This window comes from Natator depressus, chromosome 2, assembly GCF_965152275.1.
Source record: "Natator depressus isolate rNatDep1 chromosome 2, rNatDep2.hap1, whole genome shotgun sequence".
Classification (NCBI taxonomy): Eukaryota; Metazoa; Chordata; order Testudines; family Cheloniidae; genus Natator; species Natator depressus.
The window spans coordinates 129,771,414-129,915,592 of NC_134235.1; positions in this window are offsets into that span (position 1 = coordinate 129,771,414).

Genomic DNA, 144,179 nt, shown 5'->3' on the forward strand with positions numbered 1-144,179 from the left:
CTGTGCCCAGTATTTAGGTAGTTGTTTCTCCATGTGTGCCTTTTTCATACAGGTGCAGATAAAATGAACACTTAAGGGTTTGAGTTTAACAAGTGCTTGCTGCCTTTTTTGTTTTGTTTTTTGGGTCAGTTAATTTATTTAACATCTTATCTTATGCCCTGTAATGTTCTTCTCATTTCATAGTTTTTTGTGACTCAGTTTAAAAAACACAAAGTCAAATCTGCAGCTGTAAATCAACAGAACTCGTTTGACTTCAATGGAGCTACATCAATATACACCAGCTGAGAATCAGGCCCATCATGATTTTATATTCTTGTTTACAATTTGAAAGGTGAACTGTCAGGCTGGAGGGAGGTTACCAGTGGAGTTCCTCAAGGATCAGTTTTGGGACCAATCTTATTTAATCTTTTTATTACTGACCTTGGCACAAAAAGTGGGAGTGTGCTAATCAAGTTTGCGGATGATACGAAGCTGGGAGGTATTGCCAATTTAGAGAAGGACCGGGATATCATACAGGAGGATCTGGATGACCTTGTAAACTGGAGTAATAGTAATAGGATGAAATTTAATAGTGAGAAGTGTAAGGTTATGCATTTAGGGATTAATAACAAGAATTTTAGTTATAAGCTGGGGATGCATCAATTAGAAGTAACGGAGGAGGAAAAGGACCTTGGAGTATTGGTTGATCATAGGATGACTATGAGCCGCCAATGTGATATGGCTGTGAAAAAAGCTAATGCGGTCTTGGGATGCATCAGGAGAGGTATTTCCAGTAGGGATAAGGAGGTTTTAGTACCGTTATACAAGGCACTGGTGAGACCTCACCTGGAATACTGTGTGCAGTTCTGGTCTCCCATGTTTAAGAAGGATGAATTCAAACTGGAACAGGTACAGAGAAGGGCTACTAGGATGATCCGAGGAATGGAAAACATGTCTTATGAAAAAAGAAAAGGAGTACTTGTGGCACCTTAGAGGCTAACCAATTTATTTGAGCATAAGCTTTCGTGAGCTACAGCTCACTTCATTGGATGATGTAGCTCACGAAAGCTTATGTTCAAATAAATTTGTTAGTCTCTAAGGTGCCACAAGTATTCCTTTTCTTTTTGTGAATACAGACTAACACGGCTGCTACTCTGAAACTTGTCTTATGAAAGGAGACTCAAGGAGCTTGGCTTGTTTAGCCTAACTAAAAGAAGGTTGAGAGGAGATATGATTGCTCTCTATAAATATATCAGAGGGATAAATACCGGAGCGGGAGAGGAATTATTTAAGCTCAGTACCAATGTGGGCACAAGAACAAATGGATATAAACTGGCCACTAGGAAGTTTAGACTTGAAATTAGACGAAGGTTTCTAACCATCAGAGGAGTGAAATTTTGGAATAGCCTTCCAAGGGAAGCCGTGGGGGCAGAAGATCTATCTGGCTTTAAGATTAAACTCGATAAGTTTATGGAGGAGATGGTATGATGGGATAACATGATTTTGGTAATTAATTGATCTTTAAATATTCATGGTAAATAGGCCTAATGGCCTGTGATGGGATGTTAGATGGGGTAGAATCTGAGTTACCCAGGAAAGAATTTTCTGTAGTATCTGGCTGGTGAATCTTGCCCATATGCTCAGGGTTTAGCTGATCGCCATATTTGGGGTCGGGAAGGAATTTTCCTCCAGGGCAGATTGGAAGAGGCCCTGGAGGTTTTTCGCCTTCCTCTGTAGCATGGGGCTGGAGGATTCTCTGCTCCTTGTAGTCTTTAAACCACGATTTGAGGACTTCAATAGCTCAGACATAGATGAGGTTTTTCGCAGGAGTTGGTGGGTGAGATTCTGTGGCCTGCGTTGCAGGAGGTCAGACTAGATGATCATAATGGTCCCTTCTGACCTTAGTATCTATGACGCTATGAAGCTATGAATCTCCATTGTGCAATGCATACTGCAAATATATCTGAATGAAATGAAAGCAGAATTGTGGGAAACATCAGTTTATGCTGCTGAACATAAAATGGAGGTTTAAATTATTCAGGAAGAGGTTTGCACATTTCTACTTGAGATGGTAAAATAGTATTTGGCTTTCTATTGTTTTGTGAAGCATCTGGCCCAAGTTTGTCAATATATTTGAAAATACTTAATGAAAGTTACAAGCAAATAACTGGCAGCTTCTAGAATAATAGTGCCATCTTACATGTTGGTATTCAAAGTTTGACATAAGTTATTCATGTCATCTGATTTTGATTCTGTTCCACAACTTGATGCAATTTATAAAGAGCACCAGGGGCTTGAATATATATTTTCAACATCAGATATGTACTTCTGACATAGAATGTGTGTATTCAACACAGAATAAACTAATTTGACATTTAATAGCTCTTTGGGGCAAGGACTGTTATTTATTGTATTATGTTTGTATAGTGCTTAAAACATTAGAACCTCAGCAAGGTTCAGTTGCTTAGCTGAGGTGCTACTATATTAGAAATAATGATCATAATTGGATGTGTCTATCTTATCATCCAGACCACCACAAAAACTTTGTGTATTTGTGAATACTAATATACTCAAATGTGGTAGCATCAAACTAGGGCTCTGCTGTTCACCAACCAGCAGACTATGTAATATTAGTATTCTATCAGCTCTGGCTAACACAGAATTGGTCATGCTCACATAACTCAAAGTAAGTTTGTTCTGATGATCTGTTACAGATCCTTTTTTTGGGTATTGAGAGGTGTTATAAAGTTCTTCGTTTGATCACATGGAATCTGGAAATGAGCCAGATAGTGACTAAAAAGAGAGAAATCCCCGTATTAGGTGAGATCATTATATTTAAAAAATAAATGAGTGACTGAAAATGGATTGTGGTCTATGATGGTAAGTTAAACTTCCATTTCTAGCTGTTTTAAAAGTGGCAAAAATCAAATTTCTTTGGAATTAAGAATCTTTTCCCCAGGTGAATGTGCAGTGAACTTGCCTGTAGCTAGATGAGTTCTTTAAAGAGTGAATAGCCCTTCAAATGTCTCAGTTTCCTGAGAGCTCTCAGTCCTGCAATTTTTCTCATGATTCTTTGAGTGACTTGTCATTTTCCTGACTCTTGGCAGCTACATGCTCATATACCCATCAGCAAGTCTTTGGCATCCCATTTCTCCATGCCCCTCTCAAGAACTACTCCTCCACTTGACAATCACTGCTGATTTTGTCTTGGCTGATTTTATAATATCAGCTATCATTGCTTTCGCCAGAACTGTTCCCTTTTTTTCAGTACCCTACCTCATATCCTATCCCTACCTGCTCTACTGCCTAATTTTAACAAGAAATTTGGTTTGCTGACACAAAGTGATTTTACCCTCTCAACATTTTCTGTGCTCACCAGCAGGATGGTACCCATGAGCCTTAAAGGGATACTGAAGAATTTGTCTACTTGTAAGACCAAACATGATCGTGCAGAGTCTATTTGTTATTTGACTTCCTGAGCTAGTAACAGGAAACAGAGATCTAATTCTGAGCTACTTTGTTAGTTAGTTAGTTAGAAAAGTAGATAGAAAAATATAATACATGTAAATACATACAGATAAGTTAGGTTTAAATTAGATAAGTAAACTGCAGTGTTAACATGAGTGAACCGATATTTGTACATTGCTTCCTTAAAAAGTTCTATGATTAGAAGAACATAATGGGATATACTAAACTAGTAAATATTTTCACAATCTGGATTGTGATTAAAATACAACATTAATCTTTACAAGCACATGCTGAAACTCAAAAAACTGCTTTCTCAAATACACTATACCTGAGGAAGCATGTTCTTTAATAATAGTACATTTCTCATCATATTGAAGGTAACTTTTTGAATGTTCAAATTCCCTACTGCTAAACGTGATTTCCAATGCAATCTGAAACATAGTTACCTATGATTCACATCAGCTTCAGTGGTACCCAAACTATATGGTAAGGCATGATTATTTATGTTGTCACTTCTGGTCCCAAATACCTTCCATTATGTTGATTAGCACAATATCACACTGGCCTGGTGTGCAGCATCAATTATCATACTGCAAAATGGCTATGAGAATAATTTACTTCTCCGCTGCAACATGTAACTGAAGGGCAAAGTGATCTTTTCTGATATCCAATATGCACACACACTCTTACTATCTTTCTGGTTTTTGCACAGCCCTATGGGAACATTTACAAGTGCAAAAAAAAGCTCAGTTTTGTAGTAGGAAAGGAAGGCCTTTCAATGGATGTTCTGGAACTATTCAAGGTGAAGCCATGTTTATCAAGTGTGTTTTTAAATCATATTCATAATATCTGGTTAGTTACATATGCTTTCGAAATGCATTTCAAAATATTCAAAATGTTATAAAGCTTTGGCAAGGCTGTAATTATCAAGAGCTCCAAGAGGTAGTTAAAAGGTTCATTTAAATTGTTCTGACTCTAACTATCCATACAAAAGTTAATTGTCTCCCAAATTAATATTTTAAATTTCCTTTTAGGAATTTAGGGGAAGATTTTATATATAAGTATTCATTGACATTCCCTAATAACCCTCAATCAACTCGATAGGGAAAGCAAGTTTTAAATCCAATAAAGTTTTCTTCTAAATCTTCCAAATAAAAAGTACAGGTTTTGCCTGAATTACTATGGAACCCTGAAAATATTCCATTTCTCTGACAAAATAGTAAGGGATTAAGAATGCAAATTAAAGGGTTAGCAATGCATACTGGCATATCTGATTGCTTACCTCAAAATAGATCTTCCGTTCATATTTGGCAGTTGCTCTGCAAACTAAACAACTGATAAAAGTGAAAATTCTGTGTGGAGGAGGATTATAGAAACACCACTAGCCACAGGATGAATCAGAAAGGAGATATTTTTATTCTCATAACTGAAAAATTACTGAGACCGAACATAGAAAATTTCAGGCCACAAGAATTGGTTTGAGAGAGTTGCTTAAAGTTATCCTTCAGCAACTGAAAGGTGGGGTGTCACCTTAGTCAGTTAGGATGCCTTACCACAGAAATAGTGACATGAAGAGTACAGCGGTGGAACAATTTATTTAAAACAAAAATATTTAATACACCACAATAACATATATATAATCCGGTTCCCCAAAATGCTGAATGATATTGATTCACAAAGTTTTCTCTAATTTATAATTAAGAGTCTTTCAACCTTCAGAGGCCATCCTGTATGCTCACAAAGATTTTCCTCTCTCATCATCCATTAGGACTTGTGTAGACTAGGATTTGAAGGGGTGATATTAGCTAGCACATATTAACAGCCTAGAGTAGACAAGGCAGTGTGCCTTTAATTTGTGTGAAACTGGTCGAGTTAAAGCCTTCAGGGCCTCTACATGAGGTCATAGATAGCAATTCCTCCCCGATGATGTCCTTTCAAACACTAACTAAATGTATGTTTGCACAGCAGAGTTCACTTGGGTGATTGGCACCCAGATATGAGCACCTGGATTAGCCTAGTCTGCCTGCAAGAAGCCACACTGTACCACCATGCCAGTGGTTCTGTGTCCTCACTGGTGCTGCACTCCCTAGTGTGTATTGGTAGGACTTCAGGAAACACATCCCAGCTTATTTACTATGTAAAGAAATATATTATTTTATATGCATACAATACAACATACTAAGCAAAGTACTGACCAAATTACTTTTCTCTAGATATTTAAACTCCTCTGTCTACTTTTTAGAAACCAGCAGAAGGAAAAAGGGCACACAAGTCCTGAATTTGGGAGTGCTACTGTCCAGCTTCTCTTATTTGAACTTCTCCAGGTACTAGAGGATCATTATACATGTTTTTACAAAAAAACAATCTACTGTTTTCAGAGGAGGTTAATCTTAAAGTAAGATTGAGACAATATTAAAAATTCTTCTGCCGTTTTCATGCATTCAGATGCTGAGCTTCACTTTTAACAACATGAACTGTCACTGGGTTGTCATACCGGCTTCCTTTCTGGTTACTTTTTATTATAATGATGGCACTCTCTCTCCATCCCCCTTTAATTTAGTGTTCTTTATAATTAGATTAAATTAAAATAATTTTATTACAGAGCAGTTTTCCTTGAAGGCAAAGGTAGAATTAATGGATCAGCCTTCCACCTTTAGAATTCTGTTATCAATCTTAAATTGAACAAAAACCGGCACTTTGACAATGTATCTTCAAGACAGGAAATATGTCTTCTGCTATATTGCTAAAGTAGTATGAACTTTTACAATAATATCTAAGGCCCTGGTCCTTTAACAACTTACATGCATTCTTAAAATCAAGCAGGTGACTCTTGTCATTGAGTTAAACACAAAACAAAAGATGGTCTCTGACCCAGATTGCTTACAAACTACCTGTTAAAAAAAGGGAACTTTGACTGAGAGAGAGGTAAAGATTTAGACAGAAAGAACTAAATTTATCCTTGGTGTAACTCTTTTGACATCACTGAAAATAATTAGCTGCTCTCAAAGCATGTCAAACTGATGACATTATTGGTGTCAATAAAATTTTGTGTTGCTTTTATAGCATATTGTTCTCTTCTGGTAAGAAAAATGCTTTTGTGAGGAACAGAGTGCCAAGTATCTGAGATGTACACAAATGCTAGGGTAAAATATACAGCCTCCATAAAAACACTGAATGTTAGAAATTATGATTGCAGAAGTATCAGATGTCAAATGGGAAATGAAAACTGATTTACCATCACTTTTAGATAAGATATCAGAGACTTTCAATCATCAGTTCTGTATTTAGCAGGGAAAGCAATATTTCAGTCAGATTTGCAGTTAAAAAAAATCAGGAAGCTTATTTACCAGCGTGACTACCAGGATTAGAACATTAAGATGAGAAATACAAACAGAAGCTTACTTTAGCCAGGTGCCGTGTATAGATAGCTAAAGGGTGTTGGGTCGGGCCCTTAGGGTCTTTTTTGTTGGAGATGGAGTGGCCTCTGGTTCAACGCTTAAGTATACTGATGCTTCCTGTACAGTTTTATTTGAAATATCAGTTTGCCTCCATTATTGCAGAAAAAATATATATATATATCTAAGAACTTACCAAAACTCCCTAGTTTGTGCCCAGGCTCAAATGATGAAAAAACAGAAAAAAAGTCATCTATTGGCAGAGTCATATCAGCCATTGCCATGTTTCTTTGCCAGTAGAATCATGCCTGGTAGGAGACCCGCAGGGGCATAGTAGGTACAGCACAGTCACTGCAACCTGCGTCTCTCTTGGGTTGACAGGGAATTACCTAAATGGAGCTAAAGTGATGGCAAATGAGAATAGAAAATATAGTGGCAGGATAGAGGAAAACAGATTGGAGGAAGTAGACAGAGGAAACCAGCAAAAGTAAAGTGGGCACACAAATGTTTTCTGGTTCTAGTGATATTAACATTTCTCATTTTAAGTACAAGGAATATCACTGGAACCGTTAAGATCTTTAAAATTGAAATGAACTTTTTTTACTGTAATCACTATACAACTGGGGAATAGAGGGCAGAATGGTAAAACAAAGTATATCTAAGTGTGTCTAAAAATAATGCTGACTGTTCTGGATGGCTTGTACCTTAAAATATTTAAAATAAACCTGTTTCCCCCACAGTCAGTTTACTCCCAATGGCAAGACCAAAAACATAGCTGTAAGCCCCACAGTGCCCTTCCACCATTAGTGCCCCCACCCTGGTTTACTTCACCTTCACAGTTCTCCTCTCTTCACTCAAATTGATGCCAGAACTTGGTGGAAACCTGTGGGCTCCGTGTCTCCTCACCTACTGAGAGATTAGTTAGACCTATATTTATTCTAGTAGTTACTTAGATTAAGATTAGTCAATGCATTGGTAATAAAAAAAAATCTTACTTAGATTAAGGGCATTGCTAGGGTCTCTGCCCACCCCTACAACACTCCTGTACAAGGGATAGACTCCCCTGTAAACAGGCTTCAAATGGGTGAAGGCAAGTTTCTAGAATTCAAGACTTGGCGGTCTTATGATACAGCAATGACATTAACAATAGCTCCTCTAGGTGCATCTTATGCTTAGGAGAGGAACATGTCCCTGAGCACTGTTTGGTGTGCCAGATGTTTTCAAGGCACACTCTGAAAGCTAGAAAAGGCAGACTGAAGCTGCATCTTCTGGAAACTTCTGTGCAAGCATCTTCGGGTCCTGGCAAGTAAGCAGGGACACTGCCTCCTCCTTGCCAGTCTAACTCTTGCAGTGCCTTGGTGAGCTGCAATATCACCCTGAGCTCACAGGACACTCGAAAGTCCCTCTCAGGTACCACTCTGTCAATCTCCCTCCCCAGTCAGGAGACAAAAATCATCTTCTAAGGCTCCAACACACAAGAGTCTCAAAGCTGAGACTCACCTGAGCAGTGAGGCAAAATCAGCACCAACAGTTGCTTCACGCTTCCTCCGGTACAGCTCAGCTGACAGAACCTTCTTCGGCACCTCACGCACCAGCACTGGATGCCTCTGCACTGATAACAGAGACACTAAGGAAACCTGCTCCATGCTCATGAACACTGATCACTGCAACACTGGGGGACACATTTGATACCAATGGACTCATTGGTATACAGGAAATTTTTGGCACCAGCTGGCCTAACCAGGAGGGCCATCTCTGGCATCTCTAATCCTGGACATGAAGCTGACCATTCTTGCTGGAATATGACCTATCCCCACTATGTATAACCCAGCTGGACATGGAAGACATGGATCCCTAAGAGGCACATATAAGTCTTTTAGATCGAGAAGCTGGTACCTTCCTATGTATCTTCCTGGCCCTATTAGTTGCCTTAGGTTACATTAGGAAACCAAGTTTCAGAAGGAGACAAATACCTACAGGATCTCTATCAAGTGTTCTTAAAACTACAATACCCACCTGGGAAAGTGAAGAAACAGATTGACAGAGCCATTAGGAAACCAACTTTCCCAATGATCTCCAGGCCAAGATCACCGCAACCAAAGCAACTGATCCACCTGTCTCCAGCACTGGTTCTGGTTCACTAAAAATTGTTGAAGAAGGGACAAGAGTTCAGTGGAAATTGCCTCTTCTCTGACCACCACCAACCATTAGTTGTTTCTTCCTCATTCCTGTAAAGGCAACTAATCCTCCATTTTCAGCCTTCTCAGAGAAACTAAAAGTATTTCGGTGATCTGATAAGGTTAGTGAGTACTGTAAACATCTTTCTGGACATAATTTAAGAAAAGCAGAATAAATTAGTGGACATCTGCCAACCCCCAATTTGCTTTACTGCCACATTGCCCTTGAAGGGTGAAACTATGAAACCGAGGTTCCCACAGTCAGGTGGGACTCTAGACTAGAGGGAGGGGGAAAATGTGTCTGAGCTTTTGGGGGTTTAGGAAGGCAGTGGCATTGGCTCCGGAGTCTCAATGGCTGGACTGGAGGGGTCTCACTGCCCAACAAGGGTGTCAGATATGGGGTCTGCACCCAGGAGTATGCCTGAGAGACCCAGAGCTAAGAACAGTGATCAGTCACTGCCAAGACACTGAGAGCTTAGCAACACATGGGATTCAGCAGTTGGCTCCAATCACAGTTGACTGGTGTCAGTTCAGAGAGCTGGACTGGACCAGACTGTGACAATATTATAAACATATATAACAATGTCAATAATTTCTTCCCCAACCAAGTGACTAAAAAGCATGTCCTATTCCTCTAAGCAAAGCTATATACAAGTTAATAATGATAAATATCTCCTATTTGTAAGCTTGGAGATGAACTATCAAAATTAGGAAAATTCTCAGGGGCTATAGCAAATTTTGGAACTTCATAATGTTTATTGTATGTATTTTTATTACCAACATCCCAGAAAAAAAGGGATCCTGGGATGAGAAATTGCAGGTGGATCATTTTCTTGTAGGAAGCTTGAGGTGTTAAAAAGAACTGAGCATATAATAGAAAGCTGGCTTGAACCTTAACTAAGAAACAGCTACTGCTCTTCAATAAGAAGAACTTCTCTTTCTCCTACTGTATGCTTTTGTATAAAGAACCAATATTTTGACTCAAAGAAAATCAAAATCTTCTTAAATACACTTTAATCAAACTATATCAGTCTAGGCAAGGCAGTACCATTTCTCTCCATATTATTTCATTAGAGGTGAACAAAATGACTCCTGTGAGAACAATTCATTCTCCCAAATGAATATTCATATTTGCATTCTCTCCACCATCAAGATTTTTGTATTATGTATTGAATATCTGCTGACCTTTAATACTCATTATTATTATTATTGTTATCTACAGGCAAATATCTTAGACTTAGGAAGTGATTCTTATGACTTCTTTAGGGTTTAATGGAAAAAGATGAATTATTATCCCCTTACATTGTTAAGGGCAAGCATAGGAGGGAGGAGGGGGAGGAACAGCTTACTATTTCAAGAATATGTTGACAGTTTGATGAGATTTGGCCAAATCATTCAGAAGAGCTGCTGAGAATACTATCATTATCTGGTAATAAATTAACTGGAAGTGCCAAATAAAATGTGGGCCAAGTGTGCAATAATACTGTAGTCAGTACCTAAAGTTACACTTTTATTGATTTTTAGTAATTATCATTTGTTGTAGCTTTTGCGTGACTGTCAGCACAGGGCTGAGCATGTTATCTAGGCTAACCTTTTGCATAAGAATAACAATGAACTGAGAAATCTCTGTCATCTTTAATCAGCATTTAATGTTTCTCTTCTGCATAGGAAGGCAGTAAAGCAAAACATGATGCAATTCAAGAAACACTTCAGCTTTGAAAGGACTCTGTTTTAAAGATGAATTCAAAAGCATTTCACTGCTAGCGTGTGGTGGGATGCTGTGTTTCTTCTGTCTGTATAATGTATCTAATTTAATCTGTAATTTACAGGGATGACATCAAATTTTGCAAAAGAAACAAAAAATCCCAATTGCACAACACTGAAAGCAAGACTAAAGTGATGACTTGATATTTTACTGAAGTGCCTGTTGTATTCTTCATTCAACACTTTGTTAATACTATTAAATCACCTAGGCCTGGTTCCACAAAGGTACTTAAGTGCCTAACCCCTATTTTTAGGCACCCCTGCAATCCACAAAACTGCCACACAGCTGCTGCCTAATCCTGTAGGTGCCTGAACTCACTCAGTGCCTAAGTTTTGGCAGTAAAGTTCCCTACATGCCTATGTTGCTGCCTCTGAGCATGCACAGTGTTATCTCCCTGTAGGTGTTGGGCTGCTTATCTCCTGCCTAAGCCCTACTATGATCCACAAATTTGGGGAAGATACGGGACCTGGACCAGGAGGTGTGCTCAGAGGCTAACTCCATATGAAATGAGAGAGCAGGGGTGGGCAAAGGGGAAGAAAGAGGACTATTGGCCATTGGTTAGGGTACTCACATGAAATGTGGGAGACCTCTGGTTTAAGTTCCCCCTCTGCCTAATGAAAAGGGCTTTGAACACACAGTGTTCAGATGACTGCTCTAACCACTGGAATATCGAGTGATTCTTGCTCTTTTCTCTGCCCCAATTAATATTTAATTGTTCCAGTTTAATTAAATAACTGAACAACTTCAGTAGGAGAGACTGCAGGAGCTGCACTTCAGAATATCTGCTAGAGCAGTGGTTAGAGCACTCATGGGAGAGCTACACTGATCCCTATTCAAATCTCTTCTCATCAGGTTGAAGAGGACTGGAACCAGGTTTTTCCCACATCCCAGGTGAGTACCTGAACCACTGGGCTAAAGGTCCATCGTCTGGCAGTTTTGTGTGGAGTTAGGCAGCCTCTGAGCATACCTACCAGCTCATGCCCCTTCACATGATTTATACAGGTGAATGACTATCTTCCCCCAGTTTGTGGATTGCAAGTACATGTAGGTGCCTTCCTGTAGTCTAGACGTGGTGCTATCTCCATGACAAGGGCAGTGCTTAGCTCTCATCAGCATCTCCCATTGGCTAGCTTGGGCGGTCCCCTGTCTAGAATGTTGTCTTTTGTGGATCCCCTTCTAAGGTGCCTATATTTTCCCATTCATTGTATAGGGAGTCTAGGTTCCTAACTCAGGTGTTGTGGATCTCAGTGTTGTTCCTATGATTTTCTAGGCACTTAAAAGTTAGGCGTTGTGACACTGAGCTTCGCAAGGCCTAAATCCCTTGTGGATCTGACAGAGTTGCCAACCCTCGCGGATTGGCCAGGAGTCTCCCATAATCGGGCTCAATCTCCAGGAGGCTACTGAAGCCAGTCTGGGAGATTTCAGGCCACCTAAAAGTCCGTCAGCACAGCGGGACTAAGAAAGGCTGCCTACCTACCCTGACCCCGCGTGGTTCCCAGAAGCAACCAGCATGTCTGGCTCCTAGGCACAGGAGCATCCGGGGGTCTTTGCACGGTGCTCTGTAGCTCCCATTGGCTGAGAACCACTGCCAATGGGAGCTGCAGGGGCAGTGCCTGCAGGCAGGGGCAGTGCGCGGAGCCAGCTGGCTACCCATGAGTCTCGGAGCCGGACATGCCGGCCACTTCCCGAGAATCTCCTGAGGTAAGTGCCGCCCAGCCAGATCCTGCATCCTGCAATCCCTCCTGCATGAATCCCAACCTCCTGTCCCAGCCCTGATCCCACTCACACACCCAAACTCCCTCCCAGAGCCTGCACCCCACGCCCCCTCATTCACTCCAACCCTCTGCCCCAGCCCCGAGCACTCTCTCACACCCCTAGTCCCTCCCAAAGCCCACATTCCGAACCCCCACCTGCACCCCAGCCCCTTGCCCTAGGCTCAGCCCGCAGCCCACTCCCACACTCCAAACCCCTCGGCCCCACCCCCCAGCCCAGAGCCTGCACCCCCTCCTGAACCTCAAACCCCCTGCTCCAGCCTGGTGAAAGTGAGTAAGGGTGGGGGGAGAGTGAGCGACAGAGGGAGTGGGGATGAAGTGAGTGGGGGCGGGGCCTCTGGGGAGGGGCAGGGGATGGGATAGGGCAAGGGTGTTTGGGTTTGTGTGATTAGATAGTTGGCAACCCTAGGATCTGAGCCTTAGGATCCCGCAAAGACTAATAGACATGCTTCACTTGAAGGCTGCTCTAATTAAGGCCAGGAGTCAGGGCATTGCAGATCCATTATGAGAAGCAGAGAGCCATGAGCAGCTCCTTGACAGCACCCCTCTGCTTAACCCTGTGCTATGTTTAGCAGAAACTCAGTGAAGGAGAGAATCTGGGCCTGGATCTTCAAAGCCATACAAAGGATTGGTTTGAGAGTTGATTTGGTCAGTTGTTGTTTTCTATGAACTGGTCTGCCCTTCCCTATTTGCTTGTAGCTTGTTTTGAATTCTCTTTGGATTGCTTGTATCTACCATATCCAGTCCTCCCTATTAGTTTTCCTGTAGATTATTCACCAGCCCAACTTTTTTTTTTTTAAATGCAAGAGCAGACTTTGAACTTCTATCACATTCACAGTTTCAGGATTTTTTTATTATTATTTTTATTTCCATGTGTCTATTTTTGCAAGGTAACTATAGCTTTAAGCATTGATCATGTTCATGCAACATGTAGTAGAAATGTGACTGCTGTTCCCAGATTAAATCCTTGATTTAAGGTTTTTGTATCTCAGCCATTAGAATGCAATGTGGAGGAAACCAGGCATATGTGAACTTATTTTAAGAAGAATGGTTTATATTGGCTAAGAATAAGATGCTATTGGTTTCTTTTTTTAAATTAGTTATAGAGCCATAAAATACATTTTCTTCAGATGATTTTTCTATTTGCAACCGCTAGCAAACAAAAAAATAACCATCACATTTTGATTTGGTGGGAAATGTAGCCCTTTCTGTTGTTATGAAAATAAAATAAAATAAAATAAAATAAAATAAAATAAAGCTGCTGGCTGAACATATGCTGTAGCTGGTTTTCCTTAAAATATATGCTCTGACATAATAATGATCTTCTGATATACTCCCACATTGCACTGAAGGTTCAAGGAGGAAGCAGTGTAATATGAATTTCATTTCATTAGAGTGGAATCAAATTGCATTCTAGTCCCCTGAATGTTTGAGGGAAATTCAGATCCTGAGTTTCTGGTCCTAACTGTGTCCACTTATTAGTGTTAAAATGTAATACTAACTTAATCCAGTGAATTCAAAGTCTTTTTGACAGCATGGAAGCCAGGAAAAAATTGTCCACAGTATTTTTCACGTGGCCCAACATAAATGTTCAAACTTTTGGTATCTGCAATAAATGTGGTTGTTTGCACTGATACTGCATTTTTCTTCTAATTATGTGAAGTGCTTTACAAACAAATTAAGAAATGTAATCATAGGTGCAGATATACTATATATCATATGGATGGTCATTAAAGTGGAAGAACATTCATAATGGGCCAAATTCAGCAGTCTTTGTTATTCATATTTTTTATTCAGACCTTACAAAGGCATACTTTTATTGAAGTTGAAGGGATTTTGTCTGAATAAGTACTGAGAAAAAATCTGTACCTTGGCCCAATGTGATCTTGAAAAGCATAGCAGTGTGGGCATAATTATTTCAGTTTCTAATTAATTTTCTTTTCCTTGGCCTAAACCCTTGGAAGAGGACATCCTTCCAAAGCAGAAAGAAGATTAGATGCTCAACTCTCATGATTATTTTTAACAATGACAGCTGGGCTTGTTATTTAGAGGCTACTTTGGATTTAAATTAAGCTAAGATTTTCAAAAGTAACAAGTGATTTGGGTGCCCAACTTAAGATACATTTAAGCAGCCTGACTTTTCAGAGGGCAGATGGCTCAGCATTTTCCAAAAATCAGGCCTCTAAGATGGGCATACAACATTTGCACCGAAAATCAGTTTTGAAAATCTTGACCTTACAAGCCAAATCCTGTAAGTTAAACCCTGAATTCGTTTTTCTTTTTGCCTATAAAACAGTGGTATCACTGGAGATGTTACTGTATGTAATATTTATACATAAGAGTTTCTTGGATTAGTTCAGTGTCTACAGCTACAAAGGAACTGTTCTTTCTCAATGTGCAGTTATCATTTAAAAGGAGCAGCGTAAATAGTTTACAATTAACCAGTCCTTTCTAGTAAATGTAATGGATTAATTAAAAATCAATACACTTGTTTCCAGCCACATTTTAATAGGGGAAAGTTTATTCTGAAGAGGAAAGACAGTTTAACACAGATGCATATCAGTCCTGTGAAAATAAGATTATTACTTTGTGTTACAGGACTCAATTTTCACATGTACCCAGCTAAATTAGCCACTCTAATCCTAAATCTAGCTGCCCAAATGCACATTTGGATGTTCAAATATAGATATAGGGCTTACTTTTAGGTACTTAACTTTGAAAATTGTGCTCTTGAAGGTCAAATACTATAAAGAAGCATGTCCAATCAACGAGAGTCCCCAGAAAAATGTTTGGGAAGCGCACAAGGCACATAAAGTTGGTTCACTATTTTTTAAATCTTCATTATGATTTCTCAAATGCATTGGTTGCTATTCCAATTTGTACATTAACTGTTTTGAAATAGTTAGCAGTACCATGATAAATATTTTTAGTGAGTTGCAAGCTGAAAATGTATATATTTAGATATATTCTTCTTCTTTTTTTAACATTTGTACTACTGCCCAAGACAAAGGCAAAGTATATCTATCACATCTGCGTATCTGATATCTATAATGAACCCATCAAAGTAATATCTAAACACTAACAAAAATTACACAAGCAGTATGAAAGACTATTCTCCTTCCATTCTTTGTACTCCTTCCATTCTTTCCACTGTCCTGGTCTAGGTTTTTCATTGCTTGTTTGTTCCTCTTCTCTTCTCATTATTCAGTATATAACTTATATGCTGTGCATAGGGCCAGGCATGCTTTTGTTCATTGCTGTAGGGATCAGTTCATGGTGATATGACAAGCTGTTTTTTTTTTCTCGATTGTGCTATCTTGTGTTTCAGCATCTAAATTTTCATTTAAAAAAAGAATGGACGGTGAGAATAACCCCTCTGCACTGGCCCTTGTATACCACTGTGGCAACTTACAGGGTCTGTAAAATCCCCTCAACTAGCCATGAAGTATTCCCTCAGCACAAGTGCTAAATAGGGTGGACACACACTGCCCTATTTGGGCCCCCTCACAAGCCCGGGTGCAAAAGGCATGTCAGGGCAGGAGGAAAGCCCCCACAGTACATGCCCATCTGACCTTTCTCGGCAACTCCAGGTTGCAGAATTGCAGAGCTATACTTTACCAGTCCAGAGCAACCTTCATTTTGGCTGCTTCATTTTGACTCCAGTTAAAACAGAAATATAAATATCAGATCAATATGGTATTGGCTTTCTGTTATAGAAGGCCTGATTTTAGAAAGTGCTGCAAAGCTGCCACAGATCCCACTGACTTCAGATGTGGTCAGTGCTTCTGGAAGTTAGACCCAGAAATTACGTTTTATCATGCTATCACTAATGCATGTCCATGCATTTATTAATTGTTTAGAGTCATATCCTTGACATATTTTATAGAAATAAAAGAATTTCAACAATTGTGTAGCAACGGAGATGTAATAACTAAAACTCTAGAAAACTGTTAACACTGCTCAGGGGCAAAATATAGTTCCCTCAGATAAGACAGGAAAAAGCAACAGACAAGAGAGGGTAACATCTCTTTACATTAAAAAAAAATGTAAAAAGCAGCACAAATGAGGTGTTATTTATCTAGAATACACATAGAGAATTAAACAACCTAAAATACCTGTAAAGCAAAATTATTATAGAATATAGATAGGACTTGGAAACAGCTGGAATATGCCTTTATGCTGTATATCTCTCTGAAGTTCCTGTCTTGTTCTCCAGAATCTTACTTTTCAATTAAAAAAAAATAAAGTCTAATTGTCATGGTTGCAAAGAGAAACTCAAAAACCATGAACAGGGTGTAACCAATGCAGGGATGTCTGCAGTGAGCATGCACCAATAACTTTGAGAGCTATTAACTGCCCACTCCGTAACAGTGTGATATTAATTCAGACACCTGGGATTATAATTTAAATGTCTACACTGTTAACTATTCCAGACCTCATAAATAAGGAGAGGGAGAGTCACAAAACTACATGATTTACTGTGAGTGACATTACATTTTGGTGATCCCAGGGGGGTGGTGTTTGAGAGATACCACCACTTAGTCTTTTCCCGCTATATAGAAGGAGACATGCTGAAGAATCTCATTCAAACCAAGCTCAAGGAGACCAGTAGAGTTCCGAGACCATGCACCACCATATTTTGAACATCTGCTCAATCTACTGTGAGCAGCCTCATATTCTGGCAACACACATGTGTGGTGCTCATGTTGTGGGCAGAGATGGGATGAGCAACACTGCCTTTTTATTTTCCCTAGTCTCACCCTTGAATGTCAGAACAGAACAAAAAGGCCTTGAATGAACATTCAGCTGAAGAAGCAGCAATTCTCCATAGTTGTCCCCAACCCATTTCACTCACTACTGCGTAAACAAAATAGAAAAGAAGAGGGTATAAATTCACTCTTTGCTGACTATTACAGACTTCTATAATAAACAGCAGGAACCCCACTGAAATCATCACCTAAATGCCCAGCTTCCTGTCAAAAAGCAATTAGTCTCATTAAACAATGGCAATGGCTTTCATAGATCCACTTTAAACAGAGAACTTTTTATATTAAATCCCTTAGGATTAGAAACAAATACCAACCCAGCCCTCCCACCCCTCAGCCCAAAGAAGTTTGATATAGACGTCTATAAAAAGCTTTCTGAAATAATTATATAATGCCCCAAAGGGAACACACACAATTCTTAGCCACAGGAAAATTTACCCTGTCTGATAAACAGCCGCCATCTAAATTAGAAAAAACTAACATTGATCAACAAATTTAAACCAAGCCCTTTGTTGACGTCTGAATTTTGGGGCCTATCTACAACAAGACGAATTACTGATCAGTGTATCTAATGTTAAAAATCATGACCTACCAGACAGTCTTCTATAATAGATATTTTTACTGAAACATGTAAACAGATTTCCCAACACTGAGCCAAAAATAAACCTCAGAAATCTAACTAATATTTTTCGTTTTCACAATCCTCTGTAGTTCCTTGTTCTGCCCATGAACAGAAGTAGAAGTGATGAAAAACTGTAATAAAGGTTCACCCACCATTTCTAACCCAACCAAAAACATGAAGTACAAAAATGTCTCCCCTCACAAGGAACCCTGATCTTGTGAGATTTCTAGCTCAGTTTTGTAGACCCAAAAGGATGGGTTAGTGTGGGTGCCTTAGACTTTGAATACAAATATGATATTTTGGGTACTTATTTTAATCCAGATTCTAGAGGTGTACTCATCAATAATTATTGCATATCTCTGTGTTAGCTTTAAATAATAGGTTGGAAAGGCAAGAAGTTTCAAATATTTTAGCATGCCCTATATAATTAACATTAATATAATTCATATTTTGTGGTTTTTATCATGCAAAGACAGAGACTTAATAATTGATCAGATGATGCAGTTGTGCCTCCATAACAGAATTCAGAAATTTTCTGAAGTTTCCTTGAAGAAAAACTTTGGGGGAGAAAATAAGCAAAGCTGCTGTGGGCAAGAATGATGGGGCAACAGAGTGATCATGAGTAACAAGAAATATACAGGTGAAAGTTTGTGGGAGATTACACTATTCTCTACTGTCAGGCATCAGTTACACTATGAATGAGAAACAAGCTAAATCAGAGTATCATCACAGATTGCTTGTACCCAGGCAGGTCCCCAGACAATCTGATGTAAAAAATAATAATGTGATAACCAGGGACCATAACATGAGACATTATCTCATGTGATCAGACAGAGAAAAAGAGAGGTTACTTTCCTTTTTCTATGTGGCAGGTAACTTGATTAAAATGACTGGCATTTCCTCCTCTTCTTATCGCTTTCAAGATGAACTGCCTCTGCAAATTGCAGCGCATCATAAATCAGCTAGCATAAATCATGTGAGAGGAGATTTCCTGCAAACCTTCCAGTCTTCAAAGTTATATTTCAGTAATTACTGAAACAGCAGCGATATCAACGTTTTATTGGAAAAAAGCAAAGCACTGTGTATCACATGCGGTGAATACGCAAAGTAGACATGACTTTGGGGCACAGTTTTTTCTTCACTATTTCTCCCTTGGTCCCAGACTAGCCTACCACCAGCAGCGTATTGGTTCCGACGCAGACCCCAGGTTTCTACCCCTCCCAGCCTATTCTCTGCCCTCTTGCTTTGGGTAGCCCCTTACTCCTCTGCAAAGGTGTGTGGCCAAAGTTAGAAACTAGCCCTTTATAAGAATTGCAAGAGGTAAGATTTGAATCCTTACATTCAAACTTCTTCTGTCATTTTGGTTCTGGGTTAGATATAGAATAGGAAGGGGGCCTGTTTTTTAATGGGATAGATTCTGATACTATTGCTCATGCTGAGTGATACCTTACACCATTGTATTGCCCTGTGAAGTCAGTGGTACTATTCATGGTGTAAGGTACTATTCCAGGTGAGGAAGGGTATCACGGTCTGGGGCTGTATCTGCTTTAGATGAAACCCAAGGGTATAGAAATCAGTGAGGAACAGCTATTAAACTTTTGGCATTGTTGAACTTGAATCCGAGCCATGACCTAGACCCGAGTCAGCCTTAAATCCCCATTTTTTTCTATATCCAATCTGGACCTTTCTCTGAATTCCACCTGTTGTTTAAAGAGCATCTGAAACCTTATGAGAGACTTTGAAAAGTTTTCTACTTAGAAATGGTGTTGCTTACAGATTGTATTGTCTCTGTTATAATTAGCAGACAGCAGGAACAGATGAACATAATAAAATGTTCCTTCTTTTATGCCCATGCACTTTGTAATAAATATGAAAGATGAGAAATGTCATTGTACAAGCAGCTGTTTCAAAACAAAATGATCTCTAAAGGAAAATGTAAGAAGGTGCCGATAACTCTTTATGGAAGCAGATATTAATGTTGATACCATTGCTCGCTATTGGAAGTTTAATGGTCCAGAAACCTTACATAGGTCATCTGGATTGAGGTGAATTCAATCCATAAAATATATATGTTCAGGGATGGAAGTAAATCACTCACTAATGCCAAGGTCATCATGATCTGGTTTTGTAAAATATTGTCCATTTTTAAATGTTTCACACTTTTCCTGTGTTCCTGGCTCAGCTGTGGCTCCCAAAAAGAAACAATCATGCCATTTTCTACTTTAATAAAACTTTGCCTTGCTCCTAGGATTGTAAGGGGGATAAAAAATAAGAACATATACATCCCAGCATTAACATAGCAAATATGGGACTGCAGTGGGAGACTGAGCTACTGCAGTGCTTGGAACCATTCACCATCCACAATATTTCAAACAAAAAAGGCAGGTGAGCAAGTGAATTTGTTGAGCACACTCTGAGATATTCTCACCAACTTGAATACATACTTATTGCATTCCATTTGTCAGCAATAATCCTGACATACTGAGACAATGTGGAAAACAGGTAAAGACTCATAGACCTGTAGACTTTAAGGTCAGAAGGGACCATTATGATGGTCTAGTCTGACCTCCTGCACAACGCAGGCCACAAAATCTCACCCACCCACTCCTGTAACAAAACCCTGACCTATGTCTGACCTACTGAAGTCCTCAACTCATGGTTTAAAGACTTCAACGTGCAGAGAAACGTGTAGTCTGAATGCAGGACTAAGAGGCAGGAATTCCTGAATTCTCCTATACTGACTATTTCTCTGGCCTTTGAAAGTCTCTTAACCACTGAGCCTCAGTTTCCCCATCTGTAAAATTGGAACAACAGTATTTAGGTACCCTACAGTGAGGATTAACTAGCTTGTTATTTAATCAAAGTTATCTGAATAAGGCAAATGCTAAGTACTATTATTTGGGAAATTTCTCCATGTCGCATACGGCTAGAGTTGAAAAAAAAAAGTTGTTACAAAGAGAACTATGTTTCTCGTATGCAGACATAACTGTTTTATAGCCACCTTATAACTGCACCCTCCCATTTAGTATAAATATGAAGAAGTTATTGTATTCCAGTGGCTGAAACAATTAAGTGGCCTCAACGCCAAACATAGGCCCATGTCTCTAGCCAAATACAGCCATGTCCATGACCATTCAGGAATCTGAACTATATGGGCAGGCGCCCACTAGACATTGTTTGGGTAATGGTGCACGCGGGTAAGTGAGAAGCAGGAAGAAAGCCAAGCAGATACATCCTGGGAGCATGGTAAGTGACCCTGGGATAAGCATAGAGAGAAGCTATGGGCTGGGGTGCTGGCTGAAAGCAGCTCTGACCTTTTAAGCAAGGAAACTGTTTGATTTGTCCTGTGCTCTGGGAAACAGGACTTTGTGCATTCCTTCTGAATACACAAAAGTGCATCAGAGAAATACCTCTCACCCATTTCTCTTAACTGAACCATCTACATGACCTTGATTTTTTGGCTAGCTGCTCAGGTCAAAAGGGGCAACACTATTCAACCAATGATATGGAACATCCAAGAAAGGTGACTACATATCCACTTATGCTATATCAGGCAATCTGGTTATAGACAATAAACTGAAAAATCCAATGTAATGTCTTCTAACCAGTATTCCCATGGCATATATCGCATCCCACTCTGCACTTCATGAATGCACAAATGTTGATGAAAGTACACAGATGGAAATGATAAGCAGTGTACTAGTTTTACTGTAACCAGCATCTCACAAAATGTGAGGAAAATAGATTGTATCTTTTAAAGGATATTTTTATCTAAAGGGAGAACTATCTGGGAAACATATTCTGAACGGAACTGATCCTCTATCTTATGTTATTAGGTTGATTCAAGACAAACAAAAGCTATACAGACACCGAAGCGAAAATGTTTGCAGTGTTCTTGTAGCCATGTTGGTTCCAGGATATGAGAGAGACAAGGTGGGAGAGGTAATATCTTAGCATTTGGTTCAATAAAGTATATTACTTCACCCACTTTGTCTGTGAATACCAGGTCACTCAAGTGCAGAAAATGAAATAAAAATGCAAAGACATGGTTTCCATTTCAAAACTATCTGATATTTTTATCTGCAAATCAATTCATCATCACAATAAAGCAAGTCTGTGTCTTTTAACCTTTTCCCATAGTCACAGACTGTGGCATGCAAGTTGCTGTAAGCAAACTCTTTCTTTCTTTTCTTTAATGATTAATGGCTTGACTAGAATGGGTGGGTGGGGGGAGGTAATTTCAATGTTATAGAATTACATGCCAACTTTCACTGTATTAGGCCCGTGCAAGAAAGAAAGCTGAGCCCAACCAAAATCAGAGCTATGGCAGATGATGGTGAGGGGCTAAATGCATCATCAATTAGATCCCCTCTGCTTTCCTTCTTTAAAAAAAACAAAACAAAAAACTACCACCAACAAGAGAATCACACAACACTCCTCCCTCACCCCCCCCCCCGCACCCCCCACCCAGTGCAAATAACCCCCTTCTGTTCCAAATATTTTGTGTTCTCCATTTAGGGTTGCCAAATTTCTAATCACACAAAACTGAACACCCCTGCCCTGCTCCTGCCCCACCCCTTCTCTGAGGCCCCACCCCCAGCTCGGTCCATGCTATGTCCCTTCATCGCTCACTTCCCCTACCCGCACTCACTTTCACTAGGCTGGGGCAGGGGGTGGGGGGGAGGGCTCTGTGGTGAGGGAAGGGATGAGAAGTTTGGGGTGTGGGAGAGGGCTCTGGGCTGGGGCAGGGGGTTGAGGGCTCCAGCTCGATATGTGGGCTATGGAGTGGGACCAGGAATGAGGAGTTTGTGGTTCAGAAGGGGGTAGGGTGTTGGGGTGTTGTGGGGGGGGGGTACAGGTTCTGGGAGGGAGTTTGGGTGTGGGAGGAGACCTCCGGACTGAGGAAAGGGGTTGGGGTGTGGGAGAGGGTTCTGCATGCGGGGTCCCGGTGGTGCTTACCACAGCTTCCAGGAAGCAGCCACTAGGTCCTTGCAGCCCCTAGATGCATGCCTTAGCCCTGGCACGCTGCTGTGCCGCCAACTGGACTTTTAATGGCCTAAGTAGAAGAAAGGTGAGACAGAGAGAGAAAGGAGCTGGCCAGCTGGTGATTTGAAGGAAACAGTAGGTAAGGCTTTGTGATTTGGTCAATGGGAGAGCAAAAGGTCTGTGACCCATCTATAGGTGGAGGGAGGGAGTAGAGGAAGGCTGTTTGCTTATGTTAAAGAGGAATAGTGGGGCAGTGATGGGAATTATGGTAGCGGAAGACTCCCAAATTGTTTAATTGATTGATTTAATTTTGGGAAGATCAGAAATGATTGAGGATCAGAGGGATCAGAAGTAATATTTCTGGACAATGAATGAAATATGTAATTGGCTGCCCTAGCCCAATATCTTATTGTGGGCACATTCCAACTCTGGTTCAGAGTTTTAGTAAATGCCCAGAGAGACCAAGGATGCAGGTCTTTATGGTCCAGGCCTGAAACAGCTTAAAAAGGGATAGAGAGTTTCTGTTTGTTTGTTTGTTTGTTTGTTTGTTTGAATTATTCAATTATCAAATGTGCTGGCAAGTAATAGCAACATTTGGTGAATAAAGCATGAAATAATACTTAATCAGCTCTCGTAGAAGAAAGTAAGGGAGGTGTATGAAGTAGAAGCTAAAAGTTCAGAAGAGATAGTAGCAGGAAAAAAAAGATATAGTTTGAACCAGGTCGTCAGCTGGGTATACGTCTGCATAGGTCCATTAAGGAGAACTAAGTACCCTGGATTTACATAGTTCTCCATAATGGACCTAAGCAGACGTGTATGCAGCTGAGGACCTGGATTTACAACAGCTGAGATAAATTCCTGGTGTGTTTAGCAAGAGAAATGGCAGTGCTGAAGAGAGAACAAACAGGTGTGTAATGGGAGATGCTTGTGTGGCTCCTGAATTTTCTACACAGGAGTTTAGGGGAAGTGGATTCCTAGACACGTGTACAGAAAACACTACAATATTCACAATAGATGCAATGCTTTCAGAAGTGGTATGGAGAAACTAAGATGTTATGGAACTAAAGAATTAAACTGCTGTTCCTGGATCCTGTGATTCAGATTTGAGTTTCTTTACTGGTTGTGCTTTCTCATATTTCACAATTGACATCACATAGGGCTTAGACACCCTGGGCTAGGGTCTCTGCTACCTTAAGGGTTACCATATTTCAAGTTCCCAAATAGAGAATGCTGCTGGGGGGAGAAGAAGCTGGAGGGAGATTGTGGGGTACAACTCTCCAGCTGCCCTGCTCTGAAGGCTGCTCCGTTGCCAGTAGCCCCTCAAAAGTAAGGGTGGCAATACCATACCATGCCACCTTTACTTCTCCATTACTGTCGGTGGAAGCACTGCCTTCAGAGCTGGGTGCCTAGTCAGCAGTCACCACTCTCCAGTTGCCCAGATCAAAATTACGGATGTAAGTTCTTATTTCAAAAAAAATGGATGGAGATTGGAGGACCAACACGTACAGGAAAACGTGGACATATAGTAACCCTAGCTACACTGCTCAAGAGGCTCAGCACAGAAGCTCCAATGATAAGCAGATAGTGATTTGCAATCTACTTTAGAGCACTCTGCATGCTCCAGTAACAAACATGACCTTTAGAGTAGGAGCAGCCTGGGAAGGGTGCTGCGTTAATTTATGGTAGTGCCCCTCTCCCTGGCTACCTGTGGCCAAGCAAACATTTGCATCATGAATGTTTGTGTGAAAATACTTGCACAGATATTCATGTGACTTTTCCTCGGTACAAATATTCTTAAGAAAGCACAATATCACTCATGATTGTATACAAATAATAAAAATGATCAAAGTGAATTCTTAGTTGTCATTTTGAATGTATTTGTGAGTATGTTCTCACAGTATTCACCCAGCTCTGCCCTCTGGTTTGCCCTTAATAATCTGTCCCTGGGAGGGTACTGAGGTTTAAGATGTTCAAAGGTGTCTAATAGAGTTAAACGTCCAATCCCTTTGAAATTTAGAGAGGCTTGGGGCTTTAATTTTTTTAGGAGCCTTTGAAAATTCTAGCCTAGCTATATAAAGGAACAACTCAACAGGCTTGTGTCTTAGAATCCTTCGTGCTTGCAGGGATCAGGAATGACTGGGTTGAAATCTCAAATGTGTGAGATCAGCATTCAAAAGGACCAATTACATCTAAGATGTGGATTTGTGGAAACTGATTTATATGGAATACATTTTACTGGGGAAATATAGTACAAAACAATACATTGCTTTCATTTTTTGCATATTACTTTACTCTTTTGGGATGGGAGGGACTTCTTAACAGGGCTTTCAGACACTTTTTTTTTTTTTTGCAAAACATGGTGTTGCAGTTTTTCTAGGGGGTGAAAAGTAGAAGTATTTAAAGAAAAAATATCTTGGCACCCATGAACGTAGTTTGGCTCACCTTAATAGACTGAGGACCTGTCTCAACTATTACTAAAATAGAATGTTACCTTTGTCTGGAAAACAACATATTCTAATCCGGATTTCATAAATTGCCTGCAAAGTATTGTTTTTAAAACCACTAATGTCCATATGTGTAGTCTGGAATGACCCTCTGCTAGCAGCTTTTTGTCATTGAAGCCGGTGGCGGATGTAGCTTCCCAATTTAATGTGTGCCCTATGAGAGACCCTGCCTGGGAAGTTGGGGAGGAGGTGGCGCTGGGTATCACACAGACCGAGCTGCTCAGAGTGGGAAGAGGCCCTGTCACAAGCCCAGGACTCCACCCCCATGACCCTGCTGCCTGAAGACAGGAACACATGGGGGCATTACCCCTCCCCCACAGCTCTCTTGCAGATTCTGTTCTTTGAGCCTCTAGCAAGGCACAATTCTGACGTGCCGCAATATGGCTGGGAAGGTGCCACCATGATGCGAGTCCTGGGATATGGAGCTGCATGCAGTTTCTGATGCAAAGGAGTGAATGCAGATCCCCACCCTACCCTGTCCCACCCTGTGGGGTGCCTTCGCACCCTGCTTTTCATGATTTCAGTGGGTGCAGTTGAAGTCATAAACCTTTGCTAAAGCCGCTTGTGGTTGAAACTTTAAAAGAAAGTGCTGTGCTCTTAAATAAATGCCTGCCTGATATGTGCAGGGCATAAAGAAATTGAATGCTGCTTATATTTTATGGCATTTTATTCCTGTCTGTCAAATGTCTACGGAGATACCAGATTTCTGCAGGATATCTGTGTGAGTGTGGAGGTCTCCTGAGAATTTCCAAATGCAAGCTGTATGTGAAATAGGTTCAAAAACACTGGTTAAAAATGAAGTCAAAGAAGTTCAGAAGAGCAACAGAGTGGCTTCCTAACTATATTACAGACCATTACCAATCTTACGCTAACATAGTTGACTACACAATCCATCAAAGAATCAAATGTTAGTGAAAGACAACTTTCCACGTTTAAATTTCTGAATAGCTGTATAGCTAACCATTGGAGGAAGAGGACCATAACACATCCTACTGCAGTCTGATGTATTGACTTTACAGATGTTGACACTGGGCTGCCCCACTGTCGCAGATGTTTGTTTTGCTGCTAGGCAAGGGAACTTGTAACTAAAACTCCTTAGGTTTTCAGGAATCAAAAGCATCACAAGTCCAGGCAAAGAAAGAGTCTTGAGTCTTTTACAAGTATGAAAAAGTAGAAAGTAAGGTATTACATGCAATACTGATGTTGGTGTGTATTACTCCATCTTTTGGTTTTGGTATTAGCATTTTTGAAAAAGAAACTGCATAAGAGAATGGTATGCTTGGAGGACAACACTGAGACTTGTAAACAATTTTCCATTCCATAGTTTTCTTTTATGTATAGGATGATATTTTCAAATTTGAGAATTCTGGGAGGGACACTGGACCCATAATAGACCATTTGGAGTTAGAAACCTGGTGACTGATCCTTCTCCCGTTACAGTGAATGCCAAAATTCAACAGGCGTTAAATTGTGAATGGGTGAGCTTGTGGCTCTCTGATTTATGGGTAAGCATTGGTTCAGAAGTGGTTTTGCTATTAAAAAAGCATTCTTGTGCTTGTGTGTCATTGAAAATCAACGACACTGAACACATCCACGAAGAATACAATGAGGATAAATGATGTTTATGCTGGGCTTAGTTCTCCTCTGTTACCTCCAAAGCTCCCCACCTACAGCTTTGGAGTTGCAAGAACATAATGGTAAAAATCTTCCTGCATCAACCAGTTGCAGAATTTGGAATTTGCAAGGAATGCATGCTGGAATGTGTGTGATTGCCATGCCCAGTTCTGAGAAGATCACACAAGCCAGAATGAATATATTTCAAGTAAGGGACTTATCTATACTAGGTCTGGGCTTATCGGGAATAATTAAGGGTGAATGTGTGAGGTGGCAAGGCAAGATGACTGGACCCCCGGTCTCTTGTAAAAGTAGGTTTGCAGTAGATAAGAAAAATATTACATAGCCTTGTCATGGGTTAATTATAGGCTTGACTCCTATGTGCCTTATTGGCACACCTATCACAACTTCAGTGGAAGCTGCTTGTGCTCAACATCCCTGAAAGTAAAGGCTGTCATTAGTGTCTTGTAATGTATCGTGGAGACATCTGGGCAAATGAGGTATATGTTATACTCTATGCGGATTTAGGAAGAAAATAGGGTATGAGTAACACAGGAAGTAAAAAGAAAAGGAGTATTTGTGGCACCTTAGAGACTAACCAATTTATTTGAGCATAAGCTTTCGTGAGCTACAGCTGACTTCATCGGATGCATAAAGTGGAAAATGCAGTGAGGATGTTTTATACACACAGACCATGAAAAATGGGTGTTTATCACTTCAAAAGGTTTTCTCTCCCCCCACCCCACTCTCCTGCTGGTAATAGCTTATCTAAAGTGATCACTCTCCTTACAATGTGTATGATAATCAAGGTGGGCCATTTCCAGCACAAATCCAGGGTTTAACAAGAACGTCTGAGGAACGGGGGGGGGGGGGGGGGCTGGAGGGGGGGTAGGAAAAAACAAGGGGAAATAGGTTACCTTGCATAATGACTTAGCCACTCCCAGTCTCTATTCAAGCCTAAGTTAATTGTATCCAATTTGCAAATGAATTCCAATTCAGCAGTCTCTCGCTGGAGTCTGGTTTTGAAGTTTTTCTGTTGTAATATCGCAACTTTCATGTCTGTAATCGCGTGACCAGAGAGACTGAAGTGTTCTCCGACTGGTTTATGAATGTTATAATTCTTGACATCTGATTTGTGTCCATTTATTCTTTTACGTAGAGACTGTCCAGTTTGACCAGTGTACATGGCAGAGGGGCACTGCTGGCACATGATGGCATATATCACATTGGTAGATGTGCAGGTGAATGAGCCTCTGATAGTGTGGCTGATGTTATTAGGCCCTGTGATGGTGTCCCCTGAATAGATATGTGGGCACAGTTGGCAACGGATAGGTTCCTGGGTTGCAACGGATAGGTTCCTGGGTTAGTGGTTCTGTTGTGTGGTATGTGGTTGCTGGTGAGTATTCGCTTCAGGTTGTGGGGCTGTCTGTAGGCAAGGACTGGCCTGTCTCCCAAGATTTGTGAGAGTGATGGGTCGTCCTTCAAGATAGGTTGTAGATCCTTGACAATGCATTGGAGAGGTTTTGGTTCGGGGCTGAAGGTGACGGCTAGTGGCGTTCTGTACTTTTCTTTGTTGGGCCTGTCCTGTAGTAGGTGACTTCTGGGTACTCTTCTGGCTCTGTCAATCTGTTTCTTCACTTCAGCAGGTGGGTATTGTTGTTGTAAGAATGCTTGATAGAGATCTTGTAGGTGTTTGTCTCTGTCTGAGGGGTTGGAGCAAATGTGGCTGTATCGTAGAGCTTGGCTGTAGACAATGGACCGTGTGGTGTGGTCAGGGTGAAAGCTGGAGGCATGTAGGTAGGAATAGCGGTCAGTAGGTTTCTGGTATAGGGTGGTGTTTATGTGATCATCGCTTATTAGCACCGTAGTGTCCAGGAAGTGGATCTCTTGTGTGGACTGGTCCAGGCTGAGGTTGATGGTGGGATGGAAATTGTTGAAATCATGGTGGAATTCCTCAGTAATTAAGACCATTGCACTCTTTTATATATATTTTATATTTTATTTTATATATATTTCTGGGGTGGGGAGAAGGATACATTTCAGTTTAGTAATATCTGATACAGCCTCTATTGGGAAATATATCCTGCTCTGGCAGGGAGGATGGAACTGATAATCAGACAGCTCATTTTTCTCTCATTATTTTATTTTTAATGTTAATCTTGAATGGCAGGTTTGACTCTTTTTTTCTTTGAAGTTTATGACTTTTAGCCTGAGATTTTACCCTGAAGGCTGTACCCAACAAAGTGGGACGAAAGGTTATACCCTTGAGCTAGCAAGCATTCCTTCTTTATATTCACCTTTCCATTAAACGTCTTTGGAACAAATTTACTTTGGACTGGTCCAGTGAATTGCTGAATTCTAATGTTGAATGCTGTATTTTGGAAAAAAAGTATCGAGGAGACAAAAAGTAAGAGGCCTGAATCTCACCTGCTTTGCAGCTGTATAGTCATTTATACCAGTGCAAAGAGGGTACAAATCAGAACAGTAGTGTTTTAAACCCCGTTTGCATGATTTTAAATGACTGCACAAGGTCTAAGGCAATGGAGGCTCAGGCTGGGTATGTGTAGTCAGTTCGGTCAAGTTTTGCCCAAACTGTGATCCTAGCATTGTAAAAGAGCTTTTAATAAAAAGGATTGAACAAGACACACAATGTTTGGTGTGAAAATAGTTCCTGTAGACATGTACTAATATAACAATTTTTTAAAATAAAGCCGCCTACCCAACAGACAGTACATTGTGTAAAGATAACTGTATTGCAGAAATACTTGCACACCTGAAGAATTCCCTTTGATTAAATTAGCAAATGAGTTTTGTAGGTTTTTGTTTTTTCATAAAATGTTAAACTACTTGGTCATCTATCTCACAATGCTACTTAAGATTAACTGTGTGGGCGTTTTTATGGAAGGAGCATTACAGAAGGCTTTGATGCTGGATGGTTAATTACTGTTTGTTGACATATTTATTTTTTTTTCATTATTATTTAGAGATAAACTCATTTAAGGTCATAGTCTTTCTGACCACATAATGCTTATTACTTGGATGCTCTGAGAAATCAGTAATGCTGCTGTCACTTAGAGCTAAAACTAGAAAGCTAAATCTGAAAGAAAATGCAAAATATAAAATTAGAAATGCAGATTGTTACATTCTAACTTGCTCATAGTTTTAGCACAAACTTATAAAGAAGGAATGAACTAGGGAGAGATCGTACTGCTCTGTGGATGCTGGTATATTTAAAATATTCTGCTAACTGATAGGAACAACTGATTGATGGGGATTAACACCTTATATGACTCATTAATACGATATGTTGTACCACTGCTAGATGGGTTTACTTCCCTGAATCAAGTCACAGTCACAGTAATTAGTGGTGTAGCCACTGTAAGGTCACAGAATTAAAAAATACAGCTGGCCTTGCTAAGATGGTAGCCTTGCTGGCACCTTTGGTTCAGAGAGATATCAGATGGTGAATCACATTTTTGGCAAGCCTGGTGTAGGTGCGCTATGGGGAAGAGAGGGTTCCAGAGTCTTTATGCCCACCCCCTCCCACCCTGCAACTTGCATCCCGATACAGGGGCAGGCATAATGTGGTGGGGAGCACAGGAGCTGGGGTATCACCACCATCATCTTCCCATCTCTCCCCTGAGTGGGTGAAGGCAAGTGCCTGGGTCCACACCAACAAGCAGAGTAGATGGGAACAGAGGGGAGGTCATGCTGCACTCTGCAAAATGTTGTTAGAGTTCCTCTTGCAATATTATCTAAATGACTTTTCTTTGCTTTAGCTCACTGATGACTACTTGAGTACCCTGACTCCTCTGAGTATCAAACTGCCACAGGCCAAGCAACCCTGTGCTCACACTGTCTCTGCTACTTTCACTCTGTTCAGGGTCTTGCTCTACTTGAGTCATCTCTCCCTGAGGTCCACTGTCTGAAACACTTGCTGCTAGAAAGTTCACCTGTGGGACACTGCAACAATTCTAGCTGCCATAAATATACAGTACATAAGGCCTTGGAGGAAAAAAAAATGGCTGGGACTGTCTGGGAATCTTTACTCTGTCACCTACCGCCTCTACCCTCCTTTGGGAGAGAATGCCTCTGTTGGTACAACTGCCCGCTGCGTGTAGGAGGTTTCATAATTCACAGCCTTGTGTTTGCAGGATGAATCAAGCCCATGATGTACATAATATTCTAGATGCTTCATCGCTACCTGAAAGCTATCGTCCTACAAGACGTCCTACTTGAATACTTTAGAGTGAGCTTTGAGACTTGGAGAAATTCTTCCAAAGTGTTACCTATGGAGGATCCTCATAATTATTTGTCTGTCCCTTCTGTCTTGATGTTTTAGAGATCTGTGTAAAACTTTCAGTGTGAAACCTGTTCTCACCTGATTTCTTTACAATACAAAAATTCCTTGAGTATTCACTCATACATATAAATGAATGTGCATTGGCCATGATTTCACCCATTTGTGCTCCCTTTATGAAAGCATTGGAGTGATTGTATTTTACTCACATGAAGGTTCACAAAATGCTAATCTTGAGATCTTACACTCAAATACATGTGGAGAGTGAATTTTAAGCTTGCAGACTCAAATATCTGCGCCAGAAGTGGTGCATTAATACCGTATGGGATGTTGCTTGACACAGCAGGGGAATAGAGTTCCCAGAACCTCTGATTACAGCTCCAGCACTGAGGCAGTTAAATGATGTGCCTAAGGAACAGACCTCATCTGCGCACCCAGGTGCTTTGTGTGTATGTGCTGGGGAAAAAATTCAAATTAAATTCTAGCCAATAAATCTCACAATAGGTAAACATTTCCAGGAGTGATACAGGTCTTGCCGGAAGCATGGCCCAGAAAGGAAAATGTTTACAACTTTCTAAATTTTCCTTATCCTATGTATCTGGTATAATGTTGCTGTGGCTCCCAGAGAGGTTAAAAAACAACAAACAAACCTCACTTATTCTTGCTGTCAGTTCGTATTGCAAGTGCTATGTTCATCCAATTAAGGAACAGAAGCAATACAATGTGACTTCGGTGACCAATTGCAACAGGCCAACGCTGTCAGTGATACATATAAGGAATATTAAATCGTAGCAAGCGATCAGCAATCAATTTATAGAGGGAAATAAAACTCACATAAAAGGTAGTTAAGTAAATTAGAATTAGAACTGTGATTTACCTGAAGAACAGGAGGCTAAATTCATTTAGTAAATTATATGTTGCCCATTTGTTCATATTTGTTAATTACAGATTTGAAACTCAGGCCAGGTTAGGTGAAATCCATACCCTTCTTCCAAGCAATCTTGGGCCATTTATTGTTTTATGTTGAACCAAGGAGATATTTTCAGTTGTGACCTGTGTTTCCTCTAAGGTGCTTACCTGTGCAGCCACACAGGAGCCCATTAAGGGCCATGCACCTGATGAGGGGAACCAAGCAGGCGCGCAGCCACAGGGGCCTGGAGAGAAGAGAGGTGTAGGGTGAGGTAGGGGAATAGGGGTTGGGTGGGAAGCTTGGGGTGTGCAGGACTGCGTCGGGGAGAGATATCTCTCCCCCAGCCCTGGGGCTGCTGCAGCGAGAGAGGGCTGGCGGGAGTCCTCTCTCTCCACCGCAGCCCCGGGGCAACCTTTACCCCAAACCCCTCATACACGACCCAGAGCCTGCACACCCAGCCAGAGTGCTCACCCCCACACCCCAACCTTCTGCCCCAGCCCTGAGCGCTCTCCCACACTCTGAACCCCTCCGCCCCACCCCTGCCACACATCACCTCCCTATTGGTGCACATAACAAAATTCATTCCACACATGGATGGAAAAAATTAGAGGGAAAATTGGTTATGACTTGAAACAATAGAACTGGGTAGTTTTCACTGAGTTTTCTTTCATGAACAGTATTCCGTTGAACCTGTAATTCAGAATAAAACTCAGGTTTTGGAAACCCATCTATACTTGAAATGAAGAAAATGTTCATATAAACCTTTGTGAAACAAAATTTCTGATTTTTCCCCAGTTGTTCTATATAATTGTTTGTATCATGAGCTAACTTTCCTGTACTAACCTGATTGTTGTATTTCTGTCTTCAGATATCAGCTAGCCTGTCATTTTGAAGGACATTGTAAGTCTTCCTTTACAGATTAGGCAACATAATCAGGGCTCATTATAACTTATAGTGATAGACTAGTTTCAGAGTAACAGCCGTGTTAGTCTGTATTCGTAAAAAGAAAAAAGAAAAGGAGTACTTGTGGCACCTTAGAGACTAACCAGTTTATTTGAGCATGAGCTTTCGTGAGCTACAGCTCACTTCATCGGATGCATAGCATATTGTGGAAACTGCAGAAGACATTATATACACACAGAGACCATGAAACAAAACTTCCTCCCACCCCACTGTCCTGCTCGTAACAGCTTATCTAAAGTGATCATGAAGGAGGGCCATTTCCAGCACAAATCCAGGTTTTCTCACCCTTCCCCCCCCCCACAGACACACATACAAACTCACTCTCCTGCTGGTAATAGCCCATCCCTCTTTGAAACCTCTCTTTATAATGCGCATGATAATCAAGGTGGGTCATTTCCAGCACTAATCCAGGTTTTCTCACCACCACCCCCCCCACACACACCCCCCTCCAAAAACCACACACACAAACTCACTCTCCTGCAATAGCCAGCAGGAGTGTGTGGTTTTTGGAGGGGGGTGTGTGTGTGGGGGGGGGGGGTGGTGGTGAGAAAACCTGGATTAGTGCTGGAAATGACCCACCTTGATTATCATGCGCATTATAAAGAGAGGTTTCAAAGAGGGATGGGCTATTACCAGCAGGAGAGTGAGTTTGTATGTGTGTCTGTGGGGGGGGGGAAGGGTGAGAAAACCTGGATTTGTGCTGGAAATGGCCCTCCTTCATGATCACTTTAGATAAGCTGTTACGAGCAGGACAGTGGGGTGGGAGGAAGTTTTGTTTCATGGTCTCTGTGTGTATATAATGTCTTCTGCAGTTTCCACAATATGCTATGCATCCGATGAAGTGAGCTGTAGCTCACGAAAGCTCATGCTCAAATAAACTGGTTAGTCTCTAAGGTGCCACAAGTACTCCTTTTCTTTTTTCTTTTTAGTGATAGACTAGGGGAGAAAGATGGATGTTGGCTTTCTTGAAAGGGCCTATTTATGTCTTGTAGCTGATAGTAGTGCCTTATGATACTTTCTTGGCCATCTGCACACTGTAATTATCCTTCCCTGTTGTAACATTTCTCCTCCTTGTTTTTTTCCTCCCCCCAAAAATCTCTGCTAGAGTTAATATTACATTTTTCATTCTGTCAACTATGATGAGGTTTTAAAGTCCACACATGGCAGGCCTACAGAAATATACAGATAAAGAATGATAATGCTGGAAGGATACCTCATTTGTTCTGTTCATTGTAGCATGCAAATGAATTACTTGTAACAACAAACTTAAATAAAATCATCATCATTCAGATCTATTAGAAAAATAAACATTCTTTGTATTTACTTAAAGAAATTAAGCTATATTCTACCGTACATATTTTCTAAGTCACTGTCAAATAACAATGACAAATTTTGCAATAAAATTCAATTTTTTAAAAAATATGGAATATTAAATAGCACTTTAATACATCTTGATTTCATTGTTTAAAAATAATTATAACATCCATAGTTTTTTTTTAAGGTTTTTAATACACTTGTTAAAGGGGAAGAGAGGAATGGACGAATAATGGTCCAAAATCAACTCCCAATAACAGCCATATAAACTTGCTGAAGTCAATGGAATTGCACAGACATAACTGAGAACAGAATTTGGTCCCAAGTGCAATCTTACTGAAGATTTCCAATGTTTAAAGGAAGAGGCACCAAAAAGCAAGTTATTTTTCATGTCTTTTCCAGTGCAGATTGCAGACTTTTGGATGCGATGCATTCTATTGATAATGATTATCAAGACGTAATCCATTTATCTTTACGTTCTTCATACTGTGATCTTGAACAGCACAACAGAAAAAACAAACATTGATTAACTAGATCAGTATTGTGTGATAATTCTTCAGTCTGTGTATACATGTTGTGTATGTGGTTTTTTATTTGTCATTTGTCGTTCTTAAATATAAATAACACCAGCAACTTGGTACTCCTAAACAACCCCACAATAATAGACAAAAGTGCATATATGATTTAAAAAAAAATACATGGAAACAATTTTGCTGTTAAGCAACTAATGTTTTGTTAGGAGCAATGGAAATAAAATGATTTGAACATTACAAAGTACAGTGTCCATGAATATAAATTCATATTGCTAAAATAGTGAGGTACCATTTTTATATGGTATGTTGGGGTTTGTTCCAAAATCTATTGATGTCAATGGAAAGAATCCCATTGACTTCAATGGACTTTGATTCATATCCTGAGTAAGGTTGTAATTATGCATTATAGGTTTCAGAGTAACAGCTGTGTTAGTCTGTATTCGCAAAAAGAAAAAGAGTACTTGTGGCACCTTAGAGACTAACCAATTTATTTGAGCATAAGCTTTCGTGAGCTACAGCTCACTTCATTGGATGCATACTGTGGAAAATACAGAAGATGTTTTTATACACACAGAAACCATGAAAAAATGTGTGTTTATCACTACAAAAGGTTTTCTCCCCCCCCCCACCCCACTCTCCTGCTGGTAATAGCTTATCTAAAGTCATCACTCTCCTACAATGTGTATGATAATCAAGGTGGGCCATTTCCAGCACAAATCCAGGTTTTCTCCCCACCCTCCCCAACAAAGCCACTCTCCTGTTGGTAATAACTTATCTAAAGTGATCACTCTCCTTACAATGTGTATGATAATCAAGGTGGGCCATTTCCAGCACAAATCCAGGGTTTAACAAGAACGTCTGAGGAAGGAAGGGGGGCGGGGGGGTAGGAAAAAACAAGGGGAAATAGGTTACCTTGCATAATGACTTAGCCACTCCCAGTCTCTATTCAAGCCTAAGTTAATTGTATCCAATTTGCAAATGAATTCCAATTCAGCAGTCTCTTGCTGGAGTCTGGTTTTGAAGTTTTTCTGTTGTAATATCGCGACTTTCATGTCTGTAATCGCATGACCAGAGAGATTGAAGTGTTCTCCAACTGGTTTATGAATGTTATAATTCTTGACATCTGATTTGTGTCCATTTATTCTTTTACTTAGAGACTGTCCAGTTTGACCAATGTACATGGCAGAGGGGCATTGCTGGCACATGATGGCATATATCACATTGGTAGATGTGCAGGTGAACGAGCCTCTGATAATGTGGCTGATATTATTAGGCCCTATGATGGTGTCCCCTGAATAGATATGTGGGCACAGTTGGCAACGGGCTTTGTTGCAAGGATAGGTTCCTGGGTTAGTGGTTCTGTTGTGTGGTATGTGGTTGTTGGTGAGTATTCGCTTCAGGTTGGTGGGCTGTCTGTAGGCAAGGACTGGCCTGTCTCCCAAGATTTGTGAGAGTGTTGGGTCATCCTTCAGGATAGGTTGTAGATCCTTGATAATGCGTTGGAGTGGTTTTAGTTGGGGGCTGAAGGTGATGGCTAGTGGCGTTCTGTTATTTTCTTTGTTGGGCCTGTCCTGTAGTAGGTGACTTCTGGGAACTCTTCTGGCTGTGTCAATCTGTTTCTTCACTTCCGCAGGTGGGTACTGTAGTTGTAAGAATGCTTGATAGAGATCTTGTAGGTGTTTGTCTCTGTCTGAGGGGTTGGAGCAAATGCGGTTGTATCGCAGAACTTGGCTGTAGACAATGGACCGTGTGGTGTGGTCAGGGTGAAAGCTGGAGGCATGTAGGTAGGAATAGCGGTCAGTAGGTTTCCGGTATAGGGTGGTGTTTATGTGACCATCGTTTATTAGCACTGTAGTGTCCAGGAAGTGGATCTTTTGTGTGGACTGGACCAGGCTGAGGTTGATGGTGGGATGGAAATTTGTTGAAATCATGGTGGAATTCCTCAAGGGCTTCTTTTCCATGGGTCCAGATGATGAAGATGTCATCAATATAGTGCAAGTAGAGTAGAGGCGTTAGGGGACGAGAGCTGAGGAAGCGTTGTTCTAAGTCAGCCATAACAACGTTGGCATACTGTAGGGCCATGCGGGTACCCATAGCAGTGCCGCTGATTTGAAGGTATACATTGTCCCCAAATGTAAAATAGTTATGGGTAAGGACAAAGTCACAAAGTTCAGCCACCAGGTTAGCCGTGACATTATCGGGGATAGTGTTCTTGATGGCTTGTAGTCCATCTTTGTGTGGAATGTTGGTGTAGAGGGCTTCTACATCCATAGTGGCCAGGATGGTGTTTTCAGGAAGATCACCGATGGATTGTAGTTTCCTCAGGAAGTCAGTGGTGTCTCGAAGGTAGCTGGGAGTGTTGGTAGCGTAGGGCCTGAGGAGAGAATCTACATAGCCAGACAATCCTGCTGTCAGGGTGCCAACCCTCAACCTGAAGCGAATACTCACCAGCAACCACATACCACACAACAGAACCACTAATCCAGGAACCTATCCTTGCAACAAAGCCCGTTGCCAACTGTGCCCACATATCTATTCAGGGAACACCATCACAGGGCCTAATAACATCAGCCACACTTATCAGTTTAGATAAGCTATTACCAGCAGGAGAGTGGGGTGGGGGGAGAGAAAACCTTTTGTAGTGATAAACACCCATTTTTTCATGGTTTCTGTGTGTATAAAAACATCTTCTGTATTTTCCACAGTATGCATCCGATGAAGTGAGCTGTAGCTCACGAAAGCTCATGCTCAAATAAATTGGTTAGTCTCTAAGGTGCCACAAGTACTCCTTTTCTTTATGCATTATAACTTTCTATATACAAAAAAGCCCTTTATTTGAACTCATAGACATTAAGGTCAGAAAGGACAATCATGATAGTCTAGTCTGACCTCCTGCATATTGCAGGCCATAGAACCTCACTCACCGACTCCTGTAATAGACCCATAACCTCTGGCTGAGTTACTGAAGTTCTCAAATCTTGCTTTAAAGACTTCAAGTTACGGAAAATCACCCAATTTACACCAGTTTAAACCTGCAAATGACCCGTTTCCCATGTTGCAGAGGAAGGCAAACCCCTACCCCCGAGCCTCTGCCAATCTGACCCCAAATATGGTGATCAGTTGGACCCCGAGCATGTGGGCAAGACCCACCAGTCAGACATGTGGGAAAGAAATCTCTGTAGTAAGGCAGAGCCCTCCCCATCTAGTGTCCCATCACTAGCCATTAGAGATATTTGCTACTAGCAGTCAGAGATTGACTACATGCCATTGTAGGCAGTCCCATCATACCATGCCCTCCATAAACTTATCAAGCTCAGTATGAAGACTTATGAAGCCTATTAAGGTTATTTTTGCCTCCTATCAGCAGCAGATCATGTCCTCACCATGTCTATTATGACAATTTCATAAACTTTCCAAAACATCAATTCTTCAGATTTTGTCAATGCACACATGCACATATGAAGAAATATTGTCAGTTTTCTTAGAATCAGTATGAACATTTATATTGTTTTTATCTAAAAGCCAATGTTAATAGAAATATTTTAATGACATTATTTTATTTTTCCCCCAAAAAGGAAACTGCTTTGTTTAGGATTAAATTGCTTTTGGGTATATCCAACTAGTCCCTGTGCTTGTGTACAAGAACCAGGAACTGATCAGAAATAAAAGTGAAACTGACTTGCCCATGCCATATGAAGTACACAAAGGCCTTGATCTTGCTAACACTTACATACATGCCAAACTTTAGGCATATGAGTGGTTTCACTGAAGATAGTGTTAAAATGAAGCATGAGTGTTTGTAGTGCACTTGATCAAAAAATTTTGACTACATTTTAACAGTTTGTAATGAAAGTTTATGTTTTTGAAAAACATTTTTGATATCTTTGAAATTTTTCAAAATTGTGGGAAAATGCCCACCTTCTCTATCTCTAATTTTCTTTATTTTCCTCTTGAAAAGTATGACATGGGAGGTAAAACCCTCCCCCCCCCCAAGTTTCATAACCATACAGCTAAGGGTAGCCTAGAATTCCTCCTTACCTGTAACGGATTAAGAAGCTCAAATAACCTGGTTGGCACCCGACAAAAAGGACCAATAGGGAAAGAAGATACTTTCAAATCGGGGCGGGGGGGGGGAAGCTTCATGTGTTCTCTTGGGAAGCAGAGAAGCATCAGGTCAGAAAACTCCTTCTCCTATAAACCATCCTAAAATGAGTCTCAATATTGCAAAAAGAGTAAGTAAATAAGGAAAGGCACGTTAGATTATCTTTTGTTTTAGCTTGTGAATTTTCCCTTTGCTAGAGAGAGGTTTATTCCTGTATTTTGTAACTTTGAAACTAAGCCTAGAGGGAGTTCTGCTGTGTTTTTGAATCTTTTGTTACCCTTTAAAGTTATCTTCCATCCTGATTTTACAGAGGTGATTCTTTTACTTTTTCTTAAATAAAATTCTTCTTTTAAGAACCCAATTGATTTTCAGTGTACTAAGACCCAGGGGGGTTGATCTGTGCTCACTTTGGATAGGATATTATTCTCAAGCCTCGCCAGGTTGGCACTCATATGCCCAAAAGGGGTGTAAGGGGGATATTTTGGGGGAATAGGAATTTCAAGTGGTCCTTTCCCTGATTCTTTGTCTAAATCACTTGGTGGTGGCAGCATACCGTCCAAGGACAAAGGATTTGTGCCTTGGGGAAGTTTTTAACCTAAGCTGGTAGAAATAAGCTTAGGGGAGGCTTTCATGCAGGTCCCCATGTCTGTAGCCCAGAGTTCAGAGTGGGGAGGGAACCCTGACAGGAAGTAAAAAACTTTTTTTTTCCATTTTAAGTGGATTTTTTTTCAACAAAACAAAACAACAAACAAACACTTTCTAGATTTTGTTAGTTTTCCACCGGGCAAAAGTTGGAAAAATAGTCAAAGTAGGGAAAAAGTAATTTTTCCTCAGATTTTCCTGTGGGAAAATAATATATCTATATATTTTTCAATGCAGAAAAAACTCAAATGAAGATGTCCTCCCTCCCCACCTCCCCCATGAAAATTCACATGGCAAAAGTTTCCACTTTCCAGCCAGCTTTAGTCTATAGAACTGGGACTGAACAACATGCCTATTGAAAAGTAGATCTGAGCCCAATTTGCTCTCATTGAAATCTGTGGGAGTTTCTCCATTATCTTCAATAGAAACAGGATCAGCCCTTATGAGTTCTTTTGGTTTTAATTGTAAGGCATTATTACTAAGACCTCACACTTGCAGAAGGTTTTAGAATGAGAGAGGATGACATTTGGATTTTAATTATCAGTATTGCAGGAAAATATGTTTGTTTTTAAAATATGTTTGGATATTAAGCAGTAAAAGTCTTTATAATAAATAGTATGAGAAACAAGCTCCCAAGCCTTAGTGTGGACACTGGCACAAAGTAGAGTGCTTGTGGTCACTGAAGGCATATGGCTTTTTTCTGCTCTCCCACTTAATAGCGAGGTGTTGTCTCCTGTACTAGCATGGCTTCCTTCTGATCTTTGCCTTTAACCTCAAATAGAATGCACAGCAATAGTACAGCCTGGAGGTAATGAATGCATGAGCCGCTACAGCTAGGTCCTCATCAGAGAGGAACAGACAGCGTTCTTGTTTCTTTTATCTATAACTATCATTTTGGCAACTGTCCACTGATGTCCAGAGTCAGTGATGAGTTCAGCATGATTTTGAGACCACACACTGTTTTCACTATAGGTGGGCATATATCCTTGACTGAATGTAAGATCATGATGTTTGCCAATCTCTGGAGGCATTACTCCCTGCTGACTAGTATCACTTCAGTGTTTTCTGGGCTCAGCTAGAGCCAGCTGTCCTTCATCTTCAGTGCAATGGGACAGCTGGGAAACAGCACAGTCTGCATTAGATGAGAAGAGCACATAGAGGTATGAGTCAGCACGCTGCTGTATTATAGTCTACCCTCCCTCCCAATTCCTGACAGTTGCATGTACTTTTTAAATAAGAACAATGACTGAGCCTTGTAGACCTTACATGTGAGGGCTCCTGAATAGGAGGAACAGCTGATAAATCAGAACCCTGTGATCTGGCTGAGTGAAAGAGAGGGGCCATCTTTGTGGCTGGTCCTGGAATGATGTAACACATCTGTAACTGTATGCACAGGAATAGTCCTGATTATTTCAGTGACAGTATGTGTGTGCTTACATCTTTGTAATATCCACAGCTTAGGTTGAGAGTGTTGTTTCAGGTGCATTGTCGTAGGCAGGTCAGCTGAACAGTATAGTATGATTGGTCCATTAAAGGCTGTTTAACATAAATAAAAATGCTGAGGCAAAGATACTCTTGAATTTTTGGTAATATAAGTTCACCATCACTACTGGTATCTTGCTGTATTTTTTCCCTACGTTACCAGGCTTGTGTCATAAGACCATAACAACTGCCATACTGGGTCAGACCAATGTTCCATCTAGCCCAGTATTCTGTCTCTGATAGTGGCCAGTACCAGAGCTTCAGGGGGAGTGTACAGAACAGGGCAATTACTAAATGGTCCACCCATATCTTCTATCTGGCAATCAGAGTTTTAGTGTTGCCCTGAGCATCTGTGACGACCAGATAAACACAGACATCTAGAGCCCGATCTTCCAAAATCTCTGCGCGCAGAACTCCCAGCTGTAATTTTATTTTAAATAGCATAATGTCAGGTGCTATTCCTATCAATATATAATCATTGCTTCTAAAAATGGAGATGGTCCTTAGCAGGCTAGCCCACACCTCTGACAGTGCCATGTTGACAGCTTGCCAGTGGTGGCCCTCCTTTTATAGAGGGGCTGACACTAGCTGAGGCTCAGTATTTCTTACAGGCTCTGGGGTTGAGTAGCAGGAGCAATCCATAAAAGGGTGGTGCCAGGAAGAACCAGATGCCCTGTTCTGTCCTCTGTGCTGCTGCAGGATACCTGTTACCATTATGCATTTGCTCTTCCCACCTCACTTCTGTGCAGCTATAGCAGCTTAACGTCAGGATAGCTTTTTGAAGACCTTGAGAACACCTTACATTTCATCATCTCCCTGCCCTGTCTTGCAAGATTGGAGCTTTCTTCCCATCTTCCTGTATTGTTGCTCAGCTGTGGAAACATCTTCCTTTGTGTGTGTGAGTGTGACAGAATGCTAAGGCCTGACAGATGGGTCAGCACTCTGATTACTGTAGTCTGAATTCGTTTCCCTGGTGATAGCTTATTGAGCAATTAGCTAATCAGAAGGAGAGCCTGGGGAGGTAAGGAACTAATTAGCCCTCAATTCTAGCCTGATAAAAGTCAGGAAGGAAGTGTTACAAGGGGGAGGTCAGGGCTGAGCCTGGACTGAAAGAACTCTTAAGAGAGGGGAAATCTTCCTTCCTTCCTTCCTTCTAGGGCCTGGGTGAAGAGGGACTGAAGGAGGTGGGGACTGAAAACTGTGCTGTTGCACTGTACTGCTGTTGATGGAAGATATACCTCTAAAAGAAAGTGGGTATTCATCCATAAAAGATTATGCTCCAATACATGTGTTAGTCTATAAGGTGCCACAGGACTCTCTGTTGCTCTAAAATAAAGTGGGTCTGAGCAGTTTCTAGGGTATGAAAGGACTGGAACAGAGCATTGTCCCTCACAACGTACCACTATTCTGGTTGGGGAAACCCACAGACGTTTGCCTTGCAGAGTCATATCTTTTACTTTGGGCTGGGGTGAGGCTCCAATTGATTAACAGGCCCCTTCTCCTCAGTTCTCTTCAGTTGCATTGTTACCAGCTCTGATGATTTCATTGTGAGTCCACACCGACCCAGTATTTATTGCTTTTTTTCTGGGTTATTACATTTTGAATCTCAGCTCTTTTTTTGTTTGTTTTGTTTTACAAAACAAAAAGTTGGTTTTTAGCCCTTGTGGTTGGAACCACAGTTTGAAACCATGAACCGTCAAAGGCACAAACACCAGAAGGCAAAGAACAGGAATCACAACTTATTATTTTAAAAATCTTACGATTTATAAGCCAGTCTTATAACAGTGGGGGGCTAACTCATGATTTAATGCTTGAGGTTGGTAATATCCACTTGAAAGGTGGCTTGGCAGAGTGGGTAAGGAGCAGCTCTTGTGCATAGGGCAGCTCTACTGTTGCTAACTTCTCAGATCTGTCTCGTCCCTTAAATCTTGTCTCCTTGGCCCTCTGCCACTTGCATATTTTGCTATGCTGCTGCTTGTAATATATAGCCTAAGTTAGATCTATATTATGAAATACCCCCCTTTTCTGTCTTATTTTAGCCATGATCCAGTCTCCGTATTGGGTAGAAGTCACTACGGTTCTGTGTGAGACATCTTTCAGCCCCAGTATTAGTTTTTGATAAATATTTAGAGATCTAATGTTCAATTACACTTTCAAGAAAGATACTTAATGCCCAGAAATAACTGTTACAACCTAGTTTAGTTTTAGGAACAAATATAAAACCATATTACAGTATTATAACCAATCTGAGGCCATCAAAGACTTCATGGTGGTTGCTCGACTGCACACCATGGAAGCTAAGATCTTCACAATGGCAGCAAGGCTACAGTTCAGAGCCTCTTTTTCTTCTGTCTCTTGAGATAAGCTTGAATCTCAGTTAGCTATAGGGAGGTCTTTTCTCTTATCACATGGCTGAGCAGTTCTAATTCCATTCAGTAAATTGCAGGAGTAGATAGCCAGTTAACCCCTACAATATATTTTTGACAACTGGAATGAGCTGGTGGCTGATGGTTCCTGATCTAAAATGCTGTAGTATTCCTGAGGAGACTGGGAATACCAATTAGGAATTGTATAAATAGGATAGATAAAACTGGCTACAGCCTCTTATTCAGGGAATCCCTAAATTCAGTCTCTTTCTATGTCCCTTTCTTGGTTACTTCCTCTTAGATACTGCCAACTTCCACAAGATGGTACTCAGCAAAATTACTTAAACTTAATAAATAAATAAATTAAATTAAGGATGGGTAGTCTTGTTAAGGCATGGGAGTAAGAATTTTACATGCATCTGCCATAGACTTTCTATGTGACCTGGGACAAATCACTTACTGTCTTTATGACTCAGTTTCCCTATTGGTAAAATTAATGAATAAATGCTTCACACGGATACTAACAAATACTTACAAGAGAAGTAAGGCATACTTTATTTAATGGTGTGTTTATGATAAACAAATATTAAGTGCAAAGTATTCTGGTATGTTAATCCATTTCTCTTTCACACTTCTTCTTAACAGGGTACTGTATACATTACAACTCTATTAAAATACATAAAGCTGTATTAGTAAATAAGTTTTTATACTGACAGAATTACACAGTGTGTGTGACACCTTATTGATAACATGACATGTGAAAGATAAATGGATTAAGGAATATTTTGATTCTTTTCTCTTTTAGTGACCTGTCAGTTTGCCAGAGTCCTCTTAATATGATTGAGGTGTACTTATCTAATATTATATTGTTTTGAGAGGTTTTTGAAGTTTTTACTAATTGTTTCCTGATCTATTCTCGCAGTGTTTTTTTGAATTTCTAAAAGTGCTTCATGACTTGTTAAGAAATTTATCTGGGACAATATAAATCAGTATTTGTAAATTCCTCAGAGAAGTGTGGCCCATTCTTTGGCAACTGATTAAAAGTTTTGGTCTCTTTCTGTCTCTCGGTTTCTCCTTTATATGTTATCCTGCTATGTCTTCCCATTGCTTCTCCCATATGCCCTCATTGTAAGATGATTTTGTTTTGGTCCTAGATTACTTACTAGGACTGATAATCAACTTAATTAATGTTCACTGCTCATAGATTACTGATATTGTTCTGCTATTTATTTATTTGCTCCTTCATACAGTTTTAGGATCTTATGCCTTTCATATTGTACTTATTTTTCACCATTTGATAAGTGTAAACAATTAAAATGATTAAAATACTTAACACGTTGGAGTATATAACTTGTTCAGGGCATTCCAAAATTATGTTGGGTGTGATAAGAATCCAGTTAGAAAGGTCATAGGTCATCATCCATTTATTTACATCATGTGTTGCTACATATTTGTTTTGACATCCTGGTCTCATTGAAGCCCAATGTGAAGTTTGCAATCAATTTCAGTAAGTTCGAGATTTCATCCTTGATGTTGCATCTCTTCCTTTAAATGCTGTTCCTTGAATATATTATACAAACTTTGCCTGCTCATTGCCCTATCAATGTTTAGGAATTCTCTCTCTGGAGCAAACTTCAGAATGCAGGTGATTGCCGGCAGGCTGCTGAGAATAGCTGTTTGCCTTCTGGTAACATGTTCCAGCAATATGGTTTTCTCATCTTTTCTTATTTATGAATTAAGTATATTATAACAGTGTTCAGAGGCCCCAGTCAGGACCCATTATGCTATGCACAGTACAAATACATAGTAAGAAATTGGCCAGTGATTTATAATACAGAGACAAGAATCAACATGTGTGCATGTAGGAGACAAGGGGAGCCAGGATAATAACAATGAGAACACAAACTTCCACTGCCAGCTGTGTGTTATTTTTGCATATTTCAAATATTTTGTTTGTTTAAAAACAACAAAAAGAGTAAATCTTTACCAAAAAGGCCCTGGGTGATAAATGAACACTGAGATTAGTCTAAACCATAAATTTTATTCTTGGATATAAACAATTCCAGAGTTCAGGAGAGTATTGAATCAATGTTTTGTGCTCATGTTTAAAGCCTGCTCTTGGAAATACATATTAGTGTGTACGGGTGTGTCATCTTTATGATATATGTATCGGAACTACTTAATCATAGTTCTCTCACTCACATCACTCTTGAACTGGCATTCTTCGACCCTAAAATACACTCCCCAGTGGTGGGTATTAGCTGTAAGTAATATTATAGGTATTAAAGGAGAATCAATTGCTTGTTAAAATGACCCAGGATTTTCCTAAAAGAGCACTAATGTTATATCAGGGTTTTTTTTTTAATTCCCTAAGAAAAGAGATGTGGATATAATTGGGTCAAACAATATTTTTTTCTTTCCTTACTTCATAAATGCAAATGAGATGTCCCATTATTATTACTTAATGAGTTAATATTTATGTTACAAAAGGACTTAATATCTTGATAGTATATTTATGAGGCTGAGTATTTGGAGAACATTACAATAGCACATGTAATCTTTGTTCACTTGTCCATTTACCCTGAATCCTACATCACTGAAGAGTTCTTCATATTCCTTACTAGATAACGTCCAGTCCGAAGCCTGAATGCTCAAGAAGTATTTCAGTTGTGATGGGATGCTGTAAAGGCTCTTTTGACTGCTTCTTCTCTGCTTTCTGATAGGAACATAGGAAAATTACATGTTGGAACAGACCAATAGATTATCCAGTCCAGCATCCTCTTGTGTCTGAAAGTGGTAAAAGCCATATACTGCAGAGGAAAGGATAATTTCCCATAATACAACATTGTACCAAGAAGGTGGGCATTCGCTATTGTAAATGACGAGGAATGGCTATTCCTATTCATTAAACATCAGTGACCTGACCTAAAGCCAGAAAAGCTAACAATTGTTAATAACATAGCAAGATGTTTAAATAGATAACATTGTACAATAAGATTAACTATATGCAGCATAAAAATATTTCATTTGACACAGATTTGTTTCCATTTAATTTCATGAGTGCCCATCCACTTCATTGTAAATTTTTGGGTAGGGTAAATTGAAGTGTAGTAGAAATTCCTGACTGGTGCTTGTTATATCCTTCATTATTCATAGTACATATCTCTCTCATTTCTTACCTGGAAGTATCCAGATTGGTAGATAATGTGTGAAAGTCAGTATTTGTATACAGGTCACCTGTTAATAAGCACTAAAGTTAATCTGGACTGTAGGATGTTTGGGGCAGGAACCATCTCTCTTCTATGTATCTGTGTGGTGTCTACCACAAGAGGTCCCTGATCCCTAATGAGGGTATCTAGGTAGTACTATAATAGTACCTCCCCTATTAGCGTGGTTGTACCTTTCCAAAAAATCCACTTTTTTTCACTACTTGGTCTCTGTGGAAATACATTCTGTGAATTTGTTTCTGGATTGCTTGAACAAAAAACCCTTTAGCAACGTTTTGAGTGATGGGTCTGGGGAAGGCCGGGGGTGGGAAGTGTTGTAAATAAATTCTATACACTCTCCTTATTTTTTTTTCAATGGGGCTAGGCAGGAAATTGTTCTCATTGGGGATTTGTACCTTTTTTGTTTTGGGATGGAGAGGCAAAAAGTAAAAAATAACACAGGTATAAGTGACTGAAAGATCCTTTCTGAGTTAGAAGGGAAACCACAGGGTTTTTTTTCCCCCTTAACTTTAAAAATGCTATTTGGATGAAGAAGCAATGCAGCAGGAGCTAGCAGATGTATCTTTCTAAGGTGGTGATGCTGTATCATGAAGGCATATGGGGCTAATTCACGAAAGGATTTAAGTGCCTAACTGCCTTTTCAGGCACCTAATCCCAGAATCAGGCCCCACTGGGATTCTCACTGCTGCTATGCAGCTGCCCCCAAACCCCATAAGTGCCTAAAATCACCCAACAGCTAAATTTTTGCAGTAAAAGCTCTCTAGGCACCTATGTTTCTGCCTCTGAGCATCTGCTGTGCTGCCCCAGGGCAGGTGCCTGGACACTTAAGCCCCAGAGTGATTCATGAACCAGGGGAAAATAGGCATTCCTCCACCAGAGTCACTTGTGGGGACCCATGAGATAAGCAAGGTCAGAGCTTGCCTACTGGATTGGTCCCCTATAAATGAGCTTAAACAAAATGGCAGCAGAGAATCTCCCTCATAACTAGTATACTCACTTGAGATGAAGTGGTTAGGGTTCTCACAGTACATGAGGTGGAGAAAGGATTTGAACAGGGATCTTCTACTTCCCAGGTGAGTGCCCTAACCACTGGGCAATGGGATAGTCTAATATGGGCTTTCTCAGTCTCTCCTGTTCGAGCTATTCCACTTTAGCTAAATCATTTTTTTAAAAGTCAGTGGTGTGCAGAGATTGGGTCCTGGGTCATTTACCTCCCAGGTGAGTGTTCTAACCACCAGCCAGAATCATTCTCCTGCTTGCTTGCTCTGTTTTTCTTTCTGGTCTGACATTGCAACTGTTCCATGGTGGGTAAATCATTAAAGAATCATGGCAGGGAGGAAGATGGAAGAGACTGATTGACTCTGTATACTAGTGGTTGGAGCACTCACTTAGGAGATTGAAGACCTAGAATCTCATCCCCTTGCTCCAATGACTTTTTTTTTTTAATATTGATCCAAAGTGGAACAGTTTCAACAGGAGAGACAGAGGAAGCCCCACATCTGAATATCCTAAAACTGTTGCAGATCCCCATTCAAATCCCTTCTTCCCCTCAGGTAGAGGGAGCACTTGAGCCAGGGATCTCCCACATCTTAGGTGAGTACCCTATCCACTGGGCTAAAAGTTATAAGAGAAGTACTCCTCCTTGCCAACATTAAAATGGTATAGACACTTAACCCCAAGAGAGGGCTTACAGATGATAAACCCAAGCAGAGGAAGGCTTCTGTTGCATCCTGGATTTAAGTATCTAGCTCAGGGGCTGGCAACCTTCAGCACGTGGCCCATCAGGGTAATCCACTGGCGGGTGGTGAGACATTTTGTTCACGTTGACCATCCATAGGCACGGCCCCCCGCAGCTCCCAGTGGCCACAGTTCACCGTTCCTGGCCAGTGGGAACCGTGGGAAGCGAAAGCCAGCACATGAAGAATATTTAGAACTCTTCTTCCCCCCTATCTTGGGGCTGATACACTCATCACCCTTTGGGGGGTGAGGGGCTTTCTGGCCCTGCGGTTGCATCTGTAGGGCTGCCCCCGGTCTTGGGGCTGCGTGGCCCTGTGGCCTTAGGCTGACAACCTTATGATCAGGGCAGTACAGCCTGATGGCCGGAGTCAATGATACAGCCCCCATTATCAGGGCAGCCTAGTGGCCAACATCAGTACTACGACCCCTGCTGTCAGGGCAGTGTGGCCCAGAGGCCAGAGTCAGTAATACAGCCTGTGTTCTCAGGCCAGTGCAGCCCAATGGCCAGAGTCAATACTAAGGCCCTTCCTGTCAGGGCAGTGCAGTCCAATGGCTAGAGTCATAGAATCATAGAATATCAGGGTTGGAAGGGACCTCAGGAGGTCATCTAGTCCAACCCCCTGCTCAAACCAGGACCAATCCCCAATTTTGACTCAGATCCCTAAATGGCCCCCTCAAGGATTGAACTCACCACCCTGGGTTTAGCAGGCCAATGCTCAAACCACTGAGCCATCCTTCCGCGCCGATGCTACAGCCCCTACTGTCAGGGCAGTGTGGCTCAACAGCCTGAGTCAATGGTATGGCCCTCACGCTCAGGACAGTGCGACCTAGTGGTCAGAGCCCGTAATACTAGTCAGTGGTGTCACCACCCCAGGGTGGGTGGTGGCTGGGATAGGGGGACCCGGATCCACCCTGTCCACCAGATCCCAACCCAGGGCCCTATCAGTGGCAGGGTTGCCTGCCACCAGCTTGGCGGGGCTCTAGCTGAAATATGCCAAGCCTTGCTTCAGTTCTGTGACCATTTCCCCGTAAAACCTCCCTGGATTACTTCCTACCCAAGTCTCTGGGATTCTCCGTCTCTGGGATTCTCCGGTCTCTTCACTCTGCATGCCATCCCAAGCCAGTGTGTTGGGGCCCATCTCCGACTGGCTGGCCTCCGCATCTTGGAGGGCAGGCGGTCCTCCCTCAGGAGCTAGTGATGCACCTCCTTCCCTGCCACCAGTCAGCCCAGACTGACCTGCTCTGCTGGCATTTATAGCCTGCTTCCAGCTGGAACATGCATAGCAAGTCAGGGGTTTGTGGCCTCCTTGGCTAAGAGAGAAGGGTGAACCTCTGGTGTACCAGTGCAGGTCTGATACACCCCATCACCCCCTCCATCCCTGTAATACCTACCAGATAGGAGCACTGAAGTATGTTTAGGCCATATGTGCATGAATCAAGCAGTTCCTAGACTCTCCTAAGCCATATCGTATGATTAAAAGATACTTTTTGCAAGTTTTGCTGATGGTTGATGTTTGGTTGCTTGTGGCAGTTTTCTTTATGTTATATTTGATTTTAGTCTGTAGAGTATAATTGTAAATTTAGCCAATATTGCTCCTAGCCTGCTAATTTCGTGCTCCTAGTTGACTAGATTGCTCCTGATCTTTCTGGGAAATAAAATGTTTTTATTTTCATGCTGTTACTTGACTCATTAATCTAACCAACTTTATAAGATTCCCAAGTGCAACATTATTCTCCACTATACTAATAATATTTACTGAAATAAAAAAAATATTAGAAACTCTTGGTTAAAGCATCTGATGACCTCTAATAAACAGGAAATTTAGAAATTTTACTTTTAGCCAACACAGAGGATTTTAAGAGCCTGATCCTGCTGCATGCTAAGGTCAATGAATGAACTGAGTTTCAATGAGAGGAGGATTGGGATCAATATCTGTACAAGATCTAATAAGTTTGGAAATATCAATCAATCACTGGAGGGCATCTTTACTCTGAATAAATTTTCACTAAGCAAACAAAAGAAAATGAAGGTTATGGTATCAAGCTTATTCAGGAGAACAAGCCATTGGGCAGTTAAGAAATGAAGTCATAGAATCATAGAATATCAGGGTTGGAAGGGACCTCAGGAGGTCATCTAGTCCAACCCCCTGCTCAAAGCAGGACCAATCCACAACTAAATCATCCCAGCCAGGGCTTTGTCAACTTAAAAACTTCCAAGGAAGGAGATTCCACCACCTCTCTAGGTAACGCATTCCAGTGTTTCACCACCCTCCTAGTGAAAAAGTTTTTCCTAATATCCAACCTAAACCTCCCCCACTGCAACTTGAGACCCTTACTCCTTGTTCTGTCATCTGCTACCACTGAGAACAGTCTAGATCCATCCTCTTTGGAACCCCCTTTCCGGTAGTTGAAAGCAGCTATCAAATCTCCCCTCATTCTTCTCTTCTGCAGACTAAACAATCCCGGTTCCCTCAGCCTCTCCTCATAAGTCATGTGTTCCAGTGCCCTAATCATTTTTATTGCCCTCCGCTGGACTCTTTTCCAATTTTTCCACATCTTTGTGGTTATAGGACCTTGCCTTCCATAGTGACTTGTAATATTAGCTCATATCACAATACAGAAAGGAAAATAGAAATGTTGACAGCTGACAAAAATCAATGAATTCAGTGACACATGGAAAAAAGCAAGTAATAACCCAGAGTACATTACTATAACTGAAGGTTTAACATGAGAATGAATTATGTGCCCGACATCCCTTTTTTAAGGGCTTTGGGGGGGGGCAGGGGGGAGGGGAGGGGAGGGAAATGCAAGAGCAGAAGGGAGTCTGCCAAGGGGAGTAGCAATCCTTTATGGAAAAGTCCTGTAAGAATGTAATAGAATTTGACAAACTTTCCACAGACCTTTTTAACAACCCTTTAAAGGCTAATAGAAAATGATCTCCACTATAAAATTATGCAGGATGATTTCAAAACTGTATAGAAAGGATTTTATTCTGTTTGAATTGAACAGGGTTTTTTGAACGGTTATGGAACCTCCATTATATTTTTTATAGAACCCTGTTGATTTCATCCATATTCTGTTGTACAGGATTTTCTTTAAGGGAAATATCTCTTGATAGCAAATATATAGGATACTAGACACAGGTATCCAGTCTCCTTAAATACCTCATTAAAATTGGTGTCAAATGTAAGAACAGTTAGCATTGACTTATATAGTTAAGGTGCATGTTGGGAAATCATTATCTAATATAATTGTAACAAATTATTTGCAAACCTACAAACCCACATGATGACATAAATTCTCTCTCTCTCTCTCTCTCTCTCTCTCTCTGTTTTAATGGATCTATTTGGAGCCTACACTCTTTCTTCTTTCCTGATCACGTGGGTACAGAGGGAGGATTTTTGCTTAACTAGGCATCTTGTCCTATCGGCTGTGACCATGAATCTGCTTGAGCATTTTGCTTTTTATTTTTTTCTATTTGTATGTATATGCTTCAGGGAGGCTGTGCAATCCTGGGGAGAAAATACTGGAATTAAACCTGGGAGACATGGTTCTCCTCCCAGTTCTGCTTATGATCTGCTGTATGATGGTAGATAAGCAACTTCCCCTCTCTGTGCCTCAGTTTCCCAATCTGTAAAGTAAACATAATTAAAATTACCTCCTTTTAAAAACATTGATCAGGACATGCAGGCGAATGAACAACAGTCACATGGGATGGGTTTAAGTGGCAGGATGCAACATTATTAATGTACCACTGAGGAGGAGGGCTTTATGCCTTTCTCCCCCTCTCACATGCTAAACATTTAACTGGGTCCAGTGTGGGGTTAAAGGGCTCCCACCGTATAATGAACTCGGGATAGACCCTCATTGTCCTACCCCATACTCAGCTCACTTCTGAATCACCTCTGCTGCTCCCCATGTGTGGGGATAGAGGTTTCTAAAGGGAGACCTCAGTCTACAAAGTGTTCAGGTTTCCCCTTCTTTGATAGGCAGACAGACCACCTGTGACATCCTGGGTCCTATTTACCTCTGGGAACTGTCCCTTTTAGCCTGTATCTGAACTGGACACCAGTCATACATTTTAACAAGCTAAACAGTTTTACCTTTCCTAACGTTAACCTTTCAAGTTCTATTGTGTAAAACCCAACTGCACCTCCATGCGATGCTGTGAAGAAGGCGAAAAACTCCACTAGATTTCTGCCGATTTGATCCAAGGAGAAAACTTCCTTCCTAATCCCAAAACAGCCTAGTGATCAGAACTGCAGCAGACTAAAAAAACATAGCTTTTATCCTACAACTAAGGGGAAAGGAGAGCAGTAGCAACAGCAAAGAGCTTTTGAAAAGCCAGGGACAACTTAAATAAACAGGGGGACATGAGAGCCAATTGGCTAAGCCAGTCCCCCACCTCCAACCAATGGAAAGACACCAGGCCTGAGGGAGGTGGAAATAGCGCCCTTATTATTACACATGCTGTCATAAATATAAAGGGAAGGGTAACCACCTTTCTGTGTACAGTGCTATAAAATCCCTCCTGGCCAGAAGCAAAACCCTTTCACCTGATTTGGGCAGCATGTCAAAAACATACTGCTAAAGGTAGCACAAAATCCCTCCTGTAAAGGGTTAAGAAGCTAAGGTAACCATGCTGGCACCTGACCCAAAATGGCCAATAATGGGACAAGACTCTTTCAAATCTGGAGGTGGGGGAACAAAGGGTTTGTTTGTCTGTGTGATGCTTTTGCCGAGAACAGATCAGGAATGCAGCCTTACAACTCCTGTAAAGTTAGTAAGTAATCTATAAGTAATCTAGCTAGAAACTGCGTTAGATTTTCTTTTGTTTAATGGCTGGTAAAATAAGCTGTGCTGGATGGAATGTATATTCCTGTTTTTGTGTCTTTTGTAACTTAAGGTTTTGCCTAGAGGGATTCTCTATGTTTTGAATCTGATTACCCTGTGAGGTATTTACCATCCTGATTTTACAGAGGTGATTCTTTTACCTTTTCTTTAATTAAGATTCTTCTTTTAAGAACCCGATTGATTTTTCATTGTTCTTAAGATCCAAGGGTTTGGGTCTGTGTTCACCTATTGAAATTCGTGAGGATTCTTATCAAGCCTTCCCCAGGAAAGGGGGTGTAGGGCTTGGGGGGGGATAGTTTGGGGGAAGACGTCTCCAATTGGGCTCTTTCCCTGTTCTTTGTTTAAAAGGCTTGGTGGTGGCAGCATACGGTTCAAGGACAAGGCAAAGTTTGTACCTTGAGGAAGTTTTTAACCTAAGCTGGTAAGAATAAGCTTTGGGGGTCTTTCATGCAGGTCCCCACATCTATACCCCAGAGTTCAGAGTGGGGAAGGAACCTTGACACAAGCGGTCTCATGTCCGAACTTCCAGGAACAGCATGACTTCCCCTGAAGTCAGTTCAAGATTATCCCCTCCCCTCTTTCCCGTTCCTCCCCACACACACTCCACTGACTCATGGAGGAGGAAGTATTTTGAAAATTAGAACTGCTAGTTTATCAGCCCTGGTTAAAATTGTGCACCCACTGTACCGGCAGAATACATCTGCTTCTATTAGAGACCCCAACATTGCTGTAATTATAGAACGTGGCAGAGCTCTGTTTTTGTAAGAAAACAAAGTATATTCCTATTAAAGAGCAGCTTGGAGTTGTTGGCAGCAAAATTAACTAAATGTTTTGACAGATCATACTAAATCCTGTGATAATACTTCATGCTGAAAGAGATGCAAATTTAAACAGTAATAAAACAGAGAGTCCCGCGCTAGAAAACCCCAAGATTACTTCAACGTATTTAGCTCATTACTTTAGTCACACATGAATGTATATGTACAAACTCAGCTCAGCCCACCCTGCCCACATAGTCTGCAACCAAGCAAAAGGATGTATTTGTGAATTCATTCCATGTTACAAAAACAATAACTCTTTCTAACAGGCACACAGGACTACAATTTCATCCTGTTTTACCCTTTTATTGTGGGACAAGAACAATTAAGGCTAAACAACCCAGACTGTTTTAACACTTATTAATCCCCATCTATATCACTGAATTGTTGAATACTCTTTTAGCACCAGCTTCTATTGCTACCATCAACAGGAACAATAGGTGGTTTAGATTAGAAGAGTAAAAGCCTTCCTATTTATAATGAAGGCTGTGGTGATGATGATACTTTTAATATTAGAGTATAGCCAATCAAATGGAAGTATATTAATACTTATATTTACTGGAGCTGGTTGAAATTATTTAAATTTTTGGCAAAAATTATTTTAGTGATTTTTTTTTCCTATTTTTCAACCAACTCTATAACTGGTTAGAAAGTTATGTCAAATTTGAATTTCTAGCAAAAAAAGGGGGTGGGAAGGGGAATGTTGATGGTTCCATATGGTTTATACCAGTACTAAGTCCTAGTTCTTCTTTCATATGGTTTGGGAAGTTAGCAATGACTACAAATTTATAAGTAGATTTGATAGCCAGCACATGGCTGCAACAGTGAGCTGGTGAATGTCCTTCAGGCTTCCGGTTGAAGAACGAAGGAGACACTCAGATGTTATGTGTTCTATCATTTGTGCCTGGTGACCACAGTCACATACAGGTGTTTGCCTCATTTCCATTTAAAGAGGGTTTGTGCACATCTCCCATGAGATGTCCTAATGCGATTCAATCTGCACCAGTCTTTCCTACATAAATCAAAACCCGGTGGTTCCTTGGCAGGGTCAACGATGAGCTGCTTGTTTTGAGCAGTCAAAACACTCCATGTGATTCTCCATTGAGCCTCAGCGTGTAAGTTGGGTATAAGGGTCTTGATGGTTCCATAGAGGGTTGTGGGATTTTAATTTTGCCTTTGGCAGGTTTTGAAGGTCATCGTGCTGTTACCCGCTCCATTTAAGGCACCCCGCCTATACCCTACTGAGAGCTCAAGGCGAGATCTGGTCAATTTAGGGCACCCAGCCTATACCCTACCAAGGGCTCAAGGCATGACCCAATCAATTTAGGCACCCCCAGCCTTCCTCTTCCGAGGGCTCAGGGTGTTAGGCACCTTTTCTTTATTCATGGAGCTCAGGAAGAAACCTGGTCCATTTAAGTACCCGCCCTTTCCCTGGGGGCTCAGGGCTCTACGGGTCTGCGGAACCTTTTCCCAGTGAAAGAGCCTTACACAGTTGTGCTCTAAACATCTACTTATTAGCAACACACACAGAATACGTAAACCAAGCAAATCTCTTATGCTTACCACTCCCAAGATACAGACAAAATTCACCCGATGGCCAGTCAGGATTCATTCATCTGGGGGTTCCAGAATGTCTCTGCACGTCATGGTCTTGCAGAGGGGTCAGAGTTCCAGCAGCTTGATGTTGAACTGAGGTCTGGAAATGGTTCCCAAAGAGCATTGTTTTTCATTTATATGATATAGGTAAAACTAGCTCCCTCCTTCAAATTACTAAACCTATCACATTATCCCACACTCCTAAATAGCAAAAAAAAAATAACCAATTACACACCGGCATCTATGTGTCCTCCTTCCTGCCCAAGTTCCTTATATTTTATCGTTTGTGCCCAAATTGTAACTTAATTGTGACCTTCTCTATTTGTGCAGATAGTCAGCATAAAACGCTGGTCAGAGCTTATTTTACAATTTGTTGACTCTTTCTTTATCCTCCCTAATTTCCCAGACCCTGGGTGTCTCTGCTTTAAAACCTGGGTGGTTATAACTCTTGTTAGGGACATTCCTGAGGTGGGGGTGTTTAATAAACAGCAGAACATTTTTTTTTCAATTTTAGTGGTGAACTCCCTGAGTTTCACCCAAGACTGGTTTAATATTGGGGGCGGGGAGGCGGGAGAGTGTGTGTGATGGATTCTGTCACAGAGACCCCATTGGAACTGTCACCTGCTGTGCTGAAACTACCTCTGAGCCCATTTTCCCTGTCAGTTTGGGAGTCCAGAACCCCAAACTTAATTCTTGTTCAGCCAGACATGCTAGCCTGCTGCAACACGGACCCAGGGTCTGAACCACGTACCCAAAGCTGCAGACTTTAATTGAACGCCATTCAGCAGGCACTCCCATCTCCAGCACCCAGACACCCATCTCCCAATGGGATCTAAAGCCCAAATAAATCCATATTACTCTGTATAAAGTGTATACAGAGTAAACTCATAAATTGTCCGCCCTCTATAACACTGATAGAGAAATATACACAGCTGTTTGCTCCCCCAGGTATTAATCACTTACTCTGCATTCAATAATAATCAAAAGTGATTTTATTAAGAATCAAATGTAGGATTTAAGTGGTTCCAAGTAATAACAGACATAACAAAGTAAGTCACCAAGTAAAATAAAGCAAAAACACGCAAGTCTAAGTCTAATACATTAAGAAACTGAATACAGGTAAATCTAACCCTCAGAGATGTGCCAATAAGCATCTTTCACAGACTAGACACCTTCTTAGTCTGGGCCCAATCCTTTCCCCTGATACAGTTCTTGTTAATTCCAGCTCTGATGGTAACTAGGGGATTTCTTATGACTGCTACCCCTTTTTTTCTGTTCCACCTCCTTTTATAGCTTTGGCCCAAGGCAGGAATTCTTTGTTTCCACCCCTCCCTCTAAATGGAAAAGCACCAGGTTTAAGATGGATTCCAGTATCAGGTGACATGGTCACATGTCACTGTAAGACCTCATTCTTCATTACCCACAGGCTGGCCTCCATGTCCACAAGAAGGCTTGCAGGTAAATGTACCATCTACAGCCAATTGTTCCAGTCAATGGGTGCCATCAAGATTCTAAACCACCATTAATGACCTACACTTTGCATAATTACAATAGGACTCATAGACTCATAGATATTTAGGTCAGAAGGGACCATTATGATCAGTTAACTTCATATTTCTAGTTTTAGATACAAGAATGTATCTATTCATACAAATAGGATGAACACACTCAGTAGATCATAAGTTTTGTAATGATACCTTACAAGAGACCTTTTGCTTTAAGTATATTCCAGTTACATTATATTTACGCTCATAAGCATATTTCCATAAACATATGGAGTGCAACTTCACAGGGTGTTCATCAGGTCCCAGGCCTACAGTGCAACAGAATCATAGGCACTAACTACATGGGTGCTCCAGGGCTGGTGCATCCATGGAAAAAGAATAGTGGGTGCTCAGCACCCACCAGCAACCCACTGATCAGCTGTTCGGCGGTGAGCTGGGGAGCAGTGGACTGAGGGCAGGAAGAAGCAGAGCACACTTGGGGAGAGGGCATGAAGAGGCATAATGAGGGTGGGGTCTTGGGGGAAGGGGTGGAGTGGGGGCGGGGCCTCGGGGTGGAGCAGGGGTGGAACACCCACCCAGAAAGAAGAAAGCCTGTGAGCGGGATCTTCACATTTGCACTGACATGATTAAGCAAGTGAGATCTCTGAGCAGCTCTTCTAATCTGTGGAGGCTGGATGTGCGACAGACCCCTGAGCTCCAGTCGACTGGAGTCTATTTGAGCATCCCTGACTCTATGCATAGAGCATTTTTTAGTTGAGTGTCAAGGAGTTTAGTGTGACTGTAGTGAGACTGCACTGGCACACAATATTCAGCTGCAGAATATACCAAGGCAATTGTTGCAATTCATAAGATCCGTGGACTGAAGCCCCATGATGTTCTGGCCTATTTTCTGATAAGCATGACATGAGACCTGACTTTATCATGGGTTTTCTCAAGGTGTTGTCAAAAGATCGAACTCTGGTCCAGTGTAACACCAAGATACTTTGAGTTAGCCTCGTGGGTGATCTCTCACTGCAGAACTGCAGATCAAGTTTGGTATTAACCATTTTATTGTTCAGAAGGAAAGTGGTTACTGTGTTTTTGTGGGGTTTTTGGGTTAGGCCTATGTTTCTAGCATTGGAAATAATCAGCCGTTGTGTTAAGATTTCAGGTTAGGGTGCTGCTGATGGTATGAAAGCTTGTATCCTGAACAGCTAGGACAATATCATCTGCATACATGAATTTTCTTGACTCTGTCACTGGTATATATCCATGGTATATAGATTAAAAAGTAGCAGGGAGCAAGACGACAATCTTCACATGGTGCTTCTGTTAAGTGTTGGTGTTTTTTTGTGCTCTGTGTTTTGTGCAAATTCACTAACATTCTAATGTCAGTTGGCCACTGGACATTGTATTACCAACTTGCCAGTGAAAGTAGCAACGACTATACTTCCTGGTGAACAGCTGAGATGGTTTCATTGCAAAATTCTCCTCCAGAATTCAGCTGCTTCTACAAAGTTCTGGGTGCTTTGAATCCAGGATTTTGGTTCAGGCCCATCTAATACACATCATTTGCATTCAGCTGACAATTGGGCTTCTTCTCAATAATTTATCAGTGTAAATTTCCAATAAGTGTACTTAATATTGTGTAGTGTAGTGGAAAATACATATCTCATGTTGCAAAAGAAATTAGTTCAAATTGTGTTGATGTGGTACTCTGAGAATTTCTTTAAAAAAAATAACAAAAACTTTTCCATCAATGTAATTTTAAGACTTAATTCAACCACAACTTCTCTAAAGCAAAAAAAAAAAAAAAAAAGCTAAGACTTTATATGTTTTAAAGCCAAATGACAATAAAGAGAGCAGCTTCATGTAGTTGACATCTATCTCAACAGCCACGTTATTAGAAAAAGGGGCAGCTATTTGAAAGATCAAACTAAACATGTCACAATTAGGGCCGATCCTGCATTCACTTAATAACATGAATACATTTATGCATCTGTCTAGCCCATTAAGGTCAACAGAAGTATTCAGGTGCATAAGTTATGTAAGTGTTTGTAGAAACAGTGTCTTGGTGCTTGTTCCTAGGTCTCATAAAGAGGGCTCTGCAAAATGTTCCACTAGAACTCTGACCTCACCAGAGATCAGAGAGTGGATGGGCTTTAATGCTACCTATGAGCATAATCTCAGCTCCATTAATGTTTACAGACTTCAGCTGATGCCAGATCAGAATCAGGTACTAGAAACCTAAGTGATGCCACCAGTAGGGATTTCTTAAAAGAAACCCATTATAAGAGTTTGATTTAAGATGTTGTAGTATAAAGGAAGCATTCTGAATTGTGTATCCTTGACCTTCTGTCCTACATAACCTACTATATCTTCTCTCCACCATTGTTCCAACTGAGGAGTAATTTCTCTTATCACTGGGAGGTATTCTGCAGTATCAGTTTCCATTTTTTCTCTCTCCTTGTCTGTGGAGGTTAGCTGGATTTTTGTATTGATACTATTGTTTTGTACTTTGGTTTTGTTGTACAGCACTTAAAAGCTTCGTAATCGGTGACTAGATGACCTCCTGAGGTCCCTTCCAACCCTGATATTCTATGATTCTATGATTCTATGACTTATAGATGGGTTAAAAGAGTGAAATAAATACTGAAATGTCTCAGGATGTCTGTGTGCTTCTGAAGATGTTGTTTTACCAATGGAATGTAAAACTAAGGTCCTAACTACTTGTGGCCATTAAAGTTCCATGGCATGATACTCTAAATTGAGTAATTTCTCTACAGTTGCAGCTGATAACATTACTTCAAACTTCTGTCTGTAAACCATTTAGCAGTGCTGCTTTGCACTGTTAATTGCTTCATTATGCACCAAAGATGTATGTCCTCTTACCATAGGTCATCACTGTCAAGGGAATTAACTCTCTACCCCATTTTAGTCTCCTTTTCAGTAATGACACCTTCACAAGGCCTTAATTAGATAATATATGTAAAGCCCTTTGAGATCCTTGGGTGAAAAGTCATATATAAATGGGAGATATTAGGTGAAAATTAGTGAATTATTTCACTGTTTTTTTTTAAATTGTACTTTATTGGCATGAGGTCCCAACCTGTGGGGAGCAAAGTAGTTGAACAATGTAGTTCCCTTTTAAAAGTACATAGATACAGTGTTTTATTTAGAAATCTGAGGAAAGGGCAGAAAACAAGATGAGTTCCTCTTGTGCTTTTTAAAGTTATACTCAATGGAATTTGAATAGCAAAGTAATACTGGTCTCTTTATTTTGAGCAGTTCAAAATAGATGGGCAAGGACAACATGCACTATACAAAAATTGACCTCAGAAATGCTTATTACATGTTATCAGTTTAGGAAGTTGTTGTTTTCTCTTTGATATTTTCTATTCTCTGGCTAGAAATCAATTGCAATTGTTTAATTAGGGGTGAACTATCTAGTGATAAATCCCAGACAAGAAGGCTGAATTAAGGTGATGGGGACACTGATGTCTTTTCACTTGAAGGAGGCAAGAGGATTCCCCAGTAAACTCAGCCTGCTTGCACATCTGTAAATATTGGGGAATTTCTAACTGTGATACCAGCTGTGCTGTTTTGCATCCTTGGTGCCATTGGGAAGGAAAGCTGTCATATGAGCATATGTTTGCCAACTGAAAGCAGGGTACATGGCTTTGACTTTTTTTAACCGTGAAGGAGTGTTGTGTCATTGCAGAGTATCATACAGCTACTTATGCAAATCATCTAAATAATTTAATGTTGGGTCAGATCTTAGTTCCTGCTTGTAGACACCTGATGCATAGCTTGCAATTCTTCTGATAAAATTGTAATGGTGTTCACTGGAGATATAAGGCTTGATTATGCCTCTGCAATAGTTGACAAAATTGCGAGTGGTGCAGGACCAACCCCATAATACATTTCCAGACCATGATCACATCCTTCCAAACCAAACATCCATGAAACCCTGGTTCACCTTAGACACAAGCAACCACTTGGGGGTTCCTAGTTTCTTGACAAGATACAGGCCATCACTGTTGAAGGAATAAACTCTCTGTTCCACTTCAGTCTCCCCTTCAGTAAGGAGACCATAGGTGGTGGTAATTCATTGCTGAAAGGTGGTATCACACAGATTTTGCTTCTGCTCTTGATTTGGGATCTGCAAAGTGTAAGGCAAACACTCCCTGAGACACAGTGGTGTTGCTTCTCTCAACAGTATCAGTTCACCTCTTGCTAATTTCATGAAGCATAATTTGTCATTGGTTTACAGAATGGTGCCTCAGCTGAAGTGATGGAATAAACAGGACAGGGATTGCTCATGTCTGTGGCAGGCAGATGTCTTCCTACTGTTCTCAGATTGTATGTGAATACCAAGAGACAAGAAAGAGCTAGCTTCTGGTCTTTTTTTTTTAAGGCCCCATCTGTAGCAACTAGCATAAAGGGAGGAACACAGGTTACAGGAGGGAAAAGTGTTCACGAGGCACCCGAAAACCAGATTGTGTGTTCGTGCCTAGAATCCTAATTGTAATTGTAGTATCTCTGTAATAGGTCTCTTAGTGAAATGCCATTTTACTTTCAGAAACATGGAGTCCTCTCATGTTATTATGCTATACACAGTACATGAAATACATCCAGTAAACAGAGCAAATGAAAGGTGTTCTAAGAACTAGTGGGAAATGTTAGGCAACATGGAGAAACAACTTAGTGAGGTGCTCAATTCTCTAGCTGTTGAAGGCTAGGAAAAATATATTCATTTTCTGAAGGAAAGGGACATCCTCTCACAAATCCTAGTGGTTAGGTATGATATGGCCAAATGAGGTTGTTTGCAGGGTGGCACATACTACATTAATGCAGCGCTGCAATCCAGAATACATGGAGGTGTGGATTCTGTTCTGCATTCAGGTGAAAAGGTAGCCCTGCGGGAAACTGAGATTGAAAACACTATCACCTCCGCTTGGCCCCCTCAAAGGTATGTGAAAGAAGTGTACCAAGATACAAATCTCCATTCATCAGTCACAATAAATAACTTAATTAAATACATGGGCAAGCTGTTTCAACTATGAGGTATTAAGCTCTGTTTCAGATATAGGAAATCTAGGAAGTATGTTCTGTATTGTGTTTTGTATTTCCACTATGAGAGCACAGTTCAGTGTCATTTTATTTATCCCCATTAGTGCAGCTGGGTGTCAGTTGCAGTGCCTTGTGCCGGAATGGAGACATTGCATCTGTGGCATACCAGGGACAACCCAGTCTAATGAGCAGCTGTGTTACCCTTGCCCTGCAACCTTGGGTGCCTTATGAAGCCTTGCTGAAGGAGTTCCCACCTGGGCTGCTCACAACCAACTTTCTAGCAAACAAGCCACACCCTGAGTACCTGTGTGCAACTCCAGCCTGCCAGCCACACTTGAGTTACACTCTGGCTTTCACCAGCCTTGGTTATACTGCAGGGTGATTCTACCACACCCTCAGTCTTATATTTTCCCCCAGAAATGTATGTCCTGTACTGGCCAGCCCTCTCCTAGATAGTACAAATTATATTAAATCCATTATTCCTTTAAGGGAATAATAGGCACACAACTTGCCACCTCAAATGCAGTTTGTAGACACTTCAGTTTAAACACACTCGATTAGATAAAACAATAAAATAAGTTTATTAACTACAAAGAGAGAGATTTGAGTGAGTATGAGTAATGAGGCATAAAAATCAGAAATAGTTACAAGAAAAATAAAGATAAAATGAAATTGGCACCTAACTTAACAAACTCTGTTAAATTCAAAGCAAAGTTTTCTCACCACATGCTTTCAGCAGTCTTACTGACCAAATTTCTTAGGTTAGGGCCCCTTCTCCCAAAGTCCAATGAAGGCTTTGTTTTTTACTTCAGGTCCAGTGAATGTGATGCACAGGGTGTGAGAGGTCCCTTGGGGTATTTGTCCTTCCTTTTTATGGTTTCAGGTCCCGTCTTGAAAAAAAACATTTCCAGTCTGTGTGGAAGGAGGTTCCCTACTGCTTTTTTCTTACCTGTTTGAGCTTCCTTTGTTTCCTTTCCTGCTTGATGACTTTGTTTATTGCTTAAATGCAAAGTAAGCAGAGAACACTTTTTTTTTTAGACTGACCTGTGTGCCAACCTCAATTTGGAATGTGTGTTAATAAGACCATAGAGTAAAATCTTATAACTTCACATACAATGTTGCCGCACATATTTTGTCAGGATGATATTGATCAGCAAATTATGAGTTTTCAGATGATATCTTACAAGACATATTTTGTATAAAGATTATTACAATAGTGTGTAGGGTGTGAATACGGGGATGCATTCTGTTACAGCATCCCAGGAGTGATTCACCTTTACAAGACAGACACGCCTGTAGAGGCTGCCTAGGAGGTTCATTATTTCAGTATATCCTTCAGGCCATTTGGACACATCTCAGCCCCTGTTTGCATTAGCCTTCTTTTAGATCTCTCCCAGCCTGCTCTGAATACCTCCTTCAGAATGGAGGCTCAAGGATCCTCTTGCCACACAACCTCCTCCAGACAGACTTCCTGCCACAGGAGGCCCTGCAAATGATCTTGGGATCATGGTAACTCTGGAATCATTGACTGCCAATGTAAGATCAGCCCTGCAGTTTAGATTTAGGAGTGTAATCCTAGTAAGCTAGCTCAGATACAGTGTCCCACCAGGCTGAGGCACCACATAAGCACTGCAGTTGTCAGATAGATTTTGTTGTTAGTTTGTGGCAAGCAGTTGAGAGACCCAGTGGGCAAAGTATTTTTCAAAGACTAAGGGTCCCAGACATGGAAGTCAAATGGAGACATGTTGTAAACGTGCCTTAGTGAGTCACAACTGAGAATACGAAATTCAGGACAAACTGCTGAGCAATAGGGCAGATATACCCCAAAACTGTAGGTTATTCTCCCATGAGATATACGAAACCAGCAACAAAAGTAAATTTCTGTTTCACCACACTGGCTAACAAGAAGTCATAAAAGCAGTTTCCTTAGATATCCCAGACCTTGTATCACCACCAGAAACACTAAATTTAAAGTTAAGTGGTTCTTTAAAACCAGTTTAATCAAATAACAGGCTCTTCTGATCTCAAAGGACCAGCCACACACCCAGGTCATTATATGTCAGATCTTACCCAAAAATCATGCTGATGCCAATCCTTTAGCCTTTAAAATCTAAAGGTTTGTTTACAAAATGAAAGAAAGGCAAGAGTTAAAAATTGGTTAAAGGAATCAAATACATACAATAATTGCAAAGTTCTTGGTTCAGGCTTGTAGCAGAGATGGAATAAACTGCTGGCCTGATAAGTCTTTGGTTGCTTCTTAATCATTGGAAGAATCTCAGTCCCTTGGTTAGAATGCTCCCATTAGTGTATAAGTCCATAGTCCAGAGGTCTGAGCAGGAAAGAGGCAAAATGGAGGTGTTTCCAGGGTCTTTTACAGCTTCTGCCATGTGGAGGGAAACCCATTATTTCAAACAAAGCCTTCAGCACAAGCTAGTGGAAAATTACAGGTGACAAGATGGGGTTTGGAGTCACATGGGCAAGTCACATGTCCATGCACAATTTAACACAGTAGGAAAGTCCATTAAGAGTAGATAGGCGTTTTCCATTGTAAGTTAAGTTTTCTTTAATGGGCCATTCTACTTGAATAGCTCCTTCAAGATGTGTAGGCTAAATACCTTGTGGGCATTACCCCAGGAGCAAACATTTAAAATACAGGTATAGACCCAATACTCATAACTTCACATACAAAAATTATACATTCATACAAATAGCATAATCATATTAAGCAACTCATAACCTTTCCATAGCTATTTACATGCCACTTTTTGTACAAGATTTGTTGCAAATATATAACAATGGTTGCAACAATGATCTATATGGTCATATTTTAATCAGATAACATCAAACATGTCTGGCTTTTATTTTAAATTGAATTTATTGATAGTTCTGTTACCTCATTGTGAGTTTGATGCCACATTTTTTCAGATCAATAGGGTGAAAGTTACCCTCTATAATTCTCTTAGATTGGGAGACTCTTAGGAGCACACAAAGAATGAATACAGTGAGCATAAGCACAGTTACAAGTAAACAGTCTTGTTTGTATTATAATTTATAGATATACATTGCACTCACATACACATCTACAGAACCTGAGAGAGCCCAAGCAATGGCCATGGTCATGCTCACATCCCCAAAGATATTATAAAGTCTGGTGGATCTCTCAACAGGCAGTCATCTATAGAGTGGTGGTTCCTGCTGGGGCCTTCCCTTGGGGTCTTCTTACATTTACCCAACCAGGGAACTTTGTTTATATTGTTGTTCTGACCATGCCTAACACCTTATTCAGATACATGAGGGTTCCAACATTTTTTTTCCTTATCTGTACTTCCACACCCCAAAAATTTTGGAGTTCCTCACCTTCCCTTGGTTGTTCTCTTAGTTCCCTGTTTTCTTTATTAGAATCTTATTCACATTTACATCAATCTGTTTCTAGGGTAACCTGCAGTCATAACAGAGCTTTCCACGATGTTACAATCAGGTGTCTTGTGATCTACCATGGTCTGTTCCATAGCATCACTACTGGCATATCTTTGATAGTAATCTTGTGGTTTTATTGGGATAGGGTCAGTCTTAGGTCACCCACTCATGTGAAGTCTTCTTAAGACTGTGGCCTAGTGTGGCTAAGCTAAAATCTTACAGGCCTCAACCTGTAGGTCTTGTATTACTGCCTTACCTTACTTATATCCTTAAGACACACTTGTCACTCCTTAATATTTGTCAGTCTTCTACTCCTATAATCTTATCAAGTCATCACACATTGATTACCTATGAAATAACTTGAGTTAACTACAACAATAACAAAATTAAATGATAAAATCAACTTATTGGCTATACATGGGTAGAATGGTCAAGGGCATATCTGTTTCCTTTTGTTGGTTATTCCTTCACCTCTCATATTCAGACACTGTTGTTCCAGTTTACTGTTTTTCCATGTTTTGTGTACTGAATTCTGGGTAATAACATGAGAGAAATCCATGCTTCTAAAACTAAACTGTCTCCTTATTAAGAGAACTGGTTTCAGATGTTCTGGAAGTGCAACTAGCATGCCAGCCATGAGCACACAGACTGACTTCCTGGTGCTTTCCCCATACTTTTTCTTTGTGCAACTAGTGCTGCTCCTTCCAAGTTCCTTGCAGGTTGCTACGTTCCCATGCAAGGACTTGCTATCACTGCTTATCATCTGATTGGACTCTATTCTGTGCATTCTTTCAACCAGCATATATGAAAACTTCTGTAAGGGGCTGTCCATACATTACATAACACAAGTACTCCTTTTCTTTTTACATATTTGTTAGTGATTTTCAAGACCCCTCCACCCCCTTGTAATACTAAAACAAACATGGAAAATTAAGGACCCAGCCAATATGTGTTACATGATTTGAGGACAACCCCTAATAGTCACTGTTTTAACTGTCTGAAAATGACTGTACTTGGATGAAACATATAGCTCCAGCCATGCCCCTTTTCTGTCTTCCTCAAGGCTGTAAGCAGCCAGAGTGCTGATTCTGTACACTGAGGGGCAATATCCAGTTCTGGTACAGACTGCACCTCTTTTTTCCAATGTGTGCTGCTTTTCTGTCTCCCATGTTACCTGCTTATGGGACAACTGATGCCTAGGGCATTAGAGTTGACGAGAGACTTTGGTACATAGTGGGACATAATAGACATTGGTGTGATCAAAGCTGTGTGATTCATTTGTAACAGCCTTAGAGTGATTGCGAAGTGGTTTATTTTATAGATCACAAATCATTGCCAGTCTTGTGCATTATAGAGAAAAACATGTATAGTGAATTCCTGAAAACACTGTGTGTGTGTGTTTGTCTGTGTGTGTGCGTGCACACACTTATTTGATTGCATTTTCTGATCATCTTGGGATTTTAAGACCTTGAAATTACAGCTTCATGGCTCTGCTGCCCTCTGCTATTTACCAAAAAAGCTTCTACTTTTGTTAACACTGATTAATGCTGGATTCCAAAAATCTTTAGGAACATTACCCCTTTCAGTCTTCTTATCGTTCAAGTTTAGGAGGACCCATGGGGTTGTGGAGATGAGAACGACAGTGTTTATAGCCACTCAGTAGTTGTAGGAACCCCAGCGAGGCTCATTTAAGATTTAAAATATGAATTGTACTGACTGTGCTCTCTAAAGTCATAAATGCCTTTTTAGGCTTTTGATAGAACCATTAATATCTGGTAATATTTAAATTAACCAGTACATTAATCTCTATAAACCAATTAAGCTTTATTGTAATAAAGTTAATAATTGGGTCAAGGAGAATATACAGGTTATTTATACTTTAAACGAAAACTTGAAACAAAAGAAATGAGGCAAATGTTATTAAAAACTTTCAGCTACAAGCTAATCAGTGCTTAACTGCTTGCAGAACAGCATCATTATCCAAATTACAATCTATTGCTGAACAGACTAATATAAAAAGTCACTGTATGCTTAAATGCTAAACTCCACAGTGAACTTGAAATGACACCAGGTTAAATCAAAGGCCCATACTCCATTCTAATGAATAATATTTTAAAAGAATGCAACTTTAGAGTAATGCATAGAGTCACAGTTTCCGGGTAACTGAATCTGTATCCACCGCCCTCCCACCCCCCCATGGCCCATTCTGTGTCCCCTCCAGGAGTACCCAGTCATGTCTCAGGCCTCCAACTGTTGTTTGTCTCTGGGCAGGGACCCTTGCTCCACTCCCATCTGACCGGGGTGGAGGGGGGTGGTTTCTAAGGTCACAAAGCTCTCTTCCTTAAACTGTGAAATCCCCAGCAAGTAAGTCTGTCTACAGGACAGCACTTATGCTTTGCTTTCTCTCCAAGGGGTATGAATGGTGTATTGCCAGTACAAAGCTCTTTCTAAGCAAGCACATTTAATAAACCAGACAATTTCCTATTTGGTAAATATTTTCCCCTTTAGCTAAATAAGAACATAAGAACGGTCTTGCTGGGTCAGACCAATAGTTAGGGCCCTGCCAAACGGACGGTCCATTTTGGTCAGTTTCATGGTCATAGGTGTTTAAAAATCATAAATTTCATTATTTCAGCTATTTACATCTGAAATTTCACAGTATTGTAATTGTAGCAATCCTGACCCAAAAATGAGTTGTGGGGGGCAGCAAGGTTATCGTAGGGGGGGCGGGGAGGTTGCGGCACTGCTACCCTTACTTCTGCCCTGTTGCTGGTGGCAGAGCTGCCTTCAGAGCTAAGCAGTTGGAGAGCTGCTGGCTGGGAGCCCAGCTCTGAAGGCAGAGCCACCGCCAGGAGCAGCGCAGAAGTAAGGATGGCACGGTATGGTATTGCCACCCTTCCTTCTGCACTGCTGCCTGCAGAGATGGGCCCTTAGTCAGCAGCCACCACTGTCTGGCCACCCAGCTCTGAAGGCCACAGCGGAGAAGTAAATGGTATCGTATTGCCACCCTTACTTCTGTGCTGCTGTTGGTGGGGCGCTGTCTTCAGAGCTGGGCACCTGGCCAACAGCTGCCACTCTCTGGCTGCCCAGCTCTGAAGTCAGTGCAGAAGTAAGGGTGGAGATATCCTGATCCCTTAAAATAACCTTGGGGTCACGCCCCCCCCCCTTGTAACTCCTTTTTGGGTCAGAACCCCAATTTGAGAAACTCTGATCTTCCCCATGAAATCTGTATAGTATAGGGTATAAGCACACAAAAGGCCAGATTTCACTGTCCATGTCACATTTTTCATGCCCGTGAATTTGGTAGGGCCCTACCAATGGTCCATCAAGCCCAGTATCTTGTACTTTGCCAGTGACCAGTGCCAGATGCTTCAGAGGGAATGAACAGAAGAAAGCAATTATGGAGTGATCCATCCCCTGTTGTCCAGTCCCAGCTTCTGATAGTCAGAGGTTTAGGGTTGCATCCCAGACCATCTTGGCTAATAGCCATTGATGGACCTATCCTCCATGAAGTTATCCAGTTCTTTTTGGAACTCAGTTATAGTTTTGGCAGTCACAACATCCCCTGGCAATGAGTTCCACTGACTGACTGTGTCGTGTGAAGTACTTCCTTATGTTTCTTTTAGACCTATTAATTTCATTGGGTGATCCCTACTTCTTGTGTTATATGAAAAGATAAATAACATTTCCCTATTCACTTTCTCCACGCCATTCATGATTTTATAGACATCCCCCCTCAGGCTTCGTATCCCCCCTCAGGCTTCTCTCTTCCAAGCTGAACAGTCCCAATCTTTTAAATTTTTCTTCATATGTAAGTTATTCCATACACTTAGTCATTTTTGTTGCCGTTCTCTGTACCTTTTCCAATTCTAATATGTCTTTTTTGAGATGGGGTGATCAGAAATGCACTGAGTATTCCAGGTATGGGCATGTGATGGTTTTAGTTAGTGGCATTATGATATATTCTCTCTTTTTGCTATCCCTTTCCTAATGGTTCCTAACATTCTGTTAGGTTTGGGGTTTTTTGACTGCTGCTGCTCATTGAGCAGATGTTTTCAGACAACTATCCATGATGATGCCAAGATCTCTTTTCTGAGTAGTAAGAACTAATTTAGACTCCATAATTTTGTATGTATAGTTGGGATTATGTTTTCCAAATTGCATTATTTTGCATTTATCAACAATGAATTTCATCTGCGATTTTGTTGCCAATTTTGGGTGATCCTTTTGTAACTCTTCACAGTCAACTTAGGACTTAACTATCTTGAGTAATTTTGTACCATCTGCAAACTTTGCCTCCTCACTGTTTACCTCTGTTTTTCCAGATCATTTATGAATATGTTGAACAGCACTGGTCCCAGTAGAGATCCTTGAGTGACCCCACTATTTACCTCTACAAGTGGAAAACTGACCATTTATTCGTACCCTTTGTTTCATATCTTTTGGCCAGTTACTGATCCATGAGAGGACCTTCCCTCTTATCCCATGACTGATTACTTTGCCTAGGAGCCTTTGGGATGCCAGCTTGGCAAACACTTTCTGCAAGTCCAAGTGCACTGTATTGACTGGCTCTCCCTTGTCCACATGCTTGTTGGCACCCTCAAAAAAATCTAATAGATGGGAAAGGCATGATTTGCTTTTACAAAAGTTATGTGGACACTTCTCTGACATTCTGTTTATCTAAGTTTCTGATAATTCTGTTTACTATACTTTCAACCAGTTTGCTTGGTAATGAAGTTAAGCTTACCAGCCTGTAATTGCCAGGATGGCCTCTGGAGCCTTTTTAAATAAATTGTTAGCTGTCCTCTAGTCATCTGGTGCAGAGGCTGATTTAAGTAATGGGTTACATACCACAGTGAGTAGTTCTGCAATTACATATTTGATTTCCTTCAGAACGCTTAGGTGAATACCATCTGGCACAGGTGACTTATTACGAGAGCCCTACACGGTTACAAATGTATACCTGCGGATGTGGATATCCATGGCTATAAATCAGTATCCGCAGAACCACAGGACTTTCCTGGGAACCACAGCGGTGAACAGAGCAGAACGTGGGGCCGCCGCTCCCAGGAGCCAGCGCCCCACTCCAGGAACTCCTCCGGCACAGCTGTTCCGCCTCCAGCCCCGCCCACTGTGGCAGGCACCAGGCTCGCTGGCAGCTGTCCCTGCTCAGCTCTTGTGTTCAAGCAGCACGCACGCCCCCTGACAGGAAAGCAGACAGTTGCCTGGAAGGGATGGGGCAGGGCTGAGGGCAGGAGTGGGGAGGAGCTGCCAATGTGGGAGACTAGCTCCTGGGAGCAGAGGCCCCATGTTCTGCTCCTTTCACCGCTGCAGTTCCTGGGAGAGCCTTATGGTTCCACAGATACCAATTTATATCTGCGGATATCTCCAACCATGGATACAAATTTGTAGCAGTGCAGGCCTCTACTTATTACTGTTTAATTTATCAATTTGTTTCAAACCTCTTCTCCTGACATCTCAATTTGAGATGGTTCCTCAGATTTGTCACCTGAAAAAAGGCTCAAATGTGGGAATCTCTCTCACATCCTTTGTAGTGAAGACCAATGCAAAGAATTCACTTAGCTTCTCTACAACATTCTTATCTTCCTCGAGTGCTCCTTTAGCCCCTCAATTGTCCAGTGGTCCCACTAATTATTTTTTTTGCAGCATTCTTGCTTCTTATATACTTGGGAAAAAAAATAGTTTAATTTAGGTTTTGCATCTTTTGCTAGTTGCTTTTCAAATTTTTTGTTGACATTTCTTATTATACTTTTATGCTTGACTTGCCAGAGTTCATGCTCCTTTCTTTTTTCTTTACTAGGATTTGATTTCCAATTTTTAAATTATGTCTTTTTGCCTCTAACCAGGGGTGAAAGTAAGTTAGAGGACTTACCGGTACGCCAGAGTCCTGAGCAGGGGGCGTGGCCTCAACTGGAAGAGGTGTGGCCTCAACCGGCAGAGGCAGGACCTTAAATCCCAGGGCCCTTTAAATCTTGATTTAAAGGGCCAGGGCTCCAGCTGCGGTAGTGGCGGCTGGGAGCCCGGAGCCTTTTAAATCACCCCCGAGCTACCAGCTGCAGTGGAGCCCCGGGCCCTTTAAATCACTGAGGAGCCCTGGGGGCTCCTGGCTGCCACCGCTATCCTGGGGCTCTGGCAGAGCTTTAAAGGGCCTGGGGCTCTGCTGTGGTAGCAGCTGCCGGAGCCCAGAACCCTTTAAATCCCCACCTGAGCCCTGCAGCCGAGCCCTGGGGTAGCGGTGGGGGGGCTCTGGTGGGGATTTAAAGGGCCCCAGGGCTCCAGCCGCTGCTACCACCCCGTCCCTTTAAATGCCCGCCGGAGCCTCACCGCCGCTACCCCAGGGCTTTGGCAGCAGGGCTCCGGCGGGGATATAAAGGGCCGGGGCAGTAGGGGTGGCTGGAGCTCCGGGGCTCTTTAAATCCCCACCAGAGCCCCCCCACCCCTACCCCAGGGCTCGGGCAGCAGGGCTCAGGCGGGGATTTAAAGGGCTTGGGGCTCCAGCCGCCGCTACTGCCCCGGCCCTTTAAATCCCCTCCGGAGCCCCGCCACCGCTACCCCAGTGCTTCGGCAGCAGGGCTCAGGTGGGGATTTAAAGGGCCCTGGGGCAGTAGCGGCGGCTAGAGCTCCGGGGCCCTTTAAATACCTGCCGCAGCCCCGCCGCCGCTACCCCAGGGCTTTAAATTGCCCTCTCTGAAAGCCGGTCCCGGTATGGCGCACCGGCTCTTACCGGTATGCTTACTTTCACCTCTTCCTCTCACCCCTCTTTACTCTTTTGTTTAGCCATGGTAGCATTTTGTGGTTGTTGGGGGTTTTTTGGTCCTCGTTGTTGTTGTTGTTTAATTTGGAATATGCATTTAATTTGGTCATCATGGTGTTTTTAAATAGTTTGCATTAGCTTGCAGGCATTTCACACTTGTGACTGTTCCTTTCAATTTCCATTTAACTAGCTTCCTCATTTTTTGTGTAGTTCCCCTTTTTGAAGTTAAATGCTACTGTGTTTCATTTCTTTGGTATTTTGCGCTGTATAAGGGTGTTAAATTTAATTACATTATGGTTTCTATTACTTAGCAGTTCAGCTATATGCACCTCTTGAATCAGATCCTGTGCTCTACTTAGGTCTAAATAAAGAATTGGTTTCCCCTTGTGGATTTCAGGACTAGCTGCTCCAAAAAGCAATCATAAATGTTATCTCGAAATTTCATCTCTTCATCGCATCCTGAGGTGAGGTGTACCCAGTACCCCAGTATTACTGGGTTTTCTGTTTTGTAACTTCTCTAATCTCCCTGGGCATTTCACAGTCACCATCAGGATCCTGGTCAGGTGGTCAGTAGTATATTCCTACTGCTATATTCTTATTATTCAAGCATGGAATTTCTATTCATAGCGCTTTTGTGATACAGTTTGATTCATTTAAGATTTTTACTATATATGACTTTATGCTTTCTTTCACATATAGTGTCACTCCCTCACCAGCACAACCTACTCTGACATCCCTATATATTTTGTACTCTGGTATTACCGTGTCCCATTATCATTGTTGCACCAAATTTCTGTGATGCCGGTTATATCCATAGTCTCATTCAATACCAGGGACACAGGTTGACCCGCTGTAATTTTTAGATTTCAGGGTCTTAACTATTTTCTGTTTTTAATTTAAAGGAGAGAGAGAGAATGTTGGCTAATATACAGAATTGGATTCAGGAAATCTGTGTTATTCCTGGCTTTTCTACTTAACTACTATGTGACTTTGGCCAAGTCATTCATTTTTTGTTAGCCTTGTTTTCTCCAATTTTCCAGACTGTATGATGAAGCTTAACTGATGTCGTATGGTGTTTTGAGGTCTTTCATTAAAAGATGGTATAGAAGAGTAAATTTAATATTTATTAATTACTCTTTTACTATTGGCAGTAGTTTCTAGATTTGTATGAAGAAATACAAAAGAGATGATTATGATGGTCCTTTATGATCTTAGAGTCTATGAATCTAAAAGGAAAAGCAATAAAAACAATGGAATAATTGATGCCTCATTTTCACATATAATAATAATAATAATAATAATAATCAGATGATGGTACTTTTCTCACCTCTTTTATTATTGTCTTATAAGGATGTTTGGAGATTGCAAATATACATGTAGGACCATATTTTTAAAGTTAGATGTGTGTACTTGCTCACACAATCTCATTGGGTCTATGTTAGGTGTGCAAATATTAAGGAAATTGTTTCTGAAATGCCCATGTGAATTTAGGCCACTCATTGTCTGTGTGTGCATAAATACCTGATTGGCACAAGTACAAGCATGGGCTGGTCTACACTAAAGCTGTACGTTGACCTAAGTTACGCTACTTCAGTTACGAAACTGAAGTTGATGTAATTTAGGTTGACTTACACTTTACAGCGGTGTCTACACCCTACTATGTCAATGGGAGACGCTATCCCACTGACTTACCTTCTGCATCTTGGGGAAGTGGAGTACAGATGGCAATGGGGGAGCGCTTGTCTATCGACTTAGCTTGTCTTCACCAGACCCACTAAATCGACACCACTGCAGCAGTGCAGATTTAACCAGAAGTATAGACAAGTCCTATGTATGGACAAAGGATGTGACTAACTTTGAAAAATGTGACTCATATTGTATATGTCCAGCTAAACAGTTTAATTTGCAGTGTAAAAATGCCAGTGAAGTAATACTTGAACTGTCTTGGAGAATAAAAATAACAATGTCTTTTTGCAGATTCCATTTCTAGCTAGTTGAATTCAGTAGCATTTTAAAGATATGAAGTAACTCAGACAAGAATAGTGATAATGGCAAACAGATTGCTAACTTGCTGATAGGATGGAAGTTTTATGGTCTTCAGCTGCAAATAAAATTTGCAGCTATATTCCACAGTTCCCATGTTGTGGCAGGTCACTTCTCATTCTCTTCAATTTTATTAGAATGCTGAACACCTTAATCTCACACTGGGAATAATGAAGCAATGTTATTTCATGATGGTGTTGTAGAGATATAATATATATTATTTTGTGACTGGGATCTAATCTGCACTAAATTCAAATAATGTAGTTTCTAAATAATAATAATTAATAAAAAAGCTACCTGAAAAGCACTTGTTTGTGTTCAGTCAGCAAAGTACTGTGTGCATGTACTTGGGAATGAGTTGGGAAGATATTAAGTAAAATCATCATAATAATATCGCTCTCTGGGTGTTCATTCATATGTCATGTAAAGTTTATAACTCTACAAACTTATGAGATCCAACATCAGCAGAGAGGCAGAGAAATTTTCTTTCCTTTTACCTTCCCTTCTTAAAAAATGTTTTTTATAAATGAATTTATTTTTACAAGCACTGAGGGACAAAGTATCTCCCTGCTTGCAGCTCAGCTAGGGAGATGCCCTCAACCTGACTTGCACAAAAGTGCCCCTTATATTTTCAGTTCTTCATGTGTGATCTCTGGTACCATGTTTTGGACAACCAGAAGTTAATCAAACAATATATTTTTGAGAAATTAGGCTTGGTAAAAAGAATTTGAAAAATCTTAATATTATTTTGTAAGCCAGATGACATAACTTTCCTTTTCCCCAAATTGCTGCACACTTTCTTCTTGTACTACATATACCCATTTTCGACTATTGTTCAGATTCTCAGTTTGTCTGCCCACCATTTTGCCTTCCTTCCTCATTTGTGTAGGGTTTTTTCCCCCACCAGTTACACTCAACTCCCCTTTATGAGGATATTGCTGGCATCACTTCTTTTTACAGGATGGAGCTTGGCTGTAATGAGAGGAAGATCCTTTTGAAATACCATCCAAGGTATGGGCCCCATTACCATAGTATCTTAGACCCTCTCTCTTTTGATATACTTATCATCACACTACTCATGTGAGGTAGGTCAGTACTGAGGGAACTGGAGCAAAGAGAAACAAAGTAGTCTGATAGGCAGTCTGTGGCACAGCAGGGAATAAACATGGGTCTCACAAGTCCCAGGCTAGTGCCTAACCACTAGATGATCTTTAGTTGCAATGATAATTGACCATTGCTGTTAGATGGGAGACAGTGGCCAGACAGGGGCAAAAGACTGTTCTGGGGGAAGCAGGGAGAGGTTTGCAAGAAAAGGCAGCAGTCATACAGGCTCCTAACCTGTGTAGGAGTCCGTACCCTACTGCACAGCTCATAAACTGGACAGGAGCCCTATGTGACCCAGGAGCTGTGCAAAAAAGTGCCTGATACATGGTGCTCCTAAACCATAGTGGAACTCTGTTCCTGCATGGCATGAAAGCCCCAATTGGCATCTACCTCTTCTCCAAGCTTTTCCTGTTCCCTAAAGACAGTACATGATACCCTTCTGCTTTCAATGCCACTATATTCCTATCCTTCCCTCTGCAGGCAACACAGTCCACATATGGACTCCTAGACCCCACAGGTGTGAATTTCCTCAGTTGCAATGCAAATATGTTGCAGTGGTTAGATATATTTTTTCCCTTTGCAAGGAATACTTTCAGGATCACTGCAGTAAAACTAAAAGATACTGAATGATTTAAAGATCATTTCACATAACTGTATAATTCCCAGTTTGCTGCAGAATTAAGTACATCTCTGCTGCATAAATTGGGGCATTTTGCTATAATGATGCTGGTTCTAGTGGGACCCAACTGAGAGTGCCAATTCAGGACAAATTGCTTAAAGCAGGGCAGTTACAGCCCAAGGCTGGGGTTTTTCCACCTCTAAGACAAACCAAACCAGCCTGCCAGAAAGGACTTTGGTTTTACCCCACTGGCTAACCACAAGTCACACAAGCAATTCCCTTAGACACTCCAGTTTCCTAGTATTACCACAAGTGCCACTCGTTATGGGGACAAATGGTTATGAAAACCAATACCCTAGTAAAAGAAAAAAAGGTTCTCCTGATCCCAAAGGAACAAGCCCCAGACCCAGGTCAATATACAAATCAGATCTTATGCACAAATCACGTGGTTACCAATCCTTTTGAATCTAAAATCTAAAGGTTTATTCATAAAAGGGAAAAAATATAGACGAGAGCTAGAATTGGTTAAATGGAATGAATTACATACAGTAATGGCAAAGTTCTTAGTTCAGGCTTGTAGCAGTGATAGAATAAACTGCAGGTTCAAATCAAATCAAGTCTCTTGGGTACATCCACAGCTGGGATGGGTCATCGGTCCTTGGTTCAGAGCTTCCATTTGTAGCAAAGTCCCTTCAGAGGTGTGAAGCAGGATTGAAGGCAAGATGGAGGAGCTGCAGCAGCTTTTTATAGTTTCTTGCCATGTGGTCTCTGTTTTCTTTGTCCCAAAGACAAGCTGTCCATCACATGGCATGGAAAAACCTCAGCGTTCTGTCCATAGGCAGGTCCCTGCATGCCTTGCTGAGTCATAAGGTGTGTCTGCCTTTTCTCAATGGGTCAATTGTATAGCTGATGGTCCTTAATGGGCCATCAAGTGGGCTAGGCAGAGATGACACCAACTTGTCTAAGGTGCCACCCAGAAGCATAGCACAAGTTTGAACTACAGACAGTATAGAGCCAATACTTATAACTTTTAATACAAAAACGATACACATATACAGATAACATAATCATAACCAGCAAACCAAAACCTTGTCTTAGACACCTTATTTGACCCCCTTTATACAAGATTTGGTGCCACTACAGGACCTTGGTTGCAACAATGATCTATACGGTCCCAGATTATGTCAGTAACCTCACACTTGAATTGAATGTGCTGCATAATACACAAGGCCTTGGGTACATTTCATAAAATGGCTTAGAATTTTCCGTTTTTATTTATTAAATAGGATTATTTTTATAAAGGTATTGGCAAATTTTGGAGTTCTTCACTATGGAAATTCAAATAATTGAGAGCATTCACTAGTCCTGGCAGTGTTGATAAACTTCTTATTAATTTCCTGAAGTATATTGCCTCTTGCAGGTACAAACAAGAGAACTGGTCAGCTCTGGTTCATGGAGCTTAGGGCATGTCTACACAGCAGCTGGTGCACGGGTAGACAGACATGCACTCACCCTGCTCAAGCTAGCACATTAGAAATAGCAATATGGCCTCAACAGCTTGGGCTAGCCACCTGAGCATGTTTCTGGGGTGTCAGGGAGTATTGTACCCAAGTGGCTAGTTTGAGCCATCGCCTGTGCTGCCATGACCACGCTGCTATTTTTAGTGTGCTTGTTCAAGTAGAGCTAGCACATGTCTGTCTATCTACCCTGGGAATCACCCTTCCAGCTGCTGTGTAGCTATACCCTTAGACACTGTGCTCCCACCTGAGAGAGTGTGTGCAAAAAACATATTTGGCTTAGAATTTAGAGATCTTGGAAGCTCTGCAAGACATGCTTATTACAAATTATACCTAGAAATGGCTGATTTATTTTTTTTTAATTTTCCAATTGTTGACATTTTTTTGGTGAACACTTCTTGCTCTTTTTTATTGTCTCTTTTCACATCTATTATATGGATGGCTGGCATAGTGGCAGAAGCAAAGCTGTTTGTAGAGTCTCACTTTCAAATGTGTAAACCTTTTTTTTTTTTATGGAACTGCAGCATTCAAATGAGGGTGCTTGCGTTTGAGATACCATTCTAAACAAGTTTAGCTTTACCTTAATGAAGTTTTTGTTTGGAAATTGTGTTTAGTTCCCTTTGAGTAGTAAAGACTTGACAGATAAGCTGGGTGTTAGTCTGCTACTTGCTTCTGAATAAATATCTTCTTAATTCAAAATCTGTTCATGAAATATGACCACATAATTTCAGCCCCTTTTTCTGGATTTGCCTCAAGTATTGGCTTTCTGCTGAGCCACCAGCAATCAGACTATCTTGAAAGTGTTTTATTTTACATGAAGCAGATGGCAATAGCACCGAATCTCACAAGACTTCCAACTGCTGTCATGTCTATAATCACCTTTGAGCCAAAGTCATGTTTAAGCGGAAGAGTTTAAAATTGTTCTTAGTTATTACGATGTGAAGAAGAGAGAGAGAGAATGAAAGTTATGGAAAATTGTGTAATACTTCTTTGAATTCCAGACCAGTATGTTAACCCAAATGTGACTGGAATAGCAGATTAATTCTGGTGAAGTACGCACTGCAACAGTCCAGTGAGATAAGGTGGAGAAATCAATTGCCATTTTCTTCCAGCTGCGATGGGACTGAATTTTGTGTGTTCTTTTCAGGAAATAACTTTACAACAAACTAAGAGCCCAGTCCTGGAGACTGGTGCTTTAATGGCTGTTGCCTTTAATGGACCCATGGTTAACACATTACTAGGAAGGGTTCTGAGTGGGTTGTAATGCTCAGAATCAAGTAGTTAGACTGACATCTTTCTTTGGGGATGTCTTTGAGGCAGGACAGAAGGTCAGCAATATTTTTTTTAAAACCTTTCATCAACATATGGCACAGTTTGGCACAGTTGGAATAGTCATAAAATTGTTGGACCCAGACAAGAAAATTGTGAGTTTATTATTGCAGATGATTTCTAACAGGTCATGATCATCAAGTGTGGAGATAGATTATAGTTGCTCCATGGTATGAACAACAGACTTCCTCATGGATCTTGCTCTGATGCTCTTCAATATATAATATATATACAGATGCCCTGCTGCCCACCTCAGTAACTAAGTTCGTGTAAGTTGATGACATCGGGCCAGAAGGAGCTTTGAGGAGCTGGCGTTCTGCCTGTCATCTGACCTTGACACCTTGGCCAAGTCCTTTTCAAAGTGGCAATTTAAACTAAATGCACTGATAAGAGTGTCATATTGTTTCGCTCTCACTACCCACTTAACTCAACTTAACACTTGTCCTTCTGAACAATCATTTTTGAATGGCACCCTACTTATTTTGGAATGAAGCTTGACTACTCTCTGTCATTTCGACAACACATGGAGAAGACCTGCACTAAAATCCAATCAGGAGTTGCACTCCTCTGCAGGCTTGCCAGCAACTCATGGAGCACTAGCGCTGCAATCTTATGGATGTCTACCAATGTCCTAGTTATAGCATCTGCTGAATACTGTGCAGCAGCATGGGGCTCCAATCGCCACTGTGGCAAACTGGACTCAATGATCAACTCTGTCCTCTTATGATCACTGGTGCAAACCAGACAATTCCAGTGTCCCACCTTCCAGTCCTAGCTGGCATTTCTCCCCCAGCGATTACGCTTGAAGGTAGAGCGCTGGCCACATTACTTTGCACATCCATCTGTCAAGACAGTATAATTCACAATTTCCTCTCAAAGCCACATCAAAAACTCCAACTAAAGTCAAGATGCTCCTTCTCTGAAATAGTTCAGCCTCTCTGAGTGGCAACAGGTGGTGCAGGACTATATTTTGGATTGACGGTGCCTTTCTTGGCAGATGGACGGCCCAGATCTGTGTCCCCTAGTTTCTCCGAATCAGCTCTCACATGACCCTCAGAACAACCTTATGACCCAAAGGATCGTTCTTTGTTACAACAGGATATATTGTAGTCACAGGCAGTGTAACTTACATCTTTACTGCTGGGGCTTCTTGAGCTGCCTATCCCGCCCCTGTGGAGCTCAAGAACACACAGCTCGCCCTCTGGTTATGAACTGCTCTCTCTATCATCTTGATGGTGGATGGCTGCCTTTGATGTCTCCAAATGCTGCTGCCATGATAGAGCAGCAACATCACTCACACTACATCTAAGGCGTTGTTTGCTCTGGCAGAAGCCATGTGCCAGAAAAACTAAGCTCAGTCATGGAATGGCAAAACTCCCATTTGATTTCAACAGACACCAGGCTCCAAGTAGCAGTTGTATGTGTAAATGGGGTTACTCACAGCTGAAACTTAGCATTTGTTGTTTGTTTCTACATATCATTAATTCTTTTAATATTTTAAACAGCTTTTATTCAGTCTGTGCTCGGATCTCCTTTTTAGGTCAAGAACTGTGTCTCCTAAATAGATCTGTACAGCACCTAGCATAATGGGGCTCTGATCCTGGTTGCAACCTCCATGTATTACCACCATATATATATATAGTGTTAGATTCTAATTATGGCTATGTGCTCACACCAGGGAGAAGAATCCTGTCTTCAACCTCACCCCACTACATGGGCTATCCAAACCTTAGTCCAGGTGATTGAGATTAATGGGGCTATTCCCTCTTTGGAGTATTTTGATAGAGAGTGGGCAAAGACTTAGGTCTATTCCCTCTCCTCACTGGCCAGAGTAGCCAAGCCAGTGTGTGTGGAATTTATGGGGAGAAGGAGGCTTTAGTAATTTACAACTAGCACAGACCAGCAGGAGCCAGGAATGCAGAAGAGGCATTGTGACTCAGAGGCATCTCTGAGTTTTAATGCCCCCCTGGGCTACTCCTAGGTTAGTGAAAAATATACACAACCTCTTGGCACAGCCCTAAGCAAAATCCAAAATCCAGTCTGTAATTATTAACAAGGCACTTGAATATTAGAGAAAATAGAGAGAAAGAGAAACTAGCTAGCAAGACCAGCACAAACCTTGTAATCCTGTTTGCCTCAGTATTTCCTCAACTTTTGATACACTCTCTGTAATCCTTGCTAGGGGTTTCCTTTAAGTTGAGCAGACCTTTCTGAGCTATCACCAAATGCTGGTTTTCACTGTAGTTTTGGAAAAGTTTCAAAGAACTCATATTTCGTTTCTTCCCTTTTCTTTTTTTTTAAAGCAGTGTGATTTCATACAAAGTTTATGGCAGACAGTAAAGTTGATTTTTTATATCACTCATCTGAGTGCTGTTCTGCTACATAAAATACATATTTCATACACTTGAAATCCTGGGACTACGAATTCATAATGACTGCCATCACTTTCAAACGCTTTGATAGCTACAGAAAACTTTATATTATTATTATAATAATACACTACTTTAATGTTTGGAGATCCTAGCCCTTGCTAGTAAACGAAAACTAAACTGTATATTAACTTTTCTCTTTAAACAGGCATGTTTTTTGTCGAATTGTTCATAAATACCAGATCCTAAAATGATTCCTAAGAACAAACAATAATATTCACTCAAGATTCAACTTTCATTCCTCATTTTTATATCGACTCACTATTGGAGGAATGAAGAACTGAACCCATCCTTCATTTCTGACATCCTACTGGACTTACAGCATTTTTATTTTCAAGAACCATTTCTTAAACTTGCTGAGACGGTTTTATTGAATTTAAGATGTGTGTTTATATTTGTTCCGTTGTTTAGGAAATTCCTTGTCTTTAAGGTTGCATATTTGAACTTAATTATTAAACTTTGTTGTTAACAATGGCAAATGGCCTCCTTGGACAGCATATTCTACTCATTACCCATGCTTGGTATTGACAATCCATCCATGTGAATGCTGGCCTGAGCTGTCTTTCAGTAAATATTTCTATAACAATTATTTAAAATGTTGGCAAAAGAAGGTAGGAACATATTTACCTGAAGTTACAATGTGGTGCAACTCCTTTGTTTACACTTTCCATTGCAGAATTTATGCCAGTAAAAAGAAAGATGTATTGGGATAAATATACACAATTAGGCCACATTCAGTCATCCTTATTTACATTCTTTGCCTGGTTCATTCCTAACCTAGATGCCAGTTCTACATATGCTTAAAGTAAAGAAGCTCATTGAGTTCAACAGAAGTACTTATGTGCCCGCTTGTGCATTTGCTTAGCTTTAGGCACATAAATCTTGTAAGAGCAGTGATTTTTTTTCAAGTGTTTGTCTGTTATAAAACACCTTTGTCATAATCTTCCTTTCCCTCCACACAGATTTCAATAGTTACAGATGAGAATCAGGTCTGTACTATCAACATAATTTAAACATTTCATTGTCTCTAATATTCTCCATTTCTAATTCATTAGAAGTCAGCGAATTGGCATAATAAATGAAACAACCACTTAATTAGGACAAACTCTAGAACCAGTGTACTATATGTCAAAGACTAAAATGAGTTATTGACACACTTAGTTGTCAATACTTAAATTACATGCCTCTTGTTGTCGGTATGCCCACTAACAATCATTTTGAAAACACCAGCCAAGGTTCCAAAGTTGTTGCTGAATTGAGTTTTGAACTTAAAGCATGGATTCAAACACATTTGTATGTATGAATAGCGCATTCTCATCAAAATTCTAATACTTATTCTTTGAATGTAGAATGAATCTACTGACAATTTTCAAGTAGATTGGTTATCTAGTTTGAGTAAAAATTAAATTTTAAATGGGTCCTTTAAGAAATTTAGTGTCCTGTAGCACTTTTTTTTGTCCTCGATTATTTGCAGATCCTTCAAACTTTCATGTTGATTAAACTCACAGAAATCTTGTACACTGACTAAATTTCAAGGTATTTTTATTTCATTTTTTTTGGTCACTATTCTTCATAACTTGAAGTTGCCTTTTCTGCTGAGGTTAAAGAATAATGTTTCTCTACAGAGCATTCCACAAAGAACTGCCCTCTTTTAAAATGTTTCTGCTGTTTTTCTCAAAGCAATATCTTTTATCCTGGCCTAAAATGCAATCTAAATGTTTATCCTGATTTCCAGCCAACAGGGCACTGAATTTCATTTCGGGGGGGGGGGGATTGAAATTGGGACAAAAAGCCCAAATCCTTGACATTTTTGTGGACGTTAAATTCATTAGCATTTTGTCTGGGGAAAACAGAAGCGTTGCTGCAGCAGAACCATGTTGGTGTTTCTAAAACTAAATGTGAGCCCTGGAGCCCTGGCTCCCTGGCAATCGACCAGGGGGTGTCTTGGGAGCTCGGGAAGGTTCCCATGGAAGGTTTCCATGTTGGCCAGTTTCAGTCTAAATATTAGTTGAAATTGACGTATTTCCACTGAACATTTCAAGTTAAATGAATCAGCCTTTTCTGATGTGGGAGGGAGAGAGATTTTGGTTTAACTGTCATAGCATTTCCCCCCAGGTCTCAGGATGACAATGCTTTTCCACGTCAGATATTGTGCTGTTGTTAACTGTAGCTGCAAATGTGTAGAATATTTGCTTCCATTCACTCATGTTACAGCAGTGTTTTTTGTTTGTTTTTGTGGTTTTTGACAGAAGGCAGTGTCGTGTGTTTTTTGACAAAAGGCAACAAAATGCCTATCTCCAAACACCAAGATTAGACATTAGTTATTGGGTCCTTAATGAAAAGAACAATTTTTGTTTTTTGCCCCTATATGTACCTATTAATAGTTTGGGGGAAATAGCCAGCTTTTAAACAAATAAAAATGGGAAAGTGCAGATTAGAAAACATGGGTTGGTTGGTTTGTTTGCCTCTAATTTCATATGCTGTTCTAGCAGATGAGCAGGAATGCACAGTGGTGCATGATAGCACAGTAGAACTAGCACAGGCTGAAATGTGGAAGTTCTGGGGTGTGGAAAATTCTGACACTGAAATTTCATAAAAACTAGATGTGACGAGTTCGGTCACAGAAACTCTCTTGGGACTGTCACCTGATGTGCTGAGACTACCTCTGGGCCCATTTTCTCTGCCAGTTTGGGCCTCCAGAATCCTGCCTTATTGAGCCAGACACGCCAGCCTGCTCCAACACAGACCCAGGGTCTGAACCACACCCCCAAAGCTGCAGACTTAACTGAAAACAGCTTAAGAAGTGCTCCTGTCTCCAGCACCCAGACACCCAGCTCCCAATGGGATCCAAACCCCAAATGAATCTGTTTTACTCTGTATAAAGTTTACACAGGGTAAACTCATAAATTGTTCACCCTCTATACCACTGATAGAGAGATACACACAGCTGTTTGCTCCCCCAGGTATTAATTACTTACTCTGGGTTAATTAATAAGCAAAAGTGATGTTATTAAGTATAAAAAGTAGGATTTAAGTCATTCCAAGCAATAGCAGACAGAACAAAGTAAGTTACCAAGCAAAATAAAACAAAAACATGCAGGTCTAAGCCTAATACATTAAGAAACTGATTACAGATAAAATCTCCCCCTCGGAGATGTTCCAATAAGCTTCTTTCACAGACTGGCCTGGTTCCTAGTCTGGGCCCAATCCTGTCCCCTGGTACAGTTCTTGTTAGCTCCAGCTCAGGTGGCAACTAGGGGATTTCTCATGACTGGAACATCCTTTTTTTCTGTTCCACCCTCTCATATAGCTTTGGCACAAGGCAGGAATCTTTTGTCTCTCTGGGTCCCCACCCCTTCTTCTAAATGGAAAAGAACCAGATGTATGATGGATTCCAGTACCATGGTCACATGTCCTGTGAGACCCCAAGCCTTCATTTTTCCTGGCCTGACTCACAGGAAGGCTTGCAAGTAAATAGAGCCATTTACTACTAATTGTCCTAGTTGATGGGAGCCAAACCTCCATTAATGGCCCACACTTTGCATAATTACAATAGGACTTCATAGAGTAATACTTAATATTTCTAGCTTCAGATACAAGAATGATACATTTATAGAAATAGGATGACCACACTCAGTAGATTATAAGCTTTGTAATGATACCCTACAAGAGACCTTTTGCATGAAACATATTCCAGTTACATTATGTTCACATTCATTAGCATATTTTCATAAAATCATATGGAGTGCAAGTCACACTAGATATTTGAAGGGGGGTGGAATTGTTTTGGAAATACCAATAGGTGGTATTTCTGAAGGCAGAAATACTCCCCAGAGCAGCAGTAGCTGAATAAAATTGACATGATTCTTGTCAGTTTCAAAGCTGCTATTCAGTGGGCAGCTGTGAAATTGACAAGAATCATGTCAGTTTCATGCAGCAGATGTCAGGCTTCCAGGGTCTTGACTCTGGGACAGCTCCACTATGGAGACTGCCCTTGAGACACAGATCCTGGAACCCCACCCCAAGACTTTCAGGTTCACAACTCCATGGCAGGGAGCCTGGGTATCCTGAGTGTTCTAATTAAAGCCAGGCTCTAACCTGGGTTTGAGTCCCAGCTCTGCAGAAGGGACCCTGGAAGAGCTGGGTCCCTGGCCCTGGGCAGTGTGTGTGGTAAGGCTGTCCCAGGGATGCAGACCCTAGAAGCCTGGTCTGTCCAAAAGCTGGGCAGGTTTGCAACAGACCCCTGCCTGAGATTTACAATGGAACTCTGTTTTGATAGAAAATTTCTGAACAGCTCTGTAGCATGCTTGTACACTTAGTAATAAAGTAGCTCTGTCGACTGTAAATCTTCTTAACATCCATATGGCCTGATTTCCAATGGTGCTCTGTCCGCTGAGCTCAATGAGCATGGAAAATGCTCAGCAGTTCCTAAAATAGGCAATATTGATTTTTTGCAAAATTAAAAGGAAGCAGCTCTCAATAAATGAATAGCAACAGGTTCTGCTGGTTTTGATTAATTTTCCTGAGTAGCATAAACAGATCATTTTGGACAGGGATGAGGGTGGTATGGACCTCAAAAGATTCAGAGCTTATCTGAACCTCCTGAGCCTTCAAAATCAAGTTGAGAATCTCATAAGAACAGGCTTTCTTGTGGCATTTATGTCACTTCTCGTATGCTTACTTCTGGGAACACCACAAAGAGGAAGGAGCTTCTCTTTGCAGTGTTTCAGCCCTTCTAGTTCAGGAAAGCAAAGGAGAATAAGTGTGCTGGAACATTTAAATCTTATAACTGGTTGACTTCAGTTTAGATTCTAAAATTGGTTACAGGAGCAGGAGAGATCTTATTTAATCAAAGCAATTCACCCATCCTTTATTTTATTTTTCTCTTACTGTAGCATTCCATGTATGCCTATCACGATAGCACTGTCCCTAAGCTAACCCGATATAATTGAATTCAGTGGCCTTGTAAAAGACCAACAAGAGCAGATTGATTTTCACTGTTCACCCAGAACAATACCAAAATGATCCATTTACTCAGTACAACAGCTGAGTAAACACAACTGGAAATAGTCGCTGCTGATATTACTGTGGAATGCCTCTGACTCAGGATATCTTGTATCCTTTCTGTATCTGGAAGCTCATTAGCACCTACATTTTACATCTTTCAGGCATAGTGAAAGATGTCATGCTATAGGACTTTCACCTTTGATTCCAATGGGGGGGGGAAAGAGTATAAAACTGTCTGTTGTGTCTGTAAAGATAAAAATGGAGTTAGTTGTCAAATTTCAGTGGAGTTATATCTCCTATTTACAGACCTCTGTAAGGCAAATCACTTATTTGCACACTGGTTTTTTTAGTTGTTGAGCTGACATCTGAAATGCTTTGTAACATATTGCTGAATGTTATTTTTTCAGTTATGTTTGCTGCGGTTCTGTTCCCCCCTGTTCTATTTTCCCCCCAGATACCAGGTTGAGACTGAGATAAGGTTCTGCTAAATCTTTTGATTTTTTTTCAAATTTATTGGGGATTATTTCCTAAGAGATATACTTTTTCATACCAGGCTGGTTTAGTGAAATCTGCCATGCAAATACATTTTCAAAGCATCAAGAATTCTTGTTTGCTGAAAGTTAACTACTCCTTGAACAGCTCTAAGCTGCAGAGCCATTTCACCTTTCAAAGGAAAATAACACATTACATAGATTTGAAAAAACTGAAATCAAACAATGTGAAAATAATTCTCCCAATGACACAGCCATGAGGATTGTCCTTAGCTCTGTATGTTACCACTGGAGGACACAGTTTGATTCACCGGCCTGGTGGTATGTCCTCTTCGGACACCAATATTGATAGGTTCTAAGCAACAACTGAGAGGAGTTGAGCACCCTCAACTTCCTTTTGAAGTTGGGGGTGTTCAACCCCTCAGAAGGAGTGTTCAACATCTTGCAGGATAAACCTCTTTGTTATAAGACTGGTTGAGGGTTTTAGTGCTGCAGTAGCAACATACTCCTCTTCTGAGGAGGAGATAACCTTGTAATGCTCCATGGCAATTCCTGTGGTTGAACATGATGTAGCGTGGATGGGCCCTGAAGGGAGTGTTCTTCAATACTCCTTGGCCAGCAGATACTGCTCCGTGACAAGGTCTTGAGGGAGAGATGAGTGTGAATGAGAGGCAAAAATTGAATGTGTCCACTAATATGATTTTACAGTACATAATGGTGTTCCAGTTATGTTTTGTTCTACCCCAGTAAATGACTATATATAACATAAATGTTATTCAAAGAATGGTGCAAAAGACTCTGCAGTTGTGGAATAATTGAGTTCGACCCCAATCAATGACTGAGATTTATAAAATAGATGATGGATGATGGTAAGGTTGCAATAACTGGGGGGATATTCTTTTACAAAGCAGAGTTCCTACCAGTGAGCTACTGTCTACTGTATGTAATCTGTTTTCATTGACATTCTTTAAATAAATTTAAGGGCACTTTGGGACTTATCTACAGTTCATATCATGCAAAACTGATGTACTATCTCATGATATTTTTTCCTAGATTAATGTTTCTGCTGACTGAAAATGCTAAAGAGTCCCAACTGTCTGCACATTTCTAACTCAAGTTATGATATAAGTTTTTAGTTTTCCATAATGTCTCACTTTATGATGACTTGAACACTTAGAAAAATGCAAGCTAACCAGCACTTAGCATAAAGTTTGAAGGCTCATTTAGCAGAGTGTCAGAAGAGCTGAAACATTATTCTTTTTCAGATGCTTGGCCAAAACACAAACCAGGCACTTCTGAACAGGTGGTTCTGAATTCATAATTGCTACAGATTGGGTCATTTTTTATTTTTTAACTATTTCCCCAACGTATCACTGTTAAACTATACTCTGGAAGCCAACTTTTTTAAATTCAAACTTTTCTTTTTCCTGTTTCCTTTTATGTAGCTCTTCCTTTATTTTCTTATTTGGGTCAGAACAGAGCTAACTCCACCGGAATGTTTCTCATGCCATTTACTTTGGACAGGAGCTCACTTTGAGCATATCAAGGTCTTTTCTTTTTTTTTTTTTGGTCTGTGGATAAACAACATCATCTTAGGTATATTACTAATTGCTTCACTCTGATACTGTTAGACAATAAAAAGGGTTTTCCTGTTTTCTCTGCTAAATCAAAGAGGGGTATTTTGGGTAAAATTAAAAAGAATTAACACCTATTGTATAGTTTCTAAAATCTGTATAGACATTATGTTGCAGTACCCGAGCAAGTCTATACATGTGGCATGAGGTAATTGCATAGATAATGCAAAATTATGCACATTATTTAACAGAAACCTTATGATAACTGTTTAACAATCCTGTTGGCGATAATAGTAATTACCCAGTGATGTTGCTGCTACTGTGTTATCATTTTGATAATTCTGTTTCTAAATTGTGTCACTGCTATATTCCCACAAATGTAGTCTCCAGCCATCAGTTGGGTTGCAAAGACAGCTTTTCTAAAAGGAGAAACAGAGAATTATTGTTAGTTTAGTGAGAGAGAAGCTCCATAACACTAGTAAGAAACTTGTCTATTTTCACTGCTTCGTTTATCATTAATTTTTCCAATTTTTTTCTTGTTTCCCCTCTTTTTTTCTTTCTCCTTCATCTTTTGAGAGTGAGGATGAATGCTAATGAGACCTTAGTTGGCCTAAGCCCCAGTAGATCTCTCTGGGAAAATGAATTTGTATTCCAAATACTGGAGGTAAAATTTTTCTGATCCTTAGCAGGTCAGTTAAACTGGGTAATTTCCTTCCACCTATTGGCACAAACAGTCAGGTACTGGCTGATTTTATTCATATATACATATATAGATATATAAAATTACATAGATATATATGTGTCTACTTCAAAGTTATTTGTAAGTAAGTACACCATTCAAATTGAGATTAGAAAAGAGGAATGGAGGAGGGAGAACTCAGTTATGTTCCAAAGCTATTTGTAGAATTAATAAATAAGAAAACATCCTCCCTCCTTCTTCTGTTTCAATGGGGAGAAAAACAAATTCCCTTCTCCCCCTCCCCCCCCCACAAAAATATAGTATTTTTCCAGAAAAGTTAGACCTATATTTTTAGTGGATAATATGCAAATGTAAACTTGATCCTTCAAAACTCTAACTTTTTGTATTACTGCATATGTATTAATATAAAGTTATGAACGACTATGGGAGAAAATGACAGGTTTCAGAGTAGCAGCCATGTTAGTCTGTATCCGTAAATTATGCTCCAATAAATTTGTTAGTCTCTAAGGTGCCACAAGTACTCCTTTTCTTTTTATGGGAGAAAATGTATTTCCACAAATTTCAGATTCAGAGCCAAACTCTCTTAAGGTTTAGAGAGAGGATTATGATTCCAGCCCATCTGTACTTCAGATACAACTATTTGATTGCAAGGATGGGATTAATGATCGTTTGGGGGAGAGGGTAGAGAAGGAATGATGGACACACATGAAAAATGTGTATGCATCATCAGTGAGTCTGCATTGTGCTTTGCTGCAGCTACAGAGTTTTGGCACTTAGGGCCTGAGCCAAAACCCACTGAATTAAATCTAAATTTTTCCATTGACTTCAAAGAGCTTGAGATTAGGTGCTAAAGAGAAGCAAATGACAGGGCCAGCGGTTAGAACAAACAGTTCACTTTGCTAAAGAACCTTGTGCTATTGGGAACCCAGGTGAAAATAAGTGTAATGTTGTCCTTAAAGGATTAAATCCTAAAAAAGCTTATAACTTTAATGAAAACTACAGCTTCTATAACCACAGACAACATCTAAGAGAATAGGTCTGACTTTAAACAAATTTAATTAAGTCTGTGCAAGTGTATACAACTGTATCTGACGTGGAACAAGCAGATAATACACTTACTGTGTGAGCCAACCCTCCCTGCATTAAGCACCCTTAGACAAGTTTAATCGGAAAGCCTGCTTTGCAGTTATTATGCATGATATCATTTTATGTTTGACTAGTGAAACTAGTTCTAAGAGGAGACAGGAGTGTAGTATGAGACCCCCACAAAAGGGTTAAAACACTTTCAAAAGTTGCTATGAAATTGTGTCCGAACTTCAGGGTCACTGATCATCCAATGACAGCTTATTCTGACAGTGACTCCTTCTTGTGGGTCACTAGTGTTGGTGGTGTCAATGTTTTTTTTCTACTGTATCCAGAATACCTATACCTGATACCCAGACCACTAAGTCTTCATTCCACTAGGTATCCTTCAGGCCATGTCCTTTCACCAAGGAGGACTGGACAGGTCTTTATTAGGAATATATTAATGTCTCTCTTTAGTAGAGGACAGTGTTGTGTGATGGAAAGCACTACCCTGCTTGGCATTCTCTCCAGACCTAGGCTGGACTTACTGTCTCTATAAAATTCCCTCCCCTTTTCAAGAAAATAAGAGACCAGAAACTGATTCTTCATTTTTTTGTAAAAATATATATTTAAAAAGCTGTAGATATTTATCTGTCAGCTTTGGAGAACTGAAAATGGCTGCAGGCATGGGAAGCAATTGAGCAAAGACAAGTCAGGCACAATTAAATAGTGTAACCTTACAGTTAACGTTATGTGCCAGCTCCTCTCCAGAGGATGCCAAAGTCACTCAGATGTTTCCAGGCCCCAGGCAGAAGTAGGCAACATCTCCAGTGCAGCTGTAGTTTGAAGTGAGCTGAACACCTGGAGATCAGTGGGTGGCAGGAGAGACAGAGTTTTGATTGTCTATCTGCCAGGATGAATTTTATAAATTAAAAATGTGTGCCTTGGGCTTACTTGCATCAGACCCTGGAGAAATAAAACTTAAACTTTGCAAGTGGGCTGATTTTCAAATTCATCCGTTTGCATTCTTGTTGGCATATTTCTTTCCCCTCCCCTACTCCTTGCTACCTCCCCCCCCCGACACACACAAATACACCCTTATCCAAAGGGCCTGGTATGTTTATATTTCATCAAGTGGCTAAAACCACAACAGAATGTCAGTCCTACCATAGGTAATGAAAGCAACAATTAAAAAAAAGCAAGGGGAGATGAAAACATGAGGAATACTAGTTGGAAATGGAATAGCTTTAAGGGAAGTCAGTCTTTCTAATATGCAAACAAACATCACAAACAATTGCCTGTTGTAAAATGTATGAATTACTAATAGAAAACACAGCTGGAGCCAATCCCCAGTGGTAGAATCATTTCTAAAATAAATTTGCTTTTTCCATGAAGTTTAGCTATATAGTTTAAAGTAACATAAATCAAGTTTTGAACCATCTCTGAAAAGCAGAAGGAGGAGGAAAAATACCCATTTGCCACTGGGAATTTGGCTCAGTAGATTCATAGAAAAGATGACAATATTTTAAGAATTCATTAAAATAATGTTAAGATTTGGGAATTTGAAAGCAGAAGTCAGGAGATGTGAAACTATAGGGACCATTAGATCATCTAATCTGGCCTTCTGTATAACACAGACAATAGCATTTTGCCTGGTAAATGATGAGTTACTCATTACTCTTTGTTAAAGAAATAGCCACTGTAAAGAAAAACATAAATTTGTTCAAATCAGGAATTACATTTAGAACATATTGTTGTGCTTTTTCTGTACAATGAGACCCAATTCTGTCTTCTGGACAGTTACCAATCTGTTATAAGTGGCCACATTCCTGGGCCCCACATGCTTCTAAGCCCCCTGCATATATCTAGTCACTGTTGCTGCCTCTGGGTCTCTAGGATGCACTACCAGGCACTGGCCTTTTGTCTGCACTCTTCCTTCAGTATTGGGGCTCCATAGTCAAGCCACTATAGACCCTATAGACCTCTGAGGCCATGGTTGCTTCTCTATGCTACCCCAGACTTCCACCTGGCTTTGAGTGATCTAGCTTTCTAGATTAATCCCTTTGAAGACAATATATTAGAAAAGCGAGGAACCCAGGCTTAGTAAACGATGTCTTAACCACAGTCACTTTACTTTTAAAAACAGGAGAGAGTTACCGATCTTTGAAAACAACAATTCCTAAGAAGCACGCACGTGCATGCGCGCGCACACACACACACACGCACACATACCATGTATCCAGGCTCAGAGACTCCAGTCCCTTCCCTGCCAGACAGACTTCTGCATACAGCATCCATTGTTCCATGTGGGTGGGCTGATAGTTGAGGGACAGAGTTGATGGCCTTAGTTTGCTTTGTGAAGAGTTCACTGTCAATCATTCAACCAGGTGGCAAGCACCATTCCTGGTCAGAGTCTCTGTCTGGCATACATTATAACTTTGCCCTGGACAAGGTTAGACATGTCTCCAGACCCTAATATATGCTTTAATTGAAAATGGAGTTAACAATATACAATATAAAATGGAGCTCCTGAAACAAAATGGAATTCACAAAACAAAATGGAGTTCACAATTTCATAGAGTCATACCCCTCTCTGTTGAACTGTTGATCACTGCTCTTCAGATCAGTAGTCTCTAATCCATTTTTCAATGGTCACAGCTGGTGTTTGAGGCCACACTAAATTAGCATATGAATATGAGACTGGACAACGTTTAGCACAGAACTTTGTTTGCTTGACTGATTCATAAATGAATGGAGTTAGTTCAACCATCTTTCTATACCATTCCCTCCCTCCTTTCCCCCTGTGAAATAAATACATAAATCACCTTTTAGATACAGAACAACAATTGTTAATATTAATCCAAAATATCTGAGAAAATTTTGAAAATAGGAGAGAATGTTCGCTCAACCTTAGCAGTAGTGTTTGCTACTGTGAACTCTCTAATATAATTTGGGGTGATGACAGTGGCCAAACCAACTTTGAATTTCTGTTCATCTTTAGTGTTTTATAGGACTTGGTGTTGCTCTCAGCTAACAGAGAACCTGATCCAAAGCCCAACTCAGTGGAAAGACTCCCATTGACTTCAGTGGTCTTTGGATTAGGCTCATTCAGCATTAACATGTCAGACATGTTTCACCTTAGTTGATGACTGTGTTTGTCTACAGTGACTTGTAGAAGAGTTATTATTGTCAACTGTATTTATCTATTACAAGTAGAGAAACAGTCACTGTTCCAAAAAACCTCACAATCTAAAGAGACAAAAGAAACAAAGAGCAAAGAAAAATAAGTATTATCTCTATCTTATAGACAGAGAAATGAATTTGGAGAGAGATAAGCAACTTGCCCAAGGTTTTACAGGATACCTAGGGCAAAGCTGAAAATTGAACTGAGATATCTTGAGTCCAATCCAATGCCTTAACAATAAGACCACATTCCGCCCTCCTCAAAAAAATAAATAAATGAGGAAACAAAATATGGATGGGGTAGAGAGAGGGAGAGGTAAAAGTAATAAGTACATTTTCACAGACCACCTGTGTACCATGTAGCTTGTCACCAGGCTAGTAACTATCAACAAGCCATATGGAAGAAGAGAGACTTACTAAGGGATTTGGAGGAAGATAAGGTAGCGGCTTTACAGATTTTGTAGTGGAAAGATTTGTTCCACACTTAAGGAGCAGCAGAGGGAGGAACATAAGTGCTTTTGGAAGAAGGGTCCTATTAGGTGGCAAAGGCCAGTATCACTGATGGAACAAAGACAGTGGTCAGTGAAGCAGTAAGAGAATGGATCTGATATAAGGTGGGGCTAAATCATGAATGGACTTAAAGGCAAAGACAAGAAATTTATATTTGATGTGGTGGAGAAGGGGAAATTAATATAGGGACTCAAACAGGCCATGACATATGATCATGTTAGGAGGATGATTATATTCACTTCTTTAGCCAGATGAGAATTTTTGTAATTTGTTCTTAACTGCCACATGTATACTAAACGTATAGAAGGATAGTATTACTCCTAAATTATTTGGATGGTTAATATTATGTTGAACGTATTCTGTCATATTCAACTTCTTTTAATATATCATCTTAGTATTTTACTTCGTATTTGTACTTTTATTTTAATAAGAGTAAATCTCCAGTAGAACACAACAAATTTGGAGATGGCTAGTATCTAAATTGGCTTTTGTTGCCTTTAATCTGTGGTCTTGCATGCCTGCTTTTTTATAGAGTCTTCACAGCTGAGGATGTTAGGGAGATTCCCAAACCTGAGCCATCTTTTGTAGATGACAAATCTGAGGAATTGTCACAGATTGAAGTGTCACTAGAGGAGGTTTTGGAATTAATTGAGAAACTTAACAATAACAAGTCACTGGGACCAGATGGCATTCACCCAAGAGTTCTGAAAGAACTCAAATGTGAAATTGAAGAACTATTAACTATGGTTAGTAACCTGTCCTTTAAATCAGCCTCTGGACCCAGTGACTGGAAGAGAGCTAATGTAACACCAATATTTAAAAAGGGCTCTAGAGATGATCCTGGCAATTACGGACCGGTAAGTCTAACGTCAGTAATGGAAAAATTAGTTGAAAAAATAGTAAAGAATAAAATGGTCAGACACATAGAAGAACATAAATTGTTGGGCAAAAGTCAACATGGTTTCTGTAAAGGGAAATCATGCCTTACTAAACTATTAGAGTTCTTTGAGGGGGTCAACAAACATGTGGACAAGGGGGATCCAGTGGACGTAGTGTACTTAGATTTCCAGAAAGCCTTTGACAAAGTCCCTCACCAAAGGCTCTTATGTAAATTAAGTTGTCATGGGGTAAGAGGGAAGATCCTTTCATGGACTGAGAACTGGGTAAAAGACAGGGAACAAAGTGTTGGAATAAATGGTAAATTTTCAGAATGGAGAGGGGTAACTAGTGGTGTTCCCCAAGGGTCAGTCCTAGGACCAATCCTATTCAATGTATTCATAAATGATCTGGAGAAAGGGGTAAACATTGAGGTGGCAAAGTTTGCAGATGATACTAAACTGCTCAAGGTAGTTAAGACCAAAGCAGGCTGTGAAGAACTTCAAAAAGATCTCACAAAACTAAGTAATTGGGCAACAAAATGGCAAATGAAATTTAATGTGGATAAATGTAAAGTAATGCACATTGGAAAAAATAACCCTAACTATACATACAATATGATGGGGGCTAATTCAGTACAACTACTCAGGAAAAAGATCTTGGAGTCATTGTGGATAGTTCTCTGGAGACGTCCACGCAGTATGCAGCGGCAGTCAAAAAAGCAAACGGGATGTTAGGAATCATTAAAAAAGGGATAGAGAATATGACGGAGAATATCTTATTGCCCTTATATAAATCCATGGTAGGCCCACATCTTGAATACTGCGTACAAATGTCGTCCCCTCATTTCAACAAAGATATATTGGCATTAGAAAAGGTTCAGAAAAGGGCAACTAAAATGATCAGGGGTTTGGAACGGGTCCTATATGAGGAGAGATTAAAAAGGCTAGGACTTTTCAGCTTGGAAAAGAGGAGACTAAGGGGGGATATGATAGAGGTATATAAAATCATGAGTGGTGTGGAGAAAGTGAATAAGGAAAAGTTATTTACTTGTTCCCATAATACAAGAATTAGGGGGCACCAAATAGGGGGCTATTAGCCAGAGTGGGTAAGAAATGGTGTCCCTACCCTCTGTTTGTCAGAGGGTGGAGATGGATGGCAGGAGACAGATCACTTGATCATTACCTGTAAGGTTCACTCCCTCTGGGGCACCTGGCATTGGCCACTGTCGGTAGACAGGATACTGGGCTGGATGAACCTTTGATCTGACCCTGTATGGCCGTTCTTATGTTCTTGTGTTACATTGTGCTTTTGTTTCCTTGAGGTTAAAAACTTACTCTTCAGTTATGCCATATGAAAGCTGTACCTGAAGATATTCATATTCCTGTTCAGGAAAAGAGAACTTCTACACCCAAACATCCTTTGTTTCCCTCTCAGTAATATTAATAAAACATCTCAGTGATGTGTTGCTAAGCAATTGCAGGTCTAGTCTGATGACACGCAATTTGAATGAAAATATGACTGATTTAAAGTCTGATACTGAGCAACTCCGGCAAGATGTTGAACCTTCTCAGACACAGTTAACATGCATGTTTAAAATTATCCTACAATAATTCGATCCAGGGAGAAGTCTGTTTTCATGTTTTATTTTTTTATACAAAGACTTCAGGGCAAACAAAGTTGTTTGCTTGCGAGGCAATATAAGACATATTTCTTATATAAAGCAGCTGAAATGAACTCAGGCAATTATTGATATGACTAAGATGCATAATATAGGAAAATATAGCATTCCGTGATTTATTCTCTGAGTCACTAGATGTTAAATGAGAGAACACGTTTAGGAATTGATAATTAGTTATTAATTCAGAAAGGAAACATTCAGTTCAGTATTTTGTGACTGAGAGAAACATAACACAATACCATGAGAGTTTATGCTGTTTTCACAGAATCTCTGCTATCTGATATATATCACTATGGTAAAGTTGAAATGTTTGCTTTGAGAAATGATCTGGAGTGGATTACTAGCACACAGTGATATCTAGATCGGTAAGTAATTTACACTTTTTTCTGTAAGCTAATACTATGCTGATTAAAGTATAAAGATCTCCAGCACCCAGAATAAACATAATTTATCTTTAGAAATTAACAAAATTCTGCATTTTTCTTCACAAGCTTTTTACATGTGTCATTTAGCAGATGAGCCAAACCTGAAATTTGTTAACCCAAATTAAAAAAAAAAAAAGTTGCAGGTAGAGGGAGAGGAGAATGTCTGTATTTTGCTTCTTTGGATAGCTGTAGGAACATAAGAACTGCTAGACTGGATTAGACACTTCAGAGGAAGATGTAAGAACCCTGCGACAGATAGTTATCGGGCAGCCTCAGGGAAAATTTCCTCCTATCCCCTAATAACTAGAGAATGGTTTAAGCCCCAAAGCAGAAGTGTATGTCCCTTCCAAAATGTTTGTGTTTAGGTTTTATTGTTATAATGCTGGTGATTCTTGTACCATGCCTCCTTTGTCAGATATAATAACGAGGAGTCCTTGTGGCACCTTAGAGACTAACAAATTTATTTGGGCATAAGTTTTTTGCAGGCTATGTAATCTACTTGATCTTGTATAACTTAATAACTGTCTGAGGTACTCGGGATTTTATGATGAGAGATTAAATATTTCTAATAATCTGAATTCATCATTAATTCTTGGATTGTTTAACTAAAAATGCATCAGAGACACTTAACTGGGGCATAGGAATATGGTTCTACGTAATGTCCAGTTGGGTGAAGAGTAATCTATGCATAAGACAAAAAAAAATCAGTTTTGTGCGAAAAGTTGCTTCTCAGCTGGAAATTATTCATATACAATGTATGCAGTTCTGCTTACTGCCACTTTCAAGAGTTGTATTCAAAACTGATTCTTGATTCATCATCACTAATTTCTTTCACAAGGCCCAGGAAGCAATTTTTTCTGATGGAAACAACGGACTCACCACGGCAATGTTTCTGCCACCAAAACGGTAGCTTCTCATCTTCTTCTCTGACTTCCTTCACTCATCTCAGTACAGTTTCTAAGTTCTATCTACTATTTCTGTACATGTGAATAGCTGCCATGGTGGACTAATTTAATAACAATGAAGCAGAACTCAGATCTTATTCAATGTCATCTGAATTTATCTTTGAAACACCCCAGAGGCAGGGCAATGTTACCTCTAGTTTACAACTGGGTAAGTGAAATACATAGACATTAAGGTATAAAAGTGTTGCTTCACTCAGTGCCGTAATGTCTATGTCTCATTTTCAAAAATGACTGGGGGTGTGTCTACACTGTAGTTTTAGCCTGTAATCTTGCCCATATTTTGTCCAATCCACCCTACCATCCAAACACAAAACCCTCAAGCATATGCACTTTGAGCTTTGAACCAGTGTTTGCTCACACAGCTGTGGTATGAGTTAAAGATCAAGCTGTGCTTCAGTGCAGGCTAGAATTCATCCACTTTGCAGGCAAGATCACTCGACTGCTGATAGTCCGCCAACCTGTCCCCCTGAGGGACAGACGTTCTTCTGCAATTGGCAGGATTGACTGGGAAAGAATCCTAGAGTGTCGCAGGACAAATAACCCCAAGGGACACACAACTGAGTGTAGAAACAGTCAGTACACAGTAGTGCATCCGCGGGGCTTTGTGGTGGGAATGCTCACGACTCAGACTAGGCTAACCTGGGTGCCTAACTCAAAAGGTTTCAGAGTAGCAGTTGTGTTAGTCTGTATCCGCAAAAAGAAAAGGAGTACGTGTGGCACCTTAGAGATTAACAAAATTATTTGAGCATAAGCTTTCGTGAGCTACGGCTCACTTCATCTGTGTAGCAACAGCGAGTGGAACAAGGCCTAAATACCTTTTAAAATCTGGTCCCAAGTGTCTTGCCCAAGGTTACATGGGAAGTCTCTGTCAGAATCTCAGTCCATTGCCTTATCTATAATATCAACCACACTATGGGATGAAAGTCTGGCCCCACTGAAGTCCATGGCAAAACTCCCACTTTATAATAGTGGCTTCAGAAAGAGTTAGAAGTTGAAGTGCCAGTAAGGATATGAGACTTTTTTTTTTGTTTTTGGGGTTTTTTTTCCCCTTGATCTTTCCAGTTTTATGGAGTCAAGAGATTTGGTTAATTCAGAAAAGTTTTAGATAAACACACAAGCTTTGGGTGCTAATCCAAACTGACACAGAACTCTAAGCCCTCTGACATTTGCTCATCACCATGGTACATATGCTGCTCTTAGGAAGCGGATTAAAAATTGGAGGCCTTTGACAGCAGCCTATTGTTTTATTAAAGCCATACACTGCGAGCTTCTGGAGGATAGTACAACTGTGGAAGTCAGGCCCATGAATGTCTTCACTTCCAGAAGGAAACCAAACTGCAACCACTACTTGTCCATCAGGGAGCTTTCATATTCCTTTCATTTCTTTTTACGAGGTGTCTGACTTGTATCTTCTCAATGTTTTCTTTTGTATCTTACTCATGCTTATGATGCTTGGGGTGCGGGGGCTTGCTCCACTCTCTCTCCCCCGGTGCTTCTGCTGGGGCCAGGCAGGTGAAGTGGCACAAGCCCCCGTGTCCTGACCCCGCTCCCCAGCAGGAGCACTGGTGGGCAGAGCAGGTGGGGGGACAGGAGCATCCATTTTTCTGGGGCCCTGTGTTGGCCCAGTGGCTAATCTGCCACTGTGAGGACAGCGAGCAAACGGGCACCTGGTGATGGTAGAGGAGATCTTTAAAAAAGGTAGACCCGTCACAGGGCAGGAGACAGGCATGGCATAGGGCGGTGGGACCTGGAAGGGAGCCGTGATCCATGCATGCTGGAGAGCAGAGTCTTCTCCCAGAGCTGGGTGTGTGCCCGGGGCCCCGAGGAGCCCCTAGCCAGAGGGTTCATCCATCGCCCTCCACAAGGCTGGCTGCAGGGGGTGAGGGACGGGGTCCCCCCATCCCTCCTGCCTTCCCAGCCTCCCTGTAATTGCTGTCCACCTGAAGGCAGGGCCCACCAAAATATCCCATGCTGTCTATGCCACTGGGGAGCCTTGGGGAAAAGGGTGGAGTGGGGTGGGGCCTGAAGCTGAGCAGGGGGCTTGGGTGTCCATGAAAAATTTTAAATCAAAATGGTTCCTTGACTTGCTAAAGTTTGAGAACCACTGCTCTAGGCCATCTCGGCCACAGCAGGAAGACCCAAAAACATAGGCGTGTTTCAAACATTCATTGGTTTTCAAGTGAGAATGGAACCTAGCCACTGGCATAGATTCTCAGATCAGATGACTGTTGTGAGAACTGTTCCAGTATGCCAGATTTTACCAGGAGACAGGAAGAGATTTTTGATCAGATGGATCAAGTGAGAACTCCCTCCTGGTCATGTGTGAAAAAAAATGGCACCTGGAAGTACTTTTCAGAACACTCTATGAATAGTCCATGGAAAGACAGCAATCCAACTGACCCCTGCTTGACAAACCAGGTATGGAATTCTAAAGAAGACAATGTTTAATGAGAAAAATGCATTGCAAGAGTCACAGCTGTCCGCTAAGCAGCTTTGTTGCAGTCAATGTGCCAGACTGACGTTTGTTCTGATGTTGGCTCCTCTGTTCACAAGCAGGATAATTGATAAAATATGGAAAACAAAACTGAGACTAACAAAAAATAAGTATTTTTTAAATATAGAATATTGTTTTGAAACAAGTTGGTTAATTGAACTGTCTTTTTACATCATCTGAGAACAGAAATGTTCAATATTATGCAATAAATTAATCATTTAAAAAACTCTATATAATATCCACGCAACTTTATCTTCCTTTCTAATAGACATTCTGTGGCCAACTTTATCGTAATGTTCCCTAAGTTCTGTAGCAAATCTTTCATTTTTGTTCTTTTGCATAATTACTATGCAGCCAAAACAAACAAACAAACAAACAAAAAAAACCAGGTTGTCGTCTCTTCAATATAATGTTTAGTGGCATTACTGAAACATGTTCTAACTGTTGACATGGTCTTACCAAAGAGCCTTCCGAGTAACTCTACTTATTGTGATGTTTTGACATATCTGGGATAATATCCAGCCTAATGAGTAGCTGTGTCCTCCTCTCCTCCAACCTGGGGTGTCTTTGTCACTGCTTTGCTGCAGTAGTCACCACGCCTTGTTTGCTGATTAACAGCCTCCAGCATGTAAGTCACTCCCAGCTATGTCTGTGTGAGAAGCAGCCTGTCAGACTCACACTGGCTTTTTATTGCAAGGTGAGCCCAATGTACTCCCAGTTCCAGATTTCGCCCCAGAAATGTATATTTTGTACTGCCCAGCCTTTTCCGGGACAATACAAGCTTATATAAAGTTAATCATTTAATTAATAAAAATGATATGCCTACTCTTGCCATCCCAAATGGAGCTTTCCCAACACTTCAATTCAAACACACCGGATTAGATGAAGCAATAAAACAAGTTTAACTACAAAGAGATATTTTAAGCGAACATACGCAATGAGGCCAAAAAAAAAGTCAGAATTGGTACAAGAAAAATAAAAGTACAACACAACTAATGCCTAGCTTAACCACCTAAGGTAAATTCAAAGCCAAGTCTCCCTCACCACATGTTTAAGCAGCTCCACTTGCTGAACGTCTTTCAGTCAGGGTTCCTGCCCCAGTCCAACGCCGCTTCTTTTGTTCTTCAAGTGTTTGTGAATGCTGTGGGCAGAGAGAAAAGGAGGAATCCTTGGGGTACCTGCACATCCTTTCTATAGTCCTCTCCCTCCTTTGAGAAAGCATCTCCAGCTGGGAACATGGTGAGAGGCAGACTGTGTGGATGAGAACTCCATGCTGTTTCTTTGCTAAAATGTAGATTTTTTGACCCTGCCCCCTTTTCCTGCCAAAGAATAGCTACTTAGCAGTAAATGGCCCATTTGACCTTGTTTACAGTTGGCTGAGGCATCAGCTTGCCCTTTGTCTCTGAGGAACTGGTTTTGGTCATTCTCCAGTCTTGAAACATGTTTTAGTAACATTGTACAGTGGAATCTTATAACTTTACATAGAATGGTGCCACACATATTTTACCACAATAATAATGATCAGCAAATAATGAGTTTTCAATGATTCACAAGACATACTTCATGCAAAGATTATTACAATAATGAGCAAGGGGTGAATGCAGGGGTATAGACCATCACAGACATATAGGACTAATTACACATCCTAGAACACGCCATCTAGTTTGAACTACGTTCCCCAAGGATTTTCATATATATTCTCTTAAGTTGACAACACATCAGCTGTAAAACAGGCTAACTATGTTAAAATGTTAGCCAAAGCCATTTTTTTTATTATTTAAGTAATTAATAATCCAAACTTCAGGGCATAAACTTAAGTTACTTATCAAAAGCCAGAAAGTTTATTTCAATTATTTTTAAGATTTTTCTTCTAAAAATGTCCTTGCTAAAAGTTGCAATTACCTGACTTGCATGAATAGAATGATGAGGGGTTGTAGAAGTGCATGAAATGTATACTGTGAAGGCTGCAATTTTCAAATCTAATCTCTCAGCAGCAACCAAAATTATGCGGAGGGCAGGACTGTTTCATTTTATTTTTCTCAAACTTGTGAGAGAGAGGAGTGGATGGTCTTATGAATTTTGATGCAAAATATTGAACTGCTGTTCACTATGCCCCTTCCCAAGAGCTGTGCTACAGCACAGACAGTAGGTTGATATCAGTTTCACAGGAAAGGGCATTATCTTCTTCACAATTGGAAGAACCAGCAATCGCCAAATAATTCTAACTCTGCCGCCAGGACAAACTTCCCAGAGTTGCAATCCTGTGAAACAAACAACCTGAACCATGATCCTATTCAGCAAGTTGGAGTCCATCCAATGGCTTCAAAGTCTAAAAGGTATCCCCACAAATTAAAAACCACAAGAAGCTCAGGAATAACCCAGTGTACCACCTTGTAAAGTTTTATTTATTATTATTTTCCTTTGGATGTGCAAGCAGGGACAAGAAATTGCGTGTGCATTGTGAAATCCTGGACAACTTGTTCACAGATTCATAAAGAAGCAAACAAACCCCCCCAAAACCTCACCATTGTTGCATGGCTTATTTAAGCCTACACTTTTGAAGGAGAAGACTGTTTCCTTCCCTACTCCCCACACACACAGCCCGCTAAAGCTGTTAACAGTTGATGTATCAATTTGCTGTAAGGTCAAGCTATTTAGCCAACCTATGAATTTGTGTTTTTATGAGTGGTATTTGCACACCCAAGTTCTTGTGACCACAACCCACTTTCTGTGCCATAGTGGATCTCGTGAGAAGGATCATGGTTTGCTCATGTAGTATCTGAATGGGGCTGATGGCTTTGGAGTTGTGAGGGCTCACAAAAGCCCTAGTCTGAAGCAGGAAGCAGGCCAGTGCAAGGTTGGGATGGTCAGCTTGATCTGGATTTTTAAATATGAAGCGGGGGGAGGGCCAAGTTCAGAAGACATGGCTAAAGATTAGTCTTTAAATCTTTGGATTGTTGTACAGACCTGATTGAAGTACCAAAACTTAGAGAGGGGGTTTGCCAATATTTAAACATGTCATTTTGATTCTTTTTGGGAACATAGAGGATTTTGGGGTGGGGGGGTGGAGGGCATGGGAATATGTTCAAAGTTAATTTGGTAATGTTGGAGTTAATGCATATTTTGAAAAAAAAGTTAAAATGGCATTTGGATATGTACAATCTGGAGGGGAAAACAGTAGTTATGTTGAATGAAGTTAATGTACAATATGGTGTTAGTATAGCGTATTAGGAAAATGGGAATGGAAAATGGAGATCATTCTCTCAGAATTGAACACTGTTAGAGAAAATGAGAGAGGTGTGTGTAATTTAGAGAAAAGGAGCTGAGAACCTTAGGGGAATACTTTGAAAGAAATACAGGAGTTCAGGGAGAGTAGACATATTATACATTCATAAGTAATGTTTTCCACAGAAATATTAGCACCAGAGTCTGTCACATAACTTGCTATTATACAGCTTCTCAAACTCAATTTAGAGTACTGAGATAACTGATTAGAAAAGAGATTATAACCAAGGGACATCCTAGACCGTGTCCTTTCACTGAGCTTAAGGAAAAATTCCACTAGCTAACAGCTAACATTTACCTAATATTGCTGCCTATAAGTTATACTTCTTTATAGGAACCTTTCAAAGAATTGAGGCAGGCTATTATACTCATAGCTTGATTCCAAATGCCAGTTTAAGGAGGTGTATGGGATGATCTCTTCTGTGGTGTGGAGACTAGGATAATTAACACTTACATAAATATTGAGAACTAGAAGGTGCAATGTAAAAGAAAAACTAGATGAAAATTCAATAATGCTAAAAATCTCAAAGGGGAAAAACAAGATTTAGTTATATTAACCTTCATGATATATAAACTACTGAAGAGTTTGCTGTGTGTTCAGTATAACAGAGATTGTTCTTTAAACCACAGGTCAATAAACAAGAGGATTACAAGAGATTACATTGGCAATTTTCTGTGGTCTCTTACTTTTTTACTCTCTTATTTCCAAAAAACAAATAGTATCACAAAGTCTCATGTTCTTCTAAAAATGCTTTCTACAATATTGGGAAAAATCACATCCCCAGCACAAAACCTGCAGAACTGGGTCACAATGTCTCCAATCCCAAGTGATCAAAAACTGTGAGTTACACCCCCCCAAATCATGAGACTTTCTCTTTAAAAATCTAAGCCTTTAGGTCACTCTCAAGTCACATTTTCATGCTTTTCCTCTGCAAACCTGAGGACTAGTGGCTTACTATTTTTTTCAAATGAAAGCTGAGATTCTCATATAGGAGAATTTCAGGAGCTGCGACTTCAAGAAAAACACCAAATATTGCAAGTATCACAATAAAATTGTAAGAGTTGGCAACAGTGGGTAATATATTAGGAAGATCTAGAAGACACATTTGGAAGAACACAAACATATGCACAATGGCTTTTGTTGCGACTTTCAGCAACCTAACTGAATGTTTCCTGCAACTCTCATAAGTGCTGAGAAGAAAAATCACAGCCCAATGTATAGCTATTAATGTTATAATTAAATACATGTACTGAGAGAGGATGAAGAATCTTACACAGATGTTCAAGGCCCATATGCACATTGTGCAATTTCATGGCACAAGTGAGCCAGAGAGCAAAGAGCCTCCCCAAGGGGACCCCATACATACCCCTGCATGCTGTAGAGAAGGCTTCTGGGACTGTTCTCTACACTGTCATATAGAAGGTTGGGTGTTTTGGGGACATGGCTACTGGGTTCAGACCAAGAATGAATTCACAAGATCCTTCATAGTGATAGTGAGGGAACCATGACCACACTGACTGCTAACCTCTGCAAGTATATGGAGACCTTCTATTATGTGTAACAGCTGTTTTCATGCAGACCACAGATGCCATCTTGATTTGAACTTTTGGCACTTATTCAAAAAAAAAAAAAAGAAACAACAACCCCAAAACAAGGAAGTTCCTGAACCAAAATATACAGGAATTAAAAATAATAAGTATGTTTCATTAGAGTTAGTTTCACTTTTTTCCTAAAAATTCTATAGCTTCAAAAAATCCAAACGTTGAAAAGTCTAGAAATGAGCATTAAAAGGATCCAGTCAGTTCTCCACTGCCTGTAGTCCCCTATCACTTAGTCACCTCACCCAGCTTGCTCTGCCCAGCCAAGCTTCTGAATATGAATTTTGTATCTTGGGTCTATCTCTCCAATACTCTACAAGCCAACGTCTAAATGACTTCAACCGTGTGAGGATGAATTGAGATGTTGCATTTTTAGAGAACGGATTTCCAAAGAATAGTACATTATTGTATTATTTGCCTGATAAACTTGTGTGCTCTTTTTTTCCCTTAAAACATCATAAGTCATCTTTCCATTTTCATTATGGCATGCTCCATAATGAACAAAAAAGAAATTCATACTCTTTCAACAATCTAATATGTAAGGGTCCTACTGAATAAAAGCTATATGTCTTCTGTAATGATTAGTGAGCTGGCTGATTTCTCTTCCATGCATAATGTATAACACTATACTGTGTATTCAAGTACTCCGTGGAAACCAAAACTACATCTTATTGTCACAGACAGCTAAAGAAACACTAAGTAAGAATTTAGATTTTTTTTTTAAATGGTGTCTGCAGTAATTCCAAGTTTAAATCTATCAGCATTAGGAAGATGTTGTTCGAATTCCTTTGAGGCCTGATTCTCTCCAGTTCTGCACCTTACATAGTCATTTTTACACCTGTGTATATTGAATACAATATGGGTGTTGTGAACACCCATTTTGATTTGCACCCACAGTGAACTCCCTTTGCACTAGTGTAAATGGCTACACAAAGGAGCGGCGAATCAGGCCCCACTATGTTTGTCTAGAGTGCATTATCTCAGTCTCACATTTTTCTTTCTACGCCCTGCCCTTAATGTCTTAATTAACCAAAATTTCCTGTGAATTCAAAAGATTTTAGTGGGCATTTAGGATGTGTTGACACCACTCTTTATTCTATAATAATTTATTTTCCTAACTGTTACCTTACCTCTGCGTCACCATATATTTTGTCTCCTCCATGCAGAGTATCTTGTGGTAAGCTAAAATGAAAACTAGTGTGACTGTCTGTTTATTGCATGTCTGTACCGGGTCCACTGCAATGGTGTCCTGATCTAGGTGCAGCTACAGTACAGATAATATGAATGGCTTTAGGTCTATACTTTTATAGTAGGAATACAGGTTTCAGTGACTAAACTAATTTCACATGGAAAACAAAGCTGTGGAAGAAAAGCACCATCTCATCTCTCAAATACTTTTAAAATTCAATATTTTCTGAAAATAAACTAATATTTTGGATATAGATTATTATGGGATATATAGAAAAATATATAAGAACATAAGAATGGCCACACTGGATCAGTTCAGTGATCCATTTAGCCCACTATCCTGTCTATCCCCTTTCATCCAGTTTCAGCCTCTGGCAGTCAGAGGTTTAGAGACACCCAGACCACAAGTTTGCATCCCTAACCACCTTGGCAAATAGCCATTAATGGACCTATCATCCATGAACTTCTTTAATTTTTTTTCATCCCAATTATGCCTTTGGCCTTCACAGCATCCCCTGGCAAAGAGTTCAACAGGTTGACTGTGTGTTGTGTGAAGAAGTTCTTCCTTTTGTTTGTTTTAAACCTGCTGTCAATTAATATCATTGGTTGACCCCTGGTTTTTGTGTTACATGAAGGGTTAAATAACACTTCCTTATTCACTTTCTCCACACCAGTCATGATTTTATAGAACTCTATTGTATCCCTCCTTATTCATCTCTTTTCTAAGCTGAATACTCCCAGTCTTTTTAATCTTTCCTCATAGGGACACTACTCCATACCACTAATCATGTATGTTGCCCTTCTTTGTACCTTTTCCAATTCTAATATATATATTTTTGAGAAGGGGTGACCAGTACTGCATGCTGTATTCCAGGTGTGGGTGTTGTCACACTTCCTGGAGTAGCTGACCACGGTGAGTGACTATCTCAGGCCAGACTGTCAGAAAACAGGGCAGACACCCCAAACTTGTGGTATGTTATATAATTAGATTTCACCAAGCCAGTATCAAATGTGAACTCCTGGATTACTATACCAGTATTACCATGGAGTCACAGACAGTCCCCTTAGCCTCTCCAACCCATCTTGCCACCCGGACAAACTGAGCTTTATGATGAAAGATTATTAAAAGCAAAAATCGCACCATATGAGGTTGCTCCCAGTCCCAAGAGACTAGTCACATACCCCAGATCAACTGGTACTCCAGATCTTACACCAAAGACAATGACGGCAGCCAATTCTATAGTAAAATCACTATAGGTTTATTAGCTAAGAAAAAAGACTAGAAAGTTATTGAGAGGTTAAAGCTGGTAAAATATTATAACAGGTAAATCACAGTTTGTAACTCCAAATGGTGGCAGTGATAATATACTGCCAGGTTCCCAAAAGTCTTTTCCAGGGCTCCACAGAGTAATTCTAGGGATCTCGGTCTTCTTGTGCAGTTATTCTTCCCTGGTCGAATCCAAACAATCCAGAGATGATGCATCATTTCTTCAATCCCTATTTATAACTCCTTTACATGGAAAGCAAACTGACAGTGACTGTACCCACATGGGTTGTTTCTCTGATTACAGATAGTGAGGAATGCACTGAGAATCCACGCAATTATCACTTGCTTTGAAATTAACAGAAAATGCTAAAGTCCTTAAAACCTTCATTAGCAATTCACAAGATTTCTTTGGGAAATTTAGTTGCAAGGGTATTTACCATGTAAATATTTGCTGTTACATTATGACAGGAATAGATAAGCGAAAACAATACAAGTAGCTTTCCATTAGTTTTATGAAGGTTAAACACGTGAAGTGCTTATACATTTACAATCACTTTAATGTATTACACAAGTTGTCAAGGTTCCTTCCCCACTCTGAACTCTAGGGTACAGATGTGGGGACCTGCATGCAAGACCCCCTAAGCTTATTCTTACCAGCTTAAGTTAAAACTTTCCCAAGGTACAAACTTTGCCTTGTCCTTGAACCATATGCTGCCACCGCCAAGCGTTTTAAACAAAGAACAGGGAAAAAGCCCACTTGAAGACGTCTTTTCCTCAAATCCCCCCCAAGCCCTACACCCCCTTTCCTGGGGAAGGCTTGATAAAAATCCTCACCAATTTGTACAGGTGAACACAGACCCAAACCCTTGGATCTTAAGAACAATGAAAAATCAATCAGGTTCTGAAAAGAAGAATTTTAATTAAAGAAAAGGTAAAAGAATCACCTCCGTAAAATCAGGATGGTAAACACCTTACAGGTTAATCAGATTCAAAACACAGAGAATCCCTCTAGGCAAAACCTTAAGTTACAAAAAGACACAAAAACAGGAATATACATTCCATCCAGCACAGCTTATTCTACCAGCCATTAAACAAAAGGAAATCTAACGCATTTCTAGCTAGATTACTTACTAACTTAAGAGAAGTTCTGAGGCTGCCTTCCTGATCTGTTCCCGGCAAAAGCATTACACAGACAGAAAAACCCTTTGTTTCCCCCCCACTCCAGATTTGAAAGTATCTTGTCCTCTCATTGGTCATTTGGGTCAGGTGCCAGCTAGGTTACCTTAGCTTCTTAACCCTTTAGAGGTGAAAGGGTTTTGCCTCTGGCCAGGAGGGATTTTATAGCACTGTATACAGAAAGGTGGTTACCCTTCCCTTTATATTTATGACACAAGTTAATTGGCCTGAAGACAATATTACATCTGACTATCACTATTGATCTATACTAACATATAAGTGAACTGGCCTGTGCTTCTGAACTGATGTGGTTTGCCAGCATCACGGGCATATCATGGCTTTATATAGTGGCCATTATGATATTTTCAGTCTTATTATCACCAATGAACATTCAGCAAATGTTTTCAGAGATGGACAAAAATTTGTCCATGATGACTCCATGATTTTTTTCTGGCATAGTAATGGAATGGAAGACCCTTTACAGTCAGCTTTGGACTTAATTATCTTCAGTCATTTTGTATTAACTGCAAACTGCCATCTCACTTATGCCTTTTTCCAGATCATTTATGAATATGTTGAACAGTACTGTTTCCAGTACAAACCCCTAGGGGATTCTATTTACCTTTTTCCACTGTGAAAGCTTACTATTTACGCCTACCCTTTGTTTCCTATCTTTTAACCAGTTACTGATCTTTTATTACATGATGGCTTAAGACAATGTCTTTTATTTGCCTGCACCATTTTCTAAACATCAGTTGTACTATTCACTAGAGCTGGGTGAATAACCTGTTTCATTTCAGGTTGAACAAAACAGTTCATTTTTGAGCTTTTAAAAATATTTTAATTTTTTTTAATAAAATTGAAGGAAATTTCAAAACAAAAAGAATCAAAACATTTCATTCAGACACTGTCACAAGGAAATGTTTAGATTTTTCTGGATTTTTTTTTTACACACTTTGGTGAAACTGACACACATTTGAAAAAAAAATCATTGTCACTACATTTGTATTTTTGCCCCTCTCACCAAAAAAGTGTCATTTGAAAAATTTTGCATAGCTCTGCTGTTGACTCAGAGACTTCAAATTACGTTATACTCTAGCAGTAAATTTTTGCAAGCAGAAATGATGTTATTTCACATCAAAGCTCTTTTTACAACCCCCTATGGTTTTCCTGCTTTTTATTACAAAAACACAGAAACTGGTATCTGAATATACTATATCTTATTGTTATCTCTGTTTTTGTACTGTAACTAGATAAGTCATCTCAGCAAATGCAGTAGATAAGCATAAAAACTTTGGAAACAGACAATGAAAATGTGGGGTGTATTGTTACTTGTAGATCTGAAGTCCAGATCGCCAGCAATCATCATAATAAGCATTGCTGCATTTATTTTAGCAATGCTCAGTGGTAACTTGATGTACACAATAATTCAGCAGTGAAGTTTACAGTAATATTAAACTTTTAACTAAAACACATAATAATTCTTTTTAAGACTGTTGCTCTTTTCAGAAGCAAATAATTAAATAATAAATATGAGAAGCTGTTTTTTTAATGCTAACATCTCTAACTGTTCATTGCTGTTCATTAATGAATGTGAATTGTTTTGAATCAATACTAAATTGCTTGTGTAACCAGGAATGTGATTTTAAGAGATTAAATTGGTGAAGGGAGTGGGAGGGGGTTATTCACAGTTGTGCAATGGAATACAAAAATCAATCTCCCACTGAAAAACTAGTTACAGCAATACAATTAGTTCTTTCCATAACATCTGACAACTTAGCAAATGTCACATTCAAAATAATTTTATCTCTGCTGTCAGATATTTCACACCGCTAATTAGATAGTTAAACCCCTAAAGGCATGCTTCTAAAATCTTAATTCACAAATGTTCAGTGCTACTGTAGCTCATTTGTGGTCTGCAGATGTGAAACAAATATTATAAGCAACTTTTTATGCTATAAAGTGACTAACACAGCTTTTACTCAGCCCTTAGCTGTTTAGCATTATTGTCAAAGGAAATTAGGGGGTGGATTGTGGGAGGAGTGAACCATTTGTTTACCCTGGTGAAGAAATTCACCGGTACATTGTATGTTAGCTCTGGATTCAAAGCCAATGGTCAGAATATACAGATTGCTGTCAGCAGTTGTAGATAATCATCTCATCGCACATTAACTGGTGAAGGCAGTTGTCTGGCTAGTAGGAAATACTGTGTGGTCCCTATAAGGGCTAGAGAGCTAGGGAATGATTGGCTGAGGCAATGTGGGGACACTGATTTCCCCCCTCCCACAGGTGACTGGAAGAGAGGGGGGACTATTTAGGTCCATGCCAGTGCAGAAAAAGCCCTCTTTTACCTGGAGGTTGCAGAGGCAGAGTGTGAAAGTGAGTCCCTTCCACCCAATGCTGCAATAGGTGTCTATCTGAGGGACCTCAATGCTTGTCAGGGAACTTGGCCCCTTTTTCCCTGAGGGGAAAATTTACCCTTCCCTCTCCAGACAGTAGGAGAGACCAAAACTAGCTGGATAGCAGAATTAGCAAATAGGCTACTGGGGAATCTGGTGTCCTAGGAGATGGTTCAGGGATGTCTGGGGTACACACACCTTCTAAAGATGCTAATGGTGTTTTCCCACAATAATTTTACTATGTGTTATCTTTTTGATATTCTCATTTTACCTAAATTATTTATGCAGTTACTTTTATGGTATTTTATTATATGATCAATAAGCTAAAGGGGTTTTCTAATCCAGTCACTATTATTGACAGCTGTGGCAACCAGCAGTTCTTATGAGTTAAAAACATCTTTGAATGGGCCATTATTTTATCCATTACAGAAAACATCTGCAATAACAAGTATGTTCTTTGATTGATAAGAAGTAACTGGATCATAAACACCCCTTATCAATTACTCAGTCTTGTTTGTTATAACATACTTCTGTAGACATCTTTCATTAGTTTGGAGAGGTCCTTTTTCCTGGACATCTGGATTTTCATAGACTTAGAGGGAATAATTAGGTATAGTCCAATACCTAATTACATACTAAATTCAGGATAAGGAAAGAACTTTCAACTTCATAGGTAGAGGGGCCCATACTGATTTATCTATATCACACACACACACACGGATTTTGGGTCATGTGTAAAAGAATTGAGAGTTTAACATACAAAAATCATAAAATGTTAATACTTACAAACAGGACACAGTCTCTGTGATGTGTCCATCTGGAGGGATATAGCTGTCAGATCCCCTAAAGAACCTCCCTTCCCCCCAACTAGAGATGTGTTCTAACCCTCTCTTTTACTCACAGAAAGAAAAGGAGTACTTGTGGCACCGTAGAGACTAACCAATTTATTTGAGCATGAGCTCTCGTGAGCTACAGCTCACTTCATCGAATACAGACTAACATGGCTGTTACTCTGAAACCTTTACTCACAGAGATCACAGAGTCAGTATCATGGTGCAGACACTGCTCCTGTAACTCGCATAGTAGAAGTAAATGGTAAATTGTGCTATGAACACATGAGTGTTTCTGGGAAGGGTGCAAGGTGCTTTTGCACACTAAGGCTGTATCATCAATACCAATAAACTCACACAATGATACTTTGCAATAAGGCACAAACATCGTACTTAAAGAGTTTGTCAGGGTCCATCACTATACTGGTGTTAGTTACGTTGGGGTGACTCTTCCCCACATGGAATTTAAAAAACTTTGAGATTTGTCTTTTTGTCCATTTGCAGGGTTTTGCTTGGACGTAAACACGTACCTTCTCTTTCATTTTACTCTAAAGTACTGTTTGTTTTTTTCCGACTCATCTACACTCCAGTGAGGGACTGCTGAGGCCTCTTGTTTCCAGCTGAGGTCCTCGTTAATGTTGTCTGAAAACAATGTCACAAGAGCAGTTAAATTGCTGGAGTTCATAAATCTTAGTGATCCCATTCCCTTTGTCTACAGCCTGCACCAAGTCCCTGTTAAAGCCCCCTCACCCAAACTGTCTGTGAATGGGTCCTGTTGATTGTGCAGAAATAAATGTGCACATAGGGGGAACAGTAATTTACCATTTACACTGTAGAGTAGCACAGTGAAATAGGAGCTTCTTGGAGGGTGCACTTTAACTTTGGCTATGCCAAAATACTGTCTGATATCTCTCAAATTTTCATACACAATGATGGGGTGCACCACAGGTACCTTTTAGTCTTGTTAACAGAGGGGTAGAGACTGGTGAAATCATATTAATGAATCTTCTCCATGGGCTGCACTTGTAATGCGGACAAACAACATTCATTCTAACCTGATAAAGGGCACCTTTAGGAGACAAAGAATCACCCATTCAACTATCATGAGCTAATAGTGCCTTCCATTCACATTCCCATATCATGCTTACCTCATAACCCTGTCTTCAGATACATTTAGTCTTAATCAGGGTTCAATGCACAATTGTCCATCCATCATATTAAGCACTATGTGGTAATTGTTCTCACAGCAGCAGATGGGACACCCGTGAAAAAAGCAGCCATTAAATTCAATGGCTGTAGGCTTACCAGCAATGACAGCATAACCAAACAAAGAGTAGGATCCCTTTTTAACCTATCCAGCATGCAAAGCATGCTGGATGTGAACAGTCTCTGTACGGGTCATGTACATCAACCGTTGACTGGAGAGAGGGTAATCTCTCTTTTGATGATTATGGTAACATTTACTGGCAAAGGGTTATGCCTTGTGGTTTTCAAAATTTAATCAGCACTTGGCCATGCACATTGAGGATAATATCATGTACTGAAAGGGTTCTATAATTTAGTCATGATCTCATCATTATGCGTGGCTGTTTTTGCATCCGATGGAGTGAGCTGTAGCTCACGAAAGCTTATGCTCAAATAAATTGGTTAGTCTCTAAGGTGCCATTAGTACGCCTTTTCTTTTTGCGAATATAGACTAACATGGCTGCTACTCTGAAAAAAGAAAAGGAGTACCTGTAGCACCTTAGAGACTAACAAATTTATTTGAGCATAAGCTTTCCTGGACTAAAACCCACTTCATCGGATGCATGCAGTGGAAAATACAGTAGAAAGAGATAGATAGATATATACACAGAGAACATGAAACAATGGGTGTTACAATACACACTGTAACAAGAGTGATCAGTAAAGGTGAGCTATTACCAGCAGGAGAGAAAAAAAAAACCTTTTGTAGTGATAAGCAAGGTGGGCCATTTCCAGCAGTTGATAAGAATGTGTGAGGAACAGTTGTGGGGGGAAATAAACATGGGGAAATAGTTTTACTTTGTGTAATGACACATTCACTCCCAGTCTTTATTCAAGCCTAATTTAATTTAATGTTTTTGTTGTGTGGCGTGTGATTGCTGGTGAGTATTTGCTTCAGGCTGGGGGGCTGTCTGTAAGCAAGGACTGGCCAGACAGTCAGCCACACTAGCCACACTAAGCAAATACTCACCAGCGACCACACAACAAAAACACTAACCCAGGAACCTATCCTTGCAACAAAGCCCGTTGCAAACTGTGTCCACATATCTATTCAGGGGACACCATCATAGGACCTAATCACATCAACCACACTATCAGAGGCTCGTTCACCTGCACATCTACCAATGTGATATATGCCATCATGTGCCAGCAATGCCCCTCTGCCATGTACATTGGCCAAACTGGACAGTCTCTATGTAAAAGAATAAATGGATACAAATTAGATGTCAAGAATTACAACATTCAAAAATCAGTCAGAGAACACTTCAATCTCCCTGGTCACTCGATTACAGACCTAAAGTCACAATATTACAATAAAAAAACTTCAAAAACAGACTCCAATGAGAGACTACTGAATTGGAATTAATTTGCAAACTGGACACCATTAAATTAGGCTTGAATAAAGACTGGGAGTGGATGTGTCATTACACAAAGTAAAACTATTTCCCCATGTTTATTTCCCCCCCCTACTGTTTCTCACACATTCTTGTCAACTGCTGGAAATGGCCCATCTTAAGGTGTTTTTTTTCTCTCCTGCTGGTAATAGCTCACCTTAGCTGATCACTCTCATTATAGTGTGTATGATAACACCCATTGTTTCATGTTCTGTGTGTGTGTATATATTATGTGATACAAGAGGGCCAGGGAGAAGTGGGAGAGTGCTAGAGGGGAAATATATAAGATCAAGGCTAATTACGGTGTGGTTCCCTGTAGACTAGGGAAGGTGGCTGCAGGTTAATTGGAGCACCTGCAGTCAATTAAGGCCTTGTTAGGAACCTAATAAAACCCCCTGCATCAGGCAGACAAGGGAGGAGAAGGAAGGAGAGAGGATTGGAGCTTGGAGGTGTGTTAAGAGATTTGGAAGACCTGAAAATTGTAGTAAGGGAGACCCTGCCCAGCAGGACTGGGAGACTCCCTTCCCCCCAGCATCTAAGGGCTGAGTCTAACCCCACCTAAGGGGGAAGAGGATAAGAAACCCACAGGGGCTGGGACTCAGAGTGAGGAGCAAACCCAGACCCCTCCCCCACTTCCCTCCTCTACCACCTTTCTGGGCTAGTAGCAGGGCCGTTGGCACCCAAGAGCAGGGGCAAAGGGTGGCATCTTAGCTCCCCGCCAAGAAAAGCGCAGGACCCACCAAACTAAAATTGGCCATCTTGCCACTATATATATATATATATATAATCTTCCTACTGTATTTTCCACTGTGTGCATCCGATGAAGTGGGTTTTAGCCCACGAAAGCTTATGCTCAAATAAATTTGTTAGTCTCTAAGGTGCCACAAGTACTCCTCATTCTTTCTGAGAAAATTTAAAGAATCTACAAATCTGATTTCTATGGCCCCCACCGTCTCACAAATTAGTTTTCCACTCTGTGCTAGCATGCTGACTTCCATTTTTTAAAATAAACTGTCTAAGGATGAAATAACTGTCGTAACCTTTAGTGTTATGGGTGATAAAGGTGAACCCCTTAAACCACTTGTCTACAAAAGTTTGAACAAACTCACTGACACCCTCTTACGTTCCCAAGTAGGTAATGAGATAATGCATGGCATAGACGTAATCTGGCACATTTACCCCTGTTTCTTGCATGCATTCAAAGTCATAAAGATTTAATTGTCACCCTCTTCTGGAAAGCAAATATTGCCCATAATAATTGTGGCCATCTATGCTCCCAGTCTCCTCCCAGCACTGGGGACACATCTTGCTTTTATATTGAATATCTTTAATGTCCTAGAAACCACACTTATCACAAAGACTTATATAGTTTCGCAGGCAACTTTATCAACTGCTGCCAAAGCTCTGTGTCTGTCTAAACAGGCTTGGTACTTGCAAAATAGCCTACATGCTTTCCCCATACAATTCCGTGAATTCTGTGCTAATACACAAACAGCAGAGTTTTTTGCAGGCATGGTGGTGTTTTGTGGCTGTACGTACCATGGCAGTACTTGCGCTAATATGCTGTGCATGCTTTGATTGTTAGGACATTGCAATATTGTCGTGTAACAGAATAAATGTGATTTTGGGGGTCTTTCCCTACGTGTTGTAAAAATGGACCACTCCCCTCTTTCATGGAAAATGATTTTAATAGCCATGCCTAAATGTCAAAGGAGCTCACCTCAGACCAAAAAATGTTCAGTTTCATTGATAACCCCGATTACTGGTGGAGATGCTTTTGCCCCCCTTCAATAGTTGGGCATCTGTGGGTTATCCATTTGATAACAGGGCCAGGATGTTTTTGGCAAAATAAAGTTATAACCCTGGTTATTTAAATCAATCAAACGTTTCCTCCTCTCTCCTCTGACCCCCCTTTTACTGTATATTATAGAATTTAAGGGCCTAGCACCTCCTTCATCACTGTTTCTAATGCTAGTCACAACCAGCCTTAGTGTATAAGTACCCACAATCTCTGCATTGCTCTCCGAAGTATTGTTAATATTATTTAAGATATCTGCAGCAAAATGATGGGATCTAAATTAGCTGTTATCACTCAAAAAAGAGATCTTGGAGTCATCGTGGATAACTCTGAAAACATCTGCTCAGTGTGTAGTGGCAGTCAAAAAAGCGAACAGAATGCAAGGAACCATTAGCAAAGGGATAGATAATAAGACAGAAAATATCATAATGCCACAATATAAACAAAAGGAAGTATTTTTTTCACACAACACACAGTCAACCTGTGGAACTCCTTGCCAGAGGATGTTGTGAAGGCCAAGACTATAACAGGGTTCAAAAAAGAACTAGATAAATTCATGGAGGATAGGTCCATCAATGGCTATTAGCCAGGATGGGCAGGGATGGTGTACCTAGCCTCTGTTTGCCAGAAGCTGGGAATGGGCAACAAGGAATGGATCACTTCATGATTACCTGTTCTGTTCATTCCCTCTGGAGCACCTGGCATTGGCCACTGTTGGAAGACAGGATACTGGGCTAGATGGACCTTTGGTCTGACCCAATATGGCTGTTCTTATGCTCTTATCTATTATTCCATTATTAAGATTTTTGGCAGTAAAAATAAAGATTGACACTGTGTGATAATTTTTTTTAAAATTTCCATTTTAAAATTAATGAACTGATTTACCTGTACAGTTTGAGAAAATTAAATATCTGCTGAAAGAGTAAGTCGTTTAAATTTTGCTATTATTTGCTGAATTCTTATGTAGAAAAGAGGTTGAATCCTTGATTTAAGGGCAAAACTTTATTCAAATTAAACTATGGAACTATCAGCAATGCTTCCATGAATGCACACCATTATAGAAACAAAACTGTAGCTTATAAGAAATAAATCTATTTTCTATTATGTGCAAGTGAGTTGGTATCTCTCCAGTGTCTGAGGGATTTATCTAGAACAGTAAAAATTGTGGCAGCCATTTGGTTTGTTCCATTATAATCGATTTTTTTTAAATGTTTGTTTCAATATTCTAAAAATACTGCCCTTTTGATTTCTAGTAGAAATAAAGCAAATAGATTTATTTAACAGCTCTACTACTCTCTCATGAAATCAAACTAATAAAAAAAACCTATACCTTCTTCACTCATGAGATAAGTTGTGACAGGTATCCACACCCCGTTTTTCTCCTTTTGATGTACTCCTAGGTCTCATTTTTGAACATATGCATTTTTGGCACCATAGGCCATTTTGAAAAATTCTGTAAAGTTTTTTGTTTGTTTGTAACCTAATTTATCCTTACGGGACTGGAGGGGCATTTAAAATAAATGAGTACATAGAGAGGATTTTTTTAATGCAGTTAATGCAATTCTAAATAAAATCTAAAAAACAGTTATAGAAACATTTAATGGCAGAGGAATAAAGAAGTATACATAAATGTATAAATAATTTTTAGATTATTTAAGAAGTGTACTAACTGCACAAAATTAAGTAATTCAATAATTTACAAAATCTTAGTAACAACAGACTAAAAAAGTGTTATAACATATATATTAATGTGCATTTTCCTCATTTTTAAGAGGAAAATATGTTTAATGCATTAAGTACATTCCTAAGAATGCAGTTAGTAGAATTAGAAATAATTGTACAAAATATTAATTACAGGAATAAAGGAGAAATGATTATACACACACACACACACACACAATTTATTTTTATAAAAAATGCAGTTAACACAATTCTAAATAAAGTTGATTAGAAAATTGCATAAAGGTCACAAAATATAAGTGATATATAGAGAAAATATAACTATTGTATTAGTTACATTTAAAATGATATAGCTGTTCTATAGCTGCCTTTCAGAGATGACCAAGAAAGTTGTTTTTTTTTGTTGTTTTAAAGAAAGGAAAAAAAATCAAAATTATCTCCAGAGACATTTCACCAGCCAAATGGCAAAAAACCCTGGTCTGGGAGTTTGAAACAAACCATGTCTCAATGGTCAAACCAACCAGAAAGGACTTTTTAACCATGGGACCTCTTTTGGAATCACATGTCATAGAATATTAAATTGCATCTCATTTTCCTGACAGTTCTGTAATATGGCCCCAGAGGGCCCTAGTTCAAGAATAGGTTTGGGCCCCCCTTCCCAATTCCAAAATCTAACATTTTTGTTTACCCCAATCTATCTCATTGCCCCCCAACATCCTCTAATCCCTCAGCCTGCAGCCCCCCAAACATTCCCCACAGCCCATCAACAATTTGCCCCCTAACCCCTCACCCTCTACCCCTGGGACTTTCCTCACCAGCACCCCCTGGCTCACCACCCCACTTCCATCCTGGCTAGGATGTCTCCTCTAATCCCAGTTGTCCCATGGCTCCACTGACTCCCATTGCCACCCCTCACTCATTTGCATATTATTTTAAATAGAACTTGTCCTTTAATTTTCACAAGATTTGCTAGGAGGGTTCACAAATTTTGGTAAATTACTTCATACTTTACAGAATTTTGCTTTATCTTTGAAATAATTGTTTATAAAGGCTTTTCCCTTTTAATTTAGATTAGTATAGTTTAGATTACTAAAGTTAGGATAGTTAGCAAAAATCTAAGATTTTGTTTTAAACTGGTAGACTTGTTTGCTGGATCCTAAAAGAGCTAACGCATATTATTTGGCAGGCTTATCAAGATTTACTAGTAAAACAACAAGAAGAAAGCTCACAATAACGGTCTTTAAAAAGGACCAAGATAATCCCGCATTGCCCATAAATGGAGTTAATAATCCTGATTCTGAGCAATCCAGTACTTCCAGGGCATTCCTCACATATAAATCTCAGGAACTCAGATCTGCAGTCCACTTTACAGTATCTAGAGGTTAAAACTTTCTGACTCCTCAGCAGTTACAATACTGGCCAGGGTATCATAGCAAGTGAGCAAAGATCTCCTATTAATGGTTGTAAAGAGATGGTCAGGGCATCTTTAGCTCTTCGATATGGAATAGAAGAAGAGATTAAGAAGCTACTTTTTGAAGTGTTTAAAAACTTGATTCGCTGAATGCCTTAAAGAAAGATAAAAGATGCAAGAAATATTTGTAAGTTGTGGAAAGTTGTGCATGACAAAGAGCAACATTTACTAGACATGAATCCTGAAAATGTAATGGCGGGGTCGGAGAAAAAGGTGGAAGTTCTTATTCTTCATGAACCTTAGGAGTTTTCATAGGTATATCTGGAACATATGAGAAAGTGGATAAGACTCCAAAGCTCATTGAATGCTTATGGCTATTTTCAATAATTTTCTATTTGCTAATTTAGACAAAAAGAAAAGGAGTACTAGTGGCACCTTAGAGAATAACCAATTTATTTGAGCATAGATTTATATACATACAGAACATGAAAAAATGGGTGTTATCATACACACTGTAAGGAAAGTGATCACTTAAGATAAGAGTGACATCCTGGCAATGGTATTCAAAAATTGCTGGATGAGATTGATACCCAAGTAGGCTCCAATGATTTTGTACAGCTATGTGTAGATGCTATAGGATTTAACCACCTTTTCTTTTCTCAGAGGATACTTTAGGAAGACTTAAATGCTGAATAAGAACATAAGAATGGCCGTACTGGGTCAGACCAATGTCCTTATAGCCCAGTATCCTGTCTTGTGAAAGTGGCCAATGCCAGATGGTTCAAAGGGAATGAACAGAATGGGGCATTCATCAAGTGATCCATTCCTTGTTGCCCATTCCAGCTTCTGGCAAACAGAGGCTGGGTACACCATCCCTGCCCATCCTGGCTAATAGCCATTGATGGACCTATCCTCCATGAATTTATCTAGTTCTTTTTTGAACCCTGTTATAGTCTTGGCCTTCACAACATCCTCTGGACTAGATAACTACTAGATAACTAACACTATTTGTGTTTCCCCTAAAGGACTCTGGATCTTGCATTACTTACTAGGGGGAAAACATTCATTGAATTCAATGAGTTTCATGTGTCTTGGCCTGCAGGATTAGGCTTTAAATCAGTAAAGAATGGTTTTAAAAAGTAGCTGTAAAAGATGTCTACTAAATATTATTGGCACTTAGCTATCACAAGATGAATACATCATATTTATGCCAGAATTTAAACAAACTATCTTCACAGGATCTTTGGAATATTGTCTTTAGAATAATGTGCTCTTCAGAATATTACCTAACCACAGCATCTGTCCCATTTTCCCCTCTGATAATTATATGGGTTATACTACTTGCTAAATTATTATTTTTAAATTATACTAAATTTCATAGGTCCCCCTCATGATCCAAGCCCCATTGTGTAAGGCTATATACAGAGCAGAATAGAGTTACTTCCCCAAATAGTTTATAATCTAAGAAAAAGAAGATGTAACAAGTAGATGTTGAAAACACTTAACAAGAAGAAGGGAGGGAGGATAAGGGAAATAGTAGTGAGAACATGCATAGCTGGATGTTTTCAAACTGGTTACATTTTTAATATAAATTGTAAGATGATATTAAACAAAGATAAGCATCAGAAGTCCCTGCTGTATTTCTATCTATAATCTCCAAGTGATGGTTTCCTGTAAGCATCATGGTAGAAGTGAGTCTTGAGGAAGGATTTGAAGGACAGGATGTGTGGCCTTTGGACTTATTTGGGGAAAGTGTTCCCTAGTTAGTGCATACCCAGAAAGAAAGCATGAAGGTGTTTGTGGAAGCAGCAGGCAGTAGAGGCTGTCATCATGGAGGTTGTGGGGGACACACTAAGATAAAATAGCAAATGTGTAAGGAGAGGCTAATTTGTGAATGATATTAAAGTTAGGGACCAGAAGCTTGTACCTGATGTGACAAAGAGGGATGCCATGGAGAGTGACATGGTCAGGAAGATGAACCTAAGTGGAGTGAGGTAGATGTCAAGGATGCCAGAGAGGAGGAGGTCACAGTGATCAAGGTAGCCTATGAAGTACCAAGGCATGAGTTTTAGTAATGTGGACAGAGATAAAAGACTGGATCTTAGAGATTCTATGGGAGAAAAATGTCAAGATTTGGACACAGTCTGGATGTATTGGGCTAAAGGAGAAGAGAGGCAAAGATGGCATCCAGATTATAAACATGGGTAACAGAGGATGGTGGGGATATCAAAAGGGATGGAGAAAGAGGAGGATGGATTGGGTTTGGGAAGCAAAACAAGTTGTTCAATTCTGGCTACGTTAAGTTCAAGCTGATAGTGAGACATCCAGGAGGAGATATTAGAGATACAAGCAGAAATGCAGGATTGGATGGAGGGAAACAAGTTGGGAATATAATGGTAGATATTTGTGTTATCAGTAGAGATTGATGCTTTATCTTGTTTTGTTTTACCAGTAGCATTAATTTACATTACTAACATCATAATATCTGGATACTCATCCTAATGCCTTAGATTGTAGACTAATTTCATCATGATTCTATCAAGTCTTCAAAAGATGGACTTTACAGAGGATACAAGTCTGTGGTGTCTGCCACACAGTAGTGAGATATCTTTAATGTTGAAGGAGTATTGTGTCAAGAATTATTCCAGGAAGCAGTTAGGGGAAAGGGAAAAAAAAGAGGCATAGGTTAATAAAAAATTCAATTAAAATAGATAGGAAGGACACAAGATAATAAGAAAAAGAAAGGGAAAGTCTAATTAAGACAAGGAATAGATAGAGAAAGATCCATTGTAGGGTAAACAAAGATGCTATCAGATCAAAAAAATAAAGCAGACAAGTCTTGAGCAAGAAACCAAACTTATGTAAGGAAATAAAGATGGGGCATTTATAAACAAGATAACAGTACATCCAGTAAATATCTCAAATTAAGGGTAAAATAGAGAAATCTTAGAGGTTAAGCAGAGTAAAATATTTACTTGGTAACTGTGCATAATGTCAGTAATGGGGATACCTCCCAGGGTTGAGGGGTTCCGTTTGGTTCTGATCATCACCCAACTGTCAAGTTGCTTGACCAAACATTTTCTGCAAGTATCCAAGTCTAGAAATCTTTGATGGAAAAGTCATAATCACAGGGTCTCTTACGAGTTTGTTGCTACTTTCTCTTTTGGGAGAGAATGAAAGCACTCAAAAAGGCCTTTCTTGAGATAGTTTGGCCTCGGCTGAAACAAGGAAGTGCATTTGTAAACAAAAATGAAATATGAGAAGGGGAAAGGATTTCTTTATGCTTCAAAACCTTTACAAAATGGTGGTGAGGATAGTGGCTTGGGGTAAGACTGTAAGAGTAAGCAAGGGTGAGTATGATGGTCTACCCTAATGTAAGGGCAGCCCTGTTTCTAAAAGGTTTGAAATTGGGAGTGGGTTTGGATGTCTGGTTGCTCATGGAATCACAGGTGACATCAGTTGCTAAAAACACCTTTATTTTTTAGAAGCATGTTTTTTTTTGTTCTGCAGGGTCATCTACAGATAAATAATTCACTGAGGACTTATCTCAATTAGAATTAAGCCATTGAACAGTATTAGCTCTATCATGGTCTGAATTTAGCAGCAGGTATGGAAACAGCTTTCAGAAATGCTAGATGCTGAATTGTGGAGACACAATCAAATATTAATAAGAAATCCTGCTGAGCCTAACAGAAATAACCCACTAAAAATGAGTTTGTAATGATAGCATTAGGTAGACCGCATAGAAAGTACAGTAGTTCCGTTCAAATTCCCCACAGTGTCATATAAGGAGGGGAGCAATATACATCTAAGCACTTAAAATGAAAACAGGGACAAAAGATTAGCATTTTAAAAAAAATGTTCAGCAAAGCTACCACAGTCCTTCTCTTCAGGCACCTCCAGTAACAAATAGGCAGGCTGTTTAATAATCAGAAAACCTCATCTATTACATTGGATGTTTTTGGATGCGGGTTTGTAATTCTTCATATTCAGGCTGGCCCTCTAATGCTTCATTCAGTACATGCCTCTCCTACTTGTCTTGAGAAAGCGTCAAAGGAAAGATGATCAGAAATGTTATGATGGTGTAAAGGTCAGCAATGGATAGCAAAAACTAACATGATCAAAATATCCCAAGCTACTGTATTACATACCTTTCCTCTTATCTCACTGAGGATCAGTCTCTGCTCTTAGAGCTGCACTGCCCTTTTACAACATATAGCAAAATTAAGCATGCTACACATGAGCAGCTGACAGGGGCTGGATCATCCCCTCCTATGGTAAAAGAAAAGGAAGAGTAAATCTGTGGAAAGATCCCAAAGTCAATTTCTTACTCAAATATTACACTTGAGATAAAGTTTCTTACTCATTATTTACAAATGCAGAAATCTAAACCCTGTTGAGGTTTCTGTGTTTGTTAACTTTTTTAAAAAAAAATTGCCACATTTCTTTAATTGTGTGTCAACGTGTTTGACAGCTGGGTACATTTTATAAATGAAGCACTCCATTTAAACAAAGATGACACAAACCTCTCACAAATTAACACCGAGTCTGCTATTTCCCTCCCACCTCACAACAAAAGAGATGGGCTGTGAATATTCTAAAGGACCAAACAAAACCACTGAGTAAGAATGGTCAGTCCTGTTTTCTCTATATTAATGCATAGCGTTGCAACAGCAGATCTCAGGGTGCTTCATAGCCTTTAATGTGTTTGTCCCACAACATCGCAGTGAAGTACTATCATCCCCATTTTACAGATAAGGCACTAGGACACAGATTGACTACGTGACTTGCCCAAGGTCACTCAGGAAGTTTGTGGCATTGTATGTATGTATTGTTCAAAAAATCAATTAAGTCCAGGTCCACAAAGGGACTTAGGCAATATGATGCTGAGTGCTGCAATGCCTAACTTTTAGGCACCTAGGAAATCATAGGAATAACACTGCAGTCCATAAAGCCCGAGTGTGACACTCTATATGATTATCATGTTTTGTACAAAGGATGACTTGTGAGGTATCATTTAAAAAGTCTTGATCCATTGAATATTACTATCCTGTTGGATTGTATATACTTTAATTGTATCTGAAATTATGCAGTTTTGCTATGTGTGCGTGTTACTGAAATATGCTGTGCAGTTGGTAGATGACCACAGCCAGTCTTTCCGTGGCAACAAAGGAGAAACTGAAAAGTCAAAGTCTTTGTCTTCCAGCCAGACATGTTTGATGGCCCATTAAGAAGAATACACTTGCCCAGAGACTCCTCAGAGAGGGTGCACATGAAATGGGGGCTGCCTAACACACATGTCACAGCAAGGATCTTTCGAGCACCTTGAGAGAAAGTACAAGTGAGGGTCAGTGACATCACCAGTTGGCCCCTCTGTCTCTCTCCCCCTTCCTGCCACCCCATCTCAACACCTGGAAGGTCATCTGAAAGACAAAGACTTTGAACTAAGGAGATTGGTCCCAGGCTGAAAGGGAATTCAGTCTGTGTATTAAGAACTGTAAGCTGCCTGTAACATCTATTAGGGTGAGAAATGACTTGATTCAAATCTTGCTTAGTCTGTAGAATCTAGACTGCAATTTTATTTTTATTTCTTATGTAACCAACTTTGTTCTTTATGTCTGCTACTTATAATCACTTAAAAGCTATCTTTCTGAGGTTAATACATCTGTTTTATATTTGGTTGAAGTGTTTAGAGAATCTCAGCTCAGGATAACAAGGGCTGTTGCACGTCCACTACCATTTGTTGAAGTGGTGAACAATTTAATGAGCTTGCACTGTCCAAGAGAGTCTTGAGCAATGTATGACGGTATATTTCTGGGGTGCAAGGCTTGGGGCTGGGGTGGTTTGCTGGTGCCTCTCTCTGCATAATGAATGAGTGGCTTAGAGATCATTCATGCAATTTAGCTGGGGTGTTGGTCTCCCCATGTTGATGGCTGAGTGATCACAGCACTGGAGGGGTTTGCTGCTAGTCACTGGTGTAGCATTATAGACAGCCCAGGCTGGAGAGTTAAGGGGACACAGTGGTCCCACAGTGCTAGGTTGTACCCTGGGGATCCCATCACACTGAGTTAGGTGCTTAGGCTCCTGTACAAGGAACAGGGAGAGAGTGGTGCCTTAGACTGCCATCCATAAAGCCAGCATTCTAGAGGGAAGGCTGCCTAAGCTAGTCAATGGCAGATGCTGACCAGAGGGATGTGTGCTAAGCCCCTGCCCTCACAGAGATAGGCACCTCACTACATGTTACAGGGAAGCGCCTAGTTCTGGTAACAATCTACCAACCCGGGGAAGATAAACATTTGGCCACCCATGTCAAGTGCAAGGCCTGAAAAAATGCGGGGAGGATCTCCCTTATAACCTTTAGCACAGTAGATAGAGTATTTTCCAAGGATGTGGGAAAAACCCTGGTTCAACTCCCCCTTTCCTTCCTGCCATGGAGAAAAGGGATTAGCCATATCTCAGGCAACTGCCCTTACCACCAGGCTCTGGAATGTTCTGATTCTCAATCTCCTTTTAAAGTTTTTTCCATTCTAATTGAATATTATGTTGGCAAGAGAAAGAGGTAGAATGACACTATATTCTATTAGTTAGGCACTCAGAGAGGTGGCTCTTCCCTGTTAAAATCCCTTATCTCTCTCCCCAGCACAGGGGGAAGGATTTAAACTAGGGGTCTGTTTGTTAAATCGGAAACCTTTTGTATGATTTACTTCAAATGTGGTAAAAAATATTCTAAAGCACTCACAGGCCTCAACTGCCAGTTTTTTGAGGATGATATTCCTTTGCTTGTGAATTTAAGGGCTTAAAAGGGCCAACTGGTTGCAACTTGAACTATGGAAAGGCTACATACTTATTAGTCAGTATAACTTCAACTAAGGGGTCTCTTACTAAAGGTTGTCATTTTAATATGTTTGGAGTGAAATAAAAAGACATGTCCACTAATCCCAGTGTTAGTAGCAAAAATGAACAGATATTTAGTATTCCTGATGGACATACTAGATTATTTGACCAATTTGGGTTTTTCTAAAGCTTAGTCAGCATGGATGTTAGGGACATACCATACAATATGAAACTGAAGTTAAATATTTCATCATTACAATGGAACACACATCCACTTTGTCAAAATTAAGAACATATATATAGACATTTAAAAATGCCCCCCACCTGCCTCAGCAGGTAGGAAATTTGACCAGACCAGTGGTCATTGGGACAGCTCTTGCAGAAAGTGGGAGGAACACATTTGTTGAGGCGAGGCAGGGGTGCTCCCTCCCTCTCCAGAGCCTCTAGCCTCTCACTGGCCAGCCATAGGAGGAAGGAAAATGAATGGCTCACCATCCTGCCCTTCTATTAATTTAAACCATAGCCAGAGGCACCTGGAGCATCTTTTGCTCCACTGCAGAAGCCTCACCCCACCTGCCTGTGCTGGTAGCTTCGAAACTTTGTTTTGTGAATGCTGCGGGTCTGAGCGATTGACTATTTTGGAGTCAGGAAGGATTTATTTTTCTTCCTGTGGAATTTTTTCACCTTTTTCACAGCACCAAGGAGTATCCTGAGCCCCCTCCCACACTGCAAACCCCTCGGTCCCAGTCCAGGGCCCCGTCCTGCACTCCAAACCCCTTATTCCCACCCAAGAGCCCACACCCCCAGCCAGAGCCCTCACCCTCTCCCACACCCCAACCCCCTACCCCAGCCTGGAGCCCCCTCCTGCACCCTGAACCCCTCATTTCTGATCCCACTCTGAAGTCTGCACCCCCTCCTGCACCCCAACTCCCTGCCGCAGCCCAGTTAATGTGAATGAGGGTGGGGGAGAGCAAGCACTGGAGGGAGAGGCATGGAGGGAGTTGGGGCAGTGCCTCGGGGAAGGAGCCAGGCAGGGCAAGGGTGTTTTGTTTTGTATGATTAGAAAGTTGGCAACTGTATCAAGGACGTACAACAAAACTGAATAGGAAAAGCCTCTAGTGATAAGTACTTCACAAGGAAGTTAGTGTGTCACAACGTGAGACTGCTTTCCAGTGCAGTTAAAAGGAATGTGTCCCAGCAGAAAAGAGCTGGGATTTGTTGATGGGGCTTCTGCTTATGGGTTAGGGGGAGACATTATGGCCTTCCCAGGCTGACATTACCCCTGTAGTACCCTCTGTCTCCTTCACAGGGAAGTGTGTATATGTGTGATAGCTTGCTCATCTGAGTCCTAGGGCAGGCGGAGGAAAGTCTACCCTGAGTGGTGGCTTAGGGGGTAGGAGGCTCTGTAATCCATGCACTGGAACCTACTTAGGTGCCTGGTAAGTGAGCGGCAGGGTGACAGGGCAGGTTGCACATTTCTTCCCCCCCCCCCACCCCCAGCACATTATGTTTAACAAAGTTGCAACTTCTCCCTTAAAACCCATCCGTGTGTCTGTCCTCATTTGCCACTATTCCCAGATCAATAGACATAGACTGGATTTAATCTTGGAGTCAGAATGTGATAGAATGACTTAAATGTGGACTATTCCTACTTATGGAAAAACAGCATTTTTATTCCATCACTAAGATTAACAGAGCTCTGACATGAGTTATGACCTTTTGTTTCTAGGACTTCAAAATAAAGAAAAGCATCTGCTTCAGTTTTTCTGAATCTAATAAGTATAACTAACCTAATCCAAATTCCCTGATCCAAAACTACCCCCACTTCTGGGAGAGTTTGCAAACTCAATTCTACCCCATGCCAAGTGGGCAGGACATTCCCATCCCTCCACTCCAAATTTTAGCATCTCACGAGATCTATTGGACAAAAATGGCAACCATTCATTGGCCTCCACTCCCCATTCCAAGCTCCCACACTGATGCATACTCCTTCTCCCATCTGCTCTGCACCATGTAGGGGGAAAAACGCAGTCTTTAGACACTAAGGCCTTGTTTACATTGGCAATTTGCCACACCTACAGCTCTCATTAGCCAGTCACTGGGGCACTCATGAAGTTTACCCTGCTTTGGGGCTACCTACATTAATTCAAATGCTGTCTGTTAACATTCTCTACACTAGAGGATTGCAGTGATGCAGCTACAGTGCTGGCTGGCTATTGATGGCAGAAGTTGGGTTGCGTGGGCATACAGATACTAGGTCACATTCTCACCCAGCATAAATTGGAATAGTTTAATTGAAGTGAATGTAGTTGTCTTGATTTACCTCAGTTTAGAATTTAGCCTGGTACAGTGGTTTGAAGAGTGGTTGGCTATCCCAGGAGTTATATTCTCAAACATCATCTGTACCAATGCATTTATGATCATATTATATTCTACCCTGTACATTCTATGCCCATACACATGATTCCTTGTATGGAATCTATTATTTTCTCATTGTCTCTCTTGTGCAATCTCCCCCTGCATATTTAATAGAATTTCTCTCATTCTCCGACTTTGCTGCTATTTAAAAGAAAGCATGTATTAAAGGCAAACAGTAAAATGTTATATGTAGTCATGAATCCTGATGTGAATGCTGAGAAATTACTGCCAAAACAATATTAAAATAAATTGTATGCATTAACATTCTTCACAGATTTTATATGTACCATGATACAATTAGAGTATAATTTATGTTACTGAAAGATACAAATATTTACACTTAGTATATCATTATAAATGAACATTGAAGTCAGACAATGTGTTGATATCAAAGGCAAACTTGACAGTGGCATACAATATGATAAGAGAGAGAGAGAGAGAAATGTTTGTATAAAGGAATCCAGCATCCAATAAACAAATGTATCTTTTAGTTATATGTCCTAGACAAATGCTAAAATGACAGCATCTTTATCACTATGGAAAGGGCTCAACATTTTGACTGCAAGGGGAAATATTAATTGTCATAAATATAAAGGGAAGGCTAACCACCTTTAAATCCCTCCTGGCAGGAGGAAAAACCCTTTCACCTGTAAAGGGTTAAGAAGCTAAGATAACCTCACTGGCACCTGACCAGAATGACCAATGAGGAGACAAGATACTTTCAAAGCTGGAGCGGGGCGGGGCGGGGGGAGAACAAAGGGTCTCTCTCTCTGTGTGATGCTTTTGCTGGGACCATATCAGGAATGCAGGTCAGAACTCCTGTAAAGAGTTAGTAAGCAGTCTACTTAGATATGCGTTAGATTCTGTTTTGTTTAAATGGCTGATAAAATAAGTTGTGCTGAATGGAATGTATATTCTTGTTTTTGTGTCTTTTTGTAACTTAAGGTTTTGCCTAGAGGGATTCTCTATGTTTTGAATCTAATTACCCTGTAAGGTATTTACCATCCTGATTTTACAGAGGTGATTCTTTTACTTTTTCTTTAATTAAAATTCTTCTTTTAAGAACCTGATTGCTTTTCATTGTTCTTAAGATCCAAGGGTTTGGGTCTGTGTTCACCTATGCAAATTGGTGAGGATTTTTATCAAGGCTTCCCCAGGAAAGCGGGTGGAGTGCTTGGGGGGAGATGTTTCCAAGTGGGCACTTCCCCTGTTATTTTTGTTAGAAACTTTGGTGGTGGCAGCATAAAGGTTCAAGGACAAAAGGAAAACAGTTTGCACCTTGGGGAAGCTTTTAACCTAAGCTGGTAAGAATAAGCTTAGGGGGTCTTTCATGCAGGTCCCCACATCTGTACCCTAGAGTTCAGAGTGGGGAAGGAACCTTGACATTAATATGCAGGGAAAATTTGATTGAAAACTCAGTATAGAGGGAAATAAGCTTGTATTATCTCTTGATGCCAATATTGATCACACACATGCAATTCAGCTGGTCAGATGGGAAATCAGTTGTTTTCTGTACAAAGCACAACATCTAATTTTTTCACATCAACATTGTACAGTATATCTGAGATCTCTGAACTTGATTTCTGGTTTACATCATAATTGGGGGGTAAAAACTTGGGATAAATTGTTAAAAGATCTTTAAAAATACAGACAGGCATACAGTGGAGAAGTGCTTTGGGTCAGTTTCTGTTCTCATTTGCTGTGGTGTAAATCCAGAGTAACCCTGTTAGAGCCAGTGGAGTTCACCATTGTAGCCAATAAAATATCTTTGTAACTGGGCAGACTGGCATGGGATAGTATATATCTGTTTGAACTAGATATATTATTTTAAAATATTTGTGGGTATAGGAATAAATGACATGGATAAAAAGCACTGGAGAAGTTAACATGAAGTTTATATAACATAGATATTGGTATAGAACTTAACTCCACTAGGCGGGTCAGGAAAGTGATATTTTTTCCTAAACCTTCTAGGAGTTGCCAACAGGGTATAAAAGAACCACCCATGGCTATGATTTTAAAATCAGTTGTGATTTTTTTTTATACTTCTTTGGGTATAGAGGATTTTTTAACATTAAAAAAATGGGTTTAATGTGGGTTTTTTTGTTCCCCTAGAAAGACAATACAAAATGCTATGTTTCTTTTCTCCTTTTGGATTATTTAAGCCAAACCACTTGTCAATGAAAATTTTAGTTTTGTTTATTTTATTACTGACCACACTGTTTTTAATTCTTATGCCTCCATGTGCAGGCTAGGGACAAACCATAAACTAAGTAGCATGCCTCTATCCTGCAGCAGATCATCATCAGTTTCTCTTCATTACTTCAAGATATGGATCATTTACAAAACAAAACTTAAAAGATTCTTAGGAGGCTTTGTTAAAATCCTCTAAAGGGGATTGTTTTTGTGGAGAAAGTATACCGGGGGGGGGGGGGGGAAATCTGTGCTATGGAATTATATAAATGGAGTAATCCTAAATGTAGCTTGTAGCTGATGAGACTAGTGACTCAAACGTTCAAAATTAGACCGGATAAATCAGTGGAAAATGTATGGTACAGAACAATTTTCCATTGCCTGGCCATGGACTGGATAACTCAACAACAGAGATATCTGAAAACTTCCTTCATAAACATGGCCCCACTGGAAGTTGGTGGGGGTCTGCATTCTCCTTATACCTGTGAAAAAACAGTGCATACCCACAAATGTTATGCTTTCAAAGCACAAAGAACAAAACATGTACTTAAAGTTAGGGGACTTCTTTTAAATTAAAGAAAAGAACAAAGGAAGAACAAATATGAAATTTCCCTCTTACTCTGTAAGATCCTCTTTTACCTGAGTCCCCTCACAGCCCTGTCCCCCAAGCAGAGAAGCAGGCAGATTTCTTGCATTTAGAGGTGCAGTACAAAGAGTTATATCTATATGTACACCACACCAATCCATCAGTCCTAGGCAGGTTCTGTACAGTCAGAGCTGCTATTCAGTGATTCTTAACATTTACCCATACCTGGATCCACTCTTGCATATCCCATTACCTCACTTAATCATTTACCTGCCACTGTGGGGGCCTTAGACAATGCTGCACTTCAGTCCCTCCTGTTCTCTGCCTGCAGCACATAACAATCCAGTCTCTTGTGGGCTGTAATACCTTGGTTTCATTTTGGTGGTAGAGGTGGCCTGTGATATACAGGAAGTCAGACTCAAAGATCTGATTGTCCCTTCTGGCCTTAAACTCTATGACAATATCCCTAATATGACCAGGCCTTCCACTGAACAATATGTGAAGGACAGGGTGGTCACAAACCCCTGATACTTGTTTACAACACCCCAGGTTGAAAATCCATGATCTAACTTTGTTTCTCAATCTTTTTCATGGTGGCAACTTAAAGCCAGATGGGACCATTATGATCATCTAATCTGACCTTCCATACAGCAGAGGCCAGAGAATTTAAAGTGAAAGATTTGCACAACATTCTGTACATTTACTCTAATGGTAAAAGAATATATCAATGATAACAATGATAAGCCTATGTCAGTTGTGTGTATTATTTACTTTGCTATTGACTATAACAGCATTCAGTACCTTGTGACCACCCTGGTTGCCTTTGATGATCACCCTGGGAGTTTCAGTCTACCACATGAGAAACACTGCTCTAACTGGAGTAGCAGGGGCTGGCCCACTGTCAACTTCAGAGACTTGATTCTGTGGGATCTGATTTATATAGGCCCCATAAACCAAAATCGGCAGGGTTCATTCACTCCTACTTAACCAAATTTTAATACCTATCTTCTAGAATTCTGTTAAGAAAATTATCATTTGGACTGGTATCAGATGTCAGGAAGCATTTGCACTCTGGGTATTTATAGGGCATTGATCAACTAGGTGCCATTTGTGTTTATATATTCTAAACTATAATACAACCAAGTAGGAAAAGTAAATTGTTTGTATCAAAAATGTTCAATTATTACTATAAATAGCTCCTTTATAATCTGTTAACAGATAAGTATTTAAAATCATCCTTCCATCAGATTGTCGTTGATGGTGTAGAGGCAAGTTATTTTCAGTTTTCACACTACTTCTAACTTCTTTTTCTAACTTATTTCCAATTTTTACAGCAGAGTTGATATCACTTAGGGCAAAAGAAAACTCAGGGAATCCATGTGGAGATGGAATATCCTAAACTCAATTAATAAAATTCATCTCTCTAGGGAAACCATTGAAGTCAGTGAAATTACTCTAGGGATGGAGTTGGCCCATTGTCTTGAACCAAAATTCTTGTAGCATGCAGCCCTGATTAATGTCATAAAATGAGACAGAACTCTATCCAAAATTCCCATGTGGAGGGTAAATATGCCAAGAGAAAATCATTTGTCCAACAAGCTCAGCTCAACACTCTGTTCTCTACACCTAAGAAAATGGTATTGGAGGGATGTGAGGTCTATGGTCCCTCAAGGTTCTGGAAGTAGTAATATAGAGCTAATTTACTAATAAGATTCTCAGTCAAGCTTCAGTCCTCTTGCTAACAAACAATTCCAAATATAGCAGGCTTAAACCAACAGTATTATTCCAAAGTATCTTCCAGTCAAACTGCTCAGGTTCCATGATTTTATTTTTCAACAAGGGCATTCATGTGGAAGTCCTCAAAAGGAGCTAATTAATTTGTGTTACTCATTTTTAATATGACTTAGTATTGGATACCAACAGAAATCAAATTAAGAGAGTTTCATTAGCAGTAAATTGGAGCCAAGAAATTAAAATATTCACATCTATGGGTACTGGAAAGGTTGCTGCATTCAGATAACACAGACAACATCTGTTTTGCAAATATTTGTAGCTGCATCTTATAAGGGGGCATTGTGACTTTAACCACACACACAAAAAAGGTTGAGTCCTTGAAATCTAGTACAAAAGATGTTCTTATCAATTCTGTGCTTTTGATTCCACCAATAAATTAATTAATTAATTAAAAATAAAGAAAATCCAGTGGTACATCAGGAGAAAGCTGGCAGTCAATTAATTACAAAGTTCTGCTGAAGGAATAACTGAAGTTTTGTTTCTTTGCTGAATCTTATAATCTCCCCACGCTTCTGGGGGTATTGTGCTGTGTCATTTCCAAAATGGATAGACAGTAGTCTATAGAATAAACTTGCATTCAGAGGTGAAAGTAAGCCGGTACGTCCCGGTATGGCATAACGGCAAGAGCCGGTGCGCCGTACCACAACCGGCTTTCCCAGATGGCAGTTTAAAGCCCTGGGGTAGCGGTGGCGGGGCTCCAGTGGGGATTTAAAGGGCCGGGGCGGTAGCAGCTGCCGGAACCCCAAGTCCTTTAAATCCCCGCCTGAGCCCTGCTGCCGAAGCCCTGGGGTAGCGGCGGCAGGGCTCCGCTGGGGATTTAAAGTGCCCTGGGGCTCCAGCCCCTGCTACCACCCTGGCTCTTTAAATCCCCGCTGGAGCCCTGGTGCCAAAGCCCTAGGGTAGTGGCAGCGGGGCTCTTGATGGGATTTAAAGGGCAGGGGCGGTAGCAGCCGCTGGAGCCACAGGGCCCTGTAAATTCCCGATGGAGCCCAGCTGCCACTACCCCAGGGCTCAGGCAGCAGGGCTCAGATGCGGATTTAAAGGGCTCGGGGCTCTGGCAGCCGCTACCACAGTGGAGCCCCAGGCCCTGTAAAGCTCTGCCAGAGCCCCGGGGTAACGGTGGCATCCGTGAGCCCCCAGGGCTCCTCAGTGATTTAAAGGGCCCGGGGCTCCGCTGCGGTAGCGGCAGCTGGAGCCCTGGGCCCTTTAAATCACCCCTGAGCCCTGGGGCTCCCAGCCGCCTCTGCACTTGGTAGCTTGGGGGTGATTTAAAGGGCCTGGGGCTCCCAGCCACCACTACCGCAGCTGGAGCCCTAGGCCCTTAAAATCAAGATTTAAAGGGCCCAGGGATTTAAGGCCCTGCCTCTTCCAGTTGATGCCACGCCCCCTGCTCAGGACTCCGGTGTACCGGTAAGTCCTCTAACTTACTTTCACCCCTGCTTGCATTGTAATAACGCAAAGAGCAAGGGGAGAAAGGATAACCCCAGGATTATGCAACTGATGCACTGAAAAACACTAGGAATACCTTTGCAAATTTTGTGCTCACAGGGTACACGAATATAAGAAAATAGGCAATGCACATGGAAAATAACTTGTGTGCAATTACCCATGTTGCATAAGTCATATATATTTTCCTCACACAATTGCTGTTTGTTAAAATTTTCTTAATTTATAGCTAAAAATATACATTCATTGGGCAAAAATGTTGCCCTTCATTGGTTTATATATAGTAAATGTTCAGGTTTTCTAAAATATCAGTGATTAATATTACTCACTCTGATTATCTTGGCACATTATTTAGTAGTTTTCTGTATTAGCTTTAGATGGAAAGAAGTCATTTTAGGAAAATGACGGTACATAAAGAGTGATGTGCAAAACAATTACTTTTCCCCTTAAATGCATAAATTAGAGTTGTACAGAGAACAGAAATTCTGTTTCATGAAGGTTTTAGAGATTTTGACATTTGTTTTTGTTCCAGTTTGGAACGAAACCTGAAAATTGTGAAATTCTCTGTAAAATATCATTCTGGAAAAAGTTTGTTTCAGGTCAATTGAAATTTTTTGACAAAATCAAAATGTTCCATTTCAAATTTTGACTTTATTATCATCTATAATACAAAATAAGTATCAGAGGGGTAACCATGTTAGTCTGTATACACAAAAACAACGAGGAGTCCAGTGGCATCTTAAAGACTAACAGATTTATTTGGGCATTAGCTTTGGTGGGTAAAAAACCAAGTTCAGATTCAGATACAAAATAAAAATGTCGAAACAAAATTTCATTTTTAAAGGAAAAAAATCAAAATGTTACATTCTGAAAGTGTTGAAAAGGGATGTTTAGAAATTTTCACTTTTTTCCTTCATTTTTTCTCGAGACCAAAATTTTGGAAAATTACACACAATTTCATAAATAATTTAAAATTGATGTAACTGCATTCTCCAATAGACAATGATTCCATCTAAGTTTTTATGACCAGCTGTACTCACTTGACAGAGGACATTTATTATCTCCTAGATGGCAAATCCTTTTCCTAAAACCCATCCTACTAAGTAAAGCTTCCTACCTCTACCTTTTTAATCAATAATCCTCACAGCATCCCTCATCCTTAATTGTTTTCTGGTATTTTATTTTGTGTTTGTCTGTCTTCCACTGGAAGCCATTCTTCTCTCAGTTACACCACTTTAACATCTTAACAATGAAGCTACATTAGGAAATAAACTAATGTAACTGAGAGCAGAATTTGGCCCTCATGTTGAAAACTGTTCAGGGAAGGGAATATGTTTAAATATTCGTTAAACACTTAATTTATGACTGTGTATACATTACTATAGTTGTAATTACCGGGTACATAAAATCTATCATTACATGTGTATACATAGCTGTATAGCAGATGCTGAGTATTCTTGAAAAAAATGATATTTTTATGGTCTTGAATCTTAAGCGTGGGAATCACTTTATACACATGCAACAAATTCTGTTCAAGCAACAAGTAATTAAGTCATTCCTGATGTCACACTATCCGGAGTGGCTCACCACTGAGAGTGCAAACCTCAGGGCAGATTGTCAAAAGCAGGGCAGACATCACAAACTGGTTGTATGGTCTATAATTATATTTCGCCAACCCAGTAACAAATGTGAACACCCAACATACTATAATAGTTTTATAACACGCCATTCTATCGTGCCACCCAGGCAAGCTGGACTATGTGATAAACGGTCACTTACACCAAAGATGACAAAATATTCAGGTTGCTCCCAGTCCCAAAAGACCAGTCAGTTAGCCAAGGTCAATATTTTACCTTAGATCTCAAAGACAAGGCTTGCAGCCAATCCTGTAAGTAACTAACTAAAATTCATTAGTTGGGAAAAAGAAATAGAATTATTTACAGTTTAAAGCAAGCAAACAAGCATATATCCATACAAGTTTCAGTCTGATTCAAAAGGTAACAGCTATTATTTAGATAGTAATTAGTAATGGCTTAGTATATTTATAAAGATGTATAAAGTAATACCTTTATGTACAAGGGCAGATAGAGCAGTTTTCCTGTCCCTAGAAAAAAATTGAGATTTCAAAGTTTTACCATCCTGAATTTGGACAAAAAACAGTCTTAAAATATTTGCAAAGTGACAAATGAAAAAAAAATTCCGATCAAAATATTTCTTTTTTATTTTAACCTTTCTTTTTTCATTTTACATTTAGCTTACATTTTGAATTGAAAAAGTTGTTCCCCACTCCAAAATGGAATTCTTCATTTAAAAATTGTCAAAACATGAGGCTGACCTTTTAAAAACTTTTTCCAAAAATATTTTGAACTGAGAAATTTGTCAGATATCAGCTCTATCCCCACACAGTTACAATTTCAATGAATCGGTATTTTCTGATGAAACACTTTAAGAAAACGCTCCTGACTAGCTTTAGTTATCATCAAACTGTGGTATTATGCAGGGACACTGGATCTGAGAGAGAGAGAGAGATATTCATATGCTTGATTAACATAATCAACAGACTGATGGTGACACTAGCCAGCCAAGGAGCTATCACCTTCTTGTGCAAATTAGACCAGCTGTAAGTCATGTAGGAATGGCTCTTGTCTGTTGATTCTGTTCTTCTTAAGGAGGAAATAAATCATGTGTGTAGTCAGCAGAAAAATACCTAAATTTATTACTCTAGTAAAAAATGAAGTGACTGTTGGACCTAAAGTGGGAAAGTCAAAAGTGGGCAATTTACTGTACTTCTTTTTGCAGTGATTGACATTATATAGTTTAATATTCAAAAAGGAACAGTTCAAAACATAATTTGTAAAGTAGTATTTGGTAAAACAGGGAATATTAGTTTAATTATACAAGATTAATGTGTTATGTGCAAGTAAAGCATTTTCCATAATAGAAAAAAAAAAGAAGAAAAAATTCTGATATTAATGTGGGTATAACAAAAGGCTACACATTTGATATTTATTAAAATTGAGGATATAAAGGGAACTTCATTGTGTGAGCTACCAAGAACCAGCCTTCAAAGATCAGGGAATTATCAATCAACCTGCCAATGGAAAAAAAATGGTTTTGTTCATTAGGAGAGATTGGCGACAGTACACAGTCTGCTTCTGCAAGGAAAGGAACACAGTTCTGGAAACTCATGCTGACCCAGAACTCATGTTGACCCAGCAGTGTTCCTTATTGTAGCTGCTTCTGAGAAAGAGAAACTTCAGGATGTGTGGGAGAAATGGAGAGGCTTTAAGGCTACTCCCAAAGACCGTGCAGCTGGACACTATAAGGGATGAGAAAAGGAAGTGACCCTGTTTCAGACCAAGGTATATAAGTCATAACCAATTTACTTCAAGCAAATGCTACAGCTATTTCTGATGACTTTACAATAGGTATTTTGAATATAAGTGGCAATTGTAACATCAGAAACAATGCAATAAGAATGCAAAGAAAGTGTTTTGTTTTGTTTGTATTTTTTTTAAATAAAGAAAAGTGTCCTGAATGCCTTAGGGGATAGATAAGGGGATATAAATCCTTCATTTCTAATATGCCAACTAATATCCAGCCCAGGACAGTGGTGAATCCATCTGATCCAGGAAAGCTCACTGTACATTATCTGAAGGATCATATTCCTTTCTGCACACCCCGAAAACTTTTGGGGCTAAAGACCTGCAAGACCCGGTACACAGCCAAACATATCAGCAGGGGGCAGCTTCCCCAGGCCGGCAATTTAAAAGGGCCCTGGGCTCCTGGCAGTGGCTGGAGCCCCTGGCCCTTTAAATTGCTGCCAGAGCCACATTGCTGGAGTCCTGGGGTAGCGGTGGCGACCAGAAGCCCTGGGGCTCCAGCGGCTATTTAAAGGGCCCGGGGCTCCCAGCAGTGCCCGGAGCCCCTGGCCCTTTAAATCACCACCAGAGCCCCAGGGCTCCTGGCTGCCACCGGAGGTACTGCTACTATGGGGCTCCAGCAGTGATTTAAAGTGTCTGGGACTCCCTGCCCCCGCTACCGCAACCGGAGCCCTGGGCTCTTTAAATTGCTGCTGGATCCCCGGGGTAGTGGTGGCGATGTAAAGGGCTTAGGGATTTAAAGGCCCTGCCACTTCCACCTGAGGCCCCGCCCCTTCCAGTCAACCCCTTCCCCCTTGCTCAGGACCCCGGCCCTGCGTAATGGTAAGTCCCTTAAATTACTTTCATCCCTGCCAGGACTAGACATAAACTCAGCTCAAGTGCAATTAAAGGTTTGCAAGCTTCATCTAATTTTGACACAAAAGATTGGCATTGGTTTAGTTATGAGGAAGGGCTGTCTGGCTTAGAGCTGTTATAGCTAGTTGCTTAGAAAAGAATATGGCTAAGATTGGTATGGGAGAAGTGTATATATGTATTTAAAAATCACCATGCAATATTGTGATGTATGTATTTTTCCCCCTTTAGACATGCAAAATTAGAGTAATTTTTGTGCTTTTTTTTAGGATGTGCTTGATATTATGCTGTGTCATTTCCAGTGCAGTTGAACTACTGCAGGGAAAGCTCTGTTGCTTTTCTCTTTGTTAACTTAGGTGTGAAGGAAACTTTCATTTCCTTTTCAGCATGCTCTTGTGGTTTCATAACGTGGCTCAGGCTTGAAAAGGTCAATAAGAAAAGAGGAAAAAAGTTGTTTATTTTTGTAGGTGCTATAATGTTTTAGGCCAGGTGCCCTGATTTCATTTGAACTGCATCGCCAGGCTGTGGCTGCAAAGTCATTTATCTTCAAGTTAATCAATAGGAAAGAAAAGAAGAGAAAGAAAACATGTTACTGTTTGAAATTTCTGTAGGGCCTAGGGCTGAGCATAATGCACAATTGGGAACATCAGATGCTGTCTGCCACCACTTTCTTTTCACTGCCAGCAATGTAATTTAGCCACAAATTAATAAATAAGAATGAATAAAGCAGCATACATATCTTCTGCATGTGATCACTAATTTCACTGCAGCTTGCTAACGCAGAGCAAACAGGCATGAACCTCAGCAAACCGTTGGCCCTTAACAACCAAGCCAACAGAAGAATCTATTTAATATCACACCTTTTTCTTGTTTTGTTTGATCTATGTCCTGTTGAAATCTCTCTCTTTAGCTTGCTGCCAAAGGCTAATAGTTTGCAACAAAGCCCAACCTCAAAAATATCAGATAATGAAAAAAGGAAAGAAAGATCATGAAAAAAGCAAGTTGCTACAGCCATTTCTGCTAGTTCTAGTCTCAGAGGCTCTCTGTATTATTCTGATTCACCAAGCTAACGTCACTAGTAGAATCACTTTTGATGGTACTGACGTTCTGCTGCGTGTATCTGAGAAACTGCTTCGAAAGACCACCACCAAGAACAGCATGCTTATCGGGGTTGTGCGGGCTAACAATCTGAAGGAAACTTGTAATGTTGTTGAAAGTCACCACTATTAGAACTACATATTTGTCCTTTTTTCCTTTATGCAATGAGCTGCTAACAACAGGAAGGATAGTCTGGTGGTTATGTACTAGCCTAGCAGTTGGGATATCATGGTTCACTTCCTCTTGTGACACTGAACAAGTCACAGAGGCCCAGATCAAAGGTATTTAAGTACCTGCCGCTTATTGATTTTAGTGGGAGTGAGATATCTAAAACACCTATTATCAGGAACTGGGTCCTATGTCTGTCTGCATCAGTTCCTCATCTGTAAAAATGGGGATGATATTATTTCTCTACCACACTGCGGTGTTTTAAGGATAAATACATTAGAGACTGTGAGAAGCTTGGATACTGTGAAAATAGGAGTCAGATGAGTACCATATAAAGAACAGGATCAATATTAATTGTGATTATGGCATGAAGAATTTACAGTAGATTATATTACCTAACATATTTGTAGTTAAACTGAATATTTTTCACAATTCTTACCAGAACTCCATTTCAGTCATTCAACTTTAACCATTTAAGTACTCTTTGAACAGTCAACCAAAAAACCCCACCCCATCTGCATGGCCTTTTGTACATCTGCCAAACACCCTCACATTCCAGTTCACAGCTTGTCTTGTTCCACAGGCACTGCACAAAACCTTGTGACCCTGCAGTGCACACAGAGCATTGTGCTACCCCAGGAGGAGTTAATTCAATTTGCCTTGATTTGCTGCTAATCACACTTTCATCTGTTAGTTGTGGTACTGAGAACCTGCAGTTTACAGGTTTAATTAACACTGCGACTATAATTGCAACAGAGGGAATATCAATTTAGAGCATATGCACATTAGGCTACACTTTATGCTGTCTTTAGTTTCATAGCATGTACCATACTGTACTGTTGCTTACACTACATGAATCCATTTCCATGTACATGTATGCAGCTACACAGTACAGCCTAAATATTGCTCTAGTAAAATGTAATGCAAATGATTTAGAGAGAGAGCACAAGAAAACATAAGAATTCACTATAAATGACAAATGTTCTAAACAAGCCATGGGACAAATTCATGTACACCTGTGTAAGCCCCAAATTGGTCTTGCAAATTTAGTTTTGATGAAGATTTCTTAGAACAGAAGAGAAGGATTTCAGCCATTTTAACAACCCCTCAAAAAATTGCTGTGACCTCTTTCGGATCCCATCCTTGAAACATTACTCACTTCAGTCCCCTCAACAAAATGACCTCACTAGAAAGTCTATGAAAGCCAGAGCAGGAGAACTTTGCATCATGACACAAGGAAACCATTCTGTGTTTTGTTTTCATGTGGTGAATAACTGACTCTTCTTTTGTCATGTTGTGTAACTGAAATAACGATCAAGTTTTGGAGTCTAATATATACTCACAACAAAACTTCTGCTGTTATGTCTTTGTTTTGTCATCGAGTTACCTACAAAATATAGGTTTCAGAGTAGCAGCCGCGTTAGTCTGTATTCGCAAAAAGAAAAGGAGTACTAGTGGCACCTTAGAGACTAACCAATTTATTTGAGCATAAGCTTTCGTGAGTTACAGCTCACTTCATCGGATGCATTCAGTGGAAAATACAGTGAGGAGATTTATATACACACAGAACATGAAAAAATGGGTGTTATCATACACATTATAAGGAGAGTGATCACTTAAGATGAGCTATTACCTGCAGGGGGGGGGAGAAAACCTTTTGTAGTGATAATCAAGGTGGGCCATTGCCAGCACTTAACAGGCAAGTATTAGGTATACACATTTAAATTCAGTGCTTAAATTTCACTGAATGGCTGAGGCACATTTTTACACGCAGAAAAATGAAAATCAGGATCTAATTTCTGAAGAGAGATATTAACAAAGGAGGAAAAGAGACCAGAGTTGTTCTGTGTGTTTTTATTTTGGAGCTGCTGTGGGAGAGAAGTAGGATACAGTCACAGCGCTGGGATAATAATCTGACACTAAGGTATAATTCTTTAAAATAAATCATAGCCTCCCTGACTCTGTTTTCTTAATGGGCAGGGCTGTAGATGAATATATCTGTTGAAGTGGAACACAGTATAACCCTTGGGAACCTTTTCTTGTGTTTAAGTGTTCTGCTAAATAGGAAGCTTTAAATTGTTTCTGCTGGCAGAAGGCTACAACACTCATTTCTGTTTCAAGGATTAGGGAGCTCAGTAAATAAGTGTAAATGCATTCATGTTGGTAAATCAAACTCCTAATCCAAATGCATCAGAGATTCATGAGAAACTAATTTATTTTAGTAAGGTTATCAGCCTATACTTTATGTAGATATCTGGGAAGCGTAGGTATCGTGATGACAATATTAATGGCGTGTTTATCAACTGATAAAGCAGCATAATTAATGTGATCCACTTCAGGGTAATTTTGCTACGGTATTGTTTTCTGCAAAAAAACAATATCTTACAATAACTCAGACAGAAGTAAGAATTTGCAAAGTTCATACAATTTGCATGTGTCACAATCTAAAAATATGTTATAATGATGAGAAATTCAATCCATAAAACCACCCCGAAAAACTCCAAAGGTCAGGTACACATTCAGATATGTAGGGCACAAATTCAAAGGTGATGGGAGATATAGTTTAGACTCCATTCTTATAAGGGTGATAAATTCCCAGTGTAGACATCGGCATAGCTACATCTCTTAAGGTGTTAACACCCTGGAGAGACGTAATTATGCCAATCTAATCCCTGGTGTAGACAGCTCTAGGTTGATGGAAGGTTCCATTGACGTAGCTACTGCCCCTCGGGAAGGTGGATTAACTACAATGAGTGTCCATACTGAAGTGCTACAGTGGTACAGCTGTTCCTCTGCAGCAGTTTAGGTGTAGACATATAAGTTAATATAAGGAGTTTAAGCTGGGGTAATTTAAATGTGGAGCAGCAAGAAGAATGTGTAAACTAGAGTAGGGTGTGATTTATACATTGCTACCACTCCTTGCAGTAAAGTGGATTTCCCTGTGCCCCTCCTGACTGCAGTGGGTGGTATTTCTTAGAATCCATGACTCTGAATCAAAGGCCAGGATGGACCATTGTGATCATTTATGCTCACTTCCTATATAAAACAGGCCATAGAAATTCCCCAAAATAATCCCTAGAGCATATCTTTTAGAAACACATCCAATTTTAATTGCAGAATTGTGTGTGATGGAGACTCTGCCATGACCCTTGGTAAATTGTTCCAATTTTAATTAATCTCACCGTTAAAAAAATATGCCTCATTCCCAATTGTCTTGCTTCAGCTTCAAGCTTACACTTTTCTCTGCTGGATGAAGAGCCTGTTTTTAAACATTTGTTCCCCATGTAGGTACTTACTTGATTCTAGTATATAACCTTTAACCTTCTCTTTGTTAAACCAAACAGATTGAGCTCCTCAGGGCTTTAAGGCTTGTTTTCTAACCCTTTAATCATTCTTGTGGCACTTCTCTCAACCCTCTACAATTTATCAACGTGCTTCTTGAATTGTGGGCACCAGAACTGAACACAGCATTCTAGTAGTGG